We start from the raw sequence: 105,711 nt of genomic DNA, 5'->3' as shown, positions 1-105,711 counted from the left end.
TAATATGTTAAAGTCTAACAGTTAAACGGTGCCAACACAAACATTAAATGCCATTTACAATAAAGAGACAATATGACATAATGAGGGACAATATGATGCAAATCTTCCCTTCATTGTCAATAGCCACTTTTTAAACAAACATTGAACTAAAAACAAACATTAAACCTGTATATAGGAGGGGCTAGCGCCCCTCAAAAATGAATGGGGTCCCGAACTATGGAACCAGAAATTGCCCTATACATTTAATAATGGGTGCGTTAGACAGGGATGTTTTTTCACAAAGGCTGCTTAATGGTTAAGTGATACCTATATAAAGAATGCAGTGGTGGAAAAAGTACTCGAATGTTTCACGTAAGTAAAAGTATCAATACCGTGATATAGAAATACTCTGTAAAAGTCTGAAATTAAAATGTACAAAAGTATTGGCATCAAAATGTACCAAAAGTAAAAGTACTCATTATGCAGAATGTCTCATTTCAAGATCAGCCATTTTCAAATGACCGAAATACAAATCTACAAACTGTATGTATGTATGTATGTGTATATATATATAATACACACACACACACACTCTCATTGGTGATACTCATTGATGTCACTATGACTATGATTAACAGGACAATAGATTATGACTGAAACTTTCCATTTAAAATACTTTATTCAGTTAAAAAAAGGTTAACAAAAAAGGGACAGCATGACAAGGAAACCTATAAGACTGATAGGAAAGAAAATATCATTTGATGGTAATGTTGATGATGCTGATGTCTTCGTAGGGTTTGTCTGTCTTGGGGTTGACTTTGACATTGGAGATCCTCTGGACCACCTCCATGCCTTTAGCACTCCTTCCAAACACTGTGTGCTTGTTGTCCAGCCAGGGCTGAGGGGAGTACAAGAGCACATGTTCATGAAGAAGATGGAAAGACTAAAAATGGCATGTTGTCATATAAACGATATGCCCTAATGAGTCAACTTACAGTTGGTACGACGGTGACGAAGAACTGCGAGCCGTTGGTTCCGGGGCCTCCATTGGCCATGCTGAGCGTGTAGGGCCGGTCGTGTCTCAGCGTGGAGTGGAACTCGTCCTCAAACTCGCCTCCCCAAATACTCTCTCCTCCCATGCCTGTGCCTGTGGGGTCTCCCGTCTGGATCATGAAGCCCTGCTCATCAGGAAGACCAGAGGATACAGACAGGTAAGACACGGTTCTGAACCAACCAACCACCACAGTGCTTGGTTGGTTCAGAACCTTTTCAGGCCATGACCCCCCACATTAATCATATTTGAACTGACAAGCAGTAGCAGATCTACAAGCTCCAAACACGTCACTTCGCGCCGTGTTTCAAGCTTGCGGATGTGCTACTTTTGATGCTCTTGCGTGACGCTGTAGTATGATCAAGTAGGGTGTTAATTTACGATAAAAAGCCCTAGACTGAGTAGCATCAGCCTCAATCAACCTCATAATGAAAGTATAAAGTGCTGTACAGTTGTCTGAGACGATACAACAGGGAACACACCTTGATTACTCTGTGGAATATGTGACCGTTGAAGTAACCATTCCTGCTGTGAACACAGAAGTTCTCCACCGTTTTGGGGCATCTGGTGAAACATGAAAAAGATCATCTGAATAAACATCTTAACGTACAAATGACACAGAATAACCTGGATGGAAATCATCATCAATTGAACTATCATCATCATCACAGTGGTCGGGAATGTAAAAGGAATGTAAAAAAAAAAAACTAGCAAAACTTGAAGAAGTACAAGCTCCCCAACGCCTTGAGGTGCATTGTGAACTGCTATGTTTGCTATTTTTGATAGCTAGATTTAGTCCAGTGGGGTCCAGGACCTTAAGAGGTTCCAGGGGGTCTCCAGCCCATACCATCACAATAATGTTAACGCAAATACATATCAATTTGGGTGAAACATTTCAGAACCACAGATTTAGTCAATCGTAAAAAATTATAATAATCAAAAAAGTAACTGAGAAGAAGATCATGTCTAGGGGGGGACGTACTCAACAGGGAACAGTTTGATGTGGATGTCTCCCATGGTGGTGTGTATGATGGCACTGTCAGACACTCTCTTGGGACCCTCAGCCTGGGTGGCAGCCATCACCTCCTCTTTAGAGGGCTTCTCATTGAAGATGTCTCTGTCCGAGTCTGCACTCTTTGTATCCTCTGGCTCCCTCTTGGAGAACTGGAAGTAAAATCATGGATGTATAAATAATAGAATATGAATAATATACCGTATGTCTCACAAAACTTTATATACATGGGATATAATTTTTATAATAATAATAATAACACAACTTTATTTGTATAGCACTTTAGCAAAGTTTAACTATCAATGATGAATCACCACAAATATTATTGCAACTGTTTTTTTGTAAATGAATAAATCGAGTAAGCCCAGTTTTATATTTGGTTGTACAATGGGGTCACCAAAGATAGCCGGTCTACAAGCTCACAGCGTATTTAAGTGCATTGTCAGCATGTAGATATGCTATTTCCACATTCTTTTAAACATCTTTTTTAATTACATTTCCCCCAAACAATTTATAATTTTATTGAAATAAATTGAGTGGTGCAACCATAGGGTGCAGCACTCCAATGCCCAGCAATGTCTGTCCCTATTGTCTGTATGTATGTCTGTAATGTATGTCCCTATGTTTACATTGTTTAGGGTACCAACAGGTGACAAAGTGGCGCTGTTGAGCTTCACACTGTGCACATGTGCCTGATGTGTTTGACTAGAACGTTCGTCCCATCTAACCATGTAAAAGCGGTTCTTCTTGAACGCAGTGCAGAAGATGGTGGGATCGGGCACACCACTCTGTAAGGCAGGGTTGTCGGACGCCTTCATCTCAATGGTGGGCGCCACTTGGGAGGCCTTTGCGATGCCTTGGAACAGGCAGAGCTTGACCACACGGACGTTCTCCATTTTTCCGAGAACCCGCACGCACCTTACAAAGCAGACGAGGAAAAGGTTGAGTCATATTTCAGGTGAATTACACACAGACTGTTATTACATGTACTTAAAGCATCACTATGTAACATTGCTGAAATCTTTACCATTGAGCAAATAGAGACTACCTGCTTGCTCAGGGGAAAAATTGAATCTCGACCATAAAGGTCAGAATCTGTGTGACTGTCTAAATGTCTCAATAGAATAGCAGGGAGACTAAATACAACCACCCCAATTGTATAAGTTATATTGTATCAACATACTCGACCATATACAGTAGATTGGACAAAATTACATTTTGTTCATAAAAAAAGGTTACATAGAGTGAGGCTTTAAAATATCTGAAGAAGTCTGATGATTTCATAATCATATAATTTAGAATTAGGACAAACTGATTTTTAACAAGTAATATAAGAGGAACTTGATTTTCAATTTAGTTTTAAAACAACTAGCACGCAATGTCAACAAAGTAGGCTGTCTGGGACCAGGGAGCAATATAGTATCAATCTTTTTCAATTTAAGGAAAGAGCTTACATGTTAGCCTGATTTCTAAGTTGTTCGTTGTACAAAGGTATGTATTGCTATTTTCGGTGAGCAACACCATGGCAGTACAAGATAAGCATTACCAGTCCAGGAACACTTGAAACATACCTGTTGGTTTCCACGTTTATAACTTTGATGCCGAGCATCGTCCCGTAGAGGACAAAGTGCCCTGTCTCGTCAAAGATGATGTTTGTCAAACGGATGCCGTCAATCTTCTCCAGTTCTCTCTCCACAGCCATTCGCCTCCCAAACTCCATGTCGGGCAGCTGCTGCCTCATCTGCTGAAGCTCTGTGATTATCTAACACCACAAAGATCAGCTTTGAGTGAGAATTGTCAATTCAGGTGACTTACTGTACCCACACAAGTGTGTATGTGTGTGTGTGTGTTCCAGCCACCTGTACGCCTTTTGCCCTGACAAATTGTGCAAACCATACCCAATCGCTGTGGTTTCACAGGTGGGCCAACTGTGAGGCATTGTGGCTCGTGAGGCATGCCTGAGCGATCTGCTAGGTGAGTGCCTGCACAGAGAAGCCAATGGCTTTGCGTGTCAATGAGCATGCAGGTTATTATCGCCCGTTTCTAAATTCAATATTATAAATACTTGACCATGGCGTGTGCCTTAGTTAGGGTAGATACTGGATAGCTAACGTTAATGGGTTAGATATAATAATCATAGACTTTGGTCACCAGTCCTCACTCCTTTGTTTTTTTTGTCACTGTATATTTGCATATAATGTGAAATTTGTCCTCTGCATTTTACCCACCTTAACCATTAAGACCAATGAGGGAGGGGTTAAAGGTCAAGTGTTTTTCTCAGGGACGCTTCGATACATAGACCGGGTCCGGGGTGCGGACAGGACTCCCAGCCAAAGGTAGGACAGCTTAACAAATGAAAAAGAATGGGCATGGTTTGCATATTTGTCTGGGGAAAAAGCATCAGGGTGAATTACTTTTTTTTTTAACTACATTTTTATCCCACGATTTTGTAACCCAGTTTTCTTTTTCACCCAGTGCCAATTATCTAATGTAATCCTGGGCGCTACACTTCCTCTGCCAACCTGGGGGGCAGCGGACTGACCTCATGCCTCCTTCTATGCATGAGGAGTCCAAGCTGCTTCTTTTCACCTGACAGAGGGGAATTTCCCCGGCCGGACGTAGCGCGTGGAAGGGACACGTTATTCCGACCAGTTCCTTTCCCCTCCATCAGACGCCCCGGCTGGCCAGGGGGAGGTAGTTTTAGAGACCAGGATTACGGCATGTTTTTGTGAGGGTATCTACCCTATCAGGGTGAATTACTGTATACTTGGTTGCATGCCGCTGTCACCCACCAAAAATAACCTATAAACGTAGAATGCATTGTGCTGTGATGCATTGTGAGCGTGTAGATCTGCTATTTTCTGTGCACAGTAGCGGTTGGCATGCAACCACGTATAAATCAGGCATTACTCACTTTCCAGGACGAACGACCAAGTAGAACTTACTGTCAATGATTCATCAAAGACCCGCATCAGTTTCCCAGTCAGGAAACGGAAGATCCTGACTTTCCGGTCAGTCGCGATGGTGGCCATTTTCTTACCATCAGGAGAGAACACCAGGCTGGTGGGATAGGTTTTGTTTTTTGCAAATTCGTACAAGTCCGTGTCCGTTTTGTACTCCCAGTGAACATACTTGGGGAACTTGAATTCGTTTCTGAAGCCAGTCCAGTATTCCAGCATTCCCGATTTGTCAGCCGAGACGATGACCCTAAACTTGGGATTCAAGCGGATCTGGGACAGTGGCGAAGTGTGCATCTTGTCAATGGTGTGCAGCGGCTCGTTGCCTCCCCGTCCGTCATAGACGTAGATTTTCCCTGTAGATTTCTCTGAGCAGGCTACAGTGTAGATGGCATCCCCTGGATTGTATATCCATTCACACTGGCCTGGATGGAAGCTGCACAGTGACAAACAGATAATGTCATATTGTCAAATCTTTGTTAGTGCTTGAGCAAAGAGAGCTTATTATATATCAAATATTCATGTTGACTTCATGATAGTAATATCATGTAGTCAGTTTCAGTATGATTCTCTGACTTCAAACAGAAACTTCAAAGGACTTATTTTAAACATCTTTATCAAAAGCAAAAACAGCCTATCTTGGCATTAAGGAAATTGCAGCAGATCATATTTCAGTCCATTGTGATTAATTATGCACAGTGCACACAACCTTTTACATGTCATAGAGAACATAATGTGCACACATACCCCAACTTCAGCATATTGATCATGTCAAAGTTGACAACATCAAATACTTTCATGGCCTGGTCATCACCAACAGAGCAGAAAATGGCCCCCTCAGAACTGACAGCAATGCACTCTATCACACCTGCACAAAGTGAAAGGCGCACAGATTGAGATTCCTGGTTTGAGCCAATTGACAAATATCATTTGTAAAACATGATGACAGTGTCCGGCAACTACCCAAGAAATGTCATTCATACCAAGATGGCTGCGAAAGTGCTTCACAAACTCTATTCCCTCATCTTCTTTCTTCTTCCAGAACTTGACATGGCCATCCTGACTGGCTGTGATGACAAAGTCTGTCCTAAGAATGGGACAGATAAACTTTGGTCAGATAACAAAAAGAGAAACTCAGAGTGATGGTGGTTGTTGTTGCATCGAACTGGGAATATCACTGATTGAATCAACAACAGCTTGTTGAGTGTGGAACAACTACAGGCTAAGTAGTACACTAGTTTCCTAGACTTATGGAAACATTAGAAGGATTAAAACTTACTTGGCACAAACAATGTATGTGATAACGTCTCTGTGCATGTAGCTTCGCTCATACATGGCAGCTGACGGCAGATTGTCCAAATAGACACGCTCGTATTCCAACACTAAGGGCAGACAACAAAGACGATTAAATGTCAGACATGCACTCAATAGGTTGCTCAAAGAAAGCTCAAAACGAAGCACTGCTCCTTAGTTTTGATGAAGAGAAAGTGTTTTAAAATGGTGTGCTGGGCTTTATTTGTTAAACGGCTTCAGAACAATCTAAACTCTAAAGGACCACAACAAGAGCACAGCTTAAAGCAGAACCCTCCAAGCCAGTGTTTGAGTCGGGAATAGTCATTGCAGTAATTATTGAATATAGTAGGCTATTGTGTTCAGGAAATTAAACATGAAAATGTGTAAAACCATAAGCTTGGGTGGGAGATCCTGTTCCTGTGGATTTTAAGGAGTTTGAACGAGTCTAGGACAGAGATGGCAATCATGGCATACTGAATAAATGACAAATAATGATTCCAAAAGTGGAATGTGGATTCACTGCATAAATTTAATTATGGACATCCAGATTAAGCAAGATCTATAATTTGCAAAAACAGTACCCATGCTATCATTAACGGAATGGGTAATGGCGTAATGCATCATGTATCGTTTCATTGAGACATTCAGCACCTGATGTCGGGTAGGTAGTAGTCCCGTTGTAGTAAAGTTTCTGACATTTGGATGACTTTACCCCGTAGGGTCCCGTAGCATCTCTATTCGGCTAAATGTTACACAGACATACATACCATTGGAAACGTCCGTGCTGCGAATTCTTGATGGGCGTCAGATGGTTCAAAAGAAGCATATAGGTCGCTATAGGAGACAACGGAAACGGCTGATAGTTTTCCTTTGGCGCAGAAGCGGTTAAGTATCTTTGTTTGACCGTTTTGGCAGCTCTGAAATTCTCTCTTCCTTCCTTCCTTATTGACATCCCATTGTACCGCCTCTCGCACAGACATTGGCTAGCTGCCCGTCCCTACGTTCCTGCCTCTGATCTGCTCTGTCGCAGGTAGCCAGTTCCGGTGCGAGAGGCGGTACAATGGGATGTCAATAAGGAAGTCAAGGAAGGAAGGAAGAGAGAATTTCAGGCCCAGGCCGTAGCGTAACGGTCTGGGCACCGGACTGGTGATCCAGTCGCGGTGTGCCGCGGGTTCGACTCCCGGACCCGACACGGCCTTTACCGCATGTCATCCCCCATCTCTCTCCCGTTTCCTGTCAGCCTACTTTCTGTCCCTTAAAAAATCAATAAAAGGCGTAAGCCGCAAAAAATATCTTATAAAAAAATAAAAAATAAAAAAAAGAGTGAATTTCAGAGCTGCCAAAACGGTCAAACAAAAATACTCAACGGCTTCTGCACCAAAGGAAAATTCTCAGCCGTTTCCGTTGTCTCCTATAGCTCCTATATGCTTCTTTTGTACCATCAAGAATGCGCAGCACGGACATTTCCAATGGTATGTATGTCTGTGTAACATTTAGCCGAAGAGAGATGCTACGGGACCCTACGGGTAGCCCCTCTCGGAACCCTCCGTAAAGCTTTTCTGAAATTTGGATGTCACTTTACGTAGGGTCCCTGTGCGTTACTGTGTTTTCGTATTGAAATGATAGAACGCGGACATCAATATCGTCGTTAACGTCGTGTCTTTACCGTTTATTGTACCGCCTCCCGATGTGCTGTTGGCTTGTGCATGGCTACGTTCCTGCCTCTGATCTGCTCTGTCATAGCTATAGCCACTAGCTAGCCAGATAGGCGGTACAATGAGGTGTCAATAAACAAGGAAGGAAGAGAAGAATCAAAGCGACCAAATTGGTCAAACAAAGATTAAAAATACTTAACGGCTTCCGCGCCACAGGAGATATTCGCAGCGGTATTTATAGGTACTTATAGTTCACAAATTCAGACGCCCTCAAACGAACAAAAGCCGTCAAAGAGCGCAGAAGGACGTATCCGAAGGTATTTACGTTTATTTATGTGTGCATACCCGGTGGCAGGGTGGAGGTGGAATAGGACCCCATGCTATCTGTGTCTCAAAAATGTCAGAAACTTCAGTAGCATTGGGTTCTGCTTGTAGGGCTACCCTATGGGGTAAAGTCATCCAAATGTCAGAAACTTTACATATGTTGGGTTCCGAGCAGGGCTAGGTAGGTAGGTACACGACACCTGCTGGTTTACAAGTAGTACTGCCTGAAGCCAATAAGTCCAATGAATATTTCCCCCTGGGGGGACTGGACTGGACACGCAGGGGATTTAATTGCAATCCAATGAGAAGAGGAAAACATGGCCGGCCCACACAGGTTGATAGATAGATAACTGTGTTCATGAGAAGAAGTTCAAATGCCAGGCTGTCTTGTCTCACTGCGTCTCACACAGAAAGAAACCAAACCAACCACATTATAAGGACATGTAACCCGACCTTTTCTCTTCTTGGTGTGTGTAGCCTCGCTCGGCATGGGTCCGACCCATTCATCACCATCCTCTTGTTCTGCGCCGGGTTGTTCTTGTTCTGTCTCATCATCAACTGCGTCAAGTTTGCGCTTCAACTCCACATTGCTTCCCTCCGCCGCCATGATTGTTGTCTGTTGTCCTCCTGGAACCGGTGGTCGGGTCGTCTTTCCGGGACACCCTACTTCCTGTGGCGCGCATTCGAAAATAGCCGATCTACAAGCTGCGACGCGTGGTGAGCTTGTAGATCGGCTATTTTCGGCACTTATAGACCTCTGGCTTGTTCTTTCTTTCATATTCTTTTACTACGGTTGTTTAGAAAATAACATCTAGTCAAATATGAACACTAAAAAATCGACACCCCTTCCCATTTTAAAATGTTTATTCTACTTCATGCGTACTAGTGCTGTTAAATAGTGTTAACTTTGCGTCATCACTACTAGGCTATCCTGGTATTCTGTTTTACTTCTCAGTGCGGCTCAGATCCGGTCTAGATCCCGCCTACTGTATCCGGTACGCTCCCGCCCACGAGACTATTCACTTATGCACACTGGCCGTTTCCGTATCCGACCTAGACAGGAATCAGGATCCAGAACAACATGCAAAAGTGAAGTAGTATGTATAAACTCCAGATTTATTAGCGGTAGCGGACCGGTTGGTCGGAGGCGTCTGTTGTTTCTACAGGGACGGATTATAATGCAACACCTGAGCCAAACCAACAAAATAGGGGAGTTTATGTTAAAGAGACCATGTTTGTTTGCCTATATTTGTTAAAGACAGTATTTGTTTTGTTTCATAGATTTGATTGATAGCCATATCTATCTGACTTTATAGTCGCGTTGTAAGTACATTAGCCAATGTGAAAAACGTGCTTGTTATTGTTCTCTGCTGACTGACTGCACATCGGAACAATGAGTAACATTTACATTCAAGAGCCCCCAACAAATGGCAAGGTGAGTAACAAAACAGATCACTACAAGCTCAGTGAGTTTGTGAAATACCAGAATGATGGAAAACCATAATGGCTTCAGTCAAAGGTTCAAAGCCAAGTTTATGGCTTGCACTTAAAGACAATGTAATTTGACTGGGATTCAATTAGGTTGTGTAAGTGTAAATGTCTATTCTTCATTAGCCCTCCAAGCAGAACCCAAATGCTACTGAAGTTTCTGACATTTGTTCGACCCAGTGCATTGGGTCCTGTTCCACGTCGTCCATGCCACCTGATTAAAACATTTACTGGCTCATGTTTACATGTTAAAACGCCTCCCCGCGCTCTTTGACGATATTCTTCAGTATGAGGCTTTCTGAATATGTAAAGTATAAGTACACATACATACCTTTGCGAATATCTCCTGTGGCGCGGAAGCCGTTAAGTATTTTTAATATATGTTTGCCCGATTTGGAAGCTTGGATTCTTCTTTTCCTTCCTTGTTTATTGACACCTCATTGTACCGCCTATCTGGCTAGCTAGTGGCGCTATAGCTATGACACAGCAGATCAGAGGCAGGGACGTAGCCTCACAAGCCAACCGCACACCGGGAGGCGGTACAATAAACGGTAAACAAACAAGAAGAAATAAAGCGACCAAATCGGTCAAACAAAGATTAAAAATACTTAACGGCTTCCGCGCCACAGGAGATATTCGCAGCTGGATGTATAGCTACTTAAAGTTACCGAATTCAGAATAACTCAAGGAAAATAATGGCGTCACATGCCGCGGGTCCTATTTTAGAGAGAATCTCCATATCCGCATATAGGAATTTCCATACGAAAGTACAGTAGCGAGCAGGGACCCAACGTAAAACTCAACAAAATATCAGAAAAGTTTTACGTAGGGTCCCGAAAGGGGCTAATTCTTCATATCATTGGACTACTAGTACTAGAGTGTTAGTTCAGTAACAGGTCTCTTGTCAGAAACAGAATTATGTTCAAATCAGGAGAGAACTCATGCATGAGGATACACTTACACTTATAAACAAGTGAAGTGATGAAATAGGAAAAATATTAAAGCAGACACAATCGAAAATGGAACATTGAAGCTGATAGTGATACTCCCATCTGATTGGATGAAATTCTTGTGACACACTTGGAAATGTATTTTCTGTTTATTAAAGACCTGGAGGGACGGCAATTTTTGCTATCATAATATTGAGCTTTAATAAAAACAAACATTTTGTCCCGGGGGAGCGGGACTCGAACCTGCATCACACTGTTAGACTATCAGAGCCTAAGTGCCCAGACCGTGCCGCCTCTGTCAATATTTTTTCTGCAGGTGGCTGATAACTGCTGATATAGAGGGAAATTATGGTGTACTTAAATGTATTGTTTTGTTATGGAAACACAATGCAAAGTTACATAATATGTCTTTCAGTTACTGTTAGCAAAGAATGTAAGCATTGAAAATAAGTTAAATAACATATTGCATGTTATATAGTAGGTATACCCTTGGTTCATGTTGGGTTAGCTACTCAAGACGTTTTTTTCCCTCTTGATATGAGGTTGCATCAAGATTCAAGAGATGTATTTGTCACGCTCATACATGTGTGTCATACATGTGTGTGTGTGCGCGTGCGTGCGTTCGTGCAAAATATTGGTTTGACAAGCTCCACCTGACTTAACATGTATGAATGAATCCACAGGCCCCCTTAACTCAAGAGTCAAGAAGAGTGTACAAACGGGCCCATTTGGTTGCATTCTTTTTTTTTTTTTTTTTTTTGCGGCTTACGCCTTTTATTGATTTTTGAAGGGACAGACAGTAGGCTGACAGGAAACGGGAGAGAGATGGGGGGATGACATGCAGTAAAGGCCGTGTCGGGTCCGGGAGTCGAACCCGCGGCACACTGCGACTGGATTACCAGTCCGGTGCCCAGACCGTTACGCTACGGCCTGGGCCCATTTGGTTGCATTCTTAAACTCTGAGTTACAGATATGCAAGGGTCCATTTGGTTCATAACTATCAATATGGCCATGGGCGTTCACAGACCCCACCGCTTTACAGTACACTGGGAAGTGCATTGTGCAAGTGTGTGTCAGTCTTTTCAGTGACATTTAAAAAATGAATATTCTGCTAACAGTTATCAGAATGAAAATGTAGAGAAAAACGTAATAATTTTGCTCTGCTGCTTTCAGGTTCTGCTGAAGACGTCAGCAGGTGATATTGACATTGAGCTGTGGTCCAAGGAGGCACCCAAAGCATGCAGGAACTTTGTGCAGCTGTGTATGGAAGGTAATGACTCATTGGCTCCAGGCAGAACTACTGCATCAGTATGACATCACTGCCGATAGAAGGTGCTATCCTCCTAGGTCACAGAGTTATCGAAAATACCCTATGGTCATCTTAGATATAATAAACTGTGTTCCAAAAATGAACAAATGAAATGAGCCTGGCAATTTTACTCATATGGATATAAAGCATCAACGGACGGTGAAAACACAGACGTTCTCAAATGTAACTCAACATATCATAGTCTTACATACAATAAATATTTAACCGCGTGTCAAAAACTAAAAACGTGAATCCCTGGCAAATATAGATGCGGCCGTTGGTGCACAGTGCAACTCCACCACGAAGAGCCATACTTTTATGCACCCACTCACGGGTAAATATTTTGATATCAAGACCACTATAACCACAACCAAAAATGTTATAAACCTGCTAAAATGCCTATGCGCTCTAGGTTATGTTGGAACAAGGTGCTAAAGACACTAATTTCTGAACATAGAAGTAGCATCCACAACCAAGATTCTAAGAACGCCATTGCAATGCAGTTCATGTCCGCTAAATAATGTGGCCACTCGCAGATATCAGGGGATTGAACATGTAAAATGTCCTAGGCGAGGAGGAGATCTGAATAGATTGCTGCTACAGCAATAATCCTTTTGGATTTATACTCTAAACACGATGTCTCCAAAAGGAATGAATGAGGACTTTCCTCATTCTGCTGGTCTGTCACATAACTAAGATGGCCTTGGCTTGCATCACCCTGTAGGGGTTATACAGATTAGCACACACAGGTGTCAGTGATTGTAATCACAATATATGACATACTCCCAGGCTCCCCACTAAATATACAAGTGCACCCAACACAAAAGTAACCCAGGGGGTCCTTCTACTGTACTGTCACTGTACTGTACTGTCACACTCAAAATAATCATGACTTGCGCAAGCAGAGCGCGCAAGTACGAGTTTCGCCCGGGACTCATATGCACCGTCCCAACCGTTCCATGCGTATGCACCGTCCCGCCAATTATGATGTGTATGCACCGTCCCAGCAATGTTGATGCGTATGCATCGTCCCAGCAAATGACGTAATGACTAATTGTGCCTGGTACGGCAGTGGTGCCAGATTACATACATGTATACATAGGAGCATTACCTTTAATCCTCCCAACACTAAAACATATCGTCATTACGTCACCATCGAAAACCAATTACACTCTGGCATTGGGTCCTTTAAAGGTATATTCAGTGATTTCACTTAATTCAAATATCACTTATTTTTTTGTTTTGTTGTGATAATCCTCTCTACTATAGAGTGTGCTGACCATATAAGGAGTTCCTCCCTGTCCCCAGTTAACCCCTGGGGGTCAAAAAACCTTAGGTTTCGTTTTTGGCTCTCTATCCTGATTGGATGAAAGGCTGGGTCCCACAGCCAAAAACGAAACCTAAGGTTTTTTGAGTGAAATCACTGAATATACCTTTAATCCGCATCTTTATTATGTAATCATTGAGAGCTAGTTATACATATACTATGTATATGTATAAAACCACAGTATACCGCTAATCAACTTACAAATTACATACTGTATAGTGTATACATATAGATAGAGGCATTTCCTTTAATCCACCAGTCACTGATTGACATATACGTCACCATCGAAAGCCGTCACTTGTACGTATTAATTACAACATTATGTTTCTGAAGTGTATAAAAACAATTACCATTGTCAAAAAGTAGTTTAAAAAAAGTAAATATCTTTCAAGTAAGTCATAAAGCTTTATTCTAGACAGGGAAGGTATCCCAGGAATAGGGTATCCCACACTGGCCAAAGTGTTAGGGCTTCTCTCCTGTATGAATTATCTGGTAAAGTTTCATAGTACGGATCTGACTGAACCTATTCCCACACTGGTCACAGTGGTAGGGATTCTCTCCTGTATGAATAGAGAGTATGCGCATGCATAAAGTGAATGGCAAAAGTGAGTTTAAAGTCATTTAACCTTGTTTAATGCAATCAGGACTTTTCTGTTTGGATGTGTGGGCTGTCAAGCCTGTGATGGCCAGAAAGTAGTTTTCTGACACTCAGTAGGCATTCCCGCATATTGTCTGGGTATAATGATGATGTCATGTGCATACCCTCTATTCTCTGGTGAAGTTTCAGAGTACGGATCTGACTGAACCTAGTCCCACACTGTTCAGTGGTAGGGCCTCTCTCCTGTATGAATTCTCAGAAGTTTGAGATCACTGCTCTGGCTGAACCTAGTCCCACACTGGTCACAGGTGTAGGGTTTCTCTCCTGTATGAATTCTCTGGTGACATTTGAGATTACTGCTTGTGTTGAACCATTTCCCACATTGGTCACAGTGGTAGGCTTCCTTCCTGAATGAATTCTCTGGTGATGTTTGAGATGACTGCTCGTGCTGAAGTCTGAACCTAGTTCCACATTAGTCACAGTGGTAGGGCGTCTCTCCTGTAGGAATTCTCTGGTGTTGGTTGAGATATTTCTGCTGTAGATATGTTTGAGTTGGGCATTAAAGACATCTGGGATGGAGAATGAGGAGAGAGAAAAACATGAATATGAATAAAATCTCTGTCTGTACTCACGCACACACGCACAGTGAGCCTCCTCGTCCGTTTAATTTAAAGCTCTAGCCCTCACATTTCTGCTTTCTGTTGAAAATTAAATAAAACTGTACAGTGACATAAAGACATGCATATACCTATTCTGTGTAACTTTAACATAGGCTGCTTCTGCATGGCTGCCTGGTAGATCTGTTCCTTCACTGATGCAGTAGCTGAAAAGTTGTCGGACGACGCCTCTCTTTTAAAAAACCCAAATTGTTCATCTCTTTCGGTCCACTGACTCCACTCTGATGGTTGACATTTGAGGCCCGCTTTTAACGTTTGGGATCTGACTTTACTACTAGCTGACATTTTATGGTCTTTACTCAGTTCTCTGCTCCGCTTACTGACTAAACTCACCCAGATCAACACTGACTGGACAGAACATTGCTAACATAACCAGGACCAACCCATTCTCCACCCACTCTCCACCCACTGCTGCAGCGCTCATAGAGTCACATTGTATCGCCTTAACCCTAGAACACTAAACCAAACTTTTGGCACACCATCACTGAAGTATTTTACCCGATATAATATATTCCATAAAAATATAATTCTCATCAAAATATATTAAAGTAAAAAAAAAACAAGATTATGCGGGGGCAAAAGCCAAAATCTGTTAAAAATGTGGGTATTATTTTATAAATAAAAATAATAATAAAAAGAGCTAGCAATTTCTCCTTTGGTTCACCCATTCCTGGGTGGGAGTGTGGGATTTATTACTATCATTCTATCACTAAACCCGGGTGAAATTCACCTGAACACCTGCCTTTAGAAAAAAACAGGGATGTGGGCAGGGAAACATGCCTACCTTCTATGATGTCACTGAGCATCCTGAAGGACCCACCCACCTAGACCTAGGGTTAATCAGTTTTAATTCATTTGTCATATATTTGTACTAATAGTTCGCAATTGCTGATATATCCATCATCTAATCTGTTTTTGATGCCAGATACCGGTGCTGTGGTTTTAACCCATTTTGGTGTTTTAACTAAGCATTATGTTATACTTTAGCTATTTAAAAATAGCAGATCTACAAGCTCATAGCTTGTAGGTCTGCTATTTTTGAAAAATCGTGAAAATGCGGCACAAATCTTTGAATATATATTCTTTCAGAATACTTAAAAAAAAGAAATTCGACATCAGGCCTAAATGGGTTAATGTGTCATTTTGTCATTTTGTCCAGGTTACTATGATGGCACCTTGTTCCACCGTGTGGTGCCTGAGTTCATCGTTCAGGGGGGAGACCCCACTGGGACGGGGACTGGTGGCGAGTCTATCTACGGTCGTCCCTTCAAGGTCAGGAAAACCTCTCTCCTAGGACTGTATTTATTTCCCTGCCAGAGCAGCGGTTCTCTAGCCTGGGTTCCCACAGTGATTTGCGTTCCGTGAATTTGTTTTGTCACTCGCTACTCGGTCTGGCCAGCAGGCAGCAGACTGGTATTTCATAACGTCACCTGTTACGTAGCCACGTTGTTTGCTGATACGTCGTCAGCAAGCGCCACTTTATGTCCATGCTTTTCTCACTCGAGACTCAAAAAAACATATGGTTAAAAGTAAACACTCAGTAGTACAAAAACCTGATGGCTGTTGTGGGGTGAGACGGACAGCCATCTGTTTTAGACCTCAATCTACATTCTACGCAGTAAACTCCTCAGTGTTCATTTAACTACTCATATTCTTCATAAATGAACGCCCTAGTTGATCACACTACAGTGTCACACAAAAGCATCAAAAATAGCAGATCCGCAACCTCAAAACACAGCGTGAATCGATCTGCTACTTTTGCCATTCTTGAATTTGAATCCTGAGAAGTAACAGTTTTGGACCTAAGAGGTTTCCACCCAACAGAGACAATATGTCAGATTCCTGATTGTACTGTGGGGAACTGTGGGAGCCTCTTAAATATAACTTCCTGTGCTCCCGCTTTTCAGGATGAATTTCACTCCAGACTGCGTTTCAACCGCAGAGGACTCGTCGCCATGGCAAATTCTGGGCCTCACGACAACGGGAGTCAGTTTTTCTTCACGCTGGGGCGTGCGGATGAGCTCTACAATAAACACACCGTATTTGGCAAGGTAAAGAACATTTTTGAGGGGTGCTAGCCCGTCCTATGTCCAGCTTTGAGGGTTTGTGCACACACAAACATTGTGTTAACAGTAACACAAACATTGAATCCCATTGACAATGAATGGCCAGCTTTGAGTGTTTGTATAAACACAAACATTGAAGACGAAGGTGAGGACGCAAATTGTGATTGGCCGGAATGAGATGATGTATGATGATAAGAGCGCCCCTCACTTCACACAGGTGTGATTTTTTAAATGTTGTTTACTTAAGTGGTCTATAAACTGTTAACAAGTTTCTTCCAAGCGCTTATAAATGTCTTATAATCTAACAATATCTACAATGCTATTATTAATGTATATAGTCGTATTGACACATAATAAGCATCTTATAGGGACTTTTGTACAATGCAAATGCATTCGGATAGATAAAATGATCGTATCTCCCTGCTGTTTTGTTTGCGGTGTGTGTAGGTCACAGGAGACACAGTTTACAACATGCTCAGATTAGCAGAAGTTGAGTGTGACAACGAGGAGAGACCGCTGAATCCACACAAGATAAGAACGTCGGAGGTACAGTACAGTATGTGCCACGGCAGTGCGCCTTCCCAACCTGTGGGTATTGCAAGTGTGCCCTCAAATCAAAACACTAAGATTGTATTGTTAAAATTGCACTCTGTGACTTTCCTCTTCTACCCCGGATGTGAACCCGGTTTCCCTGTGCAAGTGCTGAAAGTTTTACCACTGAGCTAATAGAGCCTGCCTGCTTGCTCAGGGGATACAATCTTGAGCCATCAGGTCAAAATTTGTGTCAGATCCTGTGTCTCGTTGAGACATCTAAATGTCTCAATAGAAAAGCAGGGAGACAAAATACAACCAAATCCAATTGTATATGTTATTTTTTATTAACGCAGCGGTAGTCTGTCTACCATACTTAGATTGGCCAAAAAAATGTATTTTATTCATAAAAGAAAAGTTTCATTGGTTTTCTTTGTGATACAGATACACTTAAAGTATACTACGGTAGTTCCATTGAATCCAGCTGGAACACAATCGATTGATTGATCGATCATTAAAATAAACAAAAACAAACAAATTAAAAAAATTACATGTCTGAAAATGAACGCCGCACACGGCCGATGGCTGCTGTGTTAAGTGGTCAAAAGGGTGTGTCGTTCAGGATTTTCAGGTGGGCCCTGATCCAGAAAAGGTTTTGGGGAATCACCATCCTATTGTCATCCAGTCCACATTGTTGACATTCTTAGTGTTGCGCCACCTACTGTACAACACCTGTCATAAACATCGTTCTGTTCTTCACAGGTATTACATTCTCCTTTCGACGACATCGTTCCCCGTGAATCGAAGAAAGACAAGAAGGACAAAAAAGTGGAGGGGAAAAAATCTCAGTCAAAGGCCACAAAGTGAGTCCTCGACTCCTCGGGACTTTCGACACAACGTGTCGAAAGATGCAACCTATCGTGCAGATCACATACGGCTACTAAACCTATGTTTTGATCAATGCACTCCGAGCTTCATTGTTCTTCTTTTTATTCATCATCATCATTATTATTACTGCGTTAACGTGTTTACATGTAATTTCTAGGAACTTCAGTCTGTTATCATTTGGAGAGGAAGCCGAAGAAGACGAGGAGGTGGTGAATCAAGTCAGTCAGGTAATCCATTTAGAAGAGTCATTTGGCTAAGTTTGTTGTTTTTTTCAAATGTAAGGTAAAGTGATGGAAGAACACTGATCAATATCACAATGTAGAAATACTTCTGTTACAAAAAATATATAAAAAATAGAAATATAGAGATACAAGGTTGCTGCCTGACAGACTGCCTCATTCAACCTAATAGTTTGATATTTGCCAATGTGTTTTCCGACCGTTTATTCGTCACCTCTCGTCATCCTCTGGGTAAAGACCTTAATGCATCTAAACAAAAATAAATACAATAATAAATGTATTTCCAAGTCGACTGTCAAAGAGAATATATATTTTAATAAAACAAATCATCTCTGTCGGGTGGAACTGGAAACCAAACCTCATATTTCCAAAACTGTTAACTGTTTTAAGGAGACTTATTTCTTTTTTTTGTACACGCGGAGAAGTGAAGGGGCGACCGACAACGCAAGCGTATTTTTGTGAGCGCGGTCCCGGGAAATTGTCGCACGTGCTCGTTTCGTGTACGTGCCTGTGACTGACCAGACCTGGATTCTGTTTAGCTTCTTTTTTCATGCTTGCGTTGTCGCGCCCCTCATGAGCAGACCTGGAGCAGACCTCTCGTTGATCCAGGCGACAACGTCTGCGTTAATAGATGTCCGTCTGAAAGTACCTTTACATTTCCAGCATTCAATTTCAACAACAGCAAAGGTAGTAGATCTATAAGCTTCGCACCGCATTTCCAGTTTGCGGATCTGCTACTTCTGCTACTTTTCTGTGATCCTGTAGTGTGCTCAAGTAGGGCGTTAATTTCAAATAAGAGGTTTTTGCCGGACAGCAACAAAATGTGTATTATTTCTGCCACGTTGTCTCTACAGACACTGAAGGGAAAAAGCAAGAGCAGCCATGACCTGCTGAAGGACGACCCCCGACTGAGCTCTGTTCCAGCCGTCGATAAGTATGAAAGTCTATAGTTTACACACTGGTGCCACACAATCTCCTTTCCTTCAGGAAAGTGTTCTTATGATAAAATCCTTATCACACACTATCGTAATGGTAATTTGATGTATGCTTTTCTATCCAAAAGGAAAACCAAAGCCGGAGACACAGCTGAGGTATGTACTGTAACCGGCCAATCCCCTTTCTTACTTTGTTATATGACAAATACCTAAAGTAGCTTGTAGATCTGCTATTTTTGCTTTATTTATTTTTGCCTATATTGACACACCCCGAACGCAGCGCAGATTGATATGAGCCAGGTGCTCTTGAGTCTTTCATTCGACAGCGGTCTGTCATAGGGTTGAGCGGTCATTGTTCAAAAATTCCACACCGCTCAGTGATTGACCAATCAGAATCAAGCATTCAACCAAGCAGTGTAATAATAATATATAATAATTGGCTCTCTTCTACATCCACTGATTTTACTTCTTGGACAATGCCCTCATGTTCAAAATTGTTTTTGTTTTCTTTGATGCTTAATTGTGTGATTTAATCATGTGATGTTTCTTTTTTGCTTTTGCCTACTGTTTTACGCTTTTGTCTCAACTCCCCTCTCTGCAGTCTATTTATGAGCAGGCTACACTAAGACAGGCCCAAAATATAGTCACTGATGTTACCCGTGTTTTACATGAGGAGTTTGTACTTCTGCCCTTCTGTACCTAGAAGGTACAGCGAACCGAAGTGGAAGTACATCAGTTTAAAAAAATATTTTTGTACCTGTGTCAACTAAAATGTTGAATGAGGCTCTGAAACACCATTGACTGTGAGAGGTTAGATTTCCATACTATTTGTGTGCACTTGTGTAATGTTGTCCCCCCCGCTGTTATGTATTTCTATTGTGTTTTTTGTCACTGATGTTTTTTGTGTGGCTGCAGCAGGGGTCAAAGTCCAAATTTCCCCTGTTTACATTACTTTGACCTTCCTTGACCGTGTACAGGTGAACGACGGCGATGACAGCGAGGTGGAGATGGGCGCCGGCGAGGATGAGTACGACTCTGACCAGAAGGAGAAGATGAGGGAACAGGTCTCCAAGAAGCTTAAGAAAGACAAAGCTGGAGACAGAAAGACAGACGCCAGGGAGGACGAGGAGGAGGAGCGAGGGAAGAAGACCAGCCGCAGGTATAGACACAGTAAAACACCAGACTCTCTCTTTTCCTGGTGTTTTGGCATAGTGTTTGTGAGGTTAGGGTTAGTTAAAAATAAAAAGCAATAGTGTTGTTTTGTCACATTATGTGTATATATAGTCCGGGTAGCTCAGTCGGTAGAGCTCTCACCTTTGGACCACAAGTTCATGGGTTCGATCCCAGGCACCGCCAACTCAGCGAATGAGTAGCATCAGCTTGGTGCAGCAAATCGTGCGAGAAGTACTGAGAGCTGCATGTTACCGGCTGATACAGACAATAAGCCACTCCCGACCTACTTCTTCTTCTAGTATACAGTATATGTGAAATTTGTCCTCTGCATTTACCCATCCTATAACAACTAGTCATTCTACGGCGCTCAGGAACAATTATGGGTTCGACCCCGGGCTCCCCCAGAGTTAGTGTCGAAGTGTCCTTGAGCAAGACGTGTACTAATTCCTCCCGATGTGCATGTTGGTGCCTTGCATGGTTTCCTCTGTCATCGGTGTATGAATGTGTGTGTGAATGGGTGAATGTAATGCACCTTCTATGTACTGCACCTTGGATAAAGGCACTATATAAATGCACCATTTACCATTTAGTTTATTTTGGTCCCAAGATGATGGCAAGTTAATTTGTTGTAATGCAGTTGGAAGGCCTGTTGGGAGCAGTGTTGTACAAGAAGAAAACTATCAACAGTTTACCAATAGACATAGTTGGTAGAATTTAGTATGTAAAGTAATCACATGCACAGCAACAACACTACACATTTGGAAGCAGAAGACACGTACAGATCTATTTGATATTGTTACATTCGTGACATATATGTGACAAAAAGAAAATAGGTAGTTGGTTATTATGTACTTGTCATGCATTGCAGCGTTCATGTTACTCTAAGAGAACTGAATGTAATGTATAATATTAATAATCGTCTGTCTGGTGGAAACCTCATATGACCAAATCTGTAATTCTAACATAGCAAAAGTAGCAAGCTTGAAAGTGACACAGAGGTTTCTACCCACAGCAACCATATAAATGTACTTTTTGAAAGGTAAGATCCTGGACCACACACACACACACACACACACACACACACACACACACACACACACACACACACACACACACACACACACACACACACACACACACACACACACACACACACACATACACATACACACACCCCTCATGGGCCACCAGGGGGTGCCCCCAGCCCACATGTTGAGAACCGGTGAATTTAATCATCTCTCCAGCTCCAGGGAGATAGTTGGCTTCAAGACCACTGCACTTTAATACTTGGTGTCGCACCAAACATAGCAGATCTACAAGCTTGCGACATGTCGCAGTGTGTAGATTTATTTCTGCTGCGTAAATCTGTCTTTTGGTCACATTTCGGCCTATCACAATATTATAATGAATTATTTGAGCTGATCACAATCATCTTTTGATAATTATCCTGATCGTCATAATCATTTCTGTGTTGAAAAATGTTAATATATTTAAAAAATATATACATTTTCAAAAATAGCAGATCTACAGATGCTCAAAACGTGTCACGACACGCTTTGAGAATCTGTTGATCTGTAGATTTTTTTTTGAACGACAGAACGACAGAAACACGATTAAAATCGTTAATCGCAATTATTTGAGCGATTGTTAATCGTCATGTCATAATGGTGACAGATTACGTCTTACCTAACAGCCCATTCGTGACATATTTGGTATAGGTTAGTAGGAATGATGTGACAGGTCTTGCCATGCCTTTTTAAGAATCTGTTTGACAGAATCAGATTTATGTCCCTGACCGTGCAGCCTGTTTCCAAGTCGCACTGGTACAAGTTACCTTAGTTCACACCCACTGGACGGACATCTTTGGGTCTGGCTATAAGGCTATGGCTGCCAAAGAAAAATGAACCTTGGCACTCGAATCAAATTACTCTGATGCTGTAGTAGAAGCAAGATGTAGCCCCGGCCCGGAGCCAGCAGTGGTAGTCACGGTGGGCGCCCGGGGACTACAGTGGCCCCGTTTCTACCAAAATAACTTTGGTTCTACAACTGGTTCTGTTCTACAATCTTGGAATCTTGGTGCGTTCACAGAACCGGCGGCCATTTTTTGGTTCCAGCTCTGAACCAACTTTTAGGTTTCTGAACCAATTACTTTTCAGTGGAAACACTCTGAACTGGTTTAATAATAGGCGAGAAAAACAACTGGGGGGTTGAAATGCGTCTGTGTTTAGAGTGTCCGTCCTGAGACTGAGAGGTAGGGTTCCACCCCTGCCCGGGTCGTACCAAAGACTGGGACCCAGTGCCTCCGTGCTTGGCACTCGGCATCATGGGGTGGATTGGGATAAGTTCCTGCGACATACTAGCGTTCTGTCCAGGCGGTGTCCTTGTGTACATCATGTCCAGTGGGTATAGTTGTACATAAAGCTGCCTCACGCTACAGAAACAGGAGATATGCTCGTGCCCTGGGCCCTAGGGCTCTATAGGATGCTTATTTACCCCCTCGCCCTCCCAGAATAAAGATTTGTGTTAAAAAATGATTAAAAACCCTTTAAACTCTTTAGGATTTATATTTATAAAAAAAAGCAAATGTACAAGCTCGCACGCAGCGTGGTACGAAGTGACGGAGCTGGAAAAGAGAGTGGGAAAAGAGTGGTGAAAGCTGGTCGAGTGTTTGGCTGAATGTTTTTAGAGCAGTAATTCTCAAACCCCCCCCCCCCCAGTTTGATATGCACTAGGGCAATGGACCCCCATTATTTACCATATCTCTAGCCAAAATATATATTTTTAAGACTTTTACAAAAGAAAAGAAAATTTCCATACATAAAAAAAATGTTAAGGAGTACTTAAACAGCTGGCTGTTGTCATGATGCGACACATTGTGTGCTTGTCTTGTGCTTACCTCTCCTCGAGCTAAAACGTTTGGGAAAGCACTGGCGTAGACAAGGCTTCGAGGCTACCAGAGGGTATGAAAATGAAGCAAAATCATTATGATAATATAACCCTTAAGATAGGCTTAATCTCTCATCTGCCTCTTAATGCTACAGTTATCTGTAGATGATGTCTTCTCTTCCTATACTCCCTCGACACACACACACACACACACACACACACACACACACACACACAGAGATACGTAAGTATATGATATGGCGGTGACTCAGGGGTAGTGGCCGGATGGGAACCGTAAGATTCCCAGTTCGACCCCGGGCTCCCTCAGAATCAGTGTCGAAGTGTTCTTGAGCAAGACACTGAACCCCTAATTGCTCCCGATGTGCAGGTTGATGCCTTGCATGGTTTCCCCCGTCATCGGTGTGCGAATCTGTGTGTTAATGGGTGAATGTAATGCACAATCTATGTAAAGCGCTTTGGATAAAGGTACATACATACATACATACATACATGTATACATACATACATACATGCATACATACATACATACATACATACATACATACATACATACATACACACACACACAGCCTACATACCCTTCTCTCATTAGCGCTAATGGGATAAAGAGTGGGGCCCCCGGTCAGCTGTGTGTCCTGACTGACAGCCAGCCCAATGCAGGCAGACTGTAGTCTATTAAACACAAGCTCAGATTGTTTTCCTATACAAGAACTGTAACCCAACACAGTGGTTTGTCTTGGCAGGGAATCAAAGAGCAGGCGGGTAGGTACAGTGTTAGCCCGGGACAAAGGGGGCATTGTTGGAGGGCGAACACCCCCCTCCCTCCAACCCTCTGTCTCTCTCTCATCCACCGGCGCGTTGCTCAGGCCGCTCAGACAGACACTCTGTAATGCCTGTTGCTATCTAGTCACCTGGGAAAGTGGACAGGGTGTAAAAAACAGAAACACATAATTGTTCTGAATCTGTGTTCATTTTGACAGCAGATTCTTATTTGGTTTTAGTCCAGTCTTTTGTTAAAAAAAAAAGAAAGTCAAAGTTTAGCGAACTAAATCTGCTGTTGACAAAAATGGCAGGCCTTGGTGGCATTGTAATGCCTGATTTTACACTTGGTTGCATGCTGAAAATAGCTGATCTACAAGCTCACAACATGTTGCACTGCGACACAATGCTTACAGGATGTATGTATATGCCTTGGTCGTGTTCCCAGTCACTGATTTTCTTTATGAAAACGGCTCACCGAATTTAATTTTTTTCCAACGTGAATAAGTGAGAAGAACCACTGTATAGCAGTGTTTTTCAAAATGTCTGTGCTGATAGGCAGGTGAAAATCCCAATGCACACCTGTATTCATAGCAAAAATAGTTGATCTGCAAGCTCACAACTCACAACTGCTATTCCTTTGCTAATGTTCCATATTCCCCTGAGATCAGTAAAACATATCTTGTCTTTGATACCCAGATTGGTCCAGAGGTTTGTGAGATTAGCACCAGACAGACAAACGGACATATGGACAGGTCTAGACCAGTGCTTCTCAAAGTGGGATCTGGGGGACCCCCATGGGTCCTTGAGGGGCTTCCAGGGGGTCCCGACTCCCCAGAAATACAAGGAACAGTATAACCACTTCATTAGAATATACTAGAGCAGTGCCCCTTGGGCACTGGCCTACTTGGAAAGATGCAAGTTCGAAATGCATGTCCCACCTAGTTATTATGCCTGTGTCCCTTTTATGCCCATATATATGGAGTTCTTTGTCAGGCATGCCTAAATATGGAATATCAGGTCCAGATCCCGGGCAGAGGCTTTTGTGCTGGTTCTGGACAACCAGCTATCCGACAGACTTGACACCGGGCACTGCACTCTCTGAGTCTCTGTGGGGGTGTGGAATGCGTGTGTCTAATTTGAGTTACATGGATTACAGACGTACACACATACTTACAGACAGAGACTTGGTGCATTTATATAGATTGTTGACTATTCTTTTGAAAAATGCTGCCTGTGACATCCACAAAAGAGGGACACCAAGGTTGAAAGTGCCCCAGTAATTTCACCAGCTAGTCGAGCTAGAAGGTAGTCCAATGACAGAATGTACTTTTTAAGACTCAAGAGTGACCATAGTTTCTCTATCCCTGTCTACAGTATAGCTTGTACTTATCTAACAACTCACATCTTCTCTCCCTGGCATCTTCTCTCAAATGGCTGTCCTTGGCTGAAAGGGATATTTCACACAATTCAATTCATCTTTGGGGTCATTTTAACATCTACTGAGGCTTTTGTGAACACCCCAGACAGTTTATAAGTTGCTTGATTCAGTATCTATTATATATTAGAGAACTTGTACCCAACACATGGCAAGAAACCCAAAGCCACAACAGCTACGTCGCTATTGCAACACCCACAACACCATCTTACACACTACACCCACACACACTCACACGGCAGTGACGTCACACACTTACCTTCGCAGTGTGCGGGACCTATCTCCTCCTATCGCGCCCAACGCCAACACTCGACACCACCTGCCAAAAAATAATCATTGCAGTGCCACCAAAGATGCCTCCCGTCCACACTCACGGCGGCAATGCATTTGTTTACTACAAACATTATCGCCCGAAGCACCCACACCCCCGGAACACTGTTGCCCTTTCACCACGCTAAATTCGCCAGGTCTATGCAAGTGAGCACAAATTACATGTGAGAAAATTCATTCACAAGCCCACAAATGCCATTCAAATGCCATTCAACACACACTACGACTCGCTTACAATTCGCAAACTTGGCAACACTGCCCTGTCTTCTAATAGGCCCACACTAGCTCTCAGAATCTCATTCTCATCTCCCGCAGGAGAAGAGAAACGACTAGGAAGGGGAGAGGAATTGTAGCCTCACGATTTTGCTTATTCCTTCTAAATCTCTGTATTTAAAATATCGCTCTCTCAGCGAATCTCTTAGTTACATCAACATTGTACTTTGTCTGTAGTTTGTTTGTGCCTACATATTACGATTACACGGAACGCTTTGGCTATTTTCGCCTGCCAGCCAACTGCCGAGTACACACGCCTGCACACACATGCACACGCACGCCTGCCTTGCACACACACACACGCACGCCTGGAAGCCACGATCTCTCTCTCGCCACGCCTCTCTCTCTCACCACGCCCCCCACACACACACAGGCTATACACGCACGGTGGCGCCGCGGCAGCGAGACAGGACGTTATAATCTTGAGTATCATTAAATAACTGTCTTTCTCCGCACGCGCACGTGCGCACACAACATTATTCAAGTGAAATGCGTAACGGCAATATTGGGCTAATATAGGCTACCAATACAGGACGTTATAATCTTCACTTTCATTAACCCATTGATGCCTGAGGCCGAATCTGGGAACGCCTTCTAGGGCCTGACCTAAGGTTTCTGAAAACCTTCAAATTCTGAAGATTTTTTTTTAATAGTTATGTTGCTACATGTATAGCAATAGCTGATGAGACACAGGGTAGAACAACGTATACGTTGCACCAGGCGTCAATGGGTTAAATAACTGTCTTTCTCCACACGCGCACGTGCGCACACAACATTATTCAAGTGAAATGCATAATGCCAATATTGGGCTAATATAGGCTACCAATATGTGGGTAGCCTACAGGCTTTTACCCACGAAATGAATATATATATATATATATATATATATATATATATATATATTATATATTCATCTATACCAGGGCCCACACTTTGTTTTTACTTCAGAGCTACTTTCAAAACAACCAGCTCATATACCTACCAAATAAAACTATCATCCCATTGCAGAAAATAGTTATAAAATGTAATTGAGGCTACATACAGTGGTGTCCCCTTCGTCTGTACCAGGCTGACTTCTATAGGTTTTGAAAGGTACCTTTCTTTTTTTTTTCTTTTCTTTTTTTTTATTTACCCAGGGAAGTAGCTGAGCACAGGTGCTCATTTTCAGCAACGCCCTGCACATCGAAACACACACACACACACACACACACACACACACACACACACACACACACACACACACACACACACACACACACACAAAATGTCATGTCAAAGGTACCTCTGGAAGCCACACCTCTGATTGGTCAGGTTTAGTCTTAAGGGGTGTGTTTTTTTCACCCACTGTGTAATACAATGAATGGACGGTAGGTGGCAGTAGTACAGAGGCCAGAGAAACTATAAGACACATGCACATGGAATGAGAAATAGAGGGGGGGAAATGGAAATGGTAGGGTTTTTATTTTTGGTATTTGACTTTGCTACTGATGATTGTACGCAACAACAACTATTGCATTGTGTGTTTGAGCTGACAGGCCCTTTTTTATGTCAATCAATCAAGTAATCTCAGGTCATCTCAAGCGGCAGATGCAAAAATAGTTTTTTATATTAAAATTATATATATTTTTAGGGCCATGTCATGTGCTATACCTGCAAAGCCTTTGTGATCTATAACTTTTGGGCACCGCTTAACGTCAGATCAGGGGTTTTGTCGGCCAGCGCCAAAAATGCTCCCCGACAGCATAATCGGAGCAAATACCGGGCAGTGTGTATGAGCCATAACGTGTTGACTACACTACACTACACTAATAAGGACACATAATAATAACTAATAACCCATCCGTTACTACATGTGGAGTCAACTCCCGCAATTTCCTTCTTCCCATAGTGCGCGGCAACGTAACTCTGGGATGAGCGGCCGCAAAGCGGCCGCAAAATTCTAGTATTTGTTATACATTTTATCAGACACGCCCCCTTCCTATCCAAACCCATTGTAACTTCTAACTATTTTAACCATCGATATTGTCCTCCTAATACGTGAGTGAGCCATGTTTTTTTTAATTCCTCTTTAAATTAATTTTTTATTGTATTTAATTTAATTTATTTTCCAAAACAATTAAAATGATTTATTATTTTATATAAAAAATAGCCCATCTACAATTACAACGTGAAACCTTTTTTTAAATAATTTAGAAACATTTGAAGATTTGAAGTCTTCATATTATTTTGGGGGTCCTTGACCTGAAAATGTTTTCTAGACCAGTGGTTCTCGACCGATAATTGGCCCAGAATCTCCTTATCGGCGCATCTGCATTATACAGAACTGGGGGTTTTCTTAGCGAATAGAATGTGCTGCATGTTAAAAGTACGTTAATGATCATTAAACTTGTTAAAAGCCACAGAAAGCTCCTCCACTAACGCGAGTGCAATTGAGCCCACGCTGCTGACAACACATGGCACACGGCCTGAATGAAAACGTTTAAAAAAGGAATAAATAGCCCGCAGTAGAAGTCATGTCAGCCTTTAGTTATGTGCAGGCCTGTTGAATACACTCTGACTTCAATCACTGCTCCCAACACCGCATGTGGTATAGATAAAATGATAGGCTAAACACCGAGCCAAAAACTAACCCACATCTGAATTTAGGATCTGAATCCCGATCTAATTATCAAATCCTTTGGATCTCCATGGCGTTCTGGCTCAGCCCTGCTAATGTCCATTGTGCTGTATTGTCCTTATTATCCATACCAGTGGTTCACAAACTTTTTTAATTTTAAGGACCACTTGGGGGTCCTTGGAATTAGGTATTAGGCCACGGACCCCCATAACTCTGAGAGTGTACAACCATTTGTTTCCATTTGTACACTGTCGCTTCGTGCCACGTTTTGATCGGCTCCTTTTGATGCTTTTGTGTGACATAGTATGATCAAGTCAGGCTTTATTTTGCCAAAAATACAGAGAAAAGAGGAGGCACAAAGAGTGCAATGCTTTGTGTGACTGCGTTGGGAGGAATTTGTTCTGATGAGTATTTGACAGGTGTTCTCAGGTTCTTTCTGGCCTCTCTATCTTTATTGCTACTGGGGTCATGAAGCTGATTTCTTTTGGCTGTTGCCTTGGATATGTGTCTCTTGTTTTGCAAATTGTAACCTGTCTTGGCAAGCAGAAAGAGATCACTCAGTCAAAAGGTGTTCCCCGGCAATAAAATATATTGCCTGTCTTCATTTCAAACTCAACAAAGTATTGCTCTGATCAAAGGATTCTCGCGTTGCCACAGCAACTCCATGGCTCATACAAATTGTCAGCAAATAAAGCTTTAAAACAAATCCACACTGAAATCTGACCTGAACAAAATGAACTAATAAATCATGCATCCAAAAATGCATGTTTGACCTCATCAGTAAAAGGCCACATCTCAGCGCACGTGTACTAGTTGTTCATAGATATATAATCAGTGGACTTTGCCAGCAGTGTTTAATGTGTGTCTGAGATCAACAGACCGAGTCAAATTCCTTGTATGTGAACATACTTGGCTTATTCTTCCAAACAGTGGCATACATGCCAACTGTCTATTAGTGGACGTTCCCCAATGCTTTAGCTTGAGGCCCGAAAGAGACATTTGATGTCTCCCTGTGGGACCAGTGTTCAATTAAATGTTACTACATGTGTTATTACATTTGATGTCTCCCTGTGGGACCAGTGTTCAATTAAATGTTACTACATGTGTTATTACATTTGATGTCTCCCTGTGGGACCAGTGTTCAATTAAATGTTACTACATGTGTTATTACATTTGATGTCTCCCTGTGGGACCAGTGTTCAATTAAATGTTACTACATGTGTTATTACATTTGATGTCTCCCTGTGGGACCAGTGTTCAATTAAATGTTACTATATGTGTTATTACATTTGATGTCTCCCTGTGGGGCCAGTGTTCAATTAAATGTTACTACATGTGTTATTACATTTGATGTCTCCCTGTGGGACCAGTGTTCAATTAAATGTTACTACATGTGTTATTACATTTGATGTCTCCCTGTGGGACCAGTGTTCAATTAAATGTTACTAGTTACATGTGTTATTACATTTGATGTCTCCCTGTGGGACCAGTGTTCAATTAAATGTTCGCCGACTACCTATTTTCACTGTCGAAAACGAAATAAAAACTATGATGACTAAAGCTAAAACTAAATATAATTGACAATTTCATCAACAAATAAAAACTAGACTAAAATGTAAGGGAGTTGCAGAAGAGATCCAGTAGGCCTGAAAGACATGCCATTTTATGTTTGGTTGTGCTCGGGTGTTGCACTCTGAAAATAGCAGATCTACAAGCTCACAACGTGTCACGAGCTTGTAGATCAGAAATTTTCAGCATACAGCCAGGTGTAAAATCAGCCATCAATGCCTGCCAAAATATATTTTTGTCGACAAAATCAACTGTAGCTTTAGTCGACTAGACCAAAAATCAAAACCTTTCAGATGACTAAAATATGACTAAAACTTACTGAATGGCATTTTATTCAAAAGACTATGACTACGGTAAGAATAAATAAAAATGTACTGTCAAAATGTACACTGCCCAGGACCAAAACTAGTGAACATAACGGATCTCTGCAAGCAGCCTTTTGGCCGCCGTGGTAGTGGTCAGATGGGTGGGCTGTGTACATTTTAATGATCAATCGATTTTGTTTCCGGCTTCAATGCAACTAATATACACTTAAGTTATTATTTATCGGTTTCACAATTAAAAATTTCACAAAATGTATTTTATATTATCATTGAAACAACAACATAAGTCTTTCAGAAAACTGTCAGGATTTAGAAGACAGTTGCAGAATTGTCCTCAGGTTTTCATGATAGACTTGTGTCTTCTACAAGAACCATCCTTTCACAACCGCACAGCTAATGGCCCTACACACTGTAGGAGTTTTAAAGTTGTCGGCGAGTCATCAGATCCGAGATTGTCATGTATTTCACACTACAGGAGTCTCTTTTTTTTAATGGGCTGTCATTATATCTTTGTGGCTTTCACACTAAACGATTGGTCGCCAACTAGGGATAACACACTGCCAGTGTTCACCAAGATGCGATCCAGACCCGATACATAGGCTACATCATTTGTTTTTTATTCCAATTCATTTTTACATCTCACGCACGTGCAGGATGCCGTGATATAAGTGCGAGACCGACACAGGACGCCTCTCTCTCTCTCTCTGCATCCGCGCCACACACACAGGATAGCCAGGCTACACAGGGCGAAATGTTTGTGATGGCGTGTAGCCTACGTGGGCTGCAGCGAGACAGGACGTTAAAATCTTGATTTGCATTAAATAACTCCGTCTCTCGCGCGAGCGCACACACAGAGTATGCATTTGTATTCGCACGAGGTCCAAAAGTTTGCTCCGATGCGGTTTTATCAACATTATTCAAGTGAAATGGGTTGGTTTTATAGACTATTTAACAGCAACATTGGGCTAATATAGCTACCATTGTACGAAAGGGCAGGTATTTACCCAAGGAATAAAGGTTATATATATTATTATCATCTATCGATACAGTCGACGACCGACAGACAGACACAGTGTCAGTGAGTGCTCTCATTGGCTGCAATACAGGACTTCTCGGGAAGCGCTCGCAATCCATTTCATACTGTACGATGTCCAGTCGGCGACAGAGCCAAATATCAACCCTGCTTGATATTCAGAAACGTCAGGGAGGCGTCTGCGAGCACTTTTATCAGCGCTATATCTTCTCGCAGAGCCTTAAACACACAGCGAGCAAAACCTCTGCGATCAAAGCCCGATCTTGCGTCAGATCGGGAGTTTTGTCGGCGAGCGCCAAAAATGGTCCCCGACAGCATAATCAGAGCAAATATCGTGCAGTGTGTACGAGCCATAAGGCCATCATGACTACACATTAAGTTGACGATTATTTAAGGGGCCAAGCTCGAAAGGACTGTTTTTTCGTTGTTTTTTGCGAAACTTGGCAATATGGTAGAGGGCTATGCCAAACGGTGAAGACCATTGCCCAAAGGGTGGCACTATTTTAAAAATGCATAGCTCATGAACCGTTTGACCGCCGACAATAAAACATCGATACACACTTGCATCTCCTCATGACAACAACAACTTTTGTTTTCTGACTTTTGACCTCTGAACTTTACATCGCCCACCACTTCGAATTATATGGAAAAACTATTGAAATGCATGAACATTTCTACATATTTTGGACCTATATCGACAAAAAACGGGAGTTTGACAATTACGCAAAAATCACTGTCAACTAATTGCGATTAGGCAATTGTGTAATAATTCTGACAGGCCTACGGACAGTTAGATGTTTATGACGTCATGCCTAATAAGAAAACACTTCAATGCAGAAGAATGCACTATCAATGGGGTTTGTTAGACCCAGACCCTCACTATACACTATCAATGGGGTTTGTTAGCCCCAGACCCTCACTATACACTATATCAATGGGGTTTGTTAGCCCCAGACCCTCACTATACACTATCAATGGGGTTTGTTAGACCCAGACCCTCACTATACACTATCAATGGGGTTTGTTAGCCCCAGACCCTCACTATACACTATATCAATGGGGTTTGTTAGCCCCATCGACTGTATTCCTCCATCCGGCGGTCACATCGCACTCCCCCCTTTGTCGTACACCCCCAAAAACAACATGAATCATGGACTCCTGGCTTCTGGAAAAGTGGCTGAGTTGGCGGTTTCTCAGACATCATCAGCGGTGTGACGAAGGCTGCCTCAGACTGCCCTTTTTTCATCTGTTCAAACTTCAGTCTAGAACGAGCTGTGACAATCCCAGCGGGAATGGGAGAGGAGCTCAGCCAACAGCTTGTCTGAGCTGCTTGCTTCTTCAGCTTAAACGGAGGCTAAAGCATGATTTATACACCGTGTCCTACCTGCCGAAAATAGCAGATCTACAAGATACTACTTTATTAATATTAGATATATTTTTATACTTTTTTTCCCTCCATAATGTGAACGCCACAGTGATGCGGTCATAACTAAGGACAAAAAAGAGAAAGTAAAGAGATTGTATGGTAAATTAGCCGGTGTACTCTTTGGCCTGCAGAGTACACCTGACCCGTGTGATGTCACTGATTACATGATCCTAAGTTCTAGACCTTCAGTTCTAGAATAAACAGAAGGGGGGAACGTTTTTAACAACTCTAAGGTATACAGTTCAATGTTGAAAGTTAGTGGCATTCTGCTTCAAACCCCTTCTGTAGGCTTAGCGAACTGGACTTAAGTTATAACTGTACTATATAGACCACTGTACTTGCAGTTCTGCTAAAAAAAAATGATGTCCCCCTCCCCAGAATATGAACGCTGGGGATCAAATGGTTAATGCCACAGTGTGTTTTTCCCCGGAGGGCATCAGCGGACTAAAATGTTAACCTACATGGGAGTTGGACAGCAGCAACAAACGCAGCAATGAAAGTTGTTGATAGAGGGGGGGGGGGGGGGGGGGGGGTATTTTTACTTGAGTATTTCCAATTTCCAGTACTTTTATTTCTCTCCACTACATCTTGCATCCAAATATTGTACTTTCACTCCACTACATTTCATTTAACACTTTAGTTGCTAGTTACTTTGTAGATTTTTATTATTACAAAACATACATTAATCACTTCAGCCCTATACCTTTCGGCCATTTGACAATAGCCGATCTACAAGCTCACAATATATCGTGATGCGATGCATTGTGAGCTTGTAGATCTGCTATTTTCAAAAGATGATTATGCATTTGAAAACTTTTGGTACTTTAAATACAGTTTGAAGCCAATACTTTTGTACTTTTACTCAAGACAATGTTGAATTCTGGACTTTTACTTTACAGAGTATTTCTATATTATTTCTATATTATTACCGTATTTATACTATTTCTATATTTCTACTTTTACTTAAGTAAAAACTTTGAGTATGTTTTCCACCACTGGTTTCGGGGAGAGAGAGCAGATGGAAGAAAACAAAGGCGGACGTTGTTGTGGTCTGGAGTTGCTTCTGTTTCTTGTTACTGTGGGCCAGGGGCCCAACCTGTGTTACTGGGCCAGGGGCCTAATCTGTGTTACTGGGCCAGGGGCCCAACCCGTGCAGCTTACCTGTGTTGTTGGGCCAGGGGCCCAACCTGTGTTACTGGGCCAGGGTATGGAATTAGATTAGTGCCATAATACTTGAATCTGAATTCAAGTTCTGAATCTCTGAAAATAGTTTTGCAACACTAAAAATCCTTTCTGAATCTCTGAAAATATTTTTGCAAGGCTGAAAATTCGTTTTGAATCTCTGAAAAGATATTTGAATCTCTAAAAAAATATGTTACAGGGTTTCACCCAGGCATTTTCAGAGTATCAAGTTTGTCACATTCACAGCTTCAGAATTTACCTTTTGGCACTGTTTTCCCTTTGTTTTCCATTGTAAACTCCTAACTCCAAAACTGTTGAACCTTGAGACCCCCAAAGACGCCCCCAGGGGGGCGACACGAGTCCAACAAGCCCACCCCCGTCCAAAACTGTTGAGAAATGACAGAGTTACCATTTGGGGGTCCCTGGGGGGTCCCCAGGGGTCCCCGAACCTTGAGACCCCCAAAGACGCCGCCAGGGGGGCGACACGATTCCAACAAGCCCACCCCCGTCCAAAACTGTTGAGAAAAGACAGAGTTACCATTTGGGGGTCCCTGGGGGGTCCCCAGGGGTCCCCGAACCTTGAGACCCCCAAAGACGCCGCCAGGGGGGCGACACGATTCCAACAAGCCCACCCCCGTCCAAAACGGTTGAGAAATGGCCGACCGGCATACAACCCTTCTCCTTCAGATACAAAGCAGAAATTTACGGATACGAGTAGGACACAGAAAAACAGAGGGAAGAAGAGTGCCAAAAGTCACGTGTTGACCGAAATGCTGTGACAGATCTGAACCTCTGAAACACTGTGGGTGATTCAGTGATTCAAATATTTTTTTCAGGCTTTTGGAGCCTTTAGTTTAAGTTAGGAGTTTACAATGGAAAACAAAGGGAAAACAGTGCCAAAAGGTAAATTCTGAAGCTGAGCATGTGACAAACTTGATACTCTGAAAATGCCTGGGCGAAACACTGTAAAATGTTTTTTCAGAGATTAAAAAAAAAAATCTGAGATTCAAAACGAAAATTCAGTCTTGAAAAAATATTTTCAGAGATTCAGAACGGATTTTTTGTGTTGCAAAACTATTTTCAGAGATTCAGAACTTGAATTCAGGTTCAAGTATTATGGCACTAATCTAATTCCATACCAGGGGCCCAACCTGTGTTACTGGTCCAGGGGCCCAACCCGTGCAGCTTACCTGTGTTACTGGGCCAGGGGCCCAACCCATGCAGCTTACCTGTGTTACTGGGCCAGGGGCCCAACCCGTGCAGCTTACCTGTGTTACTGGGCCAGGGGCCCAACCTGTGCAGCTTACCTGTGTTACTGGGCCAGGGGCCCAACCTGTGCAGCTTACCTGTGTTACTGGCGAAGGGACTAGCATGTAGGCCCCTATTCAGCTTACCTACAGTATGCTCCATCAGAGAATGGGACCAAAACGGAACTGCCACAGCTGTACACAAAAATATGATTAATTCCTGACATGACAGCTGTGCAACTGACTGGCAGCAGTCTCGATCATGTAAAAAGGTGCAGAATAATAGCACTTCAAATATGATTATTTTGGGGGGGCACGGCAACAACAAAATAACTTCTGCTGTACTTGATTCAGAGCTTTCCAGCTGTACATGAGATGATCTTATGGCAGTTTATCAAAATATACCTCACCTCATCCTGGAAGCGGAGTCTGCCTCTGCTGTCCAGTTTGAGGTTTGGCCCGCGTGCCTTCAGTGGATTCAGTGGTTTCAATGCTGGTGCCACTTGAGAAAACGAGGGCCAAGCATTTTTTACATTTTGCACACAAGGTCATTGGGATATTATGTTTATTTGACCAAAAAAATAGTGATCCATTGCACTGAGGCCCCTATGCTCTGTTATTGTTATAGGAATATGGCTGATTCACAAGGATAACTTTGCAAATTTGAGGCAAAATTGTCCATAAAGCCCATGAAGCACAATACTAAGAGAGTGTACAGTTGAATTAAAATTGAGTTATGTTGACGTTACTGTGCAGTTTCATGGTCATCTCCCCGTTATCACCACAGTGTGTTTTGAACCCGTTTCATGACTGTGCAGAAAAAACCCCAGACAGACTGAGCTCTGAACTACTGTGTGTGAAATATGGACTATGTTTGTTAATGCCAGCTAAATATGTTATTCATTGGTGTGGATGGATGTGTTTCACTGCTTCCTGGTCAGCTAGTTTAAGTTTAATCAGTGAGCCAATCCACAAGCTCACAACTGCTTGTCACAATGCGACATGGTGTGATCTCATAGATCTGCTATTTATTTTTTTTACAAATATTTATTGATTAGTTAACAAGAGCTTTAGAAGATTTAGAAGATTTTTTTTTAATGTTGAGGTCAGGCCTAAATGGGTTAAAGCAATTCCATAGTATAAAGTATAGAATGTCGAAGCCTTCTTCTGTCCTGTCTCTATGCAGTATAAAGTGTAGCATGGTGAAGTCTGTTCTGTCTCTATATACTGTATTGATGGACTTCAGTATAAAGTGTAGCATGTCTCTATATGCTGTAGTGATGGACTTCAGTATAAAGTGTAGCATGTCTCTATATGCTGTAGTGATGGACTTCAGTATAAAGTGTAGCATGTCTCTATATGCTGTAGTGATGGACTTCAGTATAAAGTGTAGCATGTCTCTATATGCTGTAGTGATGGACTTCAGTATAAAGTGTAGCATGTCTCTATATGCTGTAGTGATGGACTTCAGTATAAAGTGTAGCATGGTGAATCTGTTCTGTCTCTATATGCTGTAGTGATGGACTTCAGTATAAAGTGTAGCATGGTGAATCTGTTCTGTCTCTATATGCTGTAGTGATGGACTTCAGTATAAAGTGTAGCATGGTGAATCTGTTCTGTCTCTATATGCTGTAGTGATGGACTTCAGTATAAAGTGTAGCATGGTGAATCTGTTCTGTCTCTATATGCTGTAGTGATGGACTTCAGTATAAAGTGTAGCATGGTGAAGTCTGTTCTGTCTATACTGTAGTGATGGACTTCAGTAAAAAGTGTAGCATGGTGAATCTGTTCTGTCTCTATATGCTGTAGTGATGGACTTCAGTATAAAGTGTAGCATGTCTCTATATGCTGTAGTGATGGACTTCAGTATAAAGTGTAGCATGTCTCTATGCTGTAGTGATGGACTTCAGTATAAAGTGTAGCATGGTGAAGTCTGTTCTGTCTATACTGTAGTGATGGACTTCAGTATAAAGTGTAGCATGTCTCTATATGCTGTAGTGATGGACTTCAGTATAAAGTGTAGCATGTCTCTATATGCTGTAGTGATGGACTTCAGTATAAAGTGTAGCATGGTGAATCTGTTCTGTCTCTTTATGCTGTAGTGATGAACTTCGTAAAGAGTCCCGCCAGCTGAAGAAGGACCTGCAGGCCATTAAGCAACGGAAAGAAGATAGTCTGAAACCCATAGCAGACGACGACAAGGACGGTATGTTAACAACTAATATTACTCGCATTAACATTACTCACAAAAATGAACTGGCTGTTGGTAGTTTTACTAATCACAGACTTTGCTTTTGAGAATGTTTTTGTCTGTATGTTCATGTTATTTTTTTATTTTTTTGTTTTTCTTGAGGTTTTTTAAAACAAGTAATTTTGTTATTGATTGATTACAAATCGATCAATAACAAAATTAGTATTATTATACGGGTGGTGCTGTCTAAACAGTAAAAAGTCAAAAGTGATACAGTGCTTTCATTCAACAACTTTTTAAAAGCTCTGTGAATGTATTATTTAGTTTAAGATGTAATCGACATGACGTTTAATTTGTACCTCACGGAGCTCTTAAGTCTCTTAACAGGGTAGTCAAGCCACATTCCCTGCTAATGGACACATGAGGCAGAGGAAACGCTCTGTTTTTGTCAATTAGCTGCAGACATTGTCTTTTTTAACGTCCAAGGGTATGCATATTTGCGTGAAAGCTTGTTGAAAAATGCGTGGGCAAACAAATTGTCGAGTGGCCGCGCCATAGCTGAACGTAAAACCCTCGTGATTTTGCTAGTTAGCAGCTCTTGGTCAAAGTCAAAGTGACTCTGCAAAATCTCAACCAAACCCCAACCCCGTTCCCCCCGCCACCTCCCCCCCCTCCCCTCCCTGGTTCTCACCACACTGAAAACTCTCATAATGCAGTGAGTCTGGGTTGTTTTTGATGTACAACATGATGTTGAAACACATTTCTGACTATTATGGAGAAACCACTCGGTTGCTAGAGGTTAGCCCACGTGTGGCTGTACTGTAGATGTCTGGGATGCGTGTAGTACATTCGTTGTGCAACCAAACAGAATGCTTCATCCATGGGGTCTGTGTGGCCACCGCACCGCTGGCTGGAGTTTACTGTCTGTCAGTGGTGGAATCTACTTTAGTAAAAGTACAGAAGTATTGTCAGGGTCATAACATGGCATCAAAATATACTTAAAGTACCAAAAGTAAAAGTGCTGAAAAATTGGAACTACTCCAGTAAAGCACAAATACCTCAAAATTGTAGCACTTGAGTAAATGTACATAGTTACTTTACACCACTATTTACTGTCCTCTCATTTCTCAGACTTTAGTTTGACAGCTGAAGAAGATGCCTCTGTGATTTCAAAGGTACATTTATGGCTAGGGATTGGTGGACTTTAAGATGGTGTGATAAGGAACGAGCACGCTTTGAAATGCCTTCATCCATACGATAGTTTATTACTGCAGTGCAGGGGTCTTCCATGTTTTCCAGGCCATGGAGTCAAAGGACCCCTGATTAGAGATGAAGCAGGAACCCCCTGCAGCACTTTTACATGTATTTCACAGATAGCTTGTTCGTTTACACACAATCTATTGGTGTGTTAGGTTCATATTCATCAGGTTTTTTAACCACTTAAACCCTCAATACTTAGTTTGACTCTGTACTTGGTCTGCTCTCTTTTCTCACCACTGTGGTTCAGGTAGTTAATAACACTAGTAACTCTGACAACCCCCTGCTGAAGGTGCCAGATCCGGGGAACACCCGACGCGGCCCATAAAGTGTTGAACACGTGTTGTATTTTCTCTGACAAGAATCTTTAAATTGTCTTTGTGTCTTCATTTCAATCTCATCCATAAGTCATGCTGTCATGTCCTCTAACATCGAGGGGAAAGGAAGGGGGGGGGTGGGGGCAGATAATCTAAAACATGCATGACTGTGTTGTTGGCAACCACGTTATCTTTCAATCTGACTGACTTGGCATGTTCCCCCTAGAATAGATTTACAAGATCCAAATCTGCGTTCCTCATCACGTTAGGCAACGATTTTGTCTCTGTTGGGTGGACACCAAAGTAACAGTCCAAAAGTAACAGTCCAAAACTGTTACTTTTCAGGATTCAAAAGGCGTTTTTGAACTTGCAGATCTGCTAAGTTTGATGCTTTTGTGTGACACTGCAGTGTGATCAAGTAGGGCGTACATTTACGAAAGATGGAGATAAGAGATTTTTTGCTGATATCATATTCATTTGAGTCAACCGTCAGCTGGGTTAGTCTGTAAAAGCCCCTCTTCCCCAAAAAACAGAAAATACTCTACTCTACTTATGTCTATGAATGTGAATAACATTCTACTGGTATCTGTTTTTAAATGCCTGATTGGTGGTGCTATTTGCACAGAGTGTATAGATTTGTTTTATAAGGACCGTGAATGATTCCTCCAACGTCAGAAAAGCGTAATTATGTGTTGTGACACAGTGACAGTAAATGGCCTATATATATACTACAGTCACAGTGTACGTTGCTGTATAAACAATCGCAAATGGCTTTAGCTCCTCCATTGTCTTGCAATGCTTTCAAACCCTTCCCTGAGCCATGCTTTGTGTTTGTGTGGTGGCTTAGCGAGAGACTGGAGTCTCATTTAAGAATCCATTGTATATGTTTTGTGTTTTGGAAGAGGAGAGTTAATTCCGTTGCATGTACATTAGGGGTGGGACGATTACCCTTTACACTTACCTCCCGATGCCATATGAACTCCATAGGGTTCTGATTCCATTTATATTGCGATTCTTAATTATTGCTATTCGATTTTGAGATTTATTGTGATTTTTCCCCAAAGTTACTTTGCCTTTTTTATACTAGAACAATTATAAACAGATAACGTCAGTCAGTCTTACTGTCATGAAAAAAAAAGAAAGAAAAAAAAGAAACCTCACGATTCGAACTGTAAAATCGTGGCATTACAAATCGTGATATTTGAGTGAATCGTTTTGGGTCGTTTTGTTTTGGGTCGTTTTGTTTTGTCCACCCCTAATGTACATTTCATTTATACATTGCTGCGTGTCATTGTCGCATGCTGAAACAGCCGACCTACAAGCTCACTATGTGAATCACGGTGCAGCGCGTTATGAGCTTGTAGATCAGTGAAGTGTAAACGAAGCCATGATGCCATAGAGTAGAGTAGACCACTGGGGTCAGGGGACCCCACTTTGAGAGTGGTTTCAAATGGACCCTTAAGAAACTCAGAGAGTGTTTAAATGGAACCAAATGAACCCTTACAGATCTGTAACTCCGAGTGTGTTCTAAATGGAACCAAATGGACCCTTACAGATCTGTAACTCTATGAATGTTCAAAATGGAACCAAATTGACCCTTACAGGGCTGTAACTCTTGAATCTAAGTAATAATAAAAATTAAAATCTTTTAGGTTTTATGACCAATTACACCCAAAGAACCTGAACTTTGAACATTCAGTGGTTTTTCTGTGGTCTGGAGTTTTCTCTGGGGTTTGGAAACCTTTTGAGCTGCAATGAAAACAGGCAAAACAGTGACATCTGTTGGCAAATCCCATTGACATATATGGGATTTGCAGGCTGTGACATCACAAACAGCAGGAAAATCAGAGCTGTTTGAGCCAGAAAATCGCAAATTACCATTTGGCACTTACAGGTTAGGTTTAGCAACTGGGGTTGGAGTTCCACCCGATTTATACTTTGCTGCGTGCTGGTGTCGTGCACAGAAAATAGCAGATCTACAAGTAGACACGGCACGATCTTTGAGCTTGTATATCTGCTATGTTCACAGTTTTATTTAACCAAGGTCCACGGATATGTAATGTCGACGAATCACTGAAAACATGTGTTATCTTTATAAATTTGACAGCTGTTAGCGTTATACAGCCAAACATTCAGTTAAAAAAGGCAGTGTGGAGGAGGCGGGAAAAAACAGGAGTGGGCGAAGTATAGACCCCTGGGGTGCTCCGGTCAACGAAGAATACAGGGTTTAAAGTGGTTAATTGCAGGGTGGATTCACCCATGAGACCCACCGTGGTGGGAGGGGAGGGGTGGGGATGCGGGGGGTGGATAATACCTCAGGTCTGACAAAAAAAGGGAGATGTTAGTTCTGGGTGAAGAGTGAGGAAGACTAATGTCTCACAGTACTGACTGAGTCAGTCATTCCAAGACCTGAGGCCCATTCTACAAAATGCCTCAAAATGCCTCATAAGGCCTTATCACTGAAAACTGGAGTATGAATAGGCCTTTAATCAGTGGTTCTCAAACCTTTCTTCATACCCACAACCCCCAAATGTGTATATATATATATATATATATATATATATATATATATATATATATATATATAGTAATCCAAATCCTAAGAGTTTTTCACAAAACTCAACCAACCAACCAATCAAATCATCACATTCCGTGCTACAAACATAAACACTGCTCATTACACACAAACACACAAAGCTGTGCATACTGCATAGGTGGCTAGCGCCTCCCAAAAATAAAGATCTACAAGCTCAAGCTTAAGTTTAGAATTATACGAAATCATGGAAATAACATGCAGTAACTTAAAAACATTATAGTTAATGAATGAAAAGTGCTGAGGAACCCTATAAAGTAGGAAAGAGTGATTGGAGAAGGCCAATCTAAAGAGGTGTGTTTTTAGCTTTTGTTTAAAGATGTTAGTGGAGTTAGCCTCTCTAATTTCCAGAGGAAGTAGTATGTTCCATATTATTGGTACATACAAAGAGAACGCGGCCTCTCCTATTTTCTTCTGTGGTCTCTTTTTTTCCATTTTGTGTCAAATTAACCTGCTGTGAAAGATCTCAGCGTTCTGGATTGAGTGTGTACAACATGGCGGTAGAAAGTCTGTTATGTATTCTATGGGAGACCGGGAGCCAATGGAGGGTGTACAGGATTGGTGTGATGTGTGCTCTTTTCTTTGTTTTGGTTAATAATCCAAAGCAGAGAGCATGGATGATTTATTTTTTCTGCATCTAGTTGTGACAAGAAGTATCTTAGCTATATTTCTTTCTTTTTTAAATTTTTATCCCATGATTTTGTAACCCATTTTTTCACCCAGTGTCAATTATCTAATGTAATCCTGGGCGCTACACTTCCTCTGCCAACCTGGGGGGGGGGGGGGGGGGGCAGAGGACTGACTGCATGCTTCCTTCTATGCACCTGACGGGAGAGTTTCCCCGTCCGTAGTTTAGAGACCAGGATTACTGCATGTTTTTGTGAGGATACCTACCCTAGGAGAACATGCAAACTCCACACACATCTTAGCTATATTTCTAAGGTGAAAAAAGTAATACAGTTTCGGTTGTTTTGTTGATGTGGGATGTGAAGTTAAGATCTGAGTCAACTAGTCAAGTATGACTCAGACACTGGTCACTCGTGGTTTAACCCACGCAGCTAGATGTCCTCGTGAGTTGCGTTCATCCAGTCAGTTATCTCAGTGAGGCAGGAGCTGAGATCTGTGTTGTGTGGTTCTACGGATATGTGTAATTGTGTGTCATCTGCGAATGAGTGGAAATTGACTCCCAGAGGGAGCATATAGAGAGAACAGTACTCAAGCTCTTTTGTAGAGCTTGTAGATCTTCAGAGCACAACACCCGAGCGCAACGCAACCACACACAAAATGACTAGTTTTGGAGACGCTGAAGGTCTCGGACTGATGGTGCCATCAGGACCACATCATCTGCAAAAAGCAGTGATGCAACCCTTAGCTCACCGAGCCGAATACCCTCTCCGCCACGACTTTGCCTTGAGATCCTGTCCATGAAAATCACAAACAGGATAGGTGACAATGCACAGCCCTGGCAAAGGCCAACCACCACCGGAAACGAATCCGACTTACTCCCGAGCACACGGACACAGCTCTCGCTTTGGGTGTACAGAGATTGGATGGCCCTCAACAAGGTCCCCCTCACCCCATACTCCCGCAGCACCTCCCACAGGACCTCCCGGGTAGCTTTAGTCATCATAGCTTATTTTTTATTTACTTTTAATTTAGTTTTCGTCAGTGAAAAATGGTAGTCGACGGACATTGTTTGTCATAGTCAACAGAATTAACACCGGATGAGTGATGGCTGATGGGGAACCATCAGATGTCCAGTTTTCTTTCTGGAGAAAGTTCTAGATCTACCTAACGTTTCTCAAATGTGATCCCTGTGATCTTTGGCGCCCCCACCCACCCAGGAGGGGGGGGGGACCCCAGGTCGAGGAACACTTCTTTAGAAAATGAGTCAGCAGTTAACTTGCATCACAGCTGCAGTCTGGGTCATTTGTTGAGTGTATTTGACAGCGGAGGATTTAGGTAGCGAGCGTTTTTACCTCGGAGTGCTAATTTACAAAATTATTTTTGATGTTTCTGTTGATTGATGACAGACAATAACGCTGCCTTGGCCGCTCGGGGCAACATTTCGGCCGCGCCTCTCCCTTTTGGACGCGTTGATTGTCGGAAGGGGAGAAAGGCAACCCCTTCTTCCTCAAAGGAAGCCAGCGTTTTGTCGTCTGCAACAAACCCCTCGGTTGCCACAACATCGGCGGCGTGATTTGTGGCGCTTGTGAGCCCGGGTGACAGGAGAGGGGAGGAATGTAGTTAGAATGGCCATCAAAACTCAAAGCTAGTACTTAGTGACAACAGCTGGATAGGGTGATGTGTGTTCCTCGGCGTGGGACCCCGGGGGCATCATCACTCAGCATCCAGCGTGTCACGGGCTGCAGCGGAGAGGCAGAGCACGAGAGGTGAATGTATGTGCTAGCAGGGCTCTTCCAACGTTTTCCAGGCCAAGGAGGACCCCTTCTCTTAGCCGAAAGAGAGAGTTAAAGCAGGGACCCCCCACTACATATGGGTCTGTCACAATTACAAATGTAAATTGGTGATTAATTGTCCCACAAAAATTGAGCATTGGAACATATGAATACAATTTTAATATCTGCTTTTAAGCTTCGTAAACAAAAGGTGCAATGGGCAGGTATGACAAATGACTTCGATAATGGAATAACTTCATACTCTATCTATATGAATAGTGGAAATAGCCCATCTACAAGCTCAAAATGCGCTACAGCGTGGTGCGTTTTGAGCTTGTAGATCTGTAGATCTTCCATCGGCCCGCGTCGCGACTCGCAAGGCGCTTATAAATCGGCTGTTTTCTGTGAATGTTCCCCCCAGATTTGTGTAATAACTCTGCAGTCCCTCTAGGGGTCCCCGACCCCCTGTTGAAGACCCCTGCCATATAGCAGACAGTGGTTCTCAAACGTTTTTTTTTATCTCACAATTTTGTAACCCATTTTTTCACCCAGTGTCAATTATCTAATGTAATCCTGGGTGCTACACTTCCTCTGCCAACCTGGGGGGACAGTGGACTAACCTCATGCTTCCTTCTCTGCATGAGGAGTCCAAGCTGCTTTCACCTACAGGGGAGAGTTTCCCCCGGCCGGACTTAGTGCATGGAAGGAACACGTTATTCCGACCAGTTCCTTTCCCCTCCATCAGGCTGGCCAGGGGGAGGTAGTTTATAGACTAGGATTACTGCATGTTTTTGTGAGGGTACCTACCCTAGGGGACACGTGGAGAACATGCAAACTCCACACAGAAAGGCCCTTTTGCCAACCCCACCTCGGGTATGGGCACTGATGACGCGGAGGAGGGAACACGCCCACAACGTCCCCAGCGGGAATCGATCCCAGGACATTTTAGCTGTGAGGCGACAGCACTACGGACTGTGCCACCGTGGTTTGTTATAAATGTCAGACATGTATTTATATTATAAGACACTTTGTTAAGCCATTAAAACCGGGAAAGTATTTTAGATTTATTTAGCTATTCAAAAATAGCAGATTTACAAGCGCGAATTAACTTGTAGATCAGCTATTTTTGAAAAATCTTCAACATTTGTGTACAGCATGTATATAGTGAACATTTTTAACGCAAATCTTTGCTTTTGGGGGTCCCTGGAACAAAAATATTTTGAGACGGGGATCCACAGCCAAATCCAACCATACCATTTTGTGGGGTCCTGGACATGAGTACCACTGATATAGCAACATACTGTACATTTTTCAGAAAACTGTTAGGATGTAGAAGACATTTGTAGAAGCTGCCTCATAAGGTCTTAATGGGTTAAATACAAACATAGTTGACAGTAAGGGTTATAAAACAGAAACAAATTCTAGTCTCCGTACTTACTATACAATTCAGGCATATTTCTGAAGTTCTGGCGAGCTTCCCTGCATGATATGGGGGTGGCGTTGACGTGTGGCCCCACTGGCCAATGAGGTGTCTATGTATTAATGTCTATGAAGGTCGAGGTCACACATGCTGTAACGGGAATGCTCATCCCAAAACACGCTCACCCCCATTTTTCCCGTGGACCACTCGCCCCCACAGGTTCTCGTATTCGTTTTACTGAGGTTAAAGGACAACCTATCTTCATATAACTGCCTGGTCCGCACCAATGCTCATTATAATATGGTATCATTTTTGTCTACCCTGTCTGTGTGTCAGAGGACTGGCTGTGGACAGTTCCGAATCCGAAATAAATACAAATACACATTTTCAATTATTGTTTGAAAAACTAAATCATGCTTATGATGATGTCACTGGTAGGCCGGTTTCTGTGTCCACAGCCCTCCTATGAGATACAGATAGAGAAGAAAAAATAGTGCCATTGTGTCACGAGCATTAGTGAGGACAAATAATATGTACATTGAAAATGGGTGAAGTCGTCCTTTAACGTTAGAAATAAATAGTTTTACTAAGGTACCGTTTAGGAATAAGGTTAGGTTTAGGAATAGTTTTACTAAGGTACATAAGCCTGAGACAAGCTTATGTCTATTTCAGCATGTGCAGGATCTGCTACTTTTGATGCTTTTTGTGTGACGCTGTGGTATGATCAAGTGGGGCGTTAATTTACGAAAAAACACAAAAAGTTACCCATTAGGGCCATTAAGCTATGGCCACCCCAACGAAGGCAGACGAGCGACACAGCAGGGGACTGGCACCGCCCCCCACAACCCGCAAGACAACATGGGACAGTTGACGCGTCTGAAGCCTCGGCCTGCGTCGGCTACGAAGCTGATGACGCAGGCGGGTAACCGTACCGTAAATCAGCTGTCCCCACACACACACACACACACACACACACACACACACACACACACACATTCAGGGAGAGAGAGAGACTGTCATCACGTTTGTTGTAATCGGCTGGTCTTTACTCAGTCTTCCCATGTGGCTGTTGTACGATTATGACTAAGGCATGGCAAGCAGCATACGGTGACCAGACGTCCCCCAGTTTGGCAGGGGATGTGTCCTGGTTTCAAGCTGGGTGGTTGTCCTCGAGTCCTGACAAACATGTCTAAATAGTTTCTTTTTCTTTTTTTTCGACATTCCACTACCAAAATGGTCCTTGTTTTCACCACAGTTAAAATAATAACACTTCATGTCTTGAGTACTTACATACATGTTTATTTATCATGTTCTGTTCTGTTGAAAGGTGCAGTCACTATATGGGCCCTATCTAATAGCTCAATAGCAGATCTACAAGCTCACAATGTGTCAATGTAGATCAGCAATTTATACTAGTTTAAAAAGTACCTAAAAAGGTTTAGGCATTAGGGGTAAGGCAAGATAGGTGTGCTAAGTGCACCCCCATCCTGGTGAAAACGGGGAATAAAAAGGGGAAAAAGTAATCTCAAAAGTAATGAAAATAACAATAGTTGTGGATCAGTTATTTCCGTAACCTTTATTAAAATTGGATTAAAGTGATTATGTGACCCATATTTCTGCGTCTTTGAAAATACGCTCAGCCTAAAGCGGCACGTGGAAATGAAGAGTGCTCTGAACTCAGAACCCTGCAGGCTCTCCTGTCGCAGTAGTTCAGAGCCTTCCTTGGAAGACGGGCCCGTTTTAAGGACAACATTCACCAATATTGCAGGACAACACGCAGCAGGTGCTGGAGAGGCAGCCCGCCTTACATCATTTGTTTTGTCCCGCTGAACACGTCAGCGCAGCCAGTCAGAACTGCCGTCCTTCTGGCTAGTCGGGGGGGAAGTCGCCACCGCCGCCGCAGGGGGCTTGTTGTGACTTTACATCAGTGGTGGAAAGTACCTAAAGTACATTTACCTAAAGTACTGGCGCTTAAGTAAACTTTTTAGGTATTTGTACTTTACTTGAGCATATCCCATTTCCAATATTTTTTTTACGTCTGCTCCACTAAATCTTGGATCCAAATATTGTACTTTTACTTTGTTACTTTGTAGATTTAGATTATTGTTACAAAACATAAATTAACCACTTCAGCTCTATATACATTTCGGCCATTTTAAAATAGCCGATCGACAAGCTTGAGCTTGTAAATCTTCTATTTTCAAAAGATTGTTTATACATTTGATTGAAATGGGACATGCTGCACAATGAATACTTTTACTTTTGGTAGCCTACTTTAAGTACATTTTGATGCCAATACTTTTGTACTTTTACGCAAGTAGATTTTGAATTCCGGACTTTTATTTTCTGCATTGCCATATTGATGCTTTTACTTAAGTAAAACAACATTTGAGTAGTTTTTCCACCACCGCTTTACATGTTGTTGGCTGTGGAAGAATAGTGACCGTGTGTCTGCCAGGCCGGTGACTTCATGGCCTGTGTGTCTGAACCAGGAGGTTAGACGAAGCACATTAACGCGTGGAGACACCAACGTCAACAGGCTGGTTGTCCGTCCCTTTCATTCATAACGGGTCAGTGGCGTCTCGCTCCATTTATGCTCCGTCACTCGACGGCGTTGCACGTCAAAAATAGTTAAAATAACTACAAGCTCACGCACAACATGTCGCTCCGCGGACACGTTGAGATCTTGTAGATCTGCCATTTTGGCCGTGCGATGCAAAGTATATCGCTGTATTTGAGGAGAACAGGTTCCATAATAGGCTGCTGTGCTTCAGTTCTTTAGACCAGTGGCATTAGTGACAGATGACAGTGAAGTGACAATTTAAGGACTTTTAAGATCTTTTTAGTGGTAACCCTAAACACTTTTCCACCGACCGCACACTGGAGCGGTCCTTGTAATTGTTTTACTGAAGTTAAGTTTGTTATTGTTTTCATCTCTGGGACCCCAATCTATACTGTAAAACCCTCCGAATATTGATCATTTGAGAAGCTTGTAGATCTGCAAAAAGAAAATCTACTTTGTAATTCACACGTTTGAACACCCACAGTACGCTTTAACTCGAGGACAATTTTGTCTACTGTATATCTAGAGATACTTTGACTCGAGTACAGGCGGCCGAGCACTTTGTGAACTGTATATGCATGATGATAGATTGCGTAAGGTTCCTGGGGGTACATAACGGCTTCCCTCCGTGATCAAGACAGAGTGAGGGGGTTACTAGGTTGAGACCTCTCCGCTCTGCATCTACATGAAAGCTGGCACCAGAGTGCAGCTCCATGCGGAGCGTGTCAAGGAGATGAGAAGAAACGGCTTCGGTTCCTCACCTTTCATAATGCGCTCTCCCATCATCATATGTGGCAGCGACACGCACAGCTTGAAAAACGTCCCGCTCTTCCCTTTTATCTTCCCCCCCCCCCTCTCTGATGGTGTTCCGCCCCTTTTGTTATTTGCTCATCCATCAAGGGCTCTGAGACCGTGTGAGGTGGGGGGGGGGGGGGGGGGGGGTTCTAGCCAGATGCACGAGTCCAACATATATATATAGGGCTGTCAAGATCTGTAAGTTGACGATTAATTGTCACAGAAATAATTGCGATTAACGATTTAATTGTGTTTTTTTAGCCTCACATAAAGCCTCACATAAAAACATCAAAAATAGCAGATCTACAAGCTTGCCGCGTTTTGAGCTTGTCAATCTGCTACTTTAGCTGTTTTTCCATTTTAATCCTGAAAGGAACAGTTTTGGTTTCCACCCGACAGAGACGATATAAGAAATTGAGTGAAATATAGTTTTTGCGTTATTTATTTCAGCTAAATAAAATGTTTTCCAATTTGCGGTTTTTGTTATTTTCTGTGAACTCTAACCCTGGTGTCTTGTGGGTGCAGTTGATGAGAAGCAGCCATCCACCAGCGATGCCGTGGCTGAGTATATGGAAGAGCGGAAGAAGTACGACGAGCTGAGGAAACAGAAGCTGAAGAAGGGCTCCACCCGAGAACAACAGGTAAGAACAACTGCTGCAGCTCTCTAGGAAAAACTTATCTTAACAAGTAAGTAACCACATGAGCCTGGTTGATTTATGCTGCTGTACGATAGTGCCGTTGACTTGCGCTATTATAATACATTTTACCTATAATGATTCATGGATTCAAGTTCTTGGTCGCGACTGATTTCAGTCATTTGGATTCCATAGAAACCAGCATGGTTAAACATGGTAGCATGTTTGTTGCACAGCGAAAAGATAGGTAGATTGGCTATTTTCGGTTGTTATTTCAAGATTAGAGCATTTCAACAAGTGGTCAAATAGCAATATGTTCAGAAGCATGTTCCATAAAACATCCCGTCGCGATAATCCATTCCATAGTTATGGGCAGTTGAATGTGGCTTGTTTTCGCCCCAAACCAGAGAAAAGTGGATTTTATGATCCATAAATAAAATGTGATTTCTGGGTGTAGATTTCTTTGTTAATCCTGGGATCATCCATGCTGTGGTAGAAGCAGTGTAGAGACTGGCTAACGATGTCTTCATGTTGAGCAGTGTAGAGACTAGCTAACGATGTCTTCATTTTGAGCAGTGTGGAGACTCTGGCTAACGATGTCTTCATGTTGAGCGGTGTAGAGACTGGCTAACGATGTCTTCATGTTGAGCGGTGTAGAGACTCCTGCTAACGATGTCTCCATGTCTAGCGGTGTAGAGACTGGCTAACGATGTCTCCATGTCTAGCGGTGTAGAGACTGGCTAACGATGTCTTCATGTTGAGCTGTGTAGAGACTGGCTAACGATGGCTTCATGTTGAGCGGTGTAGAGACTGGCTAACGATGTCTTCATGTTGAGCGGTGTAGAGACTGGCTAACGATGTCTTTATGTCTAGCGGTGTAGAGACTGGCTAACGATGTCTCCATGTCTAGCGGTGTAGAGACTGGCTAACGATGTCTTCCTGTCTAGCGGTGTAGAGACTGGCTAACGATGTCTTCATGTTGAGCGGTGTAGAGACTGGCTAACGATGTCTTCATGTTGATCTGTGTAGACTATGGAGCTGCTGGATCGTTTCAAGTCCAAGCTGTCGTCAGCCATCACTGAGACCGGCGAGGAGGAGGAGCTGTGGAGGAGCTGCCAGAGGACGACGACAGGGGATGGTATGTAGGACTGATTGATTGATTGATTGATTGATTGGGGTGTCATTTAAAATTGAAGTTGACGATTAATTGTCACATATATAATTGCAATTAACGATTTAAATGTGTTTTTTTTTGCAATGAACATTGGAACGTCACAATTTGCATTTCTGTTTGACTTTTAGTCTTGGTAATCACAAATTGCACAGAGCAGATACAGTATGACAAATAACGTAAGGGATATTTCACTTTCAGTATAACTTTCGGCCATTTTATCGTGTACTCAGGTTTATGTGAACACCCCAGACAGTTTATAAGTTGCTTCATTCAGTATTTAGATATTTGATATTCATTTTACTGCCCAGCCCCTTCCTATACAAACCCATTGTAACTCCAAACTCCATTTTAACCATGATAGATTCATAGAAAACACAGTTTTCTTTTATGGTGACTGATATTGTCCTTTTAATACGTGAGGGGCTGTGTCTTTTCAATTACTGTTGTTTTCATTTATTTTTAATCATTCATTTTGTATAGATTTTTTCATTTTTTTGGTCTCCTCCGGCTCCAAAAACTGCGATGCAGTTTTTGTTTGCAATCGTAGTGAAGGCAGTGAATGAGTTAAAATGTTTTACTTGTGTAAAAGTATTGGCATACAAGAAAAATACTCATGGTACCATTATTAGTAATAATTTATTACCATAGTAAAAGTACTCAATTTTCTTTTAAAGCTTGTCAAACATTATAGTAAGGCTTAATTGGTTAAGGTTTTGCAATAATAATCTAAGTCTGCGAAAAACTTTTCAAATAACTGCAGTCGGTACAATATGTGCTGTAAGAATTGATATACTTGCATACATGAGATCCTCAAAATGATGCTCAAGTGCAGTACTTAAATGAGTAAAAGTGTAAAGAGTAAATGTACTTAGTTACTTTCCATCCCTGCCATCTGCCTCCAATAAAAGCCAATTAACAGTGTAAACAAGGAAGTCATTACAGCCCTACAAGCCATGACAGAACTTCAGAAATAACCACTTCAAATGGCCCAGTAGCAGTGTTGCCAGATTCTGCAAGATAATTAAGCAACCAGGTCTATGAAAACAAACCAACTATAGGGCCACACTTTAAACCTATATGCATTGGCAATTTGAATATAGAAGATCTACAAGCTCACAATGTGCTGTGATGTTGTGAGCTTATAGATCTGCTAATTTCCCCAAAAATCTTGAAGAATAAAGTTTCATATTTGGAATACTTTTGAAACAATTTAACACAATTCTTGTATGGGGGTTCCCTGGCGCACAATATCTTCAGATGGGTGTCCGCGAACAAATACATATTAATTATTTTGGTGGTCCTTGACATGAAAAATGTCTGAGAACCACTGGTTTAAACAATCATTGCAATTAGCATTAGCTGTTAGCATAAATCGATAGTTACGTATGTAACTACGGTTCTATGAGTCCTGAATGACCGCCAGAGGCGGTGCTTTAAGCACTGAATACGTCCCTTCGCGCATGCGCAGTCGAGTATTTTATACCAACAATGTCGGTTGACCCCGTGATGACCCGGAGTCGTCTATAACTTCCGGCAGTCGTCCGGGGCTCAGTCCCTACAGAATCTTCTCGCGAGAACACGAGGATTCTGAGTGACAAGAGTGCCTCTGGCGGTCATTCAGGACTCATAGAACCGTAGTTACATACGTAACTATCGTTCTATTTCGTCCCTGCTGACCGCCAGAGGCGGTGCTTTAAGCACTGAATGACTTATACCAGCCAAGTCACGAGGAATCCTGATTACAGACCTCAAAGGGTAGAACCGGAGGATTCGGGGAAGAGGGCCACGTCCACTGGGTGGGGAGTGGCAACATTCACCCTGTAGTACCTTGAGAAAGTGCCTGCCGAAGCCCATGAGGCGGCGGCACAAATGTCCTCCAAGGGCACCCCTCTCATGGCAGCCCATGATGTGGAAATGCTCCTTGTAGAGTGGCACCGTACCCCTGATGGTACGGGGAGGTTACTTGCCTCATAGGCGTGGCTGATTGTGTCTACAATCCAGTGGGACAGGCGCTGCTTGGAGGGAGCGCCGCCTTTGTTCACACCACTATGGCAAAAGAACAGCTGCTCTGCTCGCCTGATGCGTGCAGTAGCTTCAATGTAGGCTCTCAGGGCCCGGACTGGGCACAACAGCTCCAGTTTGTCTGTCAGCTCCCCAGGTGGGGGGTTGAATCGAGCCAGCCTGATAGGCCGGTTGAGGTGAGCTTGCGACAGCACCTTCGGGAGGAATGCTATGTTTGGCCACAGCGTGACCCCCGAGCCGTCTGCGTTCCACCTCAGACATGATTCGCTGACTGACAGCGCGTGCAGTTCACTGACACGCTTTGCCAATGTAATGGCCAGGAGAAGGGCTGTCTTGCATGACACCCACTTCAGCTCTGCCTGTGCCAAGGGTTCGAAGGTAGGCCCGCACAGGGCGTCCAGTACCCGGTTAAGGTCCCATGAGTATGAGAATGTGTGCTATAGAGCGGAGCGCACCACTTGCCGCTCCAGCACATTGCCGTGTTCGGCCCAGTAGACTGGCATAAACTTCATATGGGTCCCATCAGATTCAAGACATGTCGACACCCGTCTGTCTTGCGTCACGAGGAAGTATGTAGATCGGACTTCCCTTAGTGTGACTGAGGATATACAGCCTCTGTTGCGCCCTTGGGCAGGAGGACACATCACTCCTGGTCTGATAGTAGGGCTCTCGTCATGTTGCTGATAATGGCCATTTTGACCCGCCGGATATGGGGGGCTGGCGTCAGAAGGCACTGCACAGCCCGGAAAGTCACAGTCACAGTCAGGTCCCTGCGTGGGACGCCAGGGAACACGCTGGCCTCTAGTGTGGGCCGGCGGTGATACGCGAGCTCCGAGGGCAGTCAAGATGATTTCATCAATGTTGGAGCTCGGCCCTTTGGGAGGCGGGATGTGTCGTAGGCCTGCAAGCTGCAGCCTGGTCTTCCCCCCCTGGATGGTTCGCTCCGGCGATTCTCGCCCGGCTGAACCACCTAGTGCTCCTGGCTCCTCAGGGAGACTACGGAGAGTTGGCCTAGGCTCATCAGTCAAGCTTGACTGTGAAAACCCGACTTGGCGACGGGCTAGAGATACGATGGACATCAGCCGCCCACGCTCTGAGGACATGACGCCAATGCCTCCAGTGACACACCAAAGGTGACTGAGCCAGTATTAACGTTGCCACTATTAAGTGTGAACGGGAGGCCCCAGTGAGCAGGTTGTCTGTGCTCCTGCACTGGGGTCGAGGTCACCTAGCGTTCTGCCGCCGGGCCTCGTTGGGGAACACAATGAGGGATGCAATGACAGGCTTGGTGGCTGGCATGTAACCCAGGCCAGCCCTTATCGCCTTGTGCGTTCAAATCTATTAAAGTGTCACGTCTGACTTTTCCCAATCAGGGCAGGGCTGCCAGGATTTCACCATCGGTATAGAGATGGGAGAGGGCCCTGATCGTTCGCCCGGCAGGCCTGTAGCTGTCTCAGGTACAGGCGTGGGGGACGGCGAACAGCAAGAAGAAGGCGCTTGGAGGAGCCGACTGCCTGCTTTAGTATGCGTTCCACGGCTATGCGCATGAGCTGAGAAGTGGGAGGCCGGCTCTGATGCCTGGGAGGCACCGCCTTCTGCATCTTCCTCATAGTCATGGAAGTGCGTAGCTTAAGCTGTCGGGGAGAGCACATCAACCTCGAGTCAGTTGTGGCATCGGAGAGGTAGGCGCTTCGGCACCCTCCGAGGTGCCTAGGTGTTATCTGAAGTGAGCATGGCCCTCATGCGGGCCAACTCTGCAGATAGCTGAGCCCTCTCGGATCTGCTGTAGTCAGCGGTCAGACCTTTTCCTCCTGGCACACGGGGCAGGACCAAGGTCGGCTCACGGCTGAAGGAGAGCTTCACACGAGGTACAAAAGTGGGAGCTCTCCATTGTGGTGGCACCGGTTACTCTGGACCGGCCGGTGCACACAAGTCCCAACTAGCCCAGGGCGCGGACGCTACTGGTTGCTAGGTGTTGGCCATATGCTTGAGGGAGCGCATACGCTGTCTGTACCAGCAGAGGCTTTCGAGGTACGAAAGTGGGTGCTCTCCGTTGTGGTGGCACCGGTTCCTTTGGACCGGCCGGTGCACACCAGTCCCAACTAGCCCAGGGCGCGGACGCTACTGGTTTGCTAGGTGTTGGCCATATGCTGCAGGGAGGGGGCGCGTACGCTGCCTGTGCCAGCAGAGGCTTTAACTTAGATCGGCATATAATGAATGCTGCTATACCTGCCGCAGCATGTGAATATGCATTTACGTTTATGCAAATGCTCATTGCAGCACTTTGAGATTCAACCAGATGTAAAGTGCATCATAGAAACAGCACACAAACGTTGCTGTTAGATAGACTGTGCGACCTGCATGGTCGCGGTGGGGGAGGGGAGCTTTACGCTACCTGTACCCCCGGCGGAGGCTTACTTATAATTTATGATAATAAAGTAGCCTTCAGTCAAGGTTTGGACGCTGCTATGTAGCAGCTGTAGTGTTTCCTATGTGACCGTTTATCACGGCACTATGACGCTTATCCAAACTCCAGTGCATTATTATTTATGTTTGCTAGTCCAGAGCGAAACAAAAGACACTTCCAATACACTAGTCACGTGTGCACTACTACGCATTCATGCTGGGAGGAGGGAGCGCTACCGCTGCCTACCCCAGCCAGGTTCGGTTAAATAAACCGACACAAGCTAGTTTTGGAGAAAAGGCTACAACCGATAGCTCCACCGATAGGGGCCACCTGCTGAAGGAAGGGAGCGCGTACGCTGCCTGTATCAGCTGCAGCTAATGAACATAACAAGCTATACACCAATAGCTGTTAATAAATGCTTGAGCTAACAAACGATTAGTAGTAAGTAACATCAAGCTGGCCGTATGCTGGAGGAGCGGAGCGCATACGCTGCCTGCCCTGTACCAGCTGGGCCAACAAACAGTAAGGCAAGCTATATACAGATAGCTTTTTATCTTCAATAGTATAATAAGCGCTTGGGCTACAACTACAGGTAGCAGCGCCAGTTAGAGAGCTATGCTGGAGACCAGCTAGGCTACTAAAAAACAAGACAAGCTATAGCCTGTTCATAAACAGCTTTAACTTTAAGCTACTGGTAGCAGCTGTGAGCTACGCTGTCAGCAGCGCCAGATACTCTGTGCTGGGGACCAGCTGGGCTAATAGGACCTACAGGTACCCAGGGGCACTAATCCGACCTGTGGGAACAAACCAGGTTGCACCCACTGTATATGCAAAAAACTGTTAATGGAGCTTTGAGCTCCAGACATACTGGTAGCAGCTTCAGCTAGGCCCACTACTGGGGGCCAGCTGGGTTAACAACCAGACAGGCTATGTACACCAGTAGCTGTTAATACTATTTTGCTACAAACTATACTGGTAGCAACATCAATACCCTGGGAGGACGCAGGAAGCTGCTCCTGTACCGGGCTGATAATAACAACAATACAGCTATTCGCAAAAGCAGTTAAGCTTGAATGCTGCCAATATCGGTATATGGCTTTGGCCAGCAAGGCTCTTGCCATCACCAGCAGGGGCTAAACAAAGCTTAAAAAGTAGCGTGTTTAACAAACGAAGGTAATATGACAGTGTTCTTATCCTTCGGCAAGTCTTATAGTCGCTTATAATAAGCGCTAGCGTTCACAGTCGAACAGACCTCGTATGCAGAGCAGGGAGGCGGCGCGAACGCAGCCTTTACCCACACACAGGAGGTTATGCCATGATAAGTATATGATATCATATGAACGTCTGTTTAGCGGGGATAGCGCCGCTTTAAACGATAACGTATCTTCTGTCCGGGGAGGGTTTTGTTAGCCTTCATTACCGGCGAGAGAGATTGGACGCTCCTGCGTCCACGTGACATGGGTTGTCACCGAGTGCCTCCCTCAGATGTTGGGGGCCAAGGCACCCAGGGCAGAGGTCATGCCCATCCTCTGGCCGCAGAGGAGCCTGGCAGGAGGTGCACAGGTGGTGGCGGGGTTCGTCCATTGGAAACCCGCAGATGTAGCCCAGAGCGCGGACGCTAGTGGTCGCTAGGGGTGGAGCCGTAAACTGGTAGGAAGGGAGCGCGGACGCTGCCTGTGCCAGTAGAGGCTACTGTAGCTGCTAAAGGCCGCTTAGCTGGAGGGAGGGGGCGCGCACGCCGCCTATGCCAGGTAAGGGGTGCTCTAGCAGAGACCAGTATATATGATATATATATAATGATATAGTTATATATATATAATTTCAGAAAAACCAACCTATAAAGTGGCAATGGCTCTGTGCCGAAATTAAAGTACACTATTTGAGAACAAGTGACTAAATCAGTCAAGCCAATTCATATAACCGGGGTTACTGACGTAACCTCGCGGTGGTGCTATATAGCTGGCCAGTGCCAGCAAAGACTCATTCAGAGAGGCAGAGTAATATAGCAGTAAATAAGTACACTTATAAGTAGTATAAGTATAAGTATAAGTAGTATAAGTATAAGTAGTAAGCAAATAATAATAGCGTCGACTCACGTGCTGGGAGCGGGTAGCGCTAACGCTTGCCGTCACTAGCACTGCGGCGCAGCCTTCGTGGGAAAACAAGACAGCGTAAGCTGTCAAAGAGAACGAGCTATCCGTTCACTTTGACGGGTGCTAAACGGGACGCTCAGGTCGCCGTTTGTAGCACGCGGCGGTGCTATATAGCTGGCCAGTGCCAGCAAAGACTCGCTCAGAGAGGCAGAGTAATATAGCAGTAGATAAGTACACTTATAAGTATAAGTAGTATAAGTATAAGTAGTATAGGTAAGTAGTAAACAAATAATACTAGCGTCGACTCACGTGCTGGGAGCGGGTAGTGCTAACGCTTGCCGTCACCAGCACTGCGGCGCAGCCTTCGTGGGAAAACAAGACAGCGTAAGCTGTCAAAGAGAACGAGCTATCCGTTCAACTTTGACGGGTGCTAAAACGGGACGCTCAGGTCGCCGTTTGTAGCACGCGACCGTGTGTGTTGCAGGGAAGCAGCGCGCACGCAGCCTATGCGAACAGGGGTTGTCTGCTTACCTTGTTCCCACGGGGAGAGAAGACGATGTGAAGCCCAGCTCCACTCGAAAACGATACAATAATAGTAGTATTAAGTCGCAGTCCCTGGAGGGCGAACGCACGCGTCACAGCTCCGACCAACAATGGTCGCGGGACTACCGGCGACTTAGTAGTAGCAAAGCAATAGTTCTGTTATCGTGCAGTTTAATTCTGCTGTAGAACTCTGTGCTATGTACAACTTGCGCAAAGCGAGAAGAAATTAGGGACTGAGCCCCGGACGACTGCCGGAAGTTATAGACGACTCCGGGTCATCACGGGGTCAACCGACATTGTTGGTATAAAATACTCGACTGCGCATGCGCGAAGGGACGTATTCAGTGCTTAAAGCACCGCCTCTGGCGGTCAGCAGGGACGAAATAGAACCCAGTTCCAGGTGCCACCATACGCCCCCCACACACACTCGCTACACACACACTCGAGTATCATTGGCACAAGCACACACTGTTTACCTTTCGTCAGAAGCTTTTACATGGCGGGAGCGTTGCGGTACAAAGGCACAAATTTAATCCGAATTTTGGATGGCAGCAGATCCACCAAGGACAGCTCTCCTGGAGTATACATTCAGGTCTGTATATATACGGACCTGGGATATGACGTTCGCTATCGTCGGGGTCCGTATATATATACGGACATGGGAAAGAAAGAATTAATGAACAACTAAAGGAGCAATTTCACTACACTAAAAACAAGCCCAAACCTACAAATTATTTACAAGCGACTGCAACAGAAAAAGTAGCTCAAAGTCGCGTATAGTAAGCGGACATGGCAACACTGCCCAGCTGCCCACTCGCTATAGCCTAAGCTAACTTATGCAACGTGTACCCTACACACTTGCTAGATTACTAGTTCTACAGTGTTGAATTGCAGAGCATTAATGAGTCTGTAACTCTGAGAGTGTACAATTGGAACCAAAATCAAATGAAACTTATGCTTCAAATTGTACACTCTCGGAGTTGAATAAACACCACCAGAGGGGGCAGATCTAATGAGCTGACAGCGCATCCCGATGCATCGCAGTCCCATCTATTTACACACGCGCTTCATTTAAGTAACTAGGCTTAACTGGGTTTTTTTGCCACAAAAACAAAAAAATCTGTGTGAAAGTTCAAGGTGCGTGTGTGCGTGCGTGCGTGCCCACGGCGTGTGTCAAGTTGGGATTTCAGCCCCCAAAAACCGCCATGATCGGCCATCAGGAAATCAGGCCTGACGTGGTGTTTTCCTCTCATATTCTTGTTTTTCACCAAAGATCTCAAAAGTCTCCCCGAAACCTAAATATATATGGATGGAGCTGGCACTTGAAATGAATACCATGTGTTTGAATGTGAGCGAAGTGTCTGTGTGTGTGTGTGTGTGTGTGTGTGTGTGTGTGTGTGTGTGTGTGTGTGTGTGTGCGTGTGCGCGCTCGCGCCTGCATGCACGTGTGAGAGAGAGATTTGGAATAACAAAACCTGTAGTTGCTATTAGTCTCCAGGAGCCCCCTTGAAGTAGTCTAGTCTTTGTGTGTGTGTGTGTGTGTGTGTGGGGGGGGGCTTGGCACGCCCCTCCAGCCCCCCCCCCCCCCCACCCCCCTACAGTGGAGAGGAATTAAATACATTTACTATGACTGTACTTTGACTTGAGGTAATGTCATTTTGAGGTACCTTTAACTTTTGTTCATCTAGACTTGACCATGTTTACTTCACTACTTTTGTTCTTTCACTCCCAAGAAAAAATGGCCTCTAACTTGTAAACAGACTGTTTCTATATTGCGGCACCGCTACTCTTACGTAAGCAAAGAAAATAACAGCGGAGCACGTCTTTTTCAATGACTGCTCAACTAGCCGTGGACATCTCGCCGCGCTGGGGGGGGGGGGGGGGGTAAGGTAGTGTAGAAGTCCTAGAAAAATAGGTGTGTGTGTGTGTGTCCGTGTGTGCGTGTGTGTGTGTGCCACTCTAGGACTAGGAGCCATTTGTGTGTGAACAGAATGTGGGTTACAACAGGTCAGACACTGGAAGTCAAGTCTGGGCCAGGAGCACTGTAAACTATTCCATCTGTGTCTGTGTCTACAGACACACACACACACACACACACACACACACACACATCCACACACTATCCCCACTCACTGACTCACTCCCCACCTCTTTCTCTCTCTGGCTCTCTATCTCTCTCGCTCTCTCTGTCTCTCTTGCTGTCTCTCTCAGGTCTGCTTATTATAACATTGCTGTCATCGGGCAGAAACCTCTTATCTCCATATTCTAACCTTTTGTGTTATCTTTTTTGTTTGTTTGTAAATTAACTTAACTTGATAACACTACAGCGACACACAAAAGCAGTAGATCTGCAAGCTGGAAACGTGGCGTGAAGCAACACGATTTGAGCTTGTAGATCTGCTGCTTTTGAATTTGAATCCTGAAAAGTACCAGTTTTGGACATAATAAGGTTTCCACCCGACAGAGACAGTAAGCAACTTTGGGTTTTGTTTTCCTGTAAAGTTGAGTGTAAATATCGGAAGTCGCAGGTTTCTTTGGGGGGCTTGTTTCTAAAGTGATTATTTGATATTATTTGATTATTTGGGCTTGCTTGGGTCAACCCTATATCCATCGGCCCCACAATATTTTCATGAAAATAATGAAATGAAAATTAGACATTGACTGACCTGTCTTAGTCGCCTTTATTTGTTTGTTTGTTTGTTGTAGACCTGGTTGCCTGTTTCTCTCTCAAAATTTGGGAACACTGTTGTATCTCTCTCTCTCTCTCTCTCTCTCTCTCTCTCTCTCTCTCTCTCTCTCTCTCTCACACACACACACACACACCCTCACACACATACATTCATACATTCACTCAAGTACTGTACTTATAAGTAAACTTTTACTTGACTTGAGTCTTTTGTTTTTTTCAGTGCTGAATGCTACTCTACACTGTATCTTTTATTCCATGACAATTATTTAGTTGAAAACTTTAGTTAATAGCTACTTTGTACAATTTTGCATTATTATTACAAAACATACCCAATTAAGCTATATTAATTATATACTTCAGCTATTGAAAAATAGCAGATCTATTATGTTTTATTTTATTTATTTTTTAAATTTGTCAAAAGATATTGATATTCTTTGAAAAGGATGAGAACTTTTATGGCAAAAGTTTGACCAAAAGTCAAATTAGTGACTTTTACTTGTAACATAATGATAATGATAATGATAATGAATTTATTTATATAGCACATTTCAAGACATAGTCACAAAGTGCTTTACATAACAGGATAAAAACAACAACAACGTAGTCACAGCTACAACAAGGTATCAATAAGTGGACAACGTAGAAGCATACACACAAAAATAGAGTATACAAAAAGGAAAATTAAGAGAAAGCCTTAACGTAAAGGTGGGTTTTTAAAAGGGTTTTAAAACATGACACAGATTTAGCAAGTCTTAAATGAATAGGTAGGGCATTCCATAGTTTGGGAGCCCGGATTGAAAATGCCTTGCCACCTTTTGTGCTAAGATGGGCTGTGGGGGTCTCTAGGAGGGCAGACTATTTCTAAATTGTCGTGACGCTACTTTCACTTAGATACAAAAGTCTGAGTACTTATTTGGCCCCAATCCGTTTTCTGTAGAGAGACATGTTACTGAACAAACAATCTATAGCAATGATTACTATCAGAATATCGAGCTATATTTAACATTTATTTTAACCAAAGAAAATCACTTATGATTACCGGTAAGTAACCTTTCTGGGCATCTGTCCTTTTCACAGTATGCACTATGCAGAATGGGTACATTTCAAACCAAGTCAATACAAAAACTGTTACAACCGGGTCCACTAATTCATCTTCCAATTCATCAGAACATTTAGAGACGTACAAATATACACTTCTATAAAAACAGGAAATCATCATATAAAGAAAGTAAAAAAACAGTATTTGTATTTTTTGCCTATACTAAGTGCTCCAGTACACAATTGACAGAGTAACGTTTTTCTTTATTTTTTTATTATTATATTATTTTGCTTTGTATGCCTTTATTGATAGTGAAGAGAAGTCAGACAAGAAACGGGGAGAGAGATGGGGATTGACAAAGGCTGCCGGGATTGGGACTCGGACCCGAAAACTAATTGCAAGCATTTAAACATTCGCCTAAAAATGGCCATAGCCGTCATCACAATTAATGTGATGAGGTCAGCACATTTGGGCAAGTGGATTTGCAATGGATTCAGAATCATGAAAAACCTCTAGTTTGACACGTCACATGCTAATAATAATGAAAGTTTGGAAATGTTGCCTTATATTGGTTGTTAATGGTACCCCAACTTTCAGCAGCTGTCACAAAGTTTCCCAAGGGAGTTGGGTTGGAACAAATTGATATGTGATAGTAGACACCTTTATGAACACATTTGTGTGTTTTTTGCAGAATTGCCACACATTTCGCTAACTTTCTCTAACTACTGCTCTAGGTGAGTAAATTGACCCGGAGTGTACTTTGACTTGAGTACTGTGGGTTGAGTACTTTTATACCACACACTGTCCCGGGCCAGGCCGTGTGTACGTCTGGGCAGTGTGGGCCGGCAGGCGGGCGGGCGGGCGGGCTGTCATCACTGAGACTGCTAGACAAATTATCCCCGGCGTCCCCGCTCGCACGGCGGGACTCCTTCGGGTCTGCCAGAGTCTAGCCGGGACATTCTAGACGAGCTGTCACGACTCCCGCCGATTTCAAACGGAACACACGTACCAAGAATATGCGGCGCTACCACCACCACATGCATACTTAGACACACATACATGCATACTTGCACATTCACATACACATACATAAACACACTTGGAGGTGAACTGACGCCATAACAGAGGGGTTCGCAAACATCTTAAATTGAAGGACCCCCAGTTTGATATGCTTTAGGCAACGGACCCCCCCCCCCCCCCACACACACACACACACACACAATCTCTGGAAAATGTAACATCCACAGTGTTCATTTTACTTTGAGAGTGTACAAACCAAGCCCCCAGGACCGAGAGGGAGAACTGAAGCGCATTGAACATGCTGGCCGATCAGCTACTGTAGCTGGTGCCGGATACATGAACAAGCTAAATTTGTTTTGTCCAATGGGCTCGACACACGAGCTTGTGCACGAGGGTGACACTACTGCAAATTGACCCTTACAGGTCTGTAGCACTGAGAGTGTAGTGTACAAATGGAGCGTAATGGACCCTTACAGGTCTGTAGCACTGAGAGTGTAAAAATGGAGCGTAATGGACCATTACGCTCCATTTGGGCGACTGTGGCTCAGGAGGTAGAGCAGGTCGTCCAATGATCCATGGGTCGGCGGTTCGAATCCCGGCTCCTCCTGTCTACATGTCGAAGTGTCCTTGGGCAAGACACATTTTTTTTGATAATCCTATTATAGAGTGTGCTGACCATATAAGGAGTTCCTCCCTGTCCCCAGTTAACCCCTGGGGGTCAACAAACCTTAGGTTTCGTTTTTGGCTAGGTGGCCCAGCCCAGCCTTCATCCAATCAGGATAGAGAGGGGCCTTCCGCCAATCATGATCGAGTGGGGGTGGGCCTTGATGTATCTGTCGCGTGGCCCCCCACTGTAGTGCGTGCATGTGCACATCTTGTTACCGGGGTGGACACCCTGGGGACCCCCACTGTAGTGCGTGCTTGTTACCGGGGTGGACACCCTGGGGACCCCCACACGGTAACTCTGTCATTTCTCAACCATGTCGGACGCGGGGTGGCTCGCCGGAACCGGGGCCGACCCCCTGGGCACGTCCCTGGGGGTCTGGATGTTCCGAGGACCCCCGGGGACCCCCACACAGAGTTGCACCACTCACTTCACATGGGTGTGATTTATTTCTTCTTTCTTGAGGTATTAAAATGGTCTTTTGAGTCCTTATATTGTCAATTCACTGTCAATCTGGGGTCCCGATCCACAGATTGAGAACCACTGCCCTAGAATTTGTGTGTGCGTGCGTGCGGTTACGGCTACCGATAGCATCTTTCAAAGACAGAACTCTTGCCTTGCAAGATCAGAGAAGAGCAGTGATTTAGTGCAGTGGTTCCCAAACTTTTTAACCCGTGACCCAAAAGAGAAATCTGGTGTCTCCCCAGGACCCAAACTAGTTACTACTTACTACTACTTACTACTACTTTTGTAATTTGTTGTATTTGAAATTTCTGAAAAGAATAGTAATATATTTTGTTAATTCATTAAAAATGAAGCTTTTTGGGGGGAATGTTGTTTTGAAAAAGCTTTTGAACTAATAATAATTAAAAACAAAATGTCGGAAACAAAAAAATAAAGGGACCCATAAAACTGTGTCCGTGTCCTGACCCACTGTTTGGGGAAACAGTGATTTAGTGGTTCAGAAACGGTGTTATCGCTGTCCCTTTGAACTCTCTCTCTCTCCTTGATGTGCAGGATGTCCCACGTGCTGCAGTTTGACGAACAGAGCCGGAAAGTCAAAGATGCCACCATACAGGACGCGGACACGTTCGAGATCTACGATCCTCGCAACCCCGTCAACAAGAGGAGGCGCGAGGAGAGCAAGAAGATCATGAAGGAGAAGAAGGCCAAGATCTGAGGGAGGTCACGAGAGGATGGGGGGGGGGAGGGGGAAGAGGAGGAGGGGAGAGGTGAGTCAAAGAAGCAACCGGACGGGACTGTACCGAGCCAGATTTATAGACCCCCACCCCTCCCGGTCTTTACGACAGTGTCACGTGGGGTGAGATCATAGCAGATCTACAAGCTCCATGTAGTATGGTCTGCTCGCGTATACTGTACGGGCGGCGGATATAGCGATCGATTCATACAATGTCACGCTCTGGAGAGGAGCGGGCGCCGGCACATGCAATGTGAGCTTGTAGATCCACTCTTTTCGGCTAGCTCCGCTCTGCCACTTCCGCCTCACTGCCTCCCTATCCCGGCCCGGGGCTCATACGGGGGCGGGGCAGGCCATGCGACGTGAGCTCGTACCTCTAATTAGTTTTCGCCAGTGTTGATTTTGTCGACTATTACTGACGAAAAATCGACTACCTTTTTTCACATTTGAAAACCGAATGAATAGTAAACAAGAATCTAAGCTATGATGACTAAAACTAAGACTAAATATTTTGACAATTTCGTCAACAAATAAAAACTAGACTAAAATGTTAGGGAGGGACTAGTGGATAAGCAATCTGTGAACTCATTAACACAACAAAGGAAAAACGACTCTTTTCAGTCTGTCTCGACTAGTGGAGAAAAGTTCCAATAGAGCTAAAAGACAAGTAATTTTATGTTTGGTTGCACTCGGGTGTTGCACTCTGAAAATAGATGATCTACAACTAGCTCACAGTGCGTTTTGAGCTTGCAGGTCGGCTTTTTTCAGTGTGTAAAAGTGTAAAGTATAAAATCAGGCAATATGGACCGACAAAATCAACGGTACATTTAGTCGACTATAATCTTATGATACTTTTTTAGTCGACTAAAACTGGACTAAAACTAAAACATTTCAGGTGACCAAAATTACTTTTTTATAACTAAAACTAAATCAAAATGTGCTGTCAAAATCAACACTGGTTCTCGCCACGCAACACCCTCGTACAACAGGATATAAATGTACCGCGACGACTTGAAATGCGGACGGAACTCCCCCCACCCCCCCAACACACACACACACAAGCACGCACACACACACACACACACACACACACACACACACACACACACACACGCACACACACACCTTTAGTTGAACTGAGTGGACGCTTGCCCTGGAATGTGGTGAATGACCATCCAACATTCTGCTGTCTCCAACATCTGCATCAGAGGATTCTGACCAGAGTTCTGTATACACTGTGACGGGAATAAGTTCTACTCTGTTACGTGACGGTGTCTCACTCCCAAAAATTGCCAATCTACAAGATTGTATAGTTCAGCTATTGTAGATCGGCTATTGTAGATTGGCTATAATAGATCGGCTATTGTAGATCGGCTAATTGTAGTTCGGCTATTGTAGATCGGCTATTGTAGATCGGCTAATTGTAGTTCGGCTATTGTAGATCGGCTATTTTCGGTGCGAAGGCTTCTGTCATTCTGTCAGTTGTGTGTATGATGAAATGCACAGTCTGCTGCCTACCAAGACTGTATATGCATATAGTATATGTACTGTGTGTACTGTCTGTATATGCATATAGTATATGTACTGTGTGTACTGTCTGTATATGCATATAGTATATGTACTGTGTGTACTGTCTGTATATGCATATAGTATATGTACTGTGTGTACTGTCTGTATATGCATATAGTATATGTACTGTGTGTACTGTCTGTATATGCATATAGTATATGTGCTGTGTGTACTGTCTGTATATGCATATAGTATATGTACTGTGTGTACTGTCTGTATATGCATATAGTATATGTACTGTGTGTACTGTATGGGCGTAGTAAAGTGTGTTTATACATTTGATTGTTGACTTTGTCTTTACTGTTGTTTACACAGATATGTGGTTTTCCTTTTGAAAACTAATTTGTAAAATGACTGGATCAGATTGACTTTGGTTATGCTTCATATTTAGGGGTAATTGTGGTTTCACGTTATCATATTTAGACACATTAGTAAATGAATTGCTAATTAATTTTGTGTTGTTTTGTTTTTAATTCTTGTTCCACATACAGGGGGTAATGAACAGGGTGATTATTGTTGAGGGGATGCCAGGTGGTGTCATGGAAACAATAACATGGTTGCTAGTTCCTCACAGACAGAGTCTCTTATGGGAGGGTCTCTAACTCTGAGAGTGTTTCACGTGGCCAGACTGTTGCCTTCCACAATTTTCTAATGCTTCCGTCATACAGTCTGGAACAAACTGTGAAAATGACCAGAGAATAAACGCCTAGGGCTGTCACAATTATTACATAATCGTCTAATCGCAATAATTTTTGCATAATCGACATAACCTATGACGGCATCTTGCCTCGGATTTCGGGAGGTGTAAGTTCCTGACTGAAAAAATATGTAACTCTGAGAGTGTACTCAACACTCACGGGTCCATTTGGTTCCATTCGTACACTCTCAGAGTTGAATTAACACTGTGGGTTTTGCAGCGTTGAATTCAGGATTGTATCAAATGGGGGTCCATGGCCTAACAATGCATATCAAAGTTGGGGTTCTTTAAATGAAAAAAACAACTAAATGTTTAAGAATCACTGATGTCCAGAATACAGATGAAAGAGAGACAGAGCGAGAGGACAAGACAATGTCACTGTGCAGCAGAAGAATACTTAACATTCCCCAGGCTTGCTGTGCCCTGCTGCTCAAAGCAGGAAATACCGCGCTGTCCGCACTTTGCTGCTGGCAGTGCTTTTTCCTTAAAGATTATAAATGTTCCAATATTTTTTACTTCTCATTCACTACATCTCAGAGCAAATAGTGTATTTTTTAGCTCCGCTATAATTATTTGAAAACTATTTTGTCTCTGTCGGGTGGGAGCCTCATACTGCGGAACTAGAGCAGTTAATTCTCAAACCTTTTCAAGTCAAGGACCCCCACCACCATTGATGTATATTTTGGTTTTGTGCCGGGGACCCCCCCAGAGGAGAAGATTTGTGTTAAAAAACAATTCAATAACATTTTCACCTTGACTCAACCTCTAAACTGTGTTGTAAATCAACCACGCAAAACAGTCAATTTCCTCACACTGACTGATGAACATATCTGTGACCGCTGGCCTTCCTCTCACTCCCTTTCTATTCCTTGAAAGCTAGCATTCTATATTTTTGGACATAATGAGGTTTATAGGTCCCCTATTTGTTCTCATTGGCCTGCTGTCATTTATTTATTACCAACCGAAGTAGAAGAGACCAAACGACTGCATAATAACTAACATAATCATAATTTATACTGCTGTTGTCCTTTTAGCGCTGTATAAAAACACCTTCTCCATTCAGTGCATGCAGCACAATTTAACCACTTTCAACCCTGCATCCTTTGAGATGAAATGAATACAGCGAGAATAGCCGATACGCAAAGCTCACGACGCATGGCAAGGCGTGGCAATGGCACACGTTGTGAGCTTGTAGATCGGGGCACCATGGTACGGCGGCGTATAAAATGGGTCTTTAAGTGGTTTAAAGTTATAGAATGATCTATCTAATGCGATACAAACGCTAGCTGCTACAAGCCACCCCCCCCCCCTCATCCATCCATACCCCCAGCACTTGCCTAAGTGATTGGCTATTGATTTTTTCCGGAACATTTAATCTACTTACGTTGCCGTGTGACAGAGGACACGTAAAGGTGACCCTAACATAGCGGCCCTGCCAACCACCACTGACATGTTCAACTTCAACATTCTAATCACAGGTCGTGGAAAGTAATCACCTGTGGTGGAACTATATGCACATTCGTCGCTATATCCTCCATATTTTAACTGTTTGCTATTTTGAAGTACTTGAGTATTTCCATCTCTTGATACTTCTACTGCATTACATCTCAGCAGCAAATAATGCACTTTTTGTTTTACTCCACTACGTTTCTTCACTAGAGCAGTTTTAGATACTTTTTACAAAACATAAATGAACCAGTTAAGACCTTGTTTTATACGATGACTATTTTGAAACATTTGACCATATTTTCTTTGGCGCTGTGAGTATATTTTTAAGCCAATACTTTTGGACTTTTCCTCAACTAAAAAGGAACATGGGGTAACATTGAGGTCAGTGGTGGAAGAAGTACTGAGATTATTTAGGTAAAAGTAGCAATATAACTATAAAGAATACTCTTTTACAAGTAAAAGGTCTTGTAACAGAGTATTTGTGATGAGACTATGTTTTTGACCCTGTCTGTCTGTCCGTCTGTGTGTTCTGTCTGTGAATGGCCGGCGTGAAACTTTGCAGCACACTCCCTTGCAGGCCAGAGCAGATCCTCTGCCCCAGATCTTTCACATGGGCCTGTTATAGTCCTGTTCTAGTGGCCCTGTTCTAGTCCTGTTCTAGTCCTGTTCTAGTGCCCCTGTCCTGTTCTAGTGCCCCTGTCCTGTTCTAGTCCTGTTCTAGTGCCCCTGTCCTGTTCTAGTCCTGTTCTAGTCCTGTTCTAGTGCCCCTGTCCTGTTCTAGTCCTGTTCTAGTGCCCCTGTTCTAGTGCCCCTGTCCTGTTCTAGTCCTGTTCTAGTGCCCCTGTCCTGTTCTAGTCCTGTTCTAGTCCTGTTCTAGTGCCCCTGTCCTGTTCTAGTGCCCCTGTTCTAGTGCCCCTGTCCTGTTCAAGTCCTGTTCTAGTGCCCCTGTCCTGTTCTAGTCCTGTTCTAGTGCCCCTGTTCTAGTCCTGTTCTAATGCCCCTGTCCTGTTCTAGTGCCCCTGTCCTGTTCTAGTCCTGTTCTAGTGCCCCAGTCCTGTTCTAGTGCCCCTGTCCTGTTCTAGTCCTGTTCTAGTGCCCCTGTTCTAGTCCTGTTCTAATGCCCCTGTCCTGTTCTAGTGCCCCTGTCCTGTTCTAGTCCTGTTCTAGTGCCCCAGTCCTGTTCTAGTGCCCCTGTCCTGTTCTAGTCCTGTTCTAGTGCCCCAGTCCTGTTCTAGTGCCCCTGTCCTGTTCTAGTCCTGTTCTAGTGCCCCAGTCCTGTTCTAGTGCCCCTGTCCTGTTCTAGTCCTGTTCTAGTCCTGTGCCTGTCGCTTCATGCCGCGTTTGGAGCTTGTGGATCTGCTACTTTTGATGCTTTGTGTTCACCAAGTAGGGCACCAATTTATGAAAAAACTAAAAAGGGGGGTCCGCGGCCAAATATACATCAATTTGAGGAGGGGCCCTTGACATGGGAAAAGTTTTGAGAACCGCTATATAATCCTAGAAGATTCCTTTTGCACTCCTCGAAGGTGTAAAGCAAAACAACATGGTGGCAGTAGCGGAGGCCACAGCCTCCTCTCTCCTCTCTATCCCTGCACCCATCAGGCTCCTCTTTGATCTCTGTGGCATTTCAATTTGGGCCTCCTCAGCTGTGTGGGAGAGGCTTAACACGCAGACCCCGGCCGGCAGATAGCAGGTGCCAGAGCTGTGACCTTCCCAGACCCCAGGCCCAGCATTCCTACCTGTCAGACCCCCCCACCCCTCCACCAAAATGTGTCCACCATGCGTGCATTGTCTCCGCTCACACCATCTGGAGGCCTGTTTGCTGCTGCTTGCACTTCGGGGAACCCGAATGTATGAGAAGTGTCCGAAACACTCCAAAGCACTTGTCGACGACGGTGCCGCGAAACCACAAGCAGCTGTGATTAGGCTGAGCCATGTTGATTGTCACAAAGGTAATCCTCACACCCTCGACTGAAGAAACACACGCATTAAGGTCTTTGGAACAGTAAAGGGTTGGTTTATGTCCAGAATGGCTTTAGATATTCTATAGAGGCCTCTTTTTATCTTTAGTGCTGGCAGAGAGGGGGCTCTGGGTCCCTCGGGTACCAAGCAGATAACTATTACAGTTAACGAAAAGTAATAAATTAACCAATGAAAACTGGAAAGCATTTTAGCTTACTGTAATTAACATAAGAATCACCCCCATGTGAAGTGAGGGGCACTCTTATCATCATACATTCCGGCCAATCACAATTTGCGTCCTCACCTTCATCTTCAATGTTTGTGTTTACACAAACACTCAAAGCTGGCCATTCATTGTCAGTGGCACTCAATGTTTGTGATAAGACAATGTTTGTATTTACACTAACCCTCAACGCTAGCACCCCTCAAAAAACTTTGGCTGACTGAATCATTTATAAGGACTGCACCAATGCAACAAAACCGTTTTAAGGCCAGTTCACACCAATGCAACTCCTATTCCAAACCTATGCACTGCTATTAAAATATCCATATTGAAACATAAACGGCTTGAATGTAGTATTCTTATGTTCCAACTTGTTGACTCTTTTGAAAGCTTCCCCAGAAAACACTGATAGAACCTGCAGCCTTCACCATCATTCCAGCATCACGTTCAGACCTAATTATAAAATAAAATATCAGCTAAAACCAACACATTATTTTGATATCGGTTCAATACTTATATTGCATTTAAAGACCAACATCTGGCGATACCAACATGATTACAAATTAATTGTCAATCCCCACATGCAACTGCTTTGGGGATAATGGTTGCATGTAGTGGCATGTTGCAAGGTAGTTTTAGTCCAATATTTCAAATGCCATGCCCTTGGGCCCCCCCAAAAAATACCCCTTGCTTCATTGTCCCCCCTATAGGCTTCATTGTCCTCCCTATAGGCTTCATTGTCCCCCCTATAGGCTTCATTGTCCTCCCTATAGGCTTCATTGTCCCCCCTATAGGCTTCATTGTCCCCCCTATAGGCTTCATTGTCCCCCCTATAGGCTTCATTGTCCCCCCTATAGGCTTCATTGTCCCCCCTATAGGCTTCATTGTCCCCCCTATAGGCTTCATTGTCCCCCCTATAGGCTTCATTGTCCCCCCTATAGGCTTCATTGTCCCCCCTATAGGCTTCATTGTCCCCCCTATAGGCTTTTAGGCTTCAGCCTCTAGGGTGAGTCAGATGAGAAGCAGCCTAGGCTCTTCGTTATCTCTAACAGTGGCTCGCATAATACCCTCAAACACCATCTTAGAAGGCTTTGATGCAGGAGAGTGTCTTTCAGGAATCTCAGCAATCTTGTTGTTTTATATGCGTATGCATTCGTATGAATTTACATGTGTGTGCGTACGTGCGTGCGCACACGTTAACTGTTAATGGTCTGGATCACACGTATTTATATAAAGTGCACTTCTTGCTTGGTATATTGCAGTGGTTCTGAAAAGGTTTTTCAGGCCGTGTCCCCCCAAAATAATCATACTTGAACAGGGGACCCTTCACCCTGAGCTTGTAGATCCGACAGCTATTTTTGAAATGTTTGCCACTTTCTTATATATTTACTGACGATTTATTTATTTATTATTGTATAGTTTGATGATTACTTTTTTCCTTTTTTTTGTTTAAAGAAAATGTTTTAATACCAAAAAGAACCCCGACCACAGGTTGAGAACCACTGGTGCATTGCACCATAAGGGCTCCCTGCATGGAGGGACATTTGTTTCACTGATAAACAACGTTAATGGTTTCAATCACTGTCGGCGGTTTAGTGTCTCTGTTGAAAGTGTAAAATCTGTACGAAGGAGCCCAAAAATAGACGATCTGCAAGCCTGGGTCGCGCTGCGGAACGCGTCGCCGCCAGGATCTACTATTTTCGGCGTGAGCCCCCCCCCCCCCCCCCCCGTTGCATGACAAAGTGCAGGGCTGGATTAGCACCTCTGAGAACCCCTGGGCACTGAAGCTATATATATATATTATATATACATTTTGTATTATTATCTTTTTTAGGGGCCCCTGGGCCCATGCCCAGTGCACATACTGTATGGTAGATCCGGCCCTGACAAAGTGTAAATCAGTCATTAACCACTTGAATCCCAGCATCCCCATTCTGTGTATGGGGGAACATTTAAGTTGCAATAGCAGATCTATAAGTTTGCATCGCATCACAGCGATGTTGTTGTGAGCTTGTGGATCGGCTATCTCTAGGTTTAACAGATTCAAACCGGTGAAAGCATCCATGTCATTTTTTATTTTAGCGTTGACTATTAAAAAATAGCAGATCTACAAGCTCACATAGCGTCACTTCGTGCCACGCTGCGAGCTTGTACATCTTCTATTTTGGAACATTTCGGAAAAAATCTTGAAAGTTTGAGAACTATACAGATTTTTTGAAGGCTTTAGAAGGCATTTGTAGAATGGTCTTAATGGGTGTTTAAGGGGTTAAATCCCAGGGTGTGGAGTCGCTCTGTTCCCCGTCCTCTCCACACCTCTTATCAAAACCATTGGGTTGATCATCTCCAACTCCGAGAAATCACTTCATCACCACTTCTACGTATCTGCTGCACATGGACTGTGTCAGCCAGCCGAATATCTGCAGTTGCGGAAAAAGTAGCCTACTAAAGTTTTACTTAAGTAAAAGTATCAATACTGCAATGTAGAACTACTCCGTTACACATAAAGGTCTGGCATTCAAAATGTACTTGAGTAAAAGTACAAAAGTATTGGCATCAAATGTACCAAAAGTAGATGCAGAATGTTCCATTTAAAGTCGTTATTGTATGCTTTTTAATAATAATCAAAAGCTACAAATTAACTTGTGAGTAGTGAGCTAAAGTTTAAATGTAATGGATTAAACAATTTACAATTTAGGCATTTAGCAGACTCTCTTAATCCAGAGCGATTTACATTAAGCAAGAACAAAAAGCATGGCAATACATCATATACATAAAAGGTAGTTATGAAACATGCATAAGCTAAGAACATAACAGTGGAATAGATCTATATAATGAAACTATATAAATTATACATATATAATATACTATACTATATACATATATACTATAAAGTGCTATGAATACATAAAAAGCTATTCTAGTGCTGTGCTGTCTACGTAACATGCTATAAGTCTGTATAAAATGCTATCTAAGTCTACATAAAGTGCTTTCTATAGGGGCTAGGGCAAGTCCTAACGGGCCATGATGGAGTCTGAAAAGGTGGGTTTTCAGACTACGGTGGAAGATAGGGAGTGAGGCTGCAGTTCTGATTGTAATGTGAAGTGCACTTCCAGTCTCCAGCTTCCCTGCGTTGGCTGATCTGAGTGCGCGGGAGGGTTTGTAGGGTTCGATCATACTTGCAAGATATGGGGGAGCCATACCTTTGGTTGCTTTGAATGCCAGCATCAAGGTTTTGTATTCTGTGCGGGCAGCGACTGGGAGCCAATGGAGGGAGCGGAGAAGGGGGGAGACGTGTGAGAATTTTGGCTGGTTGAAGACCAGGAGAGCTGCGGCATTTTGGATCAGTTGGAGAGGCTTAAGTGCACATGCCGGTAGGCCAGTAAGGAGGGAGTTACAATAGTCAAGTTTTGACAAGACTGTTGTCTGGATTAGGAGCTGGACTGGTTGAGGAACGGTCTAATTCGTCGTATGTTATAGAGTGTAAACCTACAGGATCGATTAAAAGTGAGGAACGGTACCGGTCTAATTCGTCGTATGTTATAGAGTGTAAACCTACAGGATTGATTAAAAGTAGTGAAGTAGAAGTAAAAGTATTGGAAATTGGAAAGTACAAATACCAAAAAATTGTACTTAGTTACTTTCCACCACTTGTCTGTCAGGGAGGCTAATATCCCTTTCCCGTCAGACATACACAGAGTATTTGTACAGTGGTGGAAAGAAACCAAGTACATTTACTCAAGTAATGGAACTGTATAGTTTACTTGCCATAAAGTCAATGAGGAGCATATTTTAATGATCAATTTCTGCTCAATGGAGCAATTATTTTTTACTCCCCTACAGTTATTTGAACACTTATTTGAACACAGATTTTATGTTCCAAGGGGTCCTCTACAAAATGAGTTAATATAGCTCATATTGTAATTAAGCACTTTGGTTAATTACATAATATAATGCATATAGATATAGTCTCTGTCGGGTGGAAATGTCTCATGTCCAAAACTGTTACTTTTCAGGATTCAAATTCAAAAGTAGCAGATCTACAAGCTTGTGGACCTGCTACTTTACAACGTGGGGGTCCTTAATTGCCACGAAAAGGTTTGAGAACCACTACACTGACGGACTGACAGGTTGTAAGAGCAGCTGCTGAATCCCTCAGCACTGAAGGCCCCAAAACTCTATCCTCTTTCTTCCCCTTTCCAGCCCAGGCAGCCATAGCGTTGCAGTGTAACAGGGCTAATGTAATCACAAACCCTTTGCACACAGCCAGCCAGCCAGGCAGGGAGAGAGACAGAGAGACAGAAGCTAGGGGCCAGACATCCAGGTATTCTAAACTGGTTACATTAGACCAAACAGGCCGTCTCCCTCCCCCTAGCTCTGTAATTGGAGGCCCATGGGTTTCAGAAGGAGAGGGCCGGCGTGTGTGTCTGTCCTCTGCCAAGTGGGCTAGTTAATGTTTATTTGGAATTAATTACCAAGGAGAGTGGAAACCTTGCAAGCTCGCTGAGAGAGACTCCAGACCCTGGAGGCAAAGAGTGTGAGGGGAAAGCGACATAGTACCAATGAGAGAGAGAGATGTTTGATTCTGTTCACTCCAACAGACTACAGTTTACAATGAGAGAATGTTGGAGGCAGGGTTGTCTGTTAACTAGACCCCCTTTGCGGTCTGTAACCCGGACAGGGTCCATTTGATTTCACTCTCAAGAGTTCAATTAATACTGAGGATTGTACAGTGTAGATTGAGGTTCAAAATAATGTATCACTGAACTATTGTACCGTATATCTTTTTTTGTCAAACCATGAAAAATCGTCATGAAAAACGTCATACTATAATATGTTGTCGAAAACCATGAGGAACGACATAGTCATTTTTCATGGTTTTCAATTTTCATCATTGTTTTTATTGTCAAGGTTTAGCAGGTTTTGTGCATTTTGATCAAAGATCCCAGGAGGAGATCGAGTTTTACTGTTTTTCATATAATTCAAAATGGTGGTAGAACTAAAGGTCAGAGGTCAAAAGTCTGAAAATGAAAGTTGTTCAGCTTGAAGAGACGCATGTGCTTATCAAAGTTTATTGACGACGGTCAAACGGTTCATGATCTATGCCTATTAATATTCAAAGTTTGCATTTTCAGTTGAGTGCCGTAGCGCCACCCTCTGGCCAATGGTCATGGTGTTCGTGTCCTCACCATACCATGTGGTCCTCACTACCATATTGCCAAGTTTTGCGAAAACCAACTGCACGGTTCAGCCAGAACTGTTGTTTTTGGCGGAAGGAGGAGAAGGAAAAATCACACCCGTGTGAAGTGAGGGTTGCTCTAAACAAAATTCTCTTTATTGTCAATGGCGTTTTTAAAACAAACATTGAACTAAAAACCACCCCTCAAAAACAGACTAATACATTCGGGCTTGGTCCCTTTAAAAACACAAAAATAAACCACACAAAAACAAGGCGCAGGCATGGAGCTCCTGGTTGACTGGGATGAGGTTCAATTCCCCACTGTGCCCTACTCATTGTGTTGGCGTTTACATCTATTATACAGGCATATGAAGACATGTTTCCCGCTGTTTCAGCTTTCCTGGATTGAAAGGTATACTAGAGCGGTGCCCGGGGGGCCAGTGCCCGTGACAGAGGACTTTTGTGGCGGTTCTGGAAAACTGTGACTCTCACCGACTCGACACCGGGCACTGCACTTACAGTATAACGTGAGCTGCCATTGAGCTCCATTATACATTTCTCAAATTTGAAAGCACTATATTTCTATAACTATGAAACGTTTCAAAGATTCCTTTTCAGGCAAACATGTCCACCGTAAGATGAACCTAAATAGGGTTGAATGGGGTTTCTAGGTGTAAGTATGTAGGACTAGTAGCATGCCAAAGTTTGTGCTATTGCCATAGAGAATGCATTGGGCGTTTAAGTTAAATAACTCAGAAACTACAAAACATTTCAAAGTAAAACGTTCCAGCATGTGTCTCCACAGTAAGCTGAATAATAAAAAGTGTGAATGGAGTTTCTAGTTGAAAGTGATTTTTTGACGTGCCAAAATCTGCCATTGAGCCCCATGTTAAATGTCTCAAATTTGAAAGCACTATATTTCTAAAACTATGACACCTTTCAAAGATTCCTTTTCAGGCAAACATGTCCACCGTAAGATGAACCTAAGTAGGCTAGAATGGGGTTGCTAGGTGTAAGTATTGTAACGATCCCAGGAACCGGAGGCAGAGACGTAGTTCCAATGATAAAGATCTCTCTTTATTCCTTCAATAATCAACAGTATAACAACAGCATTTGTCTGTGTCCCTCCTAGCCTGGTTTGCACTCTCAACCAAACTATACCCACACAGTGTACCCACAAGCCCCCGTCAATCACTCCCCAGTAAGTCCCGCCCCCAAGACGGTCCTATTGGCTGCAGCCATAGCTGGCCGCTACACTATGTAGGACTAGTAGCATGCCAAAGTTTGTGCTATTGCCATAGAGAATGCATTGGGCGTTTAAGTTAAATAACTCATAAACTACAAAACATAAAAATAAAAAAAAGTTCCAGCATGTGTCTCCACAGTAAGCTGAATAATACAAAGTGTGAATCGAGTTTCTAGGTGAAAGTGACTTTTGACGTGCCTATAGAGCTGCCATTGAGCCCAATGTTAAATGTCTCAAATTTGAAAGCACTATATTTCTAAAACTATGAAACATTTCAAAGATTCCTTTTCAGGCAAACATGTCCACCGTAAGATGAACCTAAGTAGGCTAGAATGGGGTTGCTAGGTGTAAGTATGTAGGACTAGTAGCATGCCAAAGTTTGTGCTATTGCCATAGAGAATGCATTGGGCGTTTAAGTTAAATAACTCATAAACTACAAAACATAAAAATTTAAAAAAGTTCCAGCATGTGTCTCCACAGTAAGCTGAATAATAAAAAGTGTGAATCGAGTTTCTAGGTGAAAGTGACTTTTGACGTGCCTATAGAGCTGCCATTGAGCCCAATGTTAAATGTCTCAAATTTGAAAGCACTATATTTCTAAAACTATGAAACATTTCAAAGATTCCTTTTCAGGCAAACATGTCCACCGTAAGATGAACCTAAGTAGGCTAGAATGGGGTTGCTAGGTGTAAGTATGTAGGACTAGTAGCATGCCAAAGTTTGTGCTATTGCCATAGAGAATGCATTGTGTTGCGGAGGATGAGAGGAATGCTCTCATCCTCCGCAACACCCATTCTCATACACCGCTATACACCGCGAGGATATCGGCTATAGCCCATATCGTACGGCATACTATACTGTAGCACGCCGTTTTTCATCATTTTTGAGGATTTGAAAAAAATGTAAAAATGAAAAAAACGATGGGTTATAGCCCATCGTTTTTTGAATTTTTGAATTCTTTTTTAATCCTCGTTTTTCATCATTTTGGACAATGGGATATAGCCCATATCGTACGGCATACTATAGCACGCCGTTTTTCATCATTTTTGAGGATTTGAAAAAAAAGAAAAAAAAGATGGGTTATAGCCCATCGTTTTTTGAAGTTTTGATTCTTTTTTGAATCCTCGTTTTTCATCATTTTGGACAATGGGCTATAGCCCATATCGTACGGCATACTATAGCACGCCGTTTTTCATAATTTTTGAGGATTTGAAAAAAAAGAAAAAAAGAAAAAAACGATGGGTTATAGCCCATCGTTTTTTGATTTTTTGATTTTATTTTAGCCTCGTTTTTCATCATTTTGGACCATATCGTACGGCATACTATAGCACGCCGTTTTTCATCATTTTTGCCATTGAGCCCCATTGTAAATTTGAAAGCACTATATTTCTAAAACTATGAAACATTTCAAAGATTCCTTTTCAGGCAAACATGTCCGCCGTAAGATGAACCTAAATAGGCTAGAATGGGGGAAAGCCTGATGATTAGACCACTGCACCATCAGTCAGACACTCTCAGGCAAAGTCTCCTGGTAATTTTGAAGTGATCTTTTGTGCGTTAGCCTTCAGTAAAGTTTAAATAACACAGACTCATATTAATCAGATGTTTCTTAGCGCTGTTGTTGAGGTCTTCTTTTGTATGATAGTGTAACAGCCGGGAATCGAACCCTGGTCTCCCACGTGGAAAGCCAACATCTTAACCACTACGACAATTAGAGTTTTGAGGTAGGCAGGCTGAGGCTGTGAGCCACTGCTAGAATAGCAGTAAATGAAGCTGAATAACTAGCATTACACTTTAGGAAGTGTGGGATTTGAACAACTCTCTGTGCTGAATAGCCCCTACTACACCATCACTCAGTAACATCTGCCTCTTTGTACTGTTGAAGCGATCATTTGTATGTTAGCCTTCAGATAGTAAAGTTGAAAGAATCAAGAGTTGAACATAGACTCACGTTCATCAGAGTGTAACACCCAGTAATCGAACACAGGTCCCCTGCACTGAAGGCCAACATCTTAACCACTAAGCCAAAGCAACTGCCTATGGCTGAGCCATAGGCAGTTGCTTTTTTCATTTTTTCATTTTTTTCAAATCCTCAAAAATGATGAAAAACGGCGTGCTATAGTATGCCGTACGATATGGGCTATAGCCCATTGTCCAAAATGATAAAAAACGAGGATACATTTTTTTTATCAAAAATTAAAAAAACGATGGGCTATAACCCATCGTTTTTTTCATTTTTTCACTTTTTTTCAAATCCTCAAAAATGATGAAAAACGCCGTGCTATAGTATGCCGTACGATGTGGGTTATAGCCCATGGTCCAAAATGATGAAAAACGAGGATAAAATTTTTTATTCAAAAATTCAAAAAACGATGGGCTATAACCCATCGTTTTTTTCATTTTTTCATTTTTTTCAAATCCTCAAAAATGATGAAAAACGGCGTGCTATCGTATGATCGTATGGGCTATAGCCCATGGTCCAAAATGATGACGTTCTCTCTACCGCAACATACTTAAAAGTATAGCGGTGTATGAGAATGGGTGTTGCGGAGGATGAGAAACATTAACATTGTGCTATAGGAGCAATGGGACTTGAACATAGAATGTCCGTACAGAGAGACTGATCATTAGACCATTGCACCATCAGTCAGACACACAGTGAACATCTCCTGGTAATTGTGTGTGTTAGCCCTCAGTTGGTAAAGTTGAAACACTCCAGCATTATAAAGCTATAGGAGAACAGGGATTTGAACATTTAGAGATGTATTAACTGAAGGCTCACAGCCTCAGCCTGATAACCTCAAAAGTCTCATATCTCCCCTGAGCCATAGGCAGTTGCTTTGGCTTAGTGGTTAAGATGTTGGCCTTCAGTGCAGGGGACCTGTGTTCGATTCCTGGGTGTTACACTCTGATGAACGTGAGTCTATGTTCAACTCTTGATTCTTTCAACTTTACTATCTGAAGTCTAACATACAAAAGATCGCTTCAACAGTACAAAGAGGCAGATGTTACTGAGTGATGTTGTAGTAGGGGCTATTCAGCACAGAGAGTTCATGTTCAATTCCCACTCTTCCTAAAGTTTAATGCTAGTTATTGAGCTTCATTTACTGCTATTCTAGCAGTGGCTCACAGCCTCAGCCTGACTACCTCAAAACTCTAATTGTCGTAGTGGTTAAGATGTTGGCTTTCCACGTGGGAGACCAGGGTTCGATTCCCGGCTATTACACTATCATACAAAAGAAGACCTCAACAACAGCGCTAAGAAACATCTGATTAATATGAGTCTGTGTTATTTAAACTTTACTGAAGGCTAACGCACAAAAGATCACTTCAAAATTACCAGGAGACTTTGCCTGAGAGTGTCTGACTGATGGTGCAGTGGTCTAATCATCAGGCTTTCAGTACAGACATTCCATGTTCAAGTCCTGTTCCTCCTACAGCTCAATGCTGCAGTAATTTGTACTTTTCAAGGCTTGAATAAAAAATAAAAACTCAAAAGCACCAGGAGACATCTGCTGAATGCCCCAAGGTGCCTTGTGGGGCGGCAGTGGCTCAGGGGTAGAGTGCCTGGATGGCAACCGTAAGGTTGCCAGTTCAAACCCGGGCTCCCCCAGAGTTACTGTCAAAGTGTCCTTGAGCAAGACACTGAACCCCTAATTGCTCCCGATGTGCTAGTTGGTGCCTTGCATGGTTTCCGCTGCCATCGGTGTATGAATGGGTGAATGTAATGCACAATCTCTGTAAAGCACCTTGGATAAAGGCGCGTAGCGCCTTTATCCAAGGTGCTTTACAGAGATTGTGCATGCACCATTTACCATTTATGTTAAATTGGACATTTTCATGGTAAAAGGTTAGCTGGACAGGGTTCTTTCAGACATAAGCCCCAACCATTACATCTCAGGAAACAGGGGGAGAGAGTACCGTCTCCCGATGGTCCTCCAGCACCTTGATGTCATGACATGGGACTTGAACCTGCCAACTGTCTGTAGCAGAGGCAACGGGTCAAGCGCTCCACACCATTGAGCCAAGGCACCTTTGGGCAATCAGTAGATGTCTCCTGGTGCTTTTGAGTTTTTATTTTTTATTCAAGCCTTGAAAAGTTCAAATTACTGCAGCATTGAGCTGTAGGAGGAACAGGACTTGAACATGGAATGTCTGTACTGAAAGCCTGATGATTAGACCACTGCACCATCAGTCAGACACTCTCAGGCAAAGTCTCCTGGTAATTTTGAAGTGATCTTTTGTGCGTTAGCCTTCAGTAAAGTTTAAATAACACAGACTCATATTAATCAGATGTTTCTTAGCGCTGTTGTTGAGGTCTTCTTTTGTATGATAGAGTAACAGCCGGGAATCGAACCCTGGTCTCCCACGTGGAAAACCAACATCTTAACCACTACGACAATTAGAGTTTTGAGGTAGGCAGGCTGAGGCTGTGAGCCACTGCTAGAATAGCAGTAAATGAAGCTCAATAACTAGCATTACACTTTAGGAAGTGTGGGATTTGAACAACTCTCTGTGCTGAATAGCCCCTACTACACCATCACTCAGTAACATCTGCCTCTTTGTACTGTTGAAGCGATCATTTGTATGTTAGCCTTCAGATAGTAAAGTTGAAAGAATCAAGAGTTGAACATAGACTCACGTTCATCAGAGTGTAACACCCAGTAATCGAACACAGGTCCCCTGCACTGAAGGCCAACATCTTAACCACTAAGCCAAAGCAACTGCCTATGGCTGAGCCATAGGCAGTTGCTTTTTTCATTTTTTCATTTTTTTCAAATCCTCAAAAATGATGAAAAACGGCGTGCTATAGTATGCCGTACGATATGGGCTATAGCCCATTGTCCAAAATGATAAAAAACGAGGATACATTTTTTTTATCAAAAATTAAAAAAACGATGGGCTATAACCCATCGTTTTTTTCATTTTTTCACTTTTTTTCAAATCCTCAAAAATGATGAAAAACGCCGTGCTATAGTATGCCGTACGATGTGGGTTATAGCCCATGGTCCAAAATGATGAAAAACGAGGATAAAAATTTTTATTCAAAAATTCAAAAAACGATGGGCTATAACCCATCGTTTTTTTCATTTTTTCATTTTTTTCAAATCCTCAAAAATGATGAAAAACGGCGTGCTATCGTATGATCGTATGGGCTATAGCCCATGGTCCAAAATGATGACGTTCTCTCTACCGCAACATACTTAAAAGTATAGCGGTGTATGAGAATGGGTGTTGCGGAGGATGAGAAACATTAACATTGTGCTATAGGAGCAATGGGACTTGAACATAGAATGTCCGTACAGAGAGACTGATCATTAGACCATTGCACCATCAGTCAGACACACAGTGAACATCTCCTGGTAATTGTGTGTGTTAGCCCTCAGTTGGTAAAGTTGAAACACTCCAGCATTATAAAGCTATAGGAGAACAGGGATTTGAACATTTAGAGATGTATTAACTGAAGGCTCACAGCCTCAGCCTGATAACCTCAAAAGTCTCATATCTCCCCTGAGCCATAGGCAGTTGCTTTGGCTTAGTGGTTAAGATGTTGGCCTTCAGTGCAGGGGACCTGTGTTCGATTCCTGGGTGTTACACTCTGATGAACGTGAGTCTATGTTCAACTCTTGATTCTTTCAACTTTACTATCTGAAGTCTAACATACAAAAGATCGCTTCAACAGTACAAAGAGGCAGATGTTACTGAGTGATGTTGTAGTAGGGGCTATTCAGCACAGAGAGTTCATGTTCAATTCCCACTCTTCCTAAAGTTTAATGCTAGTTATTGAGCTTCATTTACTGCTATTCTAGCAGTGGCTCACAGCCTCAGCCTGACTACCTCAAAACTCTAATTGTCGTAATGGTTAAGATGTTGGCTTTCCACGTGGGAGACCAGGGTTCGATTCCCGGCTATTACACTATCATACAAAAGAAGACCTCAACAACAGCGCTAAGAAACATCTGATTAATATGAGTCTGTGTTATTTAAACTTTACTGAAGGCTAACGCACAAAAGATCACTTCAAAATTACCAGGAGACTTTGCCTGAGAGTGTCTGACTGATGGTGCAGTGGTCTAATCATCAGGCTTTCAGTACAGACATTCCATGTTCAAGTCCTGTTCCTCCTACAGCTCAATGCTGCAGTAATTTGTACTTTTCAAGGCTTGAATAAAAAATAAAAACTCAAAAGCACCAGGAGACATCTGCTGAATGCCCCAAGGTGCCTTGTGGGGCGGCAGTGGCTCAGGGGTAGAGTGCCTGGATGGCAACCGTAAGGTTGCCAGTTCAAACCCGGGCTCCCCCAGAGTTACTGTCAAAGTGTCCTTGAGCAAGACACTGAACCCCTAATTGCTCCCGATGTGCTAGTTGGTGCCTTGCATGGTTTCCGCTGCCATCGGTGTATGAATGGGTGAATGTAATGCACAATCTCTGTAAAGCACCTTGGATAAAGGCGCTACGCGCCTTTATCCAAGGTGCTTTACAGAGATTGTGCATGCACCATTTACCATTTATGTTAAATTGGACATTTTCATGGTAAAAGGTTAGCTGGACAGGGTTCTTTCAGACATAAGCCCCAACCATTACATCTCAGGAAACAGGGGGAGAGAGTACCGTCTCCCGATGGTCCTCCAGCACCTTGATGTCATGACATGGGACTTGAACCTGCCAACTGTCTGTAGCAGAGGCAACAGGTCAAGCGCTCCACACCATTGAGCCAAGGCACCTTTGGGCAATCAGTAGATGTCTCCTGGTGCTTTTGAGTTTTTATTTTTTATTCAAGCCTTGAAAAGTTCAAATTACTGCAGCATTGAGCTGTAGGAGGAACAGGACTTGAACATGGAATGTCTGTACTGAAAGCCTGATGATTAGACCACTGCACCATCAGTCAGACACTCTCAGGCAAAGTCTCCTGGTAATTTTGAAGTGATCTTTTGTGCGTTAGCCTTCAGTAAAGTTTAAATAACACAGACTCATATTAATCAGATGTTTCTTAGCGCTGTTGTTGAGGTCTTCTTTTGTATGATAGTGTAACAGCCGGGAATCGAACCCTGGTCTCCCACGTGGAAAACCAACATCTTAACCACTACGACAATTAGAGTTTTGAGGTAGGCAGGCTGAGGCTGTGAGCCACTGCTAGAATAGCAGTAAATGAAGCTCAATAACTAGCATTACACTTTAGGAAGTGTGGGATTTGAACAACTCTCTGTGCTGAATAGCCCCTACTACACCATCACTCAGTAACATCTGCCTCTTTGTACTGTTGAAGCGATCATTTGTATGTTAGCCTTCAGATAGTAAAGTTGAAAGAATCAAGAGTTGAACATAGACTCACGTTCATCAGAGTGTAACACCCAGTAATCGAACACAGGTCCCCTGCACTGAAGGCCAACATCTTAACCACTAAGCCAAAGCAACTGCCTATGGCTGAGCCATAGGCAGTTGCTTTTTTCATTTTTTCATTTTTTTCAAATCCTCAAAAATGATGAAAAACGGCGTGCTATAGTATGCCGTACGATATGGGCTATAGCCCATTGTCCAAAATGATAAAAAACGAGGATACATTTTTTTTATCAAAAATTAAAAAAACGATGGGCTATAACCCATCGTTTTTGGGTTAGGGTTAGGGTTAGGGTTATGGGCTATAACCCATGGTCAAAAATGATGAAAAACGAGGATAAAAAAGAAATTCAAAAATTCAAAAAACGATGGGCTATAACCCATGTTTTTTTTCATTTTTTTCATTTTTTTCAAATCCTCAAAAATGATGAAAAACGGCGTGCTATATAGTATGCCGTACGGTATGGGCTTTAGCCCATGGTCAAAAATTATGAAAAACGAGGATTAAAAAAAATTCAAAAATTCAAAAAACGATGGGCTATAACCCATGTTTTTTTTCATTTTTTTCATTTTTTTCAAATCCTCAAAAATGATGAAAAACGGCGTGCTATAGTATGCCGTATGATATGGGCTGTAGCCCATGGTCAAAAATGATGAAAAACGACGATTAAAAAGAAAAAATCTGAAATTCAAAAAACGATGGGCTATATGATGAAAAACGGCGTGCTATAGTATGCTGTACGGTATGGGCTATAGCCCATGGTCAAAAATGATGAAAAACGAGGATTAAAAAAAAAATCTAAAATAAAAAAAACGATGGGCTATAACCCATGTTTGTTTTTTTTTCTCCATTTTTTTCAAATCCTCAAAAATGATGAAAAACGGCGTGCTATAATATGCCGTATGGTATGGGCTTTAGCCCATGGTAAAAAATGATGAAAAACGAGGATTAAAAAAAATTCAAAAATTCAAAAAACGATGGGCTATAACGCATCGTTTTTTTCATTTTTTCATTTTTTTCAAATCCTCAAAAATGATGAAAAACTGCGTGCTATAGTATGCCGTACGATATGGGCTATAGGCAGCCCATGGTCAAAAATTATGAAAAACAACGATTTTTTCCCCAAAAAAAAAAAAAAAGATGGGCTATAACGCATCGTTTTTTTTTGTTTTTTTTTTTCAAATCCTCAAAAATGATGAAAAGCGGCATGCTATAGTATGCTGTACGGTATGGGCTATAGCCCATGGTCAAAAATGATGAAAAACGAGGATTAAAAAAAAAATCTAAAATTAAAAAAACGATGGGCTATAACCCATGTTTGTTTGTTTTTTCCATTTTTTTTAATCCTCAAAAATGATGAAAATCGGCGTGCTATAGTATGCCGTACGATATGGGCTATAGCCCATCGCCAAAAATTAAAAAAACGATGGGCTATAACGCATCGTTTTTTTTCATTTTTTTTCAAATCCTCAAAAATGATGAAAAGCGGCATGCTATATATAGTATGCTGTACGGTATGGGCTATAGCCCATGGTCAAAAATGATGAAAAACGAGGATTTAAAAAAATGAAAAATTCAAAAAACGATGGGCTATAACCCATGTTTTTTTCATTTTTTTCAAATCCTCAAAAATGATGAAAAACGGCGTGCTATAGTATGCTGTACGATATTGGCTATATCCCATGGTCAAAAATGATGAAAAACGAGGATAATTAATTTTTATTTTTTTCAAAAAACGATGTGCTATTACCCATCGTTTTTTTTCATTTTTTTCAAATCCAAAATTATGAAAAACGAGGATTAAAAAAAATCTAAAATTCAAAAAACGATGGGCTATAACGCATCGTTTTTTTCATTTTTTTTTTTTTTTTTAATCCTCAAAAATGATGAAAATCGGCGTGCTATAGTATGCCGTACGATATGGGCTATAGCCCATCGCCAAAAATTAAAAAAACGATGGGCTATAACGCATCGTTTTTTTTCATTTTTTTTTCAAATCCTCAAAAATGATGAAAAGCGGCATGCTATAGTATGCTGTACGGTATGGGCTATAGCCCATGGTCAAAAATGATGAAAAACGAGGATTTAAAAAAATCAAAAATTCAAAAAACGATGGGCTATAACCCATGTTTTTTTCATTTTTTTCAAATCCTCAAAAATGATGAAAAACGGCGTGCTATAGTATGCTGTACGATATTGGCTATAGCCCATGGTCAAAAATGATGAAAAACGAGGATAATTAATTATTATTTTTTTCAAAAAACGATGTGCTATTACCCATCGTTTTTTTTCATTTTTTTCAAATCCTCAAAAATTATGAAAAACGGCGTGCTATAGTATGCCATACGATATGGGCTATAGCCCATGGTCCAAAATTATGAAAAACGAGGATTTTCTTCTTTTTTTTTTATTCAAAAAACGATGGGCTATAACCCATCGTTTTTTTGTTTTTTTTTCAAATCCTCAAAAATGATGAAAAACTGCGTGCTATAGTATGCCGTACGATATGGGCTATAGGCAGCCCATGGTCAAAAATTATGAAAAACGACGATTTTTTCCCAAAAAAAAAAAAAAAAAAGATGGGCTATAACGCATCGTTTTTTTTTTTTTTTTTTTTTCAAATCCTCAAAAATGATGAAAAGCGGCATGCTATAGTATGCTGTACGGTATGGGCTATAGCCCATGGTCAAAAATGATGAAAAACGAGGATTAAAAAAAAAATCTAAAATTAAAAAAACGATGGGCTATAACCCATGTTTGTTTGTTTTTTCCATTTTTTTCAAATCCTCAAAAATGATGAAAAACGGCGTGCTATAATATGCCGTACGGTAAGGGCTTTAGCCCATGGTAAAAAATTATGAAAAACGAGGATTAAAAAAAAATCTAAAATTCAAAAAACGATGGGCTATAACGCATCGTTTTTTTCATTTTTTTTTTTTTTTTTAATCCTCAAAAATGATGAAAATCGGCGTGCTATAGTATGCCGTACGATATGGGCTATAGCCCATCGCCAAAAATTAAAAAAACGATGGGCTATAACGCATCGTTTTTTTTCATTTTTTTTCAAATCCTCAAAAATGATGAAAAGCGGCATGCTATAGTATGCTGTACGGTATGGGCTATAGCCCATGGTCAAAAATGATGAAAAACGAGGATTTAAAAAAATCAAAAATTCAAAAAACGATGGGCTATAACCCATGTTTTTTTCATTTTTTTCAAATCCTCAAAAATGTTGAAAAACGGCGTGCTATAGTATGCTGTACGATATTGGCTATATCCCATGGTCAAAAATGATGAAAAACGAGGATAATTAATTTTTATTTTTTTCAAAAAACGATGTGCTATTACCCATCGTTTTTTTTCATTTTTTTCAAATCCAAAATTATGAAAAACGAGGATTAAAAAAAATCTAAAATTCAAAAAACGATGGGCTATAACGCATCGTTTTTTTCATTTTTTTTTTTTTTTTTAATCCTCAAAAATGATGAAAATCGGCGTGCTATAGTATGCCGTACGATATGGGCTATAGCCCATCGCCAAAAATTAAAAAAACGATGGGCTATAACGCATCGTTTTTTTTCATTTTTTTTTCAAATCCTCAAAAATGATGAAAAGCGGCATGCTATAGTATGCTGTACGGTATGGGCTATAGCCCATGGTCAAAAATGATGAAAAACGAGGATTTAAAAAAATCTAAAATTCAAAAAACGATGGGCTATAACCCATGTTTTTTTCATTTTTTTCAAATCCTCAAAAATGATGAAAAACGGCGTGCTATAGTATGCCGTACGGTATGGGCTTTAGCCCATGGTCAAAAATGATGAAAAACGAGGATTAAAAAAAAATCTAAAATTCAAAAAACGATGGGCTATAACCCATGTTTTTTTCATTTTTTTCAAATCCTCAAAAATGATGAAAAACGGCGTGCTATAGTATGCTGTACGATATTGGCTATAGCCCATGGTCAAAAATGATGAAAAAAGAGGATAATTTATTTTTATTTTTTTCAAAAAACGATGTGCTATTACCCATCGTTTTTTTTTCATTTTTTTCAAATCCTCAAAAATTATGAAAAACGGCGTGCTATAGTATGCCATACGATATGGGCTATAGCCCATGGTCCAAAATTATGAAAAACGAGGATTTTCTTTTTTTTCAAAAAACGATGGGCTATAACCCATCGTTTTTTTTTTTTTTTTTTTTTTAATCCTCAAAAATGATGAAAAACGGCGTGCTATAGTATGCCGTACGGTATGGGCTTTAGCCCATGGTCAAAAATGATGAAAAACGAGGATAAAAAAAATAATCTAAAATTAAAAAAAACGATGGGCTATAACCCATGTTTGTTTGTTTTTTTCATTTTTTTCAAATCCTCAAAAATGATGAAAAACGGCGTGCTATAATATGCCGTACGGTATGGGCTTTAGCCCATGGTAAAAAATGATGAAAAACGAGGATTAAAAAAAATCTAAAATTCAAAAAACGATGGGCTATAACGCATCGTTTTTTTTCATTTTTTTCAAATCCTCAAAAATGATGAAAAGCGGCATGCTATAGTATGCTGTACGGTATGGGCTATTAACCTGACTCTGCCAGATGAGGGCGGTATTGGGTAACCATGTTCCCCAACACAGCATTCATCTGGGATCTCTCAGACAGTTGAGCTGACAAAAATCCGTTCCGTACAGGACCAATCAGCGTGAGCTAAGGGCGGGACATGGGCGAAACCGGATGTGAAGCTATATAGACACGTCAATATGATTGGTTGTGTTTGCACGCCCACACGGTGATAGACAGACGGTCCCATCCAATCATCTACCAAGTATCTTGAAAAAAAGGAACAGCCCCGTCATCGAATTTGCTTCCGCGATCCCAGATCCCAATAAGCTGTGAAACGAATTTGTGTAGCAAGCTTCTTGGATCTGGCAGCGTCAGGTTAATGGGCTATAGCCCATGGTCAAAAATGATGAAAAACGAGGATATAAAAAAATCAAAAATTCAAAAAACGATGGGCTATAACCCATGTTTTTTTCATTTTTTTCAAATCCTCAAAAATGATGAAAAACGGCGTGCTATAGTATGCTGTACGATATTGGCTATAGCCCATGGTCAAAAATGATGAAAAACGAGGATAATTTATTTTTATTTTTTTCAAAAAATGATGTGCTATTACCCATCGTTTTTTTTCATTTTTTTCAATCCTCAAAAATTATGAAAAACGGCGTGCTATAATATGCCATACGATATGGGCTATAGCCCATGGTCCAAAATTATGAAAAACGAGGATTTTCTCTTTTTTTTTTTTTAACGATGGGCTATAACCCATCGTTTTTTTGGGTTTTTTTTTTTAATCCTCAAAAATGATGAAAAACGGCGTGCTATAGTATGCCGTACGGTATGGGCTTTAGCCCATGGTCAAAAATGATGAAAAACGAGGATAAAAAAAAAATCTAAAATTAAAAAAACGATGGGCTATAACCCATGTTTGTTTGTTTTTTCATTTTTTTCAAATCCTCAAAAATGATGAAAAACGGCGTGCTATAATATGCCGTACGGTATGGGCTTTAGCCCATGGTAAAAAATGATGAAAAACGAGGATAATGTTTTTTTTCAAAAATTCAAAAAACGATGTGCTATAACCCATCGTTTTTTTCATTTTTTTCAAATCCTCAAAAATTATGAAAAACGGCGTGCTATAGTATGCCATACGATATGGGCTATAGCCCATGGTCCAAAATTATGAAAAACGAGGATTCTTTTTTTTTTTTAATTCAAAAAACGATGGGCTATAACCCATCGTTTTTTTTTTTCTTTTTTTCAAATCCTCAAAAATGATGAAAAACGGCGTGCTATAGTATGCCGTACGGTATGGGCTTTAGCCCATGGTAAAAAATGATGAAAAACGAGGATTAAAAAAAAATCAAAAATTCAAAAAACGATGGGCTATAACGCATCGTTTTTTTTCATTTTTTCATTTTTTTCAAATCCTCAAAAATGATGAAAAACGGCGTGCTATAGTATGCCGTACAATATGGGGTCAAAAATGATGAAAAACGAGGAGAGTTTTTGCTATAACCCTCAAAAATTATGAAAAACGGCGTGCTATAGTATGCCATATGATATAGATTATATATTTTTTTCTCTCTACCGCAACATACTTAAAAGTATAGCGGTGTATGAGAATGGTTGTTGCGGAGGATGAGAAACTTAAACGCCCAATGCATTCTCTATGGCAATAGCACAAACTTTGGCATGCTACTAGTCCTACATACTTACACCTAGCAACCCCATTCTAGCCTACTTAGGTTCATCTTACGGTGGACATGTTTGCCTGAAAAGGAATCTTTGAAATGTTTCATAGTTTTAGAAATATAGTGCTTTCAAATTTACAATGGGGCTCAATGGCAGATTTTGGCACGTCAAAAAATCACTTTCACCTAGAAACTCCATTCACACTTTTTATTATTCAGCTTACTGTGGAGACACATGCTGGAACTTTTTTATTTTGAAATGTTTTGTAGTTTATGAGTTATTTAACTTAAACGCCCAATGCATTCTCTGCAATAGCACAAACTTTGGCATGCTACTAGTCCTACATACTTACACCTAGCAACCCCATTCTAGCCTACTTAGGTTCATATTATGGTGGACATGATTGTTTGCCTGAAAAGGAATCTTTGAAATGTTTCATAGTTTTAGAAATGTAGTGCTTTCAAATTTGAGACATTTAACATGGGGCTCAATGGCAGCTCTATAGGCACGTCAAAAGTCACTTTCACCTACAAACTCCATTCACACTTTTTTAAATTCAGCTTACTGTGGGCACTGGGCACACATGCTGGAACATTTTACTTTAAATGTTTTGTAGTTGCTGAGTTATTTAACTTAACCTCTTAAACGCCACGGGGGTCCGGGAGGGAAAATCTAAAATATCGGAGTTGGAACCTGAGACCTTGACCAGCCCCATTTACCCGCTGAGAGCTGTTCATGAGGTGGACAGCCTCTAGCCCCCGCCGGCGGGGGATTGGGGCTCAGGAGGTACGCCAAATGCATTCTCAATGGCAATAGCACAAACTTTGGCATGCTATTCCTACATACTTAAACCTAGAAACCCCATTCAAACCTATTTAGGTTCATCTTACGGGGGACAAGTTTGCCTGAAAAGGAATCTTTGAAATGTTTCATAGTTTTAGAAATATAGTGCTTTCAAATTTGAGACATTTAGAATGGGGCTCAATGGCAGCTCACTTTCACCTAGAAACTACATTCACACTTTTTATAATTCAGCTTACTGTGGAGACACATGCTGGAACTTTTTACTTTGAAATGTTTTGTAGTTTCTGAGTTATTTCACTTAAACGCCCAATGCATTCTCAATGGCAATAGGACAAACTGTGGCATGCTATAGTCCTACATTACTTACACCTAGAAAACCTATTTAGGTTAATCTTACGGGGGACATGTTTGCCTGAAAAGGAAACTTTGAAATGTTTCATAGTTTTAGAAATATAGTGTTCAAATTTGAGACATTTAGAATGGGGCTCAATGGCAGCTCTATGGCACGTCAAAAAGTCACTTTCACCTAGAAACTACATTCACACTTTTTTAAATTCAGCTTACTGTGGGCACACATGCTGGATTTTTTTACTTTGAAATGTTTTGTAGTTTCTGAGTTATTTAACTTAAACGCCCAAAGCATTCTCAATGGCAATAGCATAAACTTTGGCATGCTACTATAGTCCTACATACTTACACCTAGAAACCCCATTCGATAATTAGATAATTGACACAGGGGTGAAAAATGGGTTACAAAATCGTGGGATAAACAAATTATTTAAAAAAAAAAACTATTTAGGTTCATCTTGCGGTGGACATGTTTGCCTGAAAAGGAATCTTTGAAATGTTTTATAGTTTATGAGTTATTTAACTTAAACGCCCAATGCATTATCAGGTCACATTCACACCAGAGAGCTTTGCTGCGATTAAAACGAATGCTGCTGCGCATTTTCAGAAAGTGCACTTCGTTTGGCAGGTGTGAAGGCTCATTCGAATCCTAATGCTATCAAAGAACCGCATTCTACTCCTAGCAAAAACGGGGGGTTCGCTTCGCTTCCAATCGCACTTGATTACGATTCGGTGCAGGTGTGAATGCAATCCGCTGTAAATAAAGGAAATGAAGCAAACAATGTGGCGGGTGAGGAGCTGAACCCAGTTGGACTCTGGAGACGGAGAAGGCATATTTTACGCAGCGCAAAGATGTCCTGTTACCGTGGATAGACATGGTCGAATGAGGAGACTGAAGTCCTGATCGAAATGAGGACGATGGAGTACATTAATCAATTGCTTAAGAAAACACATAAAAACACTTCAGTCTATTATAGCCTATACAGAATATTCTGTCTGTCTGTGCGTGCCGTAAACATGGAGTGGCAGTGCTGTCACTGTGTGGGGACTGGGGAGTATAGGGACTCATCTCGATAAACTTGTAAACATTTTGCGCTGCTGTCTGTTATATCAGTGCGCTCAGCTCTGTGCCTCCATGCCCAAAAGAACAGTGCGTGGCCGCATGCGTATAGTGAGAGAGCGAGAGAGAGGGGGGGGGGGGGGGGTCCAGTCCCAGACGGCACGACACATGCACGTTATGGGTATAATTTTATCACCATAGATTTCACTGTGTAGGCTAGGTTATGAATGGAACACATTGATAAAGGTCCACCCTGCTGCGTTTCCAATTGCTGCGGATGACAGTGTGAAGGCAAACCGCAGCAAATTAAATATGCAAGAATCCCAATTTCTCCGCCCATACGCATCGAGTCTACCGAAGTATTAGGTGGGAATGTCACCTATTCTCAATGGCAATAGCACAAACTTTGGCATGCTACTAGTCCTACATACAACGTTGAAATGTTTTGTAGTTTCTGAGTTATTTAAACAACTTTAGTTTTTTTCAACCAAGATTCATGTTTTAGGTTGTTATTGGAGAAAGTTGAGTGCTCAGACAGAATAATTTTGATACGCTCCAGAAACAATGAGAGCACAGACAAACACAGAGTCTCTTTAGAAGCTGCTCTTTTTATTGAACCTATTAAAAAAAAAGGTTTGGTGAAGGGCATATTTCACTGCATTTCTTTTTCACTATGCTAAAGACTTTTTAGTTGGCATGCAGTGAAATGAATGTACGACAAGTGACAACGCAATAAATTAGCATATAATTTACATTTGGAAAAAAAATAGTAACAGTGTACCAACATTAATACTGAATATAAAATATACGCAACTAAAATCACATGATGCTTCTCAGTTTCTCTCGTGCACCTTGCGGCGCAGGTATTATAAGCAATGTGACATTCAAAACATCCAAGTTCACAGCAATGAGTACCAGTTTGATCGAGCAGTTCATTTCTCTGGAGGATCCTTCGTCCTATAACCAGTACATGAGTGCTCCGAGCTTCAGGAATGACGTGAAAGTGTCGTGAAAGCTCAGCGCTTTTTTTTTATTTCAGTTCATTCCATTTCAAATGCCTTTTCAGCATCCGCTGTCCATTTTACTCCCCCGCCCCCGACCCCCATTGTCCTTATTCAAGGTTGGGGAAAAAAACCATTGAAATCTGTCTATCGTTGTTATACCGATAATGGTGGCTACGAAAAAGTAGCAGCAGCAAAAAATTCAAATTAGCATAGTTGTTAACAGCTCCGATCCTCGCGGACGTGGCGTCTCCCGTCCTTTCCGACGGATTCCATAGTCACACCTTTATAGCGGTGGAGTGTGTGACGTCACATAACATCAGACGTTTGTTGGTGGAGTGTGTTCCCAGTCATTCACAACACACGTGCCAGCAGGTGGGGAATATACAGGCCAGTGGTTCTCAAAGTTGGGGTCCATGCAGGGACGGGGGGGGGGGGGGGGGAGGGGGCGAGGGCGGGGGGTGTCGAAATGGACCCTTACAGGTCTGTTACTCCTGAGAGTGTACAAATGGAATGGTTCCATTCATAAACTCTCAGAGTTATGGGGGATCCTTTAAATAAAATCTAATAAAATTAAATGAAAGGAAATTAAATGAAATAATACAAAAAAGTTTGAGAACCACTGAATACAGGGGAGCATTATTGACTTGACGCCACGATACAGAATGACAACCACCAGCTGTGTCTTTTTTCCCCCGTCGTTGGTAGAAATAAACGACAAATAAACTGTAACAATGAAACATTTCCCAGTGTGAGGTAAGAACAGAAGTTTTACAAACAAAATAAAAAAATTACCAGCATTAACCAAATGGAAATATTGACTATCATCCCAAGTTGTTTCCAGCCTCTCGTTATGCGGGGTGTGGGTTGGGGGGTAAAGAGCACCTGGGCAACACGTGCCCTTGGAGACCAGAATGAAAAGGGGCGAGGTAGAGCTGTCACGGTTACAAGTTTGAGTTGACGATTAATTGTCACACAAATCATTTGATTGTGAACTCTGGAACATAATGAATAGAAATTAAACTTCTGTTTGGGTTTTTAGGCTTCGTCATAAGAAATTGCACAGGGCAGATATGACAAATAACTTAAATATACAAAGAAATTACAGACATATTTAATAATGTTATAGGCTACAAAAAAAAAACATGATCTATCTTACGTGTCAGAAGTGGCGTAAGCTTGTAAATCTGCTATTTCTGCTTTTTTGTATTGAGCATTTTTTAACATGGAAACGATTATGACGATTATGGAAAATAATTGTTATCTTGAATAATTGCGATTAGACGATTATGCAATAGTTGTGACGGGCCTAGGGGGGGTAAACAAACACAACTCGGTTGTCTCCTGCGACAGAAGGTGAAAGATCATTAGGGGGTAACGTACGTGCAGAAAATATGCGATCTGCAAGCTCACGTGTCGCATTGTGCTGCTTATAGATCAGACATTTTCTGCGTGCAGTGTGCACCACCGTTGTGTGACAAGTATAAATCAGGGGAGTTATGCCATGGTCTGGCAACACGATGCTACTATGGTGTGTGTGTGTGTGTTCAGTGCTGGCCCTTAACTCTTATATCACGGTATATTTGAAACCATAACCGCCCTTTTTTGTGTGCTCATTAATATAAACATAATAATCAAGGGGATGGTCCATAACACAAATGGATAATTATATCACACAATACGACGAGTCGAGTTGAGTAAACTGACCGCTTTGTGGCGCATTTAATGGCGTGGTTGCGTGTACTGAAATGATCTGGCGTCGTTGGTCCTTCAAAATGTATCCTTCAGTGGTGAACTGAGAGCCTGGCCGGATCGGTCGGATCGAAAAGAATAAAGGCAATGTTTGCTATTAAGCTCCTTTCAGACGGGGAGCTAGTGACGCAGGCGTTGGCTGCATCAGCAACAGGTCTGCTCATGAGGGACGCGTAGCATTAAAAAAAAAGGTCAACACTATCCAGGCCTAGTCGCCCTCGGGCGTGTGCACAAAACAAGCACGACAATTTCATGGGACTGTGCCGGCGAAAATACGCTTGCGCAATCGCCCCTCAACTACGTGTCCATCATAAACGCACGCCTCTCATTGAAAGTGAATTACTAGGCGCGTCAGTCGCTCCCCGTCTGAAAAGGCCTTTAGGGTAATGTCTCACAATGCACCCAGGCACCGTCTGACAACGTCAACAAAACGCACCCAGGCACCGTCTGACAACATCAACACAACGCACCCAGGCACCGTCTGACAACGTCAACACAACGCACCCAGGCACCGTCTGACGTCAACACAACGCACCCAGGCACCGTCTGACGTCAACACAATGCACCCAGGCACCGTCTGACAACGTCAACAAAACGCACCCAGGCACCGTCTGACAACGTCAACACAACGCACCCAGGCACCGTCTGACAACGTCAACACAACGCACCCAGGTACCGTCTGACAACGTCAACACACTGCTGTGGAGCAACGTTTGACAACGTCAACACACTGCTGTGGAGCAACGTTCATGGCCGACTGACACTGACTACACTTTATTGACAGTGTCAAGAACAGTGGTGGACAGTAATTACTCTGTACATTTACATTAAGTAAAAAAAAATTAGTATGTTGTTTTACGCAAGCTGATGACTTTCAATCTGCTACATTTTTGGGACTCTTGGACTAATTATGCCCTATTTAAAGAATTGTAAAAGTATCCAATCTACATTTCTGAAAATGTCAGAAATTGTACTTTGCAATTAATTTTTTTTGAATACTTGAATATTAACTTTAGTATATACTTTGTCCACCACTGAGTAAGGCACCCCATGTGGGAAAGAATACAACAAAAGGTAAATAATACATTGATAGAAACAATGCTCTTACAACCACATACAAGTTATTTTCTGATCCTTGACTACCATCATATATAATATACAAATACTGACATACAGTAATGTAGCAACGGTATGTCACTTTTTTTTCTTTTCTTGTTTAAGTATGTAACTTGTAAATAACTTGCAGTACATTAAGGATTTACAGTATGGTAAAAAAAAATCATTCCAGCACAGAAATCATATGAATATGAACAATAATCACATTTTATTCCCTTCCATGACTGTAGGCTTTTAACTGAAAAAAAAACAAAGAAAAAAACAATTCAACGTGATGGGAGAGTTCAATGTCTCTACGATTGTTTTTGAATGGTACAATAAATATACAGTACACTGATAGGGTTCATTGTAATGGGAGCGTTGAATTGTAATTGGCAAAAAATATATTTACACAAAAGTGCACCACAAGCTAAAGTCTGACTGCCAATAGCACCATCACAGTTGTCCCGAGAAAAGAGCCCCACCCCTCAGCTTGGTCTGCAGGGACCCCTGGGGGGTCCTTGAGTTGGTTCCAGGGGGTCCCGGGGCTAAATGATTATTAGTTCAGAATAAAAATGGACCCTTATGGCCCCGTAACAAAGAGAGTGTACTAAATCGAAGCAAATGTTTCTACAATCGATTTTACAGTATTAAAAGAGGGTTAAATGGGGGTCCATGGACTAAAGAATCTGAAACTTGGGGGGTCCTTTAAATAAAAAGAAAATAGGTTGAGAATCACTGACATGGGCCCTCCCTCTACTCAAATTCCCTCCTCTATCTGGGAGTAATTTTCTCTCCACCGGGGTGCACCCTCTGTGTGGTATGTGTCCAGCACTTTGGATTCATAAACAACAAACCAAAATGACAAAGAGGAAGACTTAACAATGAATTAAAAAAAACCATAATAATAATAATAATTATTATTATTATAATAAAAAAACAGTACTAACAAAACAAAAAAATAAGTTCCACTTCACAGAAGTGAACATAAAAACAGTTGTGTGTCGTCAGCATACATGCTGAGCAGTGGTTTGGTCTCCACCAATGAGGGAGCTTCGGGAGCAACCGGTTGTGACAGAACTGGAACTCCCTTCGTTCCGCTGGTCCTCACCGCGCACACGGGGTTCCGGCAGCCCCCAGGAGACCTTGAGAAGGTTACAGGATGTCCCCCGGCTGAAAGATTGATACGTTAGGAACCAAAATGGACTCTTGATCCATTTGCACACACTGATTTAAAATGAACACTGACGATTTCACAGTGTAGATTTTGGGGCTCCAGAGATCAGACACTGTATCAACCGGGGTGTCCGTGGCCTAATGCACATCAAACTGGGGGTCCTTGAAGTAAAAAAAACAAAAAAAGAAAAGAAAAGGTTGAGAAATCACTGCCTTATTCTGTTTCTCCAGGGCTCATCTCCTTGTTCCTCTCTGCCAGGGGTCCAGTTGTTGTCCGGCCTGTTCTGTTTTTCTCTCCCTTTTCAGTGCTATCTCAGGCTACCCTCCATCGTTCTGTCTGTCTGTCTGTCTGTCTGTCTGTCTGTCTGTCTGTCTGTCTGTCTGTCTGTCTGTCTGTCTGTCGCTCCTTCTCTCTTCCAGAGTCAGTGTCCTGGCAGGTCAGAGTCAGTGTCCCTGGCAGGTCTTGCAGCACATCTGTCTGAAGTATGCACGACTGCAGAACTTGAACTTCAGCACCAACGGGCAATAGGCCACTTTGTTTACGTCTTTGCATTCTGTGGAGAGAGAGAGAGAGTTGGTGTCAAACTTTGTGTAAAGCAGAGGTCCTATGATACTGACATGATAGTGGTATGATATGGACCATAATACTGATATGATATGGACCATAATACTGACCATGATACTGATATGATATGGACCAAAATACTGACCATGATACTGATATGATACTGACCATGATACTGATGTGATACTGACCATGATACTGATGTGATACTGACCATGATACTGATATGATATGGACTATAATACTGATGTGATACTGACCATGATACTGATGTGATACTGACCATGATACTGATGTGTTACTGACCATGATACTGATGTGATACTGACCATGATACTGATGTGATACTGACCATGATACTGATGTGATACTGACCATGATACTGATATGATACTGACCATGATACTGATGTGATACTGACCATGATACTGATGTGATACTGACCATGATACTGATGTGATACTGATGTGATACTGATGTGATACTGACCATGATACTGATGGGATACTGACCATGATACTGATGTGATACTGATGTGATAATGACCATGATACTGATGTGATACTGACCATGATACTGATGTGATACTGACCATGATACTGATGTGATACTGACCATGATACTGATGTGATACTGACCATGATACTGATGTGATACTGACCATGATACTGATGTGATACTGACCATGATACTGATGTGATAATGACCATGATACTGATGTGATACTGACCATGATACTGATGTGATAATGACCATGATACTGATGTGATACTGACCATGATACTGATGTGATAATGACCATGATACTGATGTGATATGGACCAAAATACTGACCATGATAATGAGTAATGACATGATACCCATCTGACCACTTTATTGGACCCAGTAGTTTTTGTGGCAGCCGGGCAGAATCTGCACAAGTCACGCTGGGCAAGACCTATGCTGTAGAGTGCATTGACCTACGCTGTAGAGTGCATTGACCTACGCTGTAGAGTGCATCCTACGCTGTAGAGTGCATCCTACGCTGTAGAGTGCATCCTATGCTGTAGAGTGCATTGACCTACGCTGTAGAGTGCATCCTACGCTGTAGAGTGCATTGACCTACGCTGTAGAGTGCATTGACCTACGCTATAGAGTGCATTGACCTACGCTATAGAGTGCATTGACCTACGCTATAGAGTGCATTGAACCTACGCTGTAGAGTGCATTGACCTATGCTGTAGAGTGCATTGACCTATGCTGTAGAGTGCATTGACCTACGCTGTAGAGTGCATTGACCTATGCTGTAGAGTGCATTGACCTACGCTATAGAGTGCATTGACCTACGCTGTAGAGTGCATTGACCTATGCTGTAGAGTGCATTGACCTACGCTGTAGAGTGCATTGACCTATGCTGTAGAGTGCATTGACCTATGCTGTAGAGTGCATTGACCTACGCTGTAGAGTGCATTGACCTACGCTGTAGAGTGCATTGACCTACGCTGTAGAGTGCATTGACCTATGCTGTAGAGTGCATTGACCTACGCTATAGAGTGCATTGACCTACGCTATAGAGTGCATTGACCTACGCTGTAGAGTGCATTGACCTACGCTGTAGAGTGCATTGACCTACGCTATAGAGTGCATTGACCTATGCTATAGAGTGCATTGACCTACGCTGTAGAGTGCATTGACCTATGCTATAGAGTGCATTGACCTACGCTATAGAGTGCATTGACCTACGCTATAGAGTGCATTGAACCTACGCTGTAGAGTGCATTGACCTACGCTATAGAGTGCATTGACCTACGCTGTAGAGTGCATTGACCTACGCTATAGAGTGCATTGACCTACGCTGTAGAGTGCATTGACCTACGCTGTAGAGTGCATTGAACCTACGCTGTAGAGTGCATTGACCTACGCTGTAGAGTGCATTGACCTACGCTGTAGAGTGCATTGACCTACGCTGTAGAGTGCATTGACCTACGCTGTAGAGTGCATTGACCTACGCTGTAGAGTGCATTGACCTACGCTGTAGAGTGCATTGACCTACGCTGTAGAGTGCATTGACCTACGCTGTAGAGTGCATTGACCTACGCTATAGAGTGCATTGACCTACGCTGTAGAGTGCATTGACCTACGCTATAGAGTGCATTGACCTACGCTGTAGAGTGCATTGACCTACGCTGTAGAGTGCATTGACCTACGCTATAGAGTGCATTGACCTACGCTGTAGAGTGCATTGACCTACGCTATAGAGTGCATTGACCTACGCTGTAGAGTGCATTGAACCTACGCTGTAGAGTGCATTGACCTACGCTATAGAGTGCATTGACCTACGCTGTAGAGTGCATTGACCTACGCTGTAGAGTGCATTGACCTACGCTGTAGAGTGCATTGACCTACGCTGTAGAGTGCATTGACCTACGCTATAGAGTGCATTGACCTACGCTGTAGAGTGCATTGACCTACGCTATAGAGTGCATTGACCTACGCTGTAGAGTGCATTGACCTACGCTGTAGAGTGCATTGACCTACGCTATAGAGTGCATTGACCTACGCTGTAGAGTGCATTGACCTACGCTATAGAGTGCATTGACCTACGCTGTAGAGTGCATTGACCTACGCTGTAGAGTGCATTGACCTATGCTATAGAGTGCATTGACCTATGCTATAGAGTGCATTGACCTACGCTATAGAGTGCATTGACCTACGCTGTAGAGTGCATTGAACCTACGCTGTAGAGTGCATTGACCTACGCTATAGAGTGCATTGACCTACGCTGTAGAGTGCATTGACCTACGCTGTAGAGTGCATTGACCTACGCTGTAGAGTGCATTGACCTACGCTATAGAGTGCATTGACCTACGCTATAGAGTGCATTGACCTATGCTGTAGAGTGCATTGACCTACGCTGTAGAGTGCATTGACCTATGCTATAGAGTGCATTGACCTACGCTGTAGAGTGCATTGACCTACGCTATAGAGTGCATTGACCTACGCTATAGAGTGCATTGACCTACGCTGTAGAGTGCATTGACCTACGCTGTAGAGTGCATTGACCTATGCTATAGAGTGCATTGACCTACGCTGTAGAGTGCATTGACCTATGCTATAGAGTGCATTGACCTACGCTGTAGAGTGCATTGACCTACGCTATAGAGTGCATTGACCTACGCTGTAGAGTGCATTGACCTACGCTATAGAGTGCATTGACCTACGCTGTAGAGTGCATTGACCTATGCTATAGAGTGCATTGAACCTACGCTATAGAGTGCATTGACCTACGCTATAGAGTGCATTGACCTACGCTGTAGAGTGCATTGACCTACGCTATAGAGTGCATTGACCTACGCTGTAGAGTGCATTGACCTACGCTATAGAGTGCATTGACCTACGCTGTAGAGTGCATTGAACCTACGCTATAGAGTGCATTGACCTACGCTATAGAGTGCATTGACCTACGCTGTAGAGTGCATTGACCTATGCTGTAGAGTGCATTGACCTACGCTATAGAGTGCATTGACCTACGCTGTAGAGTGCATTGACCTACGCTATAGAGTGCATTGACCTACGCTGTAGAGTGCATTGACCTACGCTATAGAGTGCATTGACCTACGCTGTAGAGTGCATTGACCTACGCTATAGAGTGCATTGACCTACGCTGTAGAGTGCATTGACCTACGCTGTAGAGTGCATTGACCTACGCTGTAGAGTGCATTGACCTACGCTGTAGAGTGCATTGACCTACGCTGTAGAGTGCATTGACCTATGCTGTAGTGCATTGCTGGAATTTGGCGGAAATAGCGGAATTTTGGATGGAAGTACCGCTCAAGGAAATGACGTTGACACTGACGTTGCAAAACTGTTTACATTCTCTGTGTATGAAAGTGTTGTGATAGGTCGAAAAATATCGTATCCGGGGGAAATACATCTGACAGCTGACGAACACTACCGCCTATGCAGCCTCTGCCTTATATCGTATAATAGTCTATTTTTTAGGTTAGGTTTGGTGTAGAGGGGAAAAAAGGTCAATATCCATGTCAATGTGGGTGTCCCTGTGGCAAAGGAGGCTGAAAAAAGACATGCACATCTATAAACAGGGCTGCACATAAGTGGTGCGCCACCGCGCATGCGTCGTCAAAATTCAAAATGCGCTGTCAATCAAGCGCCGGGAAGCGATTCTGCGTACCAACAGCCGGGGCCGCACAGAATGATTATTTATTATGGCCAGAATACTAGTAAATTCTGTGGCGAGAGCATTTCCCACCGACTGCCACCCAAGTGGCTACAGGCCAATCACAGCACGTCTTGCACAAGTGCACTGGCCATTGTGGCCAATCACAGCGCATCCTTACTCAAAAGGGGGAGTATTCCATGCTGCTTCAGTGCTTTCTACTGGGAGGAGGTGAGAAAACCTGACACAAATAGTTTCGTCTTCTCCGTTTCAGATAGCAAACTACTGTCTGTAGTCCCCCATGTAAAAGGGCATGCTTTGGATGCTTTGCACTCTTCCCATTTGCCGCTGTGCTTGTGTTTGTTTTCCGGGTGCTGGAGCAGCATGGTTGCTCGTGTGCGATGCGCACTGCGCAGCCGTCTCTCACAGCCTAGGCACCGGCCACCGACTTTTTACGGGTACTAAGGTTTTAGTTCCGACATAGTGGAGTGGGAAGAGTTTAAAGCATTGCGGACTGGCACTGCTGCTGCCCAACATGAACACCGTGTCTCGACATACTGTCCCTTATTATCGTCGGGTAGTGTACACTGTTTATTTCTGCACCGAGGAGCCATGTGTGTCTGACTGACTGACTACGTCGCCTCAGCTAAAAACAAAAGTGAAGCCTGATGTATGCTTCGCTGTACGATGTGTCGCATGTTAAAAAAAATAGCTGATCTGCAAGCTCACAACGTGTGTGAGCAACACGTTGTGAGCTAGTAGATCGGTTATTTAAATACAAAATAAAATAAAATCTAAATATTGCTTTGATGCTCATATTATCCTTAGGAAGTATTAAGTTGTTGTCATTCTAGGGCTAAATCTAGAGTTGCAATACCCTCCATTGACTCCCCACTCATCCAATACATATCGTTTTGCTATAAGTTATTCATCCCTCTTTTATCCATCCGGCGAGACGGGTCGCCGCATTTTAGGAGCACCAAGTAACTCCTCCAGGTGCTCTTCTGAGTACTAGACCAAAAAAGTTGTGTGCAGCCCTGTCTATAAACCTTAGTAGGCTGGGTAAACGAAGTCATAGATAAAGAATAAAAAAGTGTGAAGGCCCGAAACGTTACCACTTTCAAGTAAATATCTGGGAGCAGAATTAAATGTAGGTGTCCATGACATGAAAAGTTTGGAGGAGCACTGCTCTATACAAGCCAGGTAGTGAACATAAGCTCCCTAAAGGCCTCTCTACAAGGTGTTCTTACTCTGCTACTATACTAAGCTCCCTAAAGGCCTCTCTACAAGGTGTTCTTACTCTGCAACTATACTAAGTCCCTAAAGGCCTCTCTACGAGGTGTTCTTAGTCTGCAACTATACTAAGTCCCTAAAGGCCTCTCTACGAGGTGTTCTTACTCTGCTACTATAATAAGTCCCTAAAGGCCTCTCTACAAGGTGTTCTTACTCTGCTACTATACTAAGTCCCTAAAGGCCTCTCTACAAGGTGTTCTTACTCTGCTACTATACTAAGTCCCTAAAGGCCTCTCTACGAGGTGTTCTTACTCTGCTACTATACTAAGCTCCCTAAAGGCCTCTCTACAAGGTGTTCTTACTCTGCTATTATACTAAGCTCCCTAAAGGCCTCTCTACAAGGTGTTCTTACTCTGCAACTATACTAAGTCCCTAAAGGCCTCTCTATGAGGTGTTCTTACTCTGCAACTATACTAAGCTCCCTAAAGGCCTCTCTACAAGGTGTACTTACTCTGCTACTATACTAAGTCCCTAAAGGCCTCTCTACAAGGTGTTCTTACTCTGCAACTATACTAAGTCCCTAAAGGCCTCTCTACAAGGTGTTCTTACTCTGCTACTATACTAAGCTCCCTAAAGGCCTCTCTACGAGGTGTTCTTACTCTGCTACTATACTAAGTCCCTAAAGGCCTCTCTACAAGGTGTTCTTACCATAGACTGTAAAAAATATGGACAAAGCGTTCGCCGGGTCTAACATGAACGTAAAATGAAGCCTGTAATAATATGGTAATTCCTGATGTAAGTCGCCATCTTTCTAGATCCGTTTGGTACCAGCTGGCCATTGGCTGGCTCCGTTTTGGACCAGCTGGCCATTGGCTGCCCAGACAACGAGGCGGGACTTCCCCCCTTCTTCTCCGTTGGTTTTTATTTTGACTCGAGTGGGAGGGGAATCCCGATCATAGACTGTAACGGTAGCCACGCCCCTCAGAACATACGCGATGTTTTTTTTTCTTTATGGTCATTTTTTTAATTAATGGGACCATAATTTTCCAAAAAGAATATTATGACATTAGAAATGAGACTTTAAACTAGTGACTGGAAGAAGAAAGTATTCATGACCATGTTTATTAAGGTAATACAGTCTAGGTGAAGTTGGGCCAAAATACATGGGCCTCTATGGAGCTATGGGGCTTTTTGGGTCCAGTCCAGCGCCACAACAGGCCATTATATGAACTACCGATTTCAAATGAGGCTTCACGAAATATCTGGCTGACTGCCCCCCTGGTTCTTACTCTGCAACTATACTAAGTCCCTAAAGGCCTCTCTACGAGGTGTTCTTACTCTGCTACTATACTAAGTCCCTAAAGGCCTCTCTACAAGGTGTTCTTACTCTGCTACTATACTAAGTCCCTAAAGGCCTCTCTATGAGGTGTTCTTACTCTGCTACTATACTAAGTCCCTAAAGGCCTCTCTACGAGGTGTTCTTACTCTGCAACTATACTAAGCTCCCTAAAGGCCTCTCTACAAGGTGTTCTTACTCTGCAACTATACTAAGTCCCTAAAGGCCTCTCTACAAGGTGTTCTTACTCTGCAACTATACTAAGTCCCTAAAGGCCTCTCTACGAGGTGTTCTTACTCTGCTACTATACTAAGCTCCCTAAAGGCCTCTCTACAAGGTGTTCTTACTCTGCAACTATACTAAGTCCCTAAAGGCCTCTCTACAAGGTGTTCTTACTCTGCAACTATACTAAGTCCCTAAAGGCCTCTCTACGAGGTGTTCTTACTCTGCTACTATACTAAGCTCCCTAAAGGCCTCTCTACAAGGTGTTCTTACTCTGCAACTATACTAAGTCCCTAAAGGCCTCTCTACAAGGTGTTCTTACTCTGCAACTATACTAAGCTCCCTAAAGGCCTCTCTACGAGGTGTTCTTACTCTGCAACTATACTAAGTCCCTAAAGGCCTCTCTACGAGGTGTTCTTACTCTGCAACTATACTAAGTCCCTAAAGGCCTCTCTACAAGGTGTTCTTACTCTGC

At 42.6% G+C, this 105,711-nt stretch overlaps 3 protein-coding genes across 3 annotated transcripts in view; 1 reads left to right on the top strand and 2 right to left on the bottom strand.

Moving 5' to 3' along the window:
• Window positions 1-645: 645 nt before the first annotated feature.
• ppwd1 (peptidylprolyl isomerase domain and WD repeat containing 1) lies at window positions 646-8,880 on the bottom strand. Its single transcript, XM_083793989.1, has 11 exons — window positions 8,725-8,880; window positions 6,279-6,381; window positions 5,983-6,086; window positions 5,747-5,867; window positions 4,988-5,435; window positions 3,614-3,804; window positions 2,771-2,960; window positions 2,013-2,194; window positions 1,513-1,594; window positions 975-1,157; window positions 646-877 (listed from the first exon to the last, which is right to left on the bottom strand). Exons 1-11 carry the CDS (start codon window positions 8,876-8,878, stop codon window positions 734-736), a joined length of 1,902 nt encoding a protein of 633 aa, XP_083650115.1. The 5' UTR covers window positions 8,879-8,880; the 3' UTR covers window positions 646-733.
• Window positions 8,881-9,522: 642 nt separating this feature from the next.
• On the top strand, window positions 9,523-66,424 carry cwc27 (CWC27 spliceosome associated cyclophilin). Its single transcript, XM_083793990.1, is given in 15 exon segments — window positions 9,523-9,706; window positions 11,883-11,979; window positions 15,780-15,892; window positions 16,528-16,671; window positions 17,134-17,232; window positions 17,980-18,080; window positions 18,263-18,332; window positions 19,199-19,278; window positions 19,408-19,435; window positions 20,257-20,438; window positions 37,659-37,762; window positions 49,617-49,732; window positions 50,756-50,830; window positions 50,833-50,864; window positions 64,395-66,424. Coding segments are annotated over 15 exon segments (1,446 nt in total). The 5' UTR covers window positions 9,523-9,664; the 3' UTR covers window positions 64,558-66,424.
• Window positions 66,425-96,097: 29,673 nt separating this feature from the next.
• adamts6 (ADAM metallopeptidase with thrombospondin type 1 motif, 6) overlaps window positions 96,098-105,711 on the bottom strand; it is a 96,581-nt gene continuing 86,967 nt past the window's right edge. Inside the window, exon 25 of the mRNA XM_083793157.1 lies at window positions 96,098-98,278. Coding sequence (XP_083649283.1) covers window positions 98,169-98,278 — 110 coding nt within the window. The 3' untranslated portion in view covers window positions 96,098-98,168. The remainder of the gene's footprint in view (window positions 98,279-105,711) is intronic.

Source organism: Protomyctophum parallelum (genome assembly GCF_964188405.1).
Source record: "Protomyctophum parallelum genome assembly, chromosome: 21".
NCBI lineage: Eukaryota > Metazoa > Chordata > Actinopteri > Myctophiformes > Myctophidae > Protomyctophum > Protomyctophum parallelum.
This window is presented reverse-complemented; position numbering and strand designations above follow the sequence as displayed.

Excerpts from the sequence above, each read along its gene's own strand:
- ppwd1 (XM_083793989.1), bottom strand. The coding sequence starts at position 8,878 with ATGGCGGCGGAGGGAAGCAATGTGGAGTTGAAGCGCAAACTTGACGCA. Across the intron at positions 5,436-5,746 it reads ATCAATATGCTGAAGTTGGG|CTTCCATCCAGGCCAGTGTG; the intron begins GTATGTGTGCAC and ends GTCACTGTGCAG. Across the intron at positions 2,195-2,770 it reads AGAAGAACCGCTTTTACATG|TTCTCCAAGAGGGAGCCAGA; the intron begins GTTAGATGGGAC and ends TTTTACTTCCAG.